The 144,179-nt window shown below is 39.4% G+C and overlaps 1 protein-coding gene across 4 annotated transcripts; it reads right to left on the reverse strand.

The window, feature by feature from the left end:
- Nucleotides 1-236: 236 nt before the first annotated feature.
- On the reverse strand, nucleotides 237-90,083 carry TNFRSF19 (TNF receptor superfamily member 19). Of its 4 annotated transcripts, none has more exons than XM_038573480.1 (11): nucleotides 89,606-90,083; nucleotides 70,383-70,637; nucleotides 69,692-69,796; nucleotides 67,844-67,954; nucleotides 54,333-54,511; nucleotides 44,904-44,989; nucleotides 12,951-13,115; nucleotides 12,382-12,507; nucleotides 8,072-8,174; nucleotides 7,184-7,583; nucleotides 237-3,148 (listed from the first exon to the last, which is right to left on the reverse strand). In XM_038573480.1, exons 3-11 carry the CDS (start codon nucleotides 69,758-69,760, stop codon nucleotides 3,140-3,142), a joined length of 1,248 nt encoding a protein of 415 aa, XP_038429408.1. In that variant the 5' UTR covers nucleotides 69,761-69,796; nucleotides 70,383-70,637; nucleotides 89,606-90,083; the 3' UTR covers nucleotides 237-3,139. The 4 variants fall into 4 exon arrangements, with proteins under 4 accessions (XP_038429408.1, XP_038429407.1, XP_038429405.1 ...); XM_038573479.1 differs by lacking the exon at nucleotides 89,606-90,083 and adding an exon at nucleotides 80,976-81,115; XM_038573477.1 differs by lacking the exon at nucleotides 70,383-70,637 and having other exon boundaries at nucleotides 89,606-90,082.
- Nucleotides 90,084-144,179: the final 54,096 nt, after the last annotated feature.

The following is a 144,179-nucleotide window of genomic DNA, read 5'->3' on the forward strand; positions in this document are numbered from 1 at the left end:
GAATCTTGATGCCAAAAACTTCTCAAATAACTCAGAGCATTCTTCAGTAGCTTGACATACCTGAGAAATACAACCAGGTCACTATGAAGGATTTCAAATCCCCCTCACAAGAGTTGAGGGCCAGAGAGGGTTATAGTGGAAGGATCACAACTTAGTGAGACCCCCCAGGTGGAGAGCAGGAATGGAAAACAAATCCACATTCTGATCGCCAATCATCTTCTTACTGGACATGTCAATACGAATACCAGGTAACGATTTTATTCACATATAAAAAAGGATATTACAAAACAATTTGTATAAGAAAATGAAAATTTACAAATTTATAAATTCCAGTATGCAAAATAGTAATGATGAAATCTAAATTGATTCAAGCTGGTGACCTTCAAGCAATGATGGACTTTTTTTCCTTTTCTCTTCAATTTTTTTTTTTACTACCATGAACAATAAAGCTTAACTAGGTATTAGCAACAGTAACATTTTATCTAAAGTAGAAAATCTATATTTGAAAAATATATTCCATATACACAAAATGAGGAAACCCTTGCCTTTACATGGTCGGTCACCAAATCCTTGTCTCATTCTTGTTGGTGGGTCTCTGTAATGTTTGAAGTCACACCAGTTCTCACTCCCAGCCCTTTTATTACCTGATGATGATTTCCTGGCATCCACATCCTAGAGACTGAGTTCCTGTGATCGCTGTAGGATATTCCAACTACGGGAAATGCAGATTGGGCTTTTCCTCTCAAGTGTTTACACAGAGTATAGAATCTAACATTATTATATGTTTCTGCAGTAGGTGGTGGTAAAATGTCTTCATCTTGATAAAATAACCCTGGAATTTTCAAATTTAGTATCAAATGAAATCAGCTTTCAACCCTAAGTATTTCCTCACTGATCCAAAGTGATGTTTCAGGGTTTAGGGCCACAGTCTCATTCCCATCCATCTAGCTCTCTCCAGCAAGTGTTTGTCTTTGAAGTTGAGGAGGGTTTCTACATGTGGAAAATATATTCAGGTCACCAGAAGCAGCACAACCCGGGCCTACTTTGATCATCCTCTGTCAAAACAAAACGCTCAGATTGCAAACAATGGCATACATATGTGAATTACAGTGAAGCCACTCGAGGAAACTCTAGTGTGCATTTTCATAGACATCTTGTGGTCAAATCCTAAATATTTTACATGACTTTCCTAAAGGCAACTCTCCTAAGAGCTGGCGACTTATCAAAATTTAAAAACCATTGGTGAATGCTCCAAAAGGAAAAGAAAAGAGGGTACTAGGGAGACACAAAAGATTGTGGGTCACCCTGAGATGATTCTAATTTCTTATTTTGGTTCAAGGAACTGAGGTCACGAGAAGAACCAAGCACAGGCAAGCTAATCCACACATATTAGAGCCTAAAACCATGGGGAGAGAAACCGGTCCAGCTACCAAGAAGAAGGCTCATTAGATGTTCCTAACTTCCTACAGAGAGAGAGAAGCATGGTCTAATAAGTGAGAAGATAAAAAGTCCTAAGAAAGACAGATCTTTTTTAGTTCAATTTAATGTTAGGTAAAAGAGTGATCTGGGTGGGGCAACTGGGAAACTATGTATTTTAGTGAGCTCAAACACAGTGATGTTCGATTTCTTTTTTAAGTGCAAATGTGAAAAGACAAAGGCCAGAGCTGATCATGTAGGTTCAAGTAGGAAACAGATAAATCCTGCTCAAGTAATTCCTCTCCAGGGTGTAAAGATTAAGAGCAAATGAGCCATCTTCCGGTTTGTGGCTGAACTGGGTTCATTGTCTCTCTTAGCTGTAGAGAAAATTCTAGTGTGTAAACACCAAGGATGTAAGGGATGGGGCGCCTGACGCCACACTTAAATCCAGCATCACTGCCTATGGCAGATCACTGTGCTAACGAAATGTGCACAGTCGGAGGGACCACTGTAACACTTGGGCGGACTCCATGAGGGCAGTTACGAACTGCTCTCCTCTAGGCTGCCTGCTTTTTCTTCCCATTCTAGTATGTCGTGCAGTCTCTTAAGACGGTTCGCTGGGTGTTACATTCCAGCAGGAGGGGAACCAGATAAGCGGTAATTTCTAAAGCCCTTAGTTATAAGATATGACGCAAAAACAAAAACAAAAATAAACTCATAGGTATAGAGGACAGGCTGGTAGGCTTTGGAGGCAGAAGGAGGGGAGGGGAGGAAAATTATCTTTATAAATTATCACTTTTCTATAAGAGAGAAATTCTGGATCTTCTAAGCTCAATCACAGAGTCAGAAGTAACAAATGCTTCCATATCAATTGCTTTTCACAGAAATATGCTAATCATTGTATCCAAGTCTCTAGGATACATGTGCTAAGTGGTTTTTAACACAGGGTGGTGGGCAGCTCTTTCCCCACCACTTCCCCAGCTCAGGCTCCTCTCATTACCAGCTCCGGCAGGGGTTCACAAGTCAGTAGCTAAGGTTACAGGTTCTCCGTTCTGGAGAAGGCTTGCCCTCCTCTGATTCCTAGTCAGGCCAGTTGCCTTCTTCTAACAAACCCATGATTTAGGCAGGCAATATGAAGTCAATTATAACCTCTTAAGCTAATCAGATGATGAAAAAGTGAGTTTCATCACATACAAACACTCATTTTTGAACGCTTCGACATAATAACTCAGGTAACTAATCTGACACTGACTTTTAGTAGGATAATTGGCTATATGAAATTATTCCTGGAGAGAAAGTATAAATGAAAAAACATAGAGTCTGGGTCTTCAGTCTGGTAAAACCACATTCGCCGTGAAAATAAGCATGAATGCATTTCTGTTTCTTGTTATATGCTCATAATCTCGTAGGCTGCAAACTCGACCCATCAGTCTTTGAAGTCACGCTTGTGGCATAGAAGCTTCTTGTTTAGGAAAGATGCAAAGTATTGTGAGTGCCTGGAGTCTTTCCTTGTTATTGCTTGAGGTTTCAGCTTACAGCTGGTCTGGCTCAGAAGCAACTGGTTGAAAGGCTTAAAACGCCATCAGTTTGGTTCAGATTTATTTTCTTTTCCCCCAGAAGCCGCGCAGGGTCCAGACTGTGCTCAGTTCATAAGCCTAAGCGGAGGGGCGAGTGCCCGGTGGGTTCCATCCATATGCTTCAACGGCAGAAAGAAGCAACTCCTTTAAGCTTCCTAAAACAGCAACAGAAAGGAAAGCTTGAAAAATAATACAAGTGAAAACTGCTGAGCTATAGTCTGTGACAATTATACATAACGTTTACTTGTCGTACATGTGATTTTAATAACATATGGACAGGTAGTTCATTAACAGTGTTTGGATATCCAGGTATGCACATACTCTGAGGATAAAATAAAGATTTTTATAACAACTCACAGTCACTCAGTATTTGCAAATAACACTGCAGAATTGATAATATGACCCGCAGAAACAAGTGTATTAAACAATGATTCTTTTGCTCATTTTCGACCCCTTTCAAACATTTAAAGCTTGTTTCAATGCTGCACTCTTAAAGCAGTTGTAGGCAAGATGTTAGGATCCTTTAGTCCCTTCAGAACAAAGATGATTAATGAATAGTCACATTCTCATTCTTTGCATTTAAAACTTCTGCTAAACCACTGGAGAAAGTTTAGAGATAGTTTGGAAATGAGTTCTCATCTAATCATCTTCTCCTCACTCTTCCAAGGGCAAATATCCTCAGCAAAGGGGCATGCTTAGAGCTGTCCTTTGTCACAGAAGGGCAGCGATCTAACTTCTGGAGGCATCAGCCAACTGCACGTTACTGCAAATGAAAAGAATCTTCATTTTATGTTAACCTTTCATTCACTTCTTTACTACTAATTGGGCATTGGTGACATATCAGGTAAGTTTACAAATACTTTATTCCCTAGGTCGAAGGAGAAAGAAGCTTCTAGAAATAGAAGCTTCTGATAGAAGCTTCTGAAAGAACTCTCAAAAATCTGAAATGGTTTCATCAAATATATTGATCAATTGATATGATAGTAATACCCATATGAATGCTACTATGGGAGACAAATAGTACTCATTTTGCTGATATGGAAAAAAAAATAGGGCTTTTAAGAGACCAAGCTACTAGAACCTAGGTCATCTCATATCTTTTCTACCATTCCTTCTATTATTTCATGTTGACATTTTCAATGATGGTGAAAAACATCACCAAAAAAGCTTTTCCTGTAAGTAAACAGGTTGGCCTCATTCTCCCAAGGATTTTAGCAAATGATGTCCCAAATATTTTAGTTCTATCCCTTTTCTGGGGATGTGTGTATAGGGAAAATTTGATTGGAACTGTGTCATTCAGACTAAAGAAGGTTCTCACACCTATGTGCTTTATCCTGCACCATAAAACTATCAACATCTGATTCTGGGTGGTCTTAAACCACCCACAAGAAAACTACTGTGTAAAAATACAGTTTTTGGAAACAAATGCATCATGCATTAGCAATCTGACCCTGTAAGACAAAAGAGCCATTGTGAATTTTGCAATATAGATGTTTATCAAATCATCACACTGCCATGTGATGTGTCAATTCTATCTCAATAAAGCTGGAGAGAAGAAAGGAATTGTGAAAATATGAGTGAATACTTAGGTAGGAATTTAAAGGTCCTTTGAAAATAAAGATAAATAAATCACTAAAGTGGGGGGAGGGATGCTATAATGACTCTTGCAGCCTTTCTGTATTTCTCAAACAGAAATACCATGCTGTCCTGAATTAGGAATGAGCCCATGGACCAAGCTAACTAAACACAAACTCAAGGAACTGGAAGTTTTTTGGTCCATAATACCAAGTTGATGAAAACAAATTCTTTATGAGAAGTAAGTATGTTCTCTATCTTGGAGAATCAACCTATTAAAAGGAAGTCTGAATTTCCTTTTGGAATCTAATGTATTGACAAAAACAGAACTGTTGAGCTAAATACTCGGCTGACCCTTGAAGCAAAGAGGGTCAGTCTCCCAAGGATGTAAAGTTATATCTCTCTCCTGTTTGCTCTTGAAGATTAAAGTTCACTCACTAAGTATTCAATAAATGCAACCAAAGGCAAAGTGCTTTTCAGAACCTGGAAAAGATTATCTCTTAAAATGGGCTCAAAAGATTGTGTTGTTTTTAATTATAGGGGGAAAACTGAAATGATTCATGTTTTAAAAATTCCTTTCCAGAATTCAGAATGCCTCATTTATATTTACCACATTATGTAAGAATTCTAAGATAACATATCTTAGAAAGCTAATAAACCTTTCACTAATAAATGACATTGTGTAACTTGAATGTTACATTTTCTCATTCATTTTATATGTAATTATCATTTCTTTTCATGATAATCTGAGTTGAAAGTATCTTTATGGAGATCATGATTACCTTGACAACCGTCTCTGAAAAGAAGTTAATGCCATTATATACACCAATCTTCTACACTAAATGATTTACATTCATATAACTGTAATAATACTGCTTACTCCTGCCCCCATCTCACCAATGATACAAATAGAAAAAGATAGACATTGAGTCGGTTCTGATATGACTTGGCATCAAGATGTTTCACTCCTTAGTTTCAGAATTTACATCATGAAAGTGGGGACAAGCTACACAATGAAGATGAGTGGTAATTCTATTTGCTGACAATGGTCTGAAAAACCATAGATGGTCCCTGGGAACACAATTCTAGGTCCCTAAGAATTTGTGCCTAAGAACAGATGTGTGGGAAGAGGTAACTACAGACATTTGTGAAAGTAAAAGCAAGTTTATGATCAAAACCAATTGACTTGATAGCAAAGAAACTTCAGCATGTAATGAAATTGTGTCACTGATTTAATTTTAAGAGTCTCTCAAGACTTGTAGAGTACTTGGCAAAGCAGCCGGCTGGGAAATTGGCGTTAGCTGTCTTTTGCCTCTCTCACCTGCTCTTAGGGCCTGTTACGTCCTCCTCTAGGCAGCTGGGTATGCTCAGCCCCCAAGGCTTGTGGGCCACTGTCCATTCTTGAGACCCACACACAGCTCACAACTCTGCTAATTGTTGTCTTTTCTTACTATTATTATGGAAATTACAAAAATTACAGGATGGTTCAACAGAACAAGGTCAGTAAAGGCTCTTTCTCTGCTACAGAGAGATGTATTTTACAATTTAAATGCCTAATTTGTTGGCTTTTCTTCCCTTAACTCTTCATTTCCTTTATTTTGAGAAAAACAAAATTATTTTTCTCCAAAGTCAACAAATGCTTTCTGCATAGAATTCTCTATGAAGTCTCTATAGAATTTTTTTTTTTTTTTTTTTGTAGTTGAGAAAAAAAGTACTATAGATTTAGATCAACACATAACCTACAGGCTCTTCTTCAAAGGAGCACACCTCCACTCACACTTTGGCTTCAGACTGAATTGGTTGCTCACAAGCAGTGAGAGCAAGGCTATGCGTGTAGGCCTTGTGGGGCCTGGGAGCCTCACTCTTGCTGACACTCTGCTCTTACACTAAAGGTTGACATCTTTTCAGAAAGAATATATTCCGACATTATATGGGCTCACATGAAGGAAATGCTTGTAGACAGTAAGTCAAATTCAGGAATGGCTATATCCTCACCGGAAGAGGCATTGGTTTCCCTGATGCTTCTCTGCCTCTTGCCCTGCAGCCTGCCCAAAAGCCCCATGTCCCCTCAGTCACCATCTCTATCTCCTTGCAAATCTGATTTCAAGCCCTTTCTTCTAGAAGGTTATTATGCAGTCTTTGGACCCAGATCATGACTGACAATCAATTTCTAACCAAAAAGATCAGTGAAAGCAGAGCAATCTCAAAAACATCAGAAAAAGAGGGAAAGGAGAAGCTTGGGGAGATCAAAATTCCCATTAACGACGGTGAATCAAGCGATGGTGAGGAACTGTTTACAAGATGCTCCTGTGACTAACTCATGTCTCTCAACCAGGAACGTTGCTGGGGGTGCTGTGCTAAGTACCTGGATTTACAAGGAGTAAAAGGATGGAGCTCATTATGACCAGAGTGCCTATGCATTGAAAAAATAAAACAAAACCCACTTGTAATTTAATTTAAAACATATTCTCCATCCATATAAGACCAAGAAGTTATGAAGGATGGAAAAACTTTCTCATCAGGTCCCCCCACCTTCTATGGTGAGAGGAGTTCCAACCCGTTGGGTCTGTCCTGAGTCAATGCTGTGTCTTCATTGAGGCCAGTCACTGCCTTACCTGCAGGGATGTCTGAGTGGTCAGGTCAGTGATGTCACCACTCTCCTGCCGTAGCTGGCTTCTGGTAGTCAGTGTATTCTGAGTCAGCACTGGTTCTGTCGGGGGGCTGTTATGTCTAGAGAAATCAGTAGTTTCCATAAAGTTTTCAGAATGCTCTGGAAGAGCTCCACCAACCAAATCCTGGCTACTGTTTGAATCCAAAGATGATGAGCTTTCGTTCTCTGGACTGAGAGAATGAGTTTCTTCTCCGGGGAGTTCAGGATATGAGTCACAAAAAGAGATGTCATCACCACAAATGGGATTCTGCATCAGAGGCCAGGCGTCTGAAAACTCACCACAGATGGACCTTGAAAGGGACCCGAAGAACGTGGGCATGGTCTCCCCTGCTGGACCTGTGTGTCTAAACACACATTCAAAAGATCTTTAAGTCACCTATGGGGAGGAAAAACACCAATACAAAGCAACACGCCAGCTCTGCTTTCAAGTTTTCTAGATGCAACAACAACTGATTACGTCAGAATTCTAGTGCTTCCTTTGCTATAAACTTGCTTCCATACAAAAAGTTTAATTTCTCCACTTACTTTAAAGCTGAATGTTTATACCTACTTCTAATCAACATAGTTATGACAGAAGTGTCACAAATCATGAATATGAGACAAAAACAAAATTAATGGAGTGTAGAGTATAAAGAAAGTCGCACTGGATATCAGTAACCCTGAGAGACTCATTTACCTCTTGCCAAGGCTTTGTCCCCCTCCGATGTCCAGAATGTCATTAATAATATTTTGTAAATGATGTCTCATAGTTTGACATGAAAAGTGCTAGATTAGTAGAATGCATATTTGCACAAGGGGACATGCATTATATGGATTAAAAATACCGAGTTACCTCTCCTGAAGAGTGGCCTTGGAATGCACCCTACAGCCAAGAGTCACCCGGTCCCCGCTGCAGGCCTCATCACAGCACAGAGATGGAATCAAGTGGACAGGCCCTAGGGAAGCCAGCAGAGGTGTGAAGCACAAGGCTGTCTTCTGGGAACTTTCTCTTTAATACCGGCTCAACAGTGCTGGAGAAAATTCAGCTATTCCCCTTTGGGTGACTCTTTGGGGAAAGGAAATATGAGGTTTAATTCTCTCTCTTTTGGGAAGCCTGGGTGGCTCAGTGGTTGAGCATCTGCCTTCAGCTCAGGTCATGATCCTGGGGTCCTGGGATCAAGTCCTATATCAGGCTCCCTGCAGCAGGGAGCCTGCTTCTCCCTCTGTCTGTGTCTCTGCCTCTCTCTGTGTCTTTCAGGAATAAATAAAATCTTAAAAAAAAAATCTCTCTTTTTTGTTATCTTACAAAAATGCTAAAGTGCTTGTATGAAGTACCTCGGGTAGTCAAACCCAGACAGGCTGAATGGTGGTGCTGGGGCTGGTGGAAAATGGGACATGGGGGCGGCAGGTCACTTTACTGGAGATGGAGCTTCAGTTTGGAAAGATGAAGGGGCTCTGCTGATGACTGGTGGCGATGGCTGTATAACAGTGGGAATGGACTCAATGCCACTGAACTGCACACTTAAATGATGTTAAAATGATACATTTCATCTGACATTTTACCACAATAAAAAATAACACTGAAAGGTAAGGACACAGCCTGTGAAAGCAAATGTGAAATGAGACTGTCCTACATCAATGGTAGAACAGAAATGGTAGAAACAAGAGCATATTTCTGCTGAGTGGACTAGCAGTTAGAACAAGAACATAAACACATTCAAACCCTTAACACACACAAACACAGACTCACACACAGTAATTATTATTATTTTTTTTACTTCTAGGAATGTAATGTAAGGAGCAACTAGATGTGTACACACATCTTTACAAACCATTTTGTTCACTGAGGCAGCATAGATGTTTGATTACAAAGATAATATAAGCCTACTGAAGAAAAAATTTTTTTTTAATTTTTTTAAACTTAAATATTTTATTTATTTATTAATGACAGACACAGAAAGAGGCAGAGACATAGGCAGAGGGAGCAGCAGCTCCCTGTGGGGAGCCTGATATGGGACTCCATCCCAGGATCCTGGGATCCCGACCTGAGCCAAAGGCAGACACTCAATCACTGAGCCACCCAGGTGTCGTGTCCCAGAAAAGAAATTAAAAAAAAAAAAAAAAGATTTTAAAGAGAGGGATTAAGATAAGAAATTTAAAAATAACTATTACCTAACTTCATGAACTGGAAATATATACTATCAACATTTAGTGAACTTTTCTCTCTGTATACACATACATATATAATTCTGGTTTCATAGAACCATATACATACTAAAGCATACAAATATAGAGACACATACAGAAAGAGAGAAAAAGATGTGGAGAAATTATATGTTTACATATACATCTATATGTTTATGTGTGTAACCCAAGTTTTCATGAGTAATTCTCTCTTTTATCAAAAGGAAAAAATATTGTGGAATTAATAGTTTTCTTTTTGAAAATGAATGTTAAACATTGACATGCATTTGTGAACCAGTGTGAGGTAGGCTGGATAACTGCACACATTCGCCTAAATCTCTCTCAGTGTGGGCCCCACCTTGTGCTAAGTGAGTATATGTCACTGTGCTGCTGTGAGCATGGGGAACTTCCCTGGATCCATGGCCAGTCAACTCAGCAAGCCCATGTCACGCTCACCGTGAGACATTTCAAAATTATTTAAAAGCAAAAGGCACTGCTTTTCCTTTTCAAAATGACTGTTTCTAGGGCTCAAGCAGCAAAAGTGCAAGATGAGCCTGGAACTTATTTTGTGTCCCAGAAATTAAGAAAGTGCTAAAAGAATAACTAGGACACGTCAAAATGACACATGAGGCGGCATGAAGGGACATGCACTGGCCAAACCTAGGAAAATGTGAGTAACAACGTAAATGATGATAGCAAAGGAGCATACGCCGTGGAATAGAGCCCACAAGTCCACATTAATTCAAATAAATAAATGAGGAAGAAGTTCTTTCTTGCTGTAGGAAGCCAACTAATAAAGGTGGAGAGAATGATGGAATTACAACACAAGCGTTTGTAACCATCATCGTAATGACTGATTCAGGTAAGAATCATCAGTGGATGCTAAACTCCTGGGTGAAAGTTTGGAGAGTTAACAGGGTATTTACATATTTACATAGTCTCAGAGAGTCTCCTGCAAGGTACTGATGAACTACAAAGAGAAGAACACTAACGTTACAGCAGAGAAACCTGGCAGGTGCCACCTTAACGAAGGGACCCAAATTACCCCGACCAGAACAGGACAGCCACACATGCTGTGACTCTTGATGAGGGACACTGGGAAGGACACAGCATCACCTCTGCAGTATTTCTCAATATAGTCTTACAGAAACATCAGGCAAACCCAAACTAAGGGTCATTCTACAAAATTACTGGCCTGTGCTTGTCAAAAATAATAATGTCATGAAAGATTAAGGACCTATGTCAGATTAAAATAAGGTAAAGAGATTTGACAACTAAATGCAACAATGTCATTTGGGATTTTCTTTTACTATAAAGGACATTTTTGCAACAATTAAGAAAATCTGAATACGCTCTATAGATTATACGATAGCTTTGATTTAACGTCAATTTCCTGATTTTCATAAACTGTGCTGTTCTGTAAGAAAATGTTCTTGTTCTTTGGAAACAAACATGATTAGTATTGAGGGGAAAGTAGATCATCATTTGCAACTGATTTTTAAGCGGAGATGGAAAAATTGTGTATAAGTACATATATCTCTATGCTACTTAGAAAAATGTTAAAGCAGATGTGGAAATGAGATAAAATGTTGTTATTTGGGGAATCTGGGTGAAGACAGCGTCAGAAGTCTTTGTATCATTCTTTCAACATTTTTTTAAGTCTTAAATTATGTCAAAGTAAAAAGACAGAAGAAAAAAGGCACTGCCATAAAGCAGGAAACCACATATAAGTGGTCAGCTATCCTGAACCTTTCTAGGCTTGGTGTTCTTTTAGGAGGATGTGCGCCAACGCCATCTGCCTATTTAATCTTTCTTTTTGGATAGATGTTAAGAGGAGACAGAGTTTGCCCAAAGCTGCATTTTACTACATTGGAGTTCATCTCTCAGGAATTATTCCTGCCCTCTCAGACCCCAGCCACGCTGTGCCAGCACAGTGTCTGGGAACCCCAGCACTGGCGGTGTTTTGGGGATCACTCAGGTATTGTCAAGACTGTCTAGAGGTCTATTACCTACATAGGCAAAGGCAAAAATAGAGCCACACACGCCACAGAAAGACTTATATTTTGTTCCCAGCCCATTCCTAAAACAGAAGGCAGTAATGAGCAGTAGCAAAATAAGTCTGCTGAAAACTTCTTACTCCACATATGGAACGTTAGATCAGAAAATGGAATCCTGTAATTTCTTGGTAAGAACGACTGGACAGTTCCAAGAGCATCAGTCAATCTAAGTGGATTGAAACACTCAGCTTCAAGAGCGGCTCTGAGAGACAAAATGGCACTCTCGGCATTGCTTTAAAGGTGCTATGAGAACATAAGGCCAGGCAGGAAGGGCCAGACATCTAGGAAGGCTGCTGCCATCCAATTCTACTCTGTAGAGGAGGTGAGGGGTCTTCACAGTGGGGGCCAAGAGGGAAGTGTAAGTGTTTGAACCTCATACTGATGAATATAAGTAAGTGGCAGAGAAAGTATTATCTTTGCCCATTTTTTTTGCCCTGGTGAGAAACCAATTTCCATTTGCATGACTTCCCTAAACTTCCTTTTGGCCAGTAGTCCCAGGGGCAACTGAGGTATGTGTAAACCCCTGCCATAGATCTTTCTCCCTGCTCTTCTTTATTAATGTCCAAAAAGACATTAATAAGACACATCCAAGTTCAGCTTGAATCCAACAGACAAGACAAGATATACACTCCTACTCTACAAAAGGAGGATACTATTTTCAATCAGTTGGCCCAAAACAATAAAGGTAAACTTGCCTTAAAATGTTGCTGAACAATTCTAGAATTTTAATGAGATGCTTCTGTTTGATACTTAAGAGGCTCAAAACACCCAAACCATTGGGGGACAGAGAATAATTTAACAAGATTAGCTTTAACTAGAAAACCAAGCAGAGCAACCTAGCTGTGGGACGAACAGGGACAAGTGTTTGCAAGGTCTATGTCCCTTGTGCTCCCCGAATGGCCTCTTGACTGGCTGCACTTACCACAGGTCTGGGCCGAGTCCCGGTGGCACCGACAACAAGCTCTGGGAACAGATTCGTTGAGCCGACGTCTGTCAAAACATGACAGTTCAGAACCGTTGTACTGAATGTCTTGTGCTCTCAGAGACCCTACAGGGGGCGAGAATTCCGTCAGTGAAGACCATCTCCTCTATAAAGACCAACGAACACCTTAATGCAGACAGGTACCCCTCTAGCTCTTATATTTCTGAAGAGAAAGACAACCATCATTCACATTTAAAAATATTTCTTCTTACATGAAGGCACAAATAGGAATTAATATGGTAAAGCTCAAATTATAGAGCATTTCTGTTGCCAACTTGGAATGGCTTTCATTTTTGCCGGATGGCAGGGGATGCTGCTGCTTTTTCAATGTCCTTATTAAGCGGTGCCTCTGGGGGACCAAGGGGCTATGGACTCCCTTTCCACATCCACTCTGTCCCTTTATAGCTCCTGACTGTTGTCCCAGTCAAGGCCTCGTGGACCCTCTGGTGACAATGATGACAAACACATTTCACCCGAATGCTAACAAACAGAAAGAGCTCCAAACTCACAGCTGGGTTTTTTCTCCATAAATTGCCTCTTACAATAGATGACACAGAGGATGAGCAGGGCCAGCAGGACAGTGGCCAGGGCGCTGCAGATAACGGCCGCCAGGGCTGTGTCCCGCGGGCTGGAGGCCGTGGATGGGATCTTCACGAGGTTGACCTTACTGGTACCTGGAAACCACAAGAAGGGGGTCAGCAGGCTCTCAACAACCTCGGAGACTCTGATGCTTACACTTGACTTGAGGGTCATCTTTAATAATGGCCTTCATGGAAGGTAAGTCAGACCCCAGAAAACAAGAGGAGGTATTCTAAGAAGGCTCAGTGTTCCCTCTTCTTAGAAGATCTCTTTAGCACTGCACCTTCACCCTGCACCCCAAATGTGTGGATGTGCCACTCCTCCTTTCCCACAGCACCGCGGACACACAATCCTCAACACATTGCATTGCCTGAATGTTCTTTTAGGCCCACTAGACCAGAGCTGTTTGCCAGCTGGAATTCCTCATCTTTTTCCATCTCCCAGTGCTTGACACAGCATTTGGCACATAGTAGGTGTGTAATATTTGCTATTTGATTGGAATTAGACTGCCTACATTTTCAAACACACTGACTTAAGGGATGCTTTTTGGGGCAACTTTAGGGAAAATAAGGAGTGGGATCATTCACAACCTAATTGTGACCCCCAATCTCTGAGACAGTGAACATTTTTTAATGCCTGGCTATTGAATTACTGAACAACAGCTAAATTTTAGAGAAAAAAACAAACAAACAAATACTATTTCTATACTATGGCTGGGCAGCACAGTAATGTATTAAGAAAGTGTCAAGAAAGAGATTCTATTTTAGAGGGAGGTATTGTATCATGGTCAAGGGCTAAGGTTCTGGAATCTCATTGCCTGGCTTAACCTCTGGATTTCTAACCCTGAGCCAATTATTCAATCTCACAGAGTATCACTCGCACCTCTGTTCTATAGAGGTAATAATAGGATCTGTCTCACCTGGCTGTTGAAAGGGTGAAATGCATTATATCAGGTGAAGCATGTAGAACAGGCCCTGTACTCGGTGCTCTAGAACCACTGATTGCTGTTATTAATCATGATGATATAATTAGCACTTAACTTTCTTAGGGTACTGGGAAGCATGAACTCACTTAAATTAGAAATCTATATTAAGTGCAGTCAATTCATAACCTACTAACTAACCTGAGAAGAATCTGAGAGAGCTTGAAGCCTAAACAGACAGGCAGTTATGCCTTTTCCTCCTCTGGGTACCTGCCCTGCAAGATGAGGTGGGCCCTTCTGCTCCCTGCGGATGCTCTCACTTCCTTAGGCCCTCCTGCAAGGCTGAGGGTTACTCCAGATCACTGTGGCCTGAGAGAAACATAACATGCGTCCCTCGTGTAATTTGAAGTTGTCTAGAAGCCATGTTAAAAAAAGTAAAACAAACAGGTAAAATTTATCTATTTTACCTAACCCAATATATCTTAAAATATATTGTTTTCATGTAGTCAATGTACAAATTATTAATGACATAGTTTACATTCTCTATTTGTACAAAACTTTCAAAGTCCAATGTGATTTCACATGGACATCACCATCTCCTTTTGGACTAAGCACATTTCAGGTGCTCACTGGCCACATACGGCTAATGGCAGTTGTATGGATATCACAATCCTAGACATTAAAGGTTTATATCTCCATTTGTGCAGCGTGGCACCTAGATGCAAGCCAACTCATTATTTGGTACCTTTCTTCTCGTCCCTGGCTACACATCTCTCCAATCCCATCAGACTGATTTCCACTATATGACACCTGAGGCTAGAATCAGAAATTTCTGAGCTAGTAATATTGACTGATAAAAATAGGAAAGCAGGAGTGATCATCCAGGAACATCAAATTTTGGTATTTCTAGGCTCAAGAATTCTGGGGCCACATTGATAAAAGTCTTCTATTGCTACCCAGAAGGCACCTAAGCTATATGCCTTGGGCTTGGATGATTAAGAATCACAATCCAATCATACATTTTAAAAGATATTTGTTCGTAAACATGTTTCATATTCATAAAATATATTTACCACTTGTAGCTATATAGACATCCTATAATCATCAAACAGCACAAACTGAAGTGCATCATACAGCAAGTTAAACAAATTACATCCCTGACCTGATAGAGATTAAATCTAAATCTGAAACAGCCTCTATCAGTGGACAAATTCACAGGAGGATATATGAACACAGGCACAGCTGTACAAACACTGACAAATCAATAACCGAATAGGAATTCATATCCTGCGCAAGGGAAATAGTAGGCTACCCCACAGGGTAAGGGATTTGGGAAATGGAATTCTTATCTGTTTGGACCAAATGGTGCAGTTGTGGAAAACTGCCACCTTGCTTATGTTTGTGAAAAAGGTGGTTGACTTCAGAGCGAGATCAGTTTAAATTCTTCCTCAAATAAACCAGCTCCACACAATGCAGGGCTTTAGCAAGAGCTATTGTCAGAATGCAACACAGTACATGATTTGAGGTGAAGATCTCAAAGTTCCTAACTCTGTTGTAACTATGGAATTCAGCTCATTCATTCACATGCTACTGGATATTTAGGAAAACCCTACTAAGAATTGGGACTTCCCATTAAAGTAGAATCATGATTAGCATTCTTTAAGTTCTTGTTTAACTTCTTTTTAAGTATATTAGTCAACTTATGTACCTTCATATGAAAGGAACTTTATAAACATGCTAAAATACCTCTGATGGGGATTTTGAGTCTGGTGGTTTGTGATTCAAGATCTATTTTCCCCAAGTGAATCATAAAAGTCTTAGGAATAACTATCTTTCCATGGTAGGGTACTAATATCGTAATCTCAATGATATCCAGTTGCCATAATAACATCGATTTTTTTTAAAGAGTGCACTCAGTAAAGCCCCTTCTCTCTACATCTCCCTGGAAGTAGCATCTGAAGATGAACAAGAAAAACATAATAGTTTTACCTCTCAACGTTTGACACCTAATAAGAAAAGGTCTCAGAGAGGTCTCCATGGGAAGCAGGGCTCTGGAAACCACATTCTGGATTTTTGTTTATATGTACAAGTTTACGACAACAGTTACAGCAAGCAATCTATTTTATAGAAAATGGGCTCATCATTTTTAGGCTCCATCATCACATACAGAAATGCAGACATTTATGTGGACACTATGGAAGACTGGGCTGTCTATCATTTAAGAACCACTAATTCACATAAATTTCTGCTAAAAGCCTATTTCCTTATAACTCTTTTTGATTTGAGTAGAAAAGAAATAAAAGGAGGGGAGGGGGAGAGAGGGAGGAGGAGGTGAGTATCAATTATATGAAGTGGCTTCTACTCTATTAAATTCTGGTTATTTGAGGTGTTGCTGATGATTTCTCAGAAAAAGATTTCTCTACTACAAACTAAAAAATATTGTTTTGCTGACCTGTGACCGCTACAATGATACTGAGGTTAAAGATTCTTTCCACTCACATGCCTCGACTAAATTCCCTGTCCATAGTTGACCAAGCGTATTGAATGCCTGCAAGGAATTTTACCCGTACCTTATTAGGATTCTGATAGTACTTCTAAAGAACAGAGAACAGGAATGTTCAGTCTTTGGAAAGTTTTAACTTTTCTGGAATACAAAGACATCTCTTACCCTAATTAAGTTATTAAATTCCACTATAATCTTAGCAATACCCTCCGGCAAAGTTACTTCAGAGTGAGAACTGTTTTCTTAACTTAAATTTTATATTACATTAGATAAGTGCAAATTTTATACTATACATTTCCTTAGGAGTTCGGCCTAGCGGAACAATTACATACTGAGTACCTAACTGTGACTTAGACATCCTATAAGACATTAAATAAGTTGAATGAGAATCTGAACAGAAGAAGAGGAAACAGAGGTCACCAACAAAGTCTGGCAATCGTTTTTATACAAGTCTTTTACCTTCTTCGGAGTGTGACCAAGGTGCAAAATATCCAAGTTGCAGAGATAGTCTCCTTACATCTTACCCCCTAAACAGCTTCAGAATGTAGCTGGAGAGACACATATCATGGAGAGGTCTGTGTTACTGGACCCTGACCAGTCAAGGAAAAGTCTTAAAAGATTAGGAACTCAATGTGCAGGCCACAGACCTGACCGGAATGAGCTTCTGTAGGCTTTGGGTGCTATTCTAGCCCTGGACACTGCTAACAGACCTCCAGGGATTTCATTCCCCTTACAACCAGGCAAAGCTGTGACAATGCACTGATGGCCCTCATTGTATAAGATGAGAAAACCAAGACTTAGGGTAGTTTGCTCAAGGTTAGACCACAAAGTAAGATGGCTCGAGAACTGAAACCAGACTTTGGGATCCTCTCCAGTGGGCCATGCTGGCCCATGGATGCATGTAGCTTCTGAGTGAGTAACACATTTTGCCAGGAAAAGATTAGCAAAATGTGGCTCCTGTGTATGTGCAGGCCATGCCCACTTCTGCTGGGAGAAACCAGCCAGGTCATGGAGAGATCAGGGGATTTTCTAAATGGCAGACTGTCCGGCTGTGCATGAAGCCAGTTCAGCATGAGTGCATCTGCCCCGAGAAAGCATTTCAGGGCCACTCGGCCTCAGTGTGGATCTCATCTTGCATGCCCACAGCAGGCACACAGAGCAATGCCTGAGTGTCACTGAGGCAAGGAGGAGAGGAATGTTTATGATGAGTCTGGGAAGGTTCAGAAGTATCAGGCTCCGATGTGTGCTCTGGGGGGTTTCATTTGTAATTCCATAGGTCTGCTACTCCCGATCTCCCTACATGTGTAACCATGTTGACTTCCTAGCAGGCTGTTTACAAACCTGCTCAACAGAAGATCCTTCTTCCCAGAGCATCCTCCTGACCAAGAGCCCTCCTCAAGGAGGGCTGACGTGGGAGGAAGGAAACTGGCCTCCCTGTTTTAGCTCTCACTGCTTTCCACCCTGGCCACGGACAAGACTTCTGAGGCTTGGTTTCCTCATAGAGAAGACTAAATAGTGGCTCAAGTAGATACCAGATCCACCATCAAGGAGGCTGAGCATCTCACAGGCCAGATGAGCTCCTGTGGAGTGAGCGGCCATGCACACTTGGACATGTTGGCTATTAAGAAAGTCCTGTGGGGATCCCTGGGTGGCGCAGCGGTTTGGCGCCTGCCTTTGGCCCAGAGCGCGATCCTGGAGACCTGGGATCGAATCCCACGTCGGGCTCCCAGTGCATGGAGCCTGCTTCTCCCTCTGTCTGTGTCTCTGCGCCTCTCTCTCTCTGTGACTATAATAAATAAAAGGGAGTGTTTAAAAAAAAAAAAAAAAAAGAAAGTCCTGTGATCTGTGGCCTGGCTGATTTCTTCCTACAGAAACACCCAAGGCCTTCACATTAAAGAATAGGTAAAGAATAAGATTGAGTAGGATGCTGTATTTTACTACTCTAAAATTTTTATTTCCAGTCTGGGCTGCTTCCCTGAACTCTAGATTCATCTAATAACTTATTTGAAGATCTCTACTTGGAATGGAGATGCATCTTAAACTCCATAATGAGTCCAAAAGATGACCTCTTACAACCTCTGATAGTCCCGACCTCCTCGCTTCCTTCCACAAACGCTCTGTCCCCACAGACCTCTCCTGCTCACGGCCTATGGGCTAGGCTCATCCCGGGCTGCACAGATGACTCCTTCAGCTGTCCTTCTGCAAACATCACCCACTTAGCAAGACTCCCCCCCCACCAAACTCTTTAAAACTACAGCGTCTCACCAGTGCTTCCTACCCCCTTTCCTGCTTGCTTTACCTTCCTAGTCCTCACTGCCCTCTGGCACTTTATGTGTTTAACTTGTTTGGTTCATTGTCATTCTCTCCGCTGGAACCCATCCTGTGTCCCCAAACATACCCATTGGGCTTGTGTTTAAGTGGGGCCTGGCCAGAGGGCCATATTTTCCAGACTCCTTTGCAGCTAGGCATGATGATATGTCTAAGTTAGAGGCAACAGGGGATGGGAGGGATGAACAGAAGTGATGCACAAAGTATGTGTCATCTCCTATTTAGGGACAGATTGCTTGCCCGAGACATCCTCTTCTCTGTGGACTGCAAGCTGGATATGGCTAGATTATGCCCAGTCTTGATCCTACTGATGAGGAAGATATCCAAAGGCTGGGAACGTGCTGCGGAGTCAGCAGCTGGCCTCTGAATGACAACCTGCAGCAGACCTGCTCCTCCATGCTGGACTGGTCACACTACTGCCAGATGGAGAGGGGAACATCTATCTTATGTAACTAGGCGGCAATGTTTTTGGGTGTCCTTGTAATAGCAACTTAGCTTCTACCTGAATCAATTTCACCTCCCACTTAAATTCAGCTTCCACAAGGGCAGGGATTTTCATCAGTGTTGTCCACTACCATATCTATACCATCCACCACCATAGCTGGTGCCCATGTGTCTTTGATAAATGATGGGATGAATGAACACTTGTGAAAGAAACTGGAAGATTCTAAAGAGCCAAAAGTTAATTTAACAGGGACCTCTCTAATTAATAAGGTGAGATTATGCCACCAGTGTCTTTGCCTCACGTGCTTCCACCCTTGGCTCCCCAGCTGGTGACGGTGCAGATGGAAACAGCTGGCAGCAAATAACAGTTCCACTTACATGCTCTTTATGTGATGTTAATGTGACCACAGGTGAAAGAGCAAGGGTTGCTTGGATTTATCAACACACAAAACTTGAAGATTATTGATTATCCCCGCAGAATGAATATGAGACAGAAACTTCACCTTCTCTAGTCAGTTTTAATTAGTACTCCAAGGACTCATCACAAAGGGGTCTTATTTTAGTTATTATATGTCAAATATAACCTTAGTTAACAATACATCCATCATGATGACTAATTTATAATGAATTACCAAAGAAGCTAGAAAAGGGAGGACCTTTGGGAGGCCATGCACATCTTCCAGTGAAAGCCGCTTGGTGTTAATTTTGGAAACTGATTACTAGCTGAATTGGATAAAAGGGAATGATTAAGCATTCTTTTCATTTTATCAAATCAGGCACACTAATCTTATCTTTTTACTGAGCCTCTCCCCCTAAAACTATGCAGAAGTATGCAGAAAATGACATAGGCATCTACAGAACTGTTAATGACAGGAACCCATAATTATTTTTTGGAGACAGCTACCCAGATTATCAAAACACCATCCTGGCTTCCGTATGCCAAACACCTACAGAGGGCCAGCCTCTTACTTACTTGCTTTTGAAAAGTCATAATAATCCTTTACAGTTAGGGTTTTGTACATGAAGAAGGCTCTACATACCTATATATTTTTTAATATCAAACAAATATTGGGTGGTTGGATCTAGATGTGAGTCTAATTTGTCTCTGGCTCCAAAACTTATGCTTTTTTTTTTTTTGTAAATTTTGCTATGCTTTTTTGCAACCATTTAGAGCAAAAAATTTACTATAGTGTGAAGGATTCTTGGCTCCAGTTTTGTACAGACCAGTAAATTCTACTTAATCAGCTAACATATACAAAATAACTTGACTTAATTTAAAACACAAACCTAGCTTCACAAATTCAAACTGTCTTATCCCCAAGATTAGAGGCTATTGTATTTTTTTTTTGCAGGGAAAGATAATGTATGATCTTTTTAAGTGTTATTTTTAAGATCTCTATGATATAATTAGATGAGAAGCAAATAAATACAGTAGGGAAAAACAAGCTGTAAATGAACTGTATTTTCTGAGTTTCTGTTTTCAAGATTTCAGTAATACCTTGTGTTTTCATCAGAGAGTTTAGCACATGCAAATAAATAATACATCAGATTTCCTTCCCTATAACATGTCTCTCCAACATAATTGGAAGTGTGAGCATTGATAACCATATTCTGGCACATGTAATTCAACTGACAATTAGTTCTGAAACATAAACATACAATTTAGGCATTTCCTAATAATTTTCACTGAAATATTTTATATTTGACATTTATGTTTGTTTCAAGTAAACTACAATTCAATCCATTGTTGTCTATACTCTTCTATCACCACTGATAAAAATCCTGTATCAAATAAAGGTTTAACAAAATTAAAACCTGATGAATCCATTTCTAGTAATGCTCTTTAACAACAACAAAAAATACTAACAAAGAACTCTTTGCAATGTTAATTGAGGCGAGGGTACAGTTATGGAGTGTAAGCTTTATCTTGTTAATCGAAACTGGATAAACAAAAATATCTATGTTAGCACTCAACATATGAATTCCAGATGTACCACAAAAGAGTCTGCCACTAAACAAAATAGTTGGATTTTTTTAATCCACTTTATATCAAGCATTCTGACATTGTATAAATGTCAAGAGTGAGCCTTCCTCATTTATTTCTTTTCATCTTGGACTTTGGTCTTAGAACTATGTGGTTTGCTTTTTAGTAACTGATAGAAATATTATTCCAAAATTAGCTTTTTCTGTGTGTGTGTGTATATACATATATATGTATATATATATGTGTATATATATGTGATATATATATATATATATACTGGACTGATTTTTTTTATTGTGGTAAAATATACATAACATTTACCACTTTTGACATTGGGTATATTCATAATGTTATGCAACCATCACCACTAATTCTAGAACATTTTCATCACCTCAGAAGGAAACTCTATACCCATTAAGCAGTCAATCTACATTTTTCTTTCTTTCCACTTCCTGGTAAGCACTAATCTCCTTTCTGTCTCTATGATTTGTCTATTCTGGATATTTCATCTAAATGGAATCATACAATATTATGTGGCCTTTTGTGTCTAGCTTCTATCACTTAGCATAATGTTTTCATGGTTCAACCATTCTGTAGCATGTAAAAGAACTTCATTCCTTTTATGGCTGAATACCAGTCCATGCTTTGGATATACTGCTTTTGTTTATCCATTCATCAGATGATGGACATTTGGGTTCTCTCTGCCTTTTGGGTATTGTAATAATGCTGCTTTAAGTTTCATATATAAGCGTTTCCCATATATTTTAAAACTTTTCACAAAGATATATTGTTTCACATGCTATCAAAAGACACATTATTATTACACTAAATTATTAAGTTAAAGTTAATTAATAACTCAGGAAATAAAAGTATTTCCTGAGCAAGAACTAAGAGGAAAGTGGAGGGAGATGTGATGTCAGGGAAGCTGGTCAGGGTCAGTTCATGGAGGGATTTAAAGACTGTAGTGTGGAGTCTGGATTCTATTCTAAGAATAACAGGATATAGTCAACAACAGTGGAATACACATTCTTCTCAAGTGCACATAGAATATTATTCAGGATAGACCATAAGTGAGGTCACAAAACAAGTTTCAATAAAGTTTTAAAAATTGAACCAGGCAAAGTCCCTTTTCTAATCACGAAGGAATGAAACTAGAAATCACTAACAGAAGGAAAACAGGAAAACTTACAAATATGAAGAAATTAAGCAATATGCTCTTAAATAATAAGTGAAGGAAGAAATTGCAAGGGAAGTTAGAAAACCTTTTGAGATGAATGAAAAGGTTTGAAAGCCACAGCATAACAAAACCTATGGGATGCAGCAAAAGGGAATCTTAGAGGAAAATTTATAGCAGTATAAGTCTATATTGAAAAAGAAGATCTAAAGTTAATAATTTAAACTTCAGCTTTCAAAGACATTTAGAAAAAGAAGAGTAAATGAACCCAAAAGCTAGCAGATGGGAGGAGATAATAAGAATTAGAGCAGAGATAAATGAAATAGAGTAGAAAAACAATACAGAGAATCAACAAGCCCAAGAGCTGATCTTTGAAAAGTTCAACAAAATTGACAAAACTTCAGACTGACTTTAAAAAGGGAGTAGATATAAATTATTAACATCAGAAATGAAAGAGAACATTGCAACTGACTTTATAGAAATAAAAAGGATTATAAGAGAATACTACAAACAACTGCATACCAACATACTGGATAAACCAGATGAAATGAACAATTCTTAGAAATATACAAACCAACAAAAATGAGACAGAAGAAACAGAAAATCAGAACCTATTAGAAACCTATTAGAAGTAAGGAGACAGAATCAGTCATCAAAAACCTCCCAGGAAAGAAAAGCCCAGGACCTGATGACTCCACTGATGAATTCTACCAAATATTTAAAGAAGGATTCACATCACTCCTTCTCAAACTCTTCCCAAAAAATGAAGAAGAGAGAACACCTTCAAACTTTCTAGGGGGCCAGAATTACCCTATGTAGATGAAGGCACTACAGAGAAAGAAAACCACAGATCAAGAGTCCTTATAAAGATAGACACCAAACCCTCCACAAAATAAACTTAAGGAGGTAAAAACTTGGACACTGGGAATTACAACACATTGCTGAAAGAAATGGCAGAATAAATGGATTTACAAATAAATGGAGAGACATCCCATGTTGATAGATTGGAATATTCAATATTGTTAAGATGACAATACAATCCAAAGTGACATACATAAGGTGCCTGGCTGGCTGAATCAGTAGAGCATGCAACTCTTGATCTCGGGGTTGTGAGTTCAAGCCCCACACTGGGTGTAGAGCTTGCTTTTTAAAAAGTACAGATTTAAGTAAAAACTCCATTAAAAAATAACAATGTGATACATGCAATTGAATGCAACCTCTATCAAAATCCCAATGGTTTTTTTTTTTTTGCAGAAATGAAAAAAAAATCCTAAAATTCATACTGAACTTCAAAGAATTCTAAATAGCCAAAACAGTCTTGAAAAAGAACAATGTTGGAGGATTCACACTTCCTAAATTCCAAACTTACCATAAATGCTAGAATAATCAGAAAGTATGGTACTGACATAAGGATAGACATACAGACCAATGGGATATGACTGACAGCCCAGAAATAAACCCATACAACAATGATCAACTGATTTTTGACAAGAGTACCAAAACTGTTCAATGGGAGAAAGAACAGTCTCTTCAACAAATGGTGGTGGGAAAACTGGATATCCACATGCAAAAGAATGAAGTTGGATCCTATCTCATGTATTAAAAGATTAATACATGAACCAAAGACCTAAATTTAAAAGTAAAAGCTATAAAATTCCTAGGGGAAAACATAGAGGAAAAAATCTTCATGACCTTGGATTTGGCAATAGTTCCTTAAATATATACCAAAAGCACAGGCGACAAAAGCAAAACAGATAAATTGGGTTTTATCAAAATCAAAAACTTTGTGCTTCTAAGGACATCATCAAGGATGCTGACAACTCGTGAAATGTGAGAAAATATTTACAAACTATGTATCTGAGTAGTGTTTAATACTCAGAATATATAAAGAACTCCTACAATCCAACAACAAAAAGCAAGCAATCCAAAATGGGCAAAGCACTTAAATAAACATTTCTCCAAAGAAGGTATACAAATGCCCAATACACACAAGAAAAGATAGTCAACATCATTAGTCATTAGGGAAATGCAAATAAAAACCACAATGAGATACCACCTCACACCTACTAGGATGATGATGATGATGATAAAACAGAAAATAAGGATTGGTACAGAGGCGTACATTACTGGTGGGAATGTAAGTGATACAGCTACTGGAGGATACAGTCTGGCAAAAGTCCTCCAAAAGTTAAACATGGAATTACAGTACCACCCAGCACTTTTACTCCTAGGTCCATACTCAAAAGAACAGAAAACAAGGACTCAAATAGATACTTCTATGCCAGTGTTCATAGCAATATTATTCACAATGGCTGAAGGGTGGAAACAACCCAATCATCTATCAACAAATGACTGGATAACACACATGTGGCATATACATAAAATGATGTTTTTAAGCCTTAAAAAAACGGGAAAATTCAATACATGGTGTGACATAAGCAAATCTTGAAAACATTATGCTAAGTGAAATAAGCCAGACACAAAAGGACAAATATTAATATCATTCCTTATATGAAACATCTAGAATAGGCAAAGTGACAGAGTCAGAAAGCAGATCAGACATTACAAGGGGGTGGAGATGGAAGGAGAACAGGGAAGTACTGCTTGATTGTCAGTTTCTATTTCTGTGAACTTGCCCATTGTAACTACTTACAAATTGACTGTTGAATGAGAAACTTTGAATAAAGATGAAACCAAAATGTGATTTTCAAATATGATGTCACCAAGTAAAATTATAGGAGCAAAGCTCAGTGGAAGTTTATAATAAATAGAAATAATGATGTAAGCAAGATCCCATTACTTACACAAGATTATTTGATTTTAAAAAGTAACATTTCTCAAATGAATAATAGGAGAATCAGACTAGGATTTGCATCTTTTTCCTAAGGAACCATTCTGACTTTACTTTTGAAGCATCACCCAAATATATATATATATATGTTTTTTAGCTTGAGATCTCTGTTCATCAGCATCTGTGACAAGTGAACACTGGCTGGAGTATATTCTAACACCTGTAACTAGGACAGCCAGTTGTGTGCATGTAGAACCAAAAGTTCATCATGTCAGGCCAATTTTTCACCATGCTCTGAGTGCTGAGTTTCCAAGGTCATGCCCTATATGGTTTTTTTTTTTTTAATTGATTTTCTTTTTTGAACTGAGAGAGCATCCACAAAAGCACAGCCCTGCAAGCCCTCTTCCACTGCGGAGCCATGTTGTAAGAACATCTGCTGATACATCAGCACTGGTGAGCTGGATTCCTTCTCCGAAGCTCACGCCTAGGCACTGTACGAATCACCAGTTCTTTTGTGAATCCTTTGCAGTCATTGATTCTCCCATTCTCCTTTGTGTGATCACAGCATCTCATCAAGTTAATCCTATAGTATTTTCAAGGACTTGTGATTGATGGTTAGTGGGGTATTAGGAAAGTTCTTAATTTGAGGATGACCATGTGTAGCCACTTAGTACTACAATGTAGATTACTCAATTTACCAATATATTTCAACAATTAAAAATTTTTATCCCTCTTTAAAAAAAAATAAATGCAAGTGAATCAAGGCAGAATCCCAAAGTGGCCTCAAGCTTGCTCTGAATACTAACCCAGATGACCAACAAATATGGCTGTACCATAAAGAGAACCCACCCGTGAGAAGTAAACTTTTACACCTTTATTTCCCACCTGGCCAGGCTGTATGAAGGGCCACTGAATGTAAGCAAAGTAGAATGGGAAAGCCGAAAGGATATCTTTGGAACCCAAAATAAATCCATCTATATGAAATCTAGTATATTGCAATGGCACTGACAGGCTCTCTGTGGCATTATGGGATGGATACTACTCTGTTATTTAGGGCAGTGCAGAGCGGGTGACCCTGAGAGCTCCCATGAAGGATCTTTGAGCCTTCTCTCCATCTGCCAGCTCTGACTTGATTGATCTCTGTTTTCCTCTGGGCTGCCTGCCCATCACTGTTTTATTGCCATTGTCAGCCTGTTACCATGTTCGTTGGAAGGAAACCATGAAGAAAATGTGAAATGCCCTTCTTGGGGGAGTGGGGAGGGAAGAGGAAAATATATTCATTCTTAAATTTAAAGCACTAAGGAATGTCCTTCACATTTACATTTATTCTATTATTCTTCTAAGAAGTCATTTAAATAGTAATCTCCCTTAGATTATTAAAAATGATTCCAGTAATTCCATTGAATTATAGAAAGAAAGGTTCAAATATTGCAATTAAAACATCAGTTATATGAATATCGAAGCCTTTTATTGCCTTCTGGAAAGTTTTCATCAAAATACTGTGCCAAGTTTTTTAGAATAGAACAGGTGTGTAATTAGAAGAGTATAAAGTTCCTTAAATAACAGGTCCATCAGTTATCAGTTCTTATTTACAACTTTATCTCTGTTCTTGGAAAATCTTCACTAAAGTCAGTGGTTTAAAATCATCTTTCAGAGAGTAAAATAAGGCAAGTGATTGTTAATACTTTGGTACTGAAAGAACAGTTATGAATCAAGGGGTTAAAGATAAGAATGCAGCATCAATATTTTAGTTATATAGAATAGTTGCTTTTAATTAGACCCATTGCTGAAGCAAAAAATGGTACCAATGATTGTCCAGATAAATTAATATACATAATAACTGAGCAGATTCTAGCAGTAAACAGCTCATACATGTAGAGCATATTTGAGTTGTGTTTACATGAACCTGAATTTACTAAGTGAGAACTAAAATAGCAAACACTCCAGTACTCCAAAGTTCTGACCTGCTGTTTTTACTGGGGCTCTGCTGGCAGGTACTGCTAGAACTGGAAGCACTGCTTGTTGACCAATTTAAGCACTTTGATTCTGAAGGATCATAGATTAAATCTTTAAAAAGGACTAAGTCAGAAGTCTCTTTCTGGTCCATATGTGTCAGCATATCTTCATCCTTTCTTCCTTTTTTGTCTTTTTCTGGCTTTAAAAGTTACTGTAAAACACTGCACATTCTAATGGTTAAGACCTGTGTAGTAAACGATCTGGGTTCAAATCCCCAGTTTGCAATTTACTAGCAGTCATATGACCAGCAAAGACAACTGTTTGCTTCAGTTTCTTTATTGGTAAAATCAGGATATAACAATACCAACCTGAAGGGATTTTTGTGAGAACTGAATGAAGTAACCTACTTAAAGGGTTGGCATCGTACCTCATATATAGTATAATTTCTATAAGTGTTAGCCATGCTTTTTTCCCATTATTATTCAGAATCAGACACTGTATTGTAATTATTATTATGTCAGAATCTGGAATTTTAACCCAGTTGAAACCATCTGCATAGTAGACAGGCTGTTGAATAAATTGATGGAATGAGTTACTTGTTCATGCATGTGTCCTCATAACACATCCCTAAAGCACTGTCAAGTTCAGAAGGAAAATTAACAATAAAAACAAGCCAAAATAGTTCCTTCCAGAAGTTTAGATGCATTTCTTGTAAGAGTAAAGTTATCACTGCTTTTATGTAAGTATCTCGAAGAGTCCTACCAATATGGTCTAACGTGGTAATATTAAGCAATGTTATATAACAATAAAAAATTAACAAAATACCTAAACTTCAAGGAATATTGTGACTTTGATAAGCAAATAAAATTTTTTAAAACTTTTTAAAAAGATTTTATTTATTTATTTATTTATTTATTTATTTATTTATTTATTTGACAGAGAGAAAGAAAGAAATAGCACAAGCAGGGCTAGCAGCAGAAGCAAAGTGAGAATCAGGCTCCCTATCGAGCCCAATGCAGGGCTTGATCCCAGGCCCTGAGATTGTGACCTGAGCTGAAGGCAGACACTTAACCAACTGAGCCAGCCAGGCGCCCCAAGAAAAATTTCGAATATCTATCAGTAGCAGTGGTAGCCCTGACAACACAGAGCTCAGGCACAGGAGTTTAAAGCAACTCCCGTGGTTGATGTTCTCACTCAAGGCATACAGAAGACAAGGTACAGGACCTGCACTTACTCTTCCTTAAATACCCCTGTAGAGAATTCTACATGGATGAGATGCAAGCCGATAGTTCTACAACCAAGTCCAATTTTTGTACAAGATTTCTGCATTTTTTCAAAAGGCTTATATTAAGTATTACTGGCATAGCTATTTAGAGAGAATGAACTAAAACTATATGAATTGTATTTCTTCCTAGATCCTTGGGCACTAAGACCATGCCCTGGACTTATGAACTACATAGTGACAGATAAACAGAAACAAAAAAGCACTAAGCAAAAACAACAGTATGTATTTAAATTACTTGCAAAAAGAGGGTAGTGAAGGAAAAAAGGACAAATAGAAATGATGTCTAAAAGGAAGGGACAGAGAAGAAGAAATCTCTGTTTTCTCATTTTTATGTACATTTGTCTGGTTCTACCGCCAATTGTTTTTTAAAGATTTTATTTATTTATAAGACAGAGATTGAGCATAAGCAAGGGGAGTGGTAGGGGCAGAGGGAGAGGGAGAAGCAGACTCCCCATAGAGCAGGGAGCCCAATGCAGGTCTCTATCCCAGGACCCCAGGATCATGACCTGAGCCAAAGGCAGACGCTTAACCGATTGAGCCATCCAGGCACCCCTCTACTTCAAATATATAAATGGTCTTCCCTTACTGCAAAATTATAGCAGAAAAAAAAGACCAATTAGTTGGACAAGGTAATTTGACTCTGTCTGTGACAGAGTCTGGTGACACTCAGATGGACACTTGGACATTTTGGATTGCCAGCATGCCAGAGAAGTACTCGCACTTGAGTAAAGAAATGAGATGGGAAGGAGGAAGACGCCTGGAAGGCCGCCTGGCCCAGCAGAGCATTCACAAGCAAACAGATGCACATTTAATCATAGATTAAATCTTTAAAAAGGGTTAAGACAGACGCCTCCTTCCACTGGCCCACGGGATATCCTATGTTGGTGATATTTTATCCTATGCCTCTTAACTCTTGATTTACCTTTTTATTTTTACCTGGAGAGTCAAATTCTCACTCAAAGTTGGGTACGTTGTAGGTGTTAAGGAAGTCTGCAACAGCATTTATCTGGCAATAACCTGATGGTATGAAATTAGGTAGAGAATTGGCAGTTTCTAATTCTCATCAACACAGCCTGGTGCGTTTTCTGACCTGAACTGCTAACCTGTGTGTTTACAAAAACTGGTTTTAAAAACTAAGACCGATGTCACTGAGGCTGTACCTGGACAGAGGCTTGGTTCCCCTTTCAGCTGAGACCACCATTCTCCATTGCAAACCTCTTCCAACTAAATACCCGAGTGCATGTTTTATCTGCCTTTTGGGCAGCCCAGCTCCTTTCTCTCTGGCAGCAGCACCCAGTCCCCCTCCACTGCTCCAGGCATCACCACGCTGCTGTACTAGACTGGCGTCGATGGCGACTCACACTGCAAAGGAAGTTGATGGTACTTAACAACCCAAGTACAAAGCGTTATTGTGCCAATATCGTTTTGTTTTGATCCTAAGCCAAAACACCAGTGTCATCATTCATTCTGACTGCTCTAATAAGTACTTTGCATTTACGTTGCTAGAAAAATAGTGACTTTAGATTATTCTTCCACATCGGCACTGTATACTGCTTTGCAAACTGTCTTTCCAAATGCTTGGATCTTTCTCCTCTTCCTCCCTTCAGCCACTATCCTGGTTCTCACTTATCTTCTCCTCAGCAGCACACCACAGCTTCCTAATTGGCCTACGTCCTGCCAGGCCAGGGCGTGCAGGCCACTGGTAGGCCACGGGAGCCTGTTTTGTTTGGACCACACAGTACTGGCTGGGGAGCTGCCTAAGCAATGAAGACCAAGTGTGGACTCAGAGCCATAATATTTCATGGTTTGCTCCCCAGAACCATTGCGGAGACAACAGGGGAAGGGGAAGACAGATTAATCCAGGGTACGGATGTGGCTGAGGGCTTATTCCATCACTGTTGACTCTGTTAGTGACAGTGAGGCAAAGATTTTGTTTTTTTTAATTTGACTTTTTTTTTTTTTAAAGATTTTATTTATCTGTTTGGGAGAGAGAGAGGGAGAGGGAGAAAGAAAGAATGTGCAGGGGGAAGCAGACTCCCTGCTGAGCAGGGAGCCCGATGCAGGACTCCATCCCAGGACCCTGAGATCTTGACCTGAGCTGAAGGCAGTCACTCAACTGACTGCACCACCCAGGCTCTCCTTGGCTTTGGATTTTACTTATTAGTGCAAAATGTGAATACTTCTATCTGAAAATGAAAATTAACTATGTTTATAAGGTATTGAACTGAACAGCTGTATTTTTTCTCAACAAGACAAAAGAGAATTACAGATGAAGACAGAGCTTCTACTCTTTAAGATACATATGTCATGGAACGCACTATTTGAAATGCAGCAATGAAATTAAAGGGACCTGGAGCACCTGGGTGGTTCAGTGGTTGAGTATCTGCCTTCAGCTCAGGGCAGAATCCCAGGGTCCTGGGATCGAGTCCTGCATCCGGCTGTCCACAGGGAGCCTGCTTCTCCCTCTGCCTATGTCTCTGCCTCTCTCTCTGTGTCTCTCATGAATAAATAAATAAAATCTTTTAAAAAAATAAACAAATAAAGGGACCTGGGATATACAGGCCCTCAGCAGCCCAGTGAGAGGACTAAAGCAAGTGTGATAGGGTTTAAGCAGACGAAGGGTTAAGAGTATTACTAAGAGAGGTGCTGGAGTGGTGGGTGAGGGATCCAGGCTGGCAGCAGATACACAGGCATCTGTGAAGGCTTGGGAGGCAGAAAGAGAGTGATCTGAAGGGCTGGAGGCCAGAGGGGATCCCAAGGCCCCATCACGACATGAAGAACATCCCTGGAAGGGAGAAAATCCCAGGTAGCAAGTCTGTTCCAGGAGGCTGACATCACAGTAGCTGAGACTTAGCAAATGACTTCACTAGACTCTGTTTCTAGTCTTAATCTTGCCTCTAAGATCACTTGGCCTAGAGGTCTGTTTCCCATTAGGACTGTATAGGACAAATATTATCATGCATGTCTTTGAGGGGAAAAAAAAAGAAAGAAAGAAGAGGAGCAGAGAAGACATCACAGGAGAGCAGCTGACCCGTCAGGGAGGTGAACAACAGGCCCTTGCTGGCCACATTTTGATCCATGGGGTTGACTAGAGACTTTCACTGCCACGTGCTATTCAGAGAAAGTCTGTTATGCCAAAAGCGAGCTCATTATTTTAAATTTCTCTTCAGTGCTGGGTAGATTATAAGCCTAACTGTTTGGTACTTTAATTATGATAAATGCCATAATTAACACTGAAAAAATTATAGGCCGCAAAAATGGCAGCAGATTGTCTCTAGTATTTCTCTGCAAGTATGATAAAGTGAAGCAATTTTTTCCTGCTTTCAAGGATGTTTTTCTTCTTTTTATTATCCCACAGTCCTATAAGGTCTTGCTGTGTTTATTTGACCGATGAAACAATGAAGCTTTGAAACTTCTACACAAGAAACAGAAAGGACACCATAAAAGAAACACGTTATTATGGCCTTGAACATCTGTGCTGAAGGATACACAAGCTCAAAAATAGTTTTGCTTCAATTGGGACTAAGAGACAGGGTTGCCATCTGGGAACTAGAACAAAGATATGAAATTGGGCCCCTGCCCTGGCTCTTCCCCACGCAGACTGCTTAACCCTTTGAGCGCCAGGCTCCATTTAGGCTCCTGGATGCCATGTCCTTGTAAAAGCATGACCTTGTTCATTTTGCCTCAAGTGGAGAAGGGCAGGGTCAAGCTAGGCATGCTTTCACCTAAGTACACTGCATCCTATAATTGTTAGGTTCCCTGTTATTAGTAAAGTGGATAATTTTTATTTACCTCGCTGCTGTATTTGAAGAGGTAATCTCCTGTGAAATTATTCTAAGGTAATGAAACTTAAAATTATTTCTGCCCATTAACTTCCAACTAAGAAAAGGCATATATGTTGATGCACAGCTTCATATAGCTAGGTCTACACTGAAAAGGAAATCTGAATGTAGATTGTGTCTCTTTCTATCTCCTACTCTGGCAGAATTGATACTGCTACTAATTTCTTTATAATTTTACAGTTGATATAATTTATGTTAAAGAATAAAACTCTGGGTGAAGCTGGAAGGAGTCTAGTTTTTTTGGAGACTTAGAATATGAAGCAGATTCAGGAATTCAACCAATGCTTTGTTTCCTCTTTTAAAAGTATTAGAATCCTCATTTGGTACATGAAAAACCAGGGTCCCAGAAAAGTTAAATAACTAGTTTAAGAGTTAGTGCTACGACCAGGACTCAAAATCATGTCTTCTTCACGGTGAAGGTTACATGAGCTAAAGGGTGAGAAACATCAAGTGGATACTGGTCTCCATTTGTCCAGGGATGATAAAAGTGGGTGTTATGTGACAGTGTCCTTTCAGTGCCAATTAGTATTGGAAGTTAGAGAGAAGCTCTCCCAATTTTAATGTTCAGATCTTCATCTGTGTCCCTAGGCCCTAAAGTAATATAAAACAGTTGTGATGAACTAAAATCTTATGGCACTGATGTAAAATCTTCAATTAGCCTCTTCCAACTTTGTGGCTTCCAGGAGTTTAGGAAAAAAAAAAAAAAAAAACCTCAATCAAATGCTATTCCTCTGTAATTTTCTTTGGCATCACACAGAGCAAGCAAAATATAACAAATATTCTATTATTAATGTAACTAACAATTAAATTCATTAAATGTATTTACATTAAACTGATTAAATTAAATTAATTAAACTAATAATTAAATCTGGAGAAAAGGGTAGGAAACCTATTCCTCAAAGTGCCTATATTTATTGTACCGGTTAAAAATACTGGGTTTAACTAGTTCCCTTGCTTCTTCCCTTGCTCCTCTGAAGTCTATTCTGAACAGCAGCCAGACACACTTTTTAAAAGTTAAGTCAGGCGATGTCATTCCTATAGCCAGACCAGGGTCCTTACAGTGGCTTCCCAGCTCTTACAGTGGTCTACACCCTCACCCCAAGTCCATCCCCACCCCCACTGGATTCCAGCTCTGCTAAGCATGTTGCTGGCTCTGTCCCAACATGCTGTGTCCAACTCACTCCCTTCCCTCCTCCAGGGCCCTGCCCTAGGATCACTTTATTGAGGTCTTCCCTGACCACTTTATTTTAAATAATACCCCAGCTCTGGAGCATTCGAATGCCAACTCCTTGAGGACTGAGAATTTCATCCGTGTATTTGGCTGTGGGCCAGCACCCACATCAGTGTTCAGAGAAGGCCTTCAATATATTTGTCAGTCAACCGTGTGGACAGACTGACCCACAGATAAATGACAACATCACAGAGGTGTCTTTACGATCATTCCACTGTGTCAAGATGAGCATCAGGCACTCAGAAAGTCCTCCCTGGCATATCTCCTGAATTACACCAATTACACATCAGCTTAATACCAAAAAGGAATTTTTCTCATTTTAAAGAAAAGCATGCCTCCTGTAACCACTATAAAGCTTTCTAGACATGATTAATTTTCAATGACAGTTTTAAGTTTGATACTGAAGATTTTGCTCCTTTCAAGACAAAATTCGACATTTCATACTGTAGCTCTTGGGTCTCATGACAGAAAATGAACGTGTTCAGAAAAGACTAATATATATATATATGCATACATTTTTTAAAATGTGAGAGAATGAAAAAATGCTCAAACCACATCTTCATGACAGCTAGTAAGATAAAGTGAACCCTTCTGAGGTTACTCCAAAGTCATCACTTAACAGAACTTTTTTTCTTAGAGAAATGACAGCAGTGTTTTACATCTTTATTGGGAAGATGATTACACAGGTGTACAGATCCATCAAAACTCACTGAATTATGCACACCTTCTTGTATGATATTTGTATATCTATAAATTAAAAAAAATATTTTGCAGCAGTTAAAAAAAGCCTAACCTCCCTTTAATTATAATTGTAATTATAATAGTGTCAGGAAAAGATATTTTTTGGATATTTAAGAAAATCGCTAAATGATTCATAATATAGACAAAATTTTCATGAATACTTAAAATAATATCTCTGAGATGATCAAAATAATTTTAAAAAGCAGTTAAAATAATGTTTTAAATCCCCAAAGTCAGATATTATCCTTAAAAACCTAATTCCTGAGGCCCCTGGGTGGCTCAGTGGTTGAGCACCTCTACCTTTGGCTCAGGTCGTGATCCTGAGGTCCTGAGATGGAGTCCCGCATGGATCTCCTCGCAGGGAGCCTGCTTCTCCCTCTGCCTGTGTCTCTGCTTCTCTCTGTGTGTCTCTCATGAATAAATAAATAAAATCTTTTAAAAATACCTAATTCCAAAAATAAAATAAAATAAAATAAAATAAAATAAAATAAAATAAAATAAAATAAAAAAAAAATAAATAAATACAAATACCTAATTCCTGTTTAACATAGGACTTCAAGCTTTCAATTTTTATTTTTTACCACCTTTGCTAACTTTTATGTTCTTTTTACACTATTTCTTCAAGTAGGAGGACTCAATTACATTTCATTTATAGTTTCAAATTTTTTCCTTAATCTTAAAATTATTTTAAAACTCTTTTATAGAAATAAGAGAGCTCCTCCCGAGTTCACTTGGAGAGGTGAGTATTGAACTTGGCATGTCTGCGCTGCCAGGCCGACCTGGGTTCGAATCCTGTCTCCTCTTTTCTGTGCTGCCTGACTGTGACATGAAGGCACAGTAGAGAATTACTGCAAGCTCAGACTGAGAAATGCAGATGAAACGTCTGGTCCTGTGCAGAATTCAAGATTTGCTATTTTAAACTCTCTTGGTGCTCTCTTCTTCCTCCTCAAAATTATGTGCCTTAAATTAAATCCCCTCCCTTAAGTAGTTGATGTGGGAAGTGGCCAGGCGTTCACCCTTGTTTAAAAGCAAAAAGATCTCAATCCATTGGTAAAGGTGACATATTCCAGTCCCTTTGGAATGTGAGCCCACAGGGGACCAAATGCTGGTCTCCTGGCACAATGTGAGCCCTCATATAGTACCTCGGGAGAATAAATGTCCTGCCATGGGAAGGGGAGGTTTGGCAGAAACTGTGAGAATGCTTTCTCCACATTTATGTATGTGCTACGCGTTCAATGGACACGCACGCTAATCACTGTTCCATTTGCAAAAGTCCATACCTTAGTGAAACAGGCCTGTTGGATTTTAGATTTTTTAAATAAACTGTACTTAATCTAGCATTCATTTAATTTAGTGATGGCCTTTAACAAACCACAGCCTGTTTCTCCATGAGTAAATATTTACACCGGCGCACTGACTTTCAACATTTCAAAGAGACTTAAGATAAAGGGCAGAGAAGTCAGATTTATAGCTGACGGGGTAATCATCAACAGCTACCGTGGGCCACTGCCGTGCCTCGGGCTCAGGACACTCCTGCCTCCCTGACGTCACAGGCAAACAACTTCTCCAAAGCATCTCCACCTTCAAGGGACACGGTCACCTGACTCGGTCAAGGCATCCAAACTTTCCTTTTCTTTCACTTGAAACAAAGTTAACAGCTTACATGCATTTATCAATAACATATTGGGACAAAAGGATGAAGGTAGAGCACGTGAGTTTAAGGAACATTTTTTTTTTAGGAAGTTCTGGTTTCTAGAACTTGAGCGAAACCAGGGCTAAGACAAATATTTGAAATAGCTACATAATCATACAAAGTGGTAGCATTTATAGCACACTTCCTCTGAAGAGGTCAACACATTTAAACTGCCCAGCTCTTTTTCCCACATCCTTGGAAAAGGAGGTGTTTGTCATAACACATTTTTAACCTCTTTGTACATAACCATTGTTCACCTCTCGGTAGGCAAATAAGCTGAAAAAAGATTAATCGTTTTCCATAGAAACCAGTCTAAAACAATTACAATGGTTTTCCATTTTCTAAAAAATTAGGTTTCAACAAACATCATTGGACTGTCTCCCCACCCCTTTCTTGGGGTCCAGAAAGAATAATGAGAACGATGAGTCCCGGGCCCCGTGCTATTCCAGACACACCCTCAGGGCTCAGTCACTGGAGCATGGGTCTCTCCCCTACACTAACTGGCACAAAATCCCAGTGGCTTTGGAGCTCCTGGGGCTGCTCTACGTGTGTTGGGACTCCTCCCGCTGGCTGCAGGCTGCCCTTCTGCTTCCTGCCTTCTCCATCTCTGCCGCTGCCTCCTTCCCTCCACCCTTCCCTCCGCTGTGGCTCCTTCGCTTGGCATAGCAGTGCCTGTGACCAAACATAAACGGATTCGGCGGGACAGCTGCAAAGCAATCGGGCTGCGGTTCTACAGGGACACCCGCTGCTACCTGCCTCCTCCGTTTCCGCAGAAGCAACCTTTAACCACTATTTTAGATCGTCTTCCAATAAGATAATGAGATCGCATCATATTGACAAGAAGAAAGGGAGAGCGTAGGTTGGTCTCATTGCTTCCTGTCCCCTACCCTGTAAGTTCTGTTCCATGGGAAAGAGCTAACCTTGTAAGGCTCCTCTGCAAGAAGCTCCCCTTCTCTGCTGCATTAGCGACTTAATCAGGGCTCGTGGTGGCACTATTGTCTGTTTCTGCAACAATCCCCAAAGCCAGGTTCCATCCACCTAACACACGACAAGTGTCCCCCTAGCCTGACACTGAGGAGTCTCAGCCCGAGGACCACAGACTACCTGAAAGCCCTCAGTCAAGGGCACCCTTCATTAGCACATCGTTGCTTTGTGGTCCAACCTGCAGAGGATCCCAGGGGTACCCTGAGAAGTCCGGCCACTAAGTATTAGCACACTCATCATCACAAGAGCTCTGCTGCAGAAACAATAAACACCCAGAGATGGAATAAAAATCACATCACGTTTCCAAAGCAAATGCCAAATTCTCCTGGATTATATGCTTCCCTTCTGCATCCTCTCACATGGCCATTTCCTCTGATAAGACTCAGTAAGTGTGTAAAGTACCCCACGATGCAGGCTCCTGGGTGCTGCGTGAATGCCAGGAACTGGGTTTTGAATCTCACCAGTCACTAAAACATTCAGGCAAAAGCTGAAATCCACTTGTAATCTGCCAAAGGCAAGGTCTCTCCCTCTGCCTCCTCTTCCTCCTCTTTTAGAGAAAACCTGAAGACTCATACTGGTACCGATTTCAAAAGACTCCCAATGTATTTCCTTCTAAATTTGTTGTATTTTCTTTAAAAGAGGTGTTTACCAGGCACCTTACTTTGAAATAACCTCGCAATAACTGCACATTGAGTATTGATACCTTTGGACACATAAACTGTGAGCACCCATCCACTGGGGTATAGACAGTGATACAAACAACAACAACGTGTGTAACAGAGCAGTCTTCAAACCCAACTGTAGCCCTAATACCGACGTGCTACTTTAATCCGTAATATCATTAAAATTAATGCTTCAATAGTGTATGAAAAAAAAACTATACCTCAGGTAGAAAAGGACACAAAGTGGCATGTACAGCATAGTTACATCCATTGTTCATAAATCAGTGGTAGAGATGGAAAAGGGATGAAAGAAAACCACCAAGATGCTGGCTTTTGTCTTCTAAGTTCTAATGTGGGCAATGCTTTGCTTATTGGCAGTGTCCCTTTCTTTGTTTCTACTAAACTTTAAAAATTATCTTTAATGAGCAAATATTTCAGTTAACAGTTTATTTTGATGTTACTTTATCTGTTACTTAGAAGGTATTTTAAGTTTCCTTGGGAAAATAATCATTTTTTTTAATGTCATTTATCACTTATTGGTACAGAGACCTGCTGTTCTTTGAGACCATTAAGCCATGTCAAATTCCTAAATAGTTCCAGTCCCACACAGCTCCTGCTTTTGTCTTTCCCCCACACAGAGACTTATCTGGTCACTTATCTCTTCAGAATCACATGGCTTGTTTTACAAAGCCCCCAAGAACAAAGCAAACATCTAGGTTAAACACACTTAAATAAAGCTATACTTGGATGAAAAACCGCTTTGAATTTTTTTCAAAACCATTTGTTCCAACCACAGTATTTGTTCCAAATTAAGTAAACATTGCTAAAAGAAATCATACAAAATCTGCATTTCTTATCTGGCCTGGGGCAGGATATAGTTCTTCTAAAATTTCTTGTGGATTTTTCTTGATTTCCCCTTAATGTTCTAAATGGGTGCACATTTTGAGGAAGTGAAGATCAGGTGATGAGGAACAGAGCCCAGAGCAGGGATTTTTATGTAAAGGTGCCTTTTATTGATCTGCAATTTACAGTGATATCATTCATCAACTCTGTGCTCCAGGCCCAACCAGCCATTCTCACAAATTAATGCTATTGGTGACCTGACAAAGAGGTTATGAGTGGACTAATCAATTACAGTCACACATCCATCCTTATTTTGAGGGGAGGGAAGCTTCAAGCTCATGCTGGTTGGGCATGTGGCCTGAGGCCTTAGGTCGTGGGATGAGGAGGAAAGATACCAGCCTAATAGGGTTTCTTCAGCCTGGTACTCTAGCCATTCAAGTAATCAAACACAAAAATTCCACTGCAGCCGCTTTCTGGGGAGCCCTTTCATTGGTGGGGGTGAAGGACAGCAAGACAAAGATCAAAGCCGGCTGCATCATGACATCCTGCCCACGTGGGACAAGTCCATCTTGTCCATAACCTCTAAAGAGCATACATGGGTGGGGGTAGCACTGCAGGAGATGCAGGGTAGATGCAGTCACCATTAGAAGAAAGCAGGCCAGCAGGCAGGTAGTCATTACTAGGCTAACTCTAGGGATGATAGGTTTCTGGTTACGATTTCATTTAGTTCTACTCAAAATCTGCATGAGATAATATTCCACGCTCACGGATTGGAAGGATTAACATTGTTAAAGTGTCTATACTACCCAAAGCAATGTATAGATTCAATGCAATCCCTATCAAAGTTCTAATGGCTTTTTTTTCCCCACAGAAATGGATCAAACTTTCCTACAATTTGTATGGAACCACAACAGCCCCTGAATGGCCAAAGAAACCTTGAGAAAAGAAAAAGAAAGCTGGAGGTATCATGCTTCCTAATTTCAAACTATATTGCAAAACCCTAGAAATTAAAACAGTATGGTGTTGGCATAAAAACAGACACATAGATCAATGGAACAGAACAGAGAGCCCAGAAATAAACCCACATATAGAGGGTCAACTAATTTATGACACAGGAGCCAAAAATATACAATGAGAAAAAGACAGTCTCTTCAATAAATGGTGTTGGGAAAACTAGACAGTCACATGCAGAAAAATGAAACTGGGTTACTTTCTTACACCACATACAAAAGCTAACTCAAAATGGATTAAAGGCTTGAATGTAAGACCTAAAACCATAAAACTCAGAAAAAAATAGGTGGTAAACGCCTTGACATTGGTTCTTGGTGATGATTTTTTGGATCTGACACCAGAAGCAATGGCAACAAAAGCAAAAATAAAAAGGTAGGACTACATCAAACTAAAAAGCTTCTCCAGAGCAAAGGAAATCATCAACAAAGTGAAGAAGCAACCTACTGAATGAGAGAAGATATTTATAAATCAGACATCTGATAAGGGGTTAATATCCAAAATATATAAAAACTCATACAACTCATAGCAAAAAGAAATCTGATTAAAAAATGGGCAGAGGGTCTGAATAGACATTTTTCCAAAGAAGACATACAGATGGCCAACAGGCACATGAAAAGATGCTCAATATCACTGATCATCAGGGAAATGCAAATCAAAACCACCATAAGCTATCACTTCACCCCTATTGGGATGGCTCCTATCAACAAGACAAGATAATAACAAATGCTAGTGAGGATATAGAGAAAAGGGAACCCTTGTGCACTGCTGGTGGGAATGTAAATTGGTACAGCCATTATGGAAAACAGTATGGAGACTCCTAAAAAAAAAAAAAAAAAAAAAAAAAGACTACCATACAGCTCAGCAATTCCACTTCTGGGTATTTACCTGAAGAAAATGAAAGCATTAACTCAAAAAGATATCTGCATCCCATGTTCATTGCAGCATTATTTAGGATAGCCATGACAGGGAATAACTCCGTCCATTGATGGATGACTAGATATGGGAAATGTGATATGTGGTCCCTTGGAGAGTTGACAGAAATGTGGGAAGTTTTCAGTTCTCATGTAAGTCATTACCTTGGGTTATTTCAGGTATTGTATAAATACAAGAAAATTTATTTACATCCATTTAAAATTATTCTTGTGTTATTAAGACAGGCAATATTATCAAGGCTTGTTTGTAGCTTGCTATAAGCTGCACATTTAGGGCTCAATCTATATATGTTTTGGGTCAGCCTCAGAGGTGGCTTGAGTCATTCCTACAGCATAAGTACCTACAGACGTCATTTGAGGAGCAAATGGTGCTTTGCTATGACCACAAACTTCATCTGGACACCTTCCTGGTGCTACCAGGAAACCCGCTATCTTCTCAAATCAACTTCCCTCCCCCACTGTGTAATGAGACTCTCAAACACCTGTGCCTTTGCAGCCTCTGAGTTCCTTGGCTCATGCCTCACTGGGCAGAACACAATGCTTCTGACTTCACACACATAGAAGCCAAATCCACGAGCCCCTCATCCCCTGTCACGGAATGCAGAGGTCCATGTTCATTGCCCCACTCCCCACCTTCGCTGGTTACCGCAGGGAGCACTTGCTCCTTCCAGAGAAGGCCAACCCAACAAACGAGCTTCGAGATCCTTTTCCAGCAAACCTTACATGACTGATCATTCTACTGTTCTCTCATATAAAATAGTCAACCTCTCTCAACTGGACCGTCTCCCTCAACCTGCAAACAAGCATATGTGTCTCTCACCTCAGAAACGAAATAAAACAAAATGAAATCCTTCCGTTGCCTGCATATTCCCATGTTACCTTCACAGGTAAACTTCTAGACAGTTGTCCATAATCATCTCTATTCCTCCCCTTACGTTAGCTTGTCATTTCATTATCATCTGGCTTCATTTCCATTACTCAGTGAGGTGGTGCTTGTCAGTGTCATGACTTCCAAGATGTTAAGTACAAAGGACATTTCCAGTGTCAACTGACTTGACTTGCACAAGGGAGGATGTTCTACATACGCTCCTGGCTTCCTCCGACTTCCCTGGTCCTCTGTTTAGTCACCTTTTCTGGTTCATCTTCGTCCGACTTATCCTTTAGATCATAGCTCAAAAGTCACAGTTCTGGAAAATCTTCCATAATGTTCCTACATCATGATCCATTATACATTCTTAGAGCACTGCAGATCCCTTCAGGGACAGGACTGGCCAACCACACTTCTGCATCTATGTGGGTAGTATCTAAATACTGTTTAATTTGGAGTGGTTATTTGACAACTCCCCTACTATACCATAAGCTCACGAAGAAAAGAATCGGGATCTATTTGTCCATCACTCTGCGCTTGGCCCCCAGAAGGCACCCAAAGATTTGTTCAACAGTTAAATCAAAAAGACTCTGTCTTATAGGACGGTGGTATTTTCCTTGGCCAATGAGATTCTCTCCCTGAAAAGCATGACTGAGGAAGTATGGACCAACTTCTTGGAAGCATGAAAGGAAAGGAGGAGATGTAAACAGAACTCTGCAGACTGAGGAAGCATCAGTGGTGCTGACCAGAGCCAGGGCAGGACTCGGAGCCTCCTGTTGTGGGGGGGCTACAGCCCCCAGACTCCAGGGCTGCCCTTGGTCCCAAGGAAGGACTGCGCCCAGGTTGAGTGAAGTTCCAGTCTCTCACTACTATGTATATCCTTAAAACAAACCCCATTACTTGAGCCAGCTTGAGTGGCATCACTTTCTTACAGCTGAGTCTAAATAAAATAGGAACCCCTCAGCAGGGAAAAATTACTGGAGAAGTAGTTCTTTGTGGATGAGTTGAAATACTCTGGGTAGAAGAAATGAAAACATAAGGCGCCTTACATAATTCCCCCAAAAGATTTCAAGATCTCTTTTGAGGAGATTAGTTGTGCCCTGGACATATTCCCAAGAACTGTGCCAAAGGCAGCAAACTCTCTTCTACAGAGATAAGGATTAACACTCACTAAAGATCCCAGACTGTTGTTTCATGATTTGAAAGGCTATTACCTTGCATGTTGCATTTCTGACTTACAGAAATCATTTGTTTTTCTTTGCTTTCTAAAGAATTTCATATATGGTGGGATATATCTATACATAATAAATTAAATTAGTTAATTTTCTTTTCAAACTGTAACTTACTCAGGGCTCTACAAGACATTGGAAGTTAAATGTGAAAACTATGTTTAAAGTCTAATTTATGATGTCCGAGCTTAGCCAGATCCCTAAAGGCAAAAAATTCCAATGCCTCAGACTTATGACCAGATGATATTAAATTTAAACCGAATAAATTAAAGAGAAAAAAAATCCTAGTACTTTCCAACTCTAAACTGGGCAATAGCAGTTACTTTACTAAATCACTTAATGGTAGTTTGGGATGAAGGGCATGATCTTAATTTGCCTTCTGGACAAAATGATTGCAAGCCCAGGTCACTGCCCCATTTTAATTGGCAAGAGGACATGTCCTTTTACAGGCTGTGTAGCATAAAGATCTCCTCTAGGTTAGATTTTTAGAGTTTTTGTTTAAATGACAAATATTAAAGCAAACAAAAAGTCAAGTGTAGTAGATTACATCAACCAACAGAGGACAGATTAGATACTTTGGTTTTTCTCAGGGAGACAATAGAGTGTGGTGACAAAAGCAGAATGTTCGGCGTTAGACAGACCTGGGTCTGAATGGTGTCTTCACCATTCCCCAGGCAACAATGGAAAGGTATGAACCTTTCTGGACCTGGTGTCCTCGTTGACAAATGTAGGCTGATGATGGGACAGTGAGAAAACTAAGTAAAACAGTATTTTTACCTCCTAGGACTGATAAGTAACATTTGATACTGCATTTGTTAAATACAATGAATTAGGGGTGCCTGGGTGGCTCAGTGGTTGAGCAACTACCTTCTGCTCAGAACGTAATCCCAGGGTCCTGGGATCAAGTCCCACATTGGGCTCCCAGCAGGAGTCTGCTTCCCTGCTTCTCCCTTTGCCTGTGTCTCTGCCTCTCTCTCTCTCTGTGTCTCTCATAAATAAATACATACATACATACATACATACATACATACAATTATTTGGCAAATATTTGTATATTATAAAAAAGAGTCACCACATATTTTTGTAAAACTTAGGAAGAATCCCTTTTTCTTTCTTTCTTTCTTTCTTTCTTTCTTTCTTTCTTTCTTTCTTTCTTTCTTTCCTTCTTTCTTTCTTTTTTTTTCTGGCCTTTCTACTATACTATATCAAATGAAGAATAAGAAATAATGTATTTTGGTAAAGGAAAGAATAATATGGACAGCAAATTCCGGGACATTCTTGGAAACACAAGTACTGTGTGGTCTTATCAATAATGCAATGACTTTCAGTTAGTTCAAAGAGGGCTCCTGTCACAGAAAGAATCAAGAGGACCTCAGAGTATTACCCATGCTCCCCAGAAAGGCATAAGCAACCCATGCATGGAATGGAGCACCTTCCCCCACCCCCCTACCCAGGCTTCGCTGGTGCTTCTGTACGATCATCCTGCTTAGCAAAGACAAGCCCTAAGCACCCTGGGGGAGCCCACCTGCTGCCTTCTTTCCTGGCCCATCACCTGTAAACTTCCACTGGCCACATGTGTATTTAGGAATAAGAAAAGTGAGGATCCACTCTCCTTCCTATTCAAAATCAACACAAATCGCTAGCCCTGTCACAAATACCTTTTATATTGAAGGAAACAATACAATCAAGAAGATTACTGTTAATACAGAGAAGAAAAGGCAAAATTTCTCATTTAGCTGTATTCCCACCATGCAATGGCTTTTCTCTTCCTATTTATGTGTTAAAGGAGAAAAACGAAGGAGTGAATGAAATGAGCCAATATTTAATTTAAATACATTAATTAGGGCAGATGATTCATTGTGACGAAAGTCTCTGGAAAGGTAGGGAAGCCACCATAGGACAGTACTGGGGCCTAAAAGATGGGAAAACATCGAAATTCATGAGCCCGAGGCAAAGACAGTATGCCTTAGGATTGGATCACCTACTTAATTGCAGTTAGAAACCTAGAACCCAAGATAGAAGTTTGAATGAAACAAGCAGCAGCAAAGTGTCTGTATCTTGCTCTGAGATTCAAATCAAGGGACACAGTTTGCTGACTGAGGCACACAACAAAAGGGCTTTATATCCTGCTGGAAGCTTGACAAAAGAATGCACACTCTAAGCCCCACAGTGGAGAGAGATTTTGCCCCATTTGCTAACTGCAGGAAAGTTTCTTAAAAAGGCCGACAGGGCAGCCCCGGTGGCCCAGTGGTTTGGTGCCACCTTCCTCCCGGGGTGTGATCCTGGAGCCCTGGGATGGAGTCCCACATTGGGCTCCCTGCATCTGCTTCTCCCTCTGCCTGTGTCTCTGCCCCTCTCTCTCTCTCTCTCTGTGTGTGTCTGTCATGAATAAACAAAATCTTTTTAAGAAAAAAAAAAGGCCGAGAGCCCTTCTGCTGTGTTTGTATCGAGTTGACTCACAGTGTGGCTCGTAAGGAGGAGGAGGATCTCCACAAGGTACACACTCCATGTCTTGAAAACCGACAAGTTTTGTCTTCCTATAAAACCTAGAGGAGAAAAGAAAAGAATTCTCATTAGCTCTTTCTTCTGAGCTCAAAGTTGCAGCAAAGAGATTCACGATGTTCAGAAATTATCAGTCATCTCCATTATCAGTTTTACTTTTTTCAAAAAAAGCAACAAAAAGGCTTACATACAACACTCTCTCAGACAGACACACCCTTATTTTTTTTTAAAGATTTTATTCATTCATTCATGAGTGACACAGAGAGAGAGAGAGAGAGAGAGAGGCAGAGATACAGGCAGAGGGAGAAGCAGGCTCCATGCAGGAAGCCTGATGTGGGACTCGATCCTGGGACTCCAGGATCACACCCTGGGCGGAAGGCAGGCTCTAAACTGCTGAGCCACCCAGGAATCCCCACAAACACACCCTTAGATGCAGTGACCATTTAAGAAATATCAATTCCACTAAACATAACTTTGTAAATTCTTCTCAGCCCCACTATACTGAGGTGCTGGTGCTAGTGAGGGATTAGGAAATCAGTGGTCTTTGGCATTTCTGTGTAGTTTAAATGACAAAATTCCTTGTAAATCAAGGGCCAGTTTTTAAACACTTGAAATTCAGAGACCAAAAAAAGCCAAGCAAACTATAAAAGCAATGGAAAAAAATCGGGAGATACTTATACAGCCTTCATATGAGGATTACCTTTCTAGGCATGACAAGAAACCCAGGAGCCAGAATGAAAGAGATTGACAGCTTTTACCACACCCCTAGACACCCATACCTCCCCCATACACACCCATGCACACCCATACATACACACATGCATACACACAGACCCATACATACACATATACAAAATATTAAAGACATCCAAAGAGCAAAAAATAAATAAAGCATCATCAACATAGTCAACAGGCAAAAGAAAAATGAAAAATGGTTCTAATCATAGTATTATCTGATTCCAGTCTGTAATAGAAACCTAAAAAACCATACTGGTAAAGGTGAATATTGCAGTTGAAAGATAGGCAAAGAACATTAATTCCCAAAAGAAGAATATTTCAGAATTTTAAAACTTAAAACTAGAAACACAATGTGATTAAATTTTTAAAAATTTAACATTGAAATGTTTAACTTCATTAATTTAATCAAGTAAATGAAAGTTGCAATGACAATATTCCATTTTTACTTAGAAAACTTGGAAAGTGTTGGTGTGAGTATTGACAAAATAAGCACATGCCTATGTACCAGTGGCATTATAAATTGCTACTTGTAGAAGGGCAGTGTAGCAATATGCCATCAGAACTCAATAAAATAGTTTATATATCCTTTAATCAGTAATTTCATTTTTTTGAAATTTATCCTAAAGAAACAATCAAGTGAGTGAAGCTGTATGTATAACAATGCCATCATAGTATTGTGTATAGAAGGAAAAAACCCAGTTAGGCACAATTTCAATATACAACAGTAGATATGACTAACCATGGTAGTCCCAAGGCAATGGAATACAAAGTGGCCTTTAAAGAAACAATGATGTAGATCTCCTATACATTTTTTCTAACTCAGAATATCAATAAGTTAAAAAAAGGAAAGGTGAATAATATAATTTTGTTTTGTACAAGCACATACTTTGTTATATATCCTTTTAGATTTTTTACCAAAGCAGCTAATATAACTTACATACATATATTTGTATTGAAAAAAAAATTGTAAGATATTATATACCTAACTTAACAGTGATTATTTCTAAATATATTTGAAAATACATCTTTCTATGACAAAATAATGATATGGAGAATAAACCAAGTCTATAGAGGGCAAGATAGATGCAATTATTTTGTGAAATTGGATATTGTGGTAGCAAATCTGTATGATTTATGGTTGAAGCAAAATTTGTGTTTAAAATTAGGTAAATTATTTAAAATGCCCAGATACACTCAGTATTTGCTTAGTCTTCATTTTTCACACTTCCTGATACTGAAACATATCACAAAGCTATAAAATCAATATAGTATGCAGTATCAATAAAGTGTACAGCATACAAAACAGTATAATAATCAGTGATAGCTATAATAATCAATACTGGCATAAAGAGAGACACGGAGAACAATGGAATGAAATAGAGAGCCCAAAAATAAACTCTCACATATATGGTCAAATGATCTTGTTGTTGAAATACAACAAGAGTACCAAGACCACTTACTGGGGATGGGACAGTCTCCTTAAAAAATGGTCCTGGAAACAATGGATATCCACATGCAAAAGAATGAAGTTGGAACCTTATCTAACACCATACAAAAAAGCTAACTCAAAATGAATTAAAGACCTAAACATAAGACCCCAAAACTATAAAATTTCTAAAAGAAAATGCGAAAAACTTCATGATGTTGAATTTGGCAATGATTTCTTGGATATGACAATAAAAGGCAATCTAAAGGCATATGTGAAACACACAACAAAAGGAAAAATAGACACATTGGACTACATGAAACTTAAAAATTTTATGCAGTAAGGATAAAACCAATATATACTTATCCCTAAACTCATCAAGTAAATATGTACAGCTTTTGACATGTCAATTATACCTCAATAAAGTAGTTAAAACAAGTTAAGTCACATCAAAAAAGTATTAACTGATAATAAAATAATAATTTTTTTCAGGATTTTAAAAGCAGGATACAATCAACAGAGTGAAAAACCTATGGTAGGGGAGAAAATATTTGCAAACCATATGTCTGACAAGGAGTTAATATCTAGAATATATAAAGAATACCTATAACTCAACAACAAAAATCAAATAACCTGATTAGAAAATGGACAAAGGACTTGAATAGATATTTTTCCAAAGATGATATATAAATGGCCAATAAGCACATGAAAAGATGCCTGACAGTCAACCTCACTCATCATCAGGAAAATGCAAATGAAAACCACAATGAAGTATCACCTTATGCCCATTAGGATGGCTACTAAAAACCAAACCAAAACAACACAATCGGAAAATAATAAGTGTTGGGGAGGATATGAAGAGAAATTGGAACCACTGTAAAATGATGCAGCTGCTGGGGAGAACAGCAGTTCCTCAAAAAATTAAAAATACAACTACTATATGATCCAGCAATTCCACTCCTGGGCTGTATCCAAAAGAAGTGAAGGCAGGGCGTGTAAGGGATATTTGCACATCCATGTTCCTAGCAGCACTATTCACAATAGCCAGAACGTGAATGCAGCACAAAGGTCCTTGGAAAAATATCCTGTCACACCCTACACCATGGATAAACCTTGAGGATGTGTTAAATGAAACAAACCAGTAACAAAAGGCAAATATTACATGGTTCCATTTGTATTAGGCATGTAATCAAATTCATATAAACAGAAAGTAGAATGGTGGTTACCAGGGGCTGAGGGGAGGAGGAAAAGGTGAGTTATTGTTCAATGGATATAGAATTTCAGTTTGGGAAGATGAAAATGTTCTGGAGAGCCACTTACAGCATTGTGAATGTACTTAACACTCCTGAACTGTATACTTAAAAAGAGTTAAGATGGTAAATTTTATGTTATGTGTTTTTTACAACAAAAACACATAAAAAAATTTTAACATGAGGTAAGAAAGAACCATAAGGCTATATGAGAGCTTTCTTATTAAAGATATTAAAGATTAATTTCTTATTAAACATTTTAATATATGCAAACTAATACTATTTATCCCTTCAGCCAGAAAATTTGACAAATATAAGTAACTGAACGTTGACACAGTCTCAAATCATTTTATACATACTCATTCTACATAAATAAATATTCAGAACAACAAGTGAAATAAAAATGTTATCCAACATTTTCTAGATCAACAATTCACAGAGAAATACATACTCCTTGGGAAACAAACACAGACATTTAACATTCTTAAAATAAGGAAATCTAGTGGCAAGTTTTGAGGTCTGAGCTTTCCCTGACAATTGAATGAAATATATTTCCCAAAAATATATTGATTAAAATATGGGTTTGAGCCATCATTGGAAATGAGGCTAGAAGGTGGGCAAATTACATCACGTTTAGAATAACACTAGATACGAAGTATAAACAGCTTGAAATACTAACTAGAACTGAGGTTGAGTGTGCACAGTGATTCATGAGGCTCCCGTGTGTGTAAACACTGCTCACTAGGAGAAATGATGCTTGGATGTTACTCTGAGAGCAGCTATCCACAGCTCTGCACAGAGATTTGACAAAAGCATTCAGAATCTGCTCTGCCAGCTTCTTTATGCCAATGGCTGGATTGCAGAATCTAAGTTTTTTTTTTTTTGACTGAATTTTTAATTTTTAAATTTTAATTAATTTAATCTAATTTTTTCAGGAGATAATTTTTAACAAAATTTTCCATTTTATCCTCCAATTTGAAGATGAAGATACAGAAACTAGAGTTTTAACATGTAATTGATAATATTCAGTGAATAAATACATGTAAGAATTTTGAAAAATTATTTTACATTCTTTTGCTTAGACTGTCATGGTTTGGAGCCACAGAAACATTTGCAACTCTGCTTTTTGCCCATATGAGAAAGGATACAAATTTTAAGAAAATAAAATAAAAGGGACCCAGGACATACACAGGTGTCTGGCTAAACTAGCTTCTATAGTCAAACTTCAGATTTTACTCTGGGCGTTCAGATAGCTAATGCAATAAAGAAAAAGGAAATCATACTGGCTTTTATCTAATCACGGTTTGGTGAAAGGCAGCATATAAATACATGGTTTCTAATTTTTCTCCAACACTGAAATTGGAGAGGAATTTTTAATTGGACTGGATCCAAATAACACCAGTTTGCCTAATGGACACCATGTTTGAAAAGTGCTATTTTAAGAAAGCCTGTTTGTAGACCATCAACTCTTCATTCACTGAGAGCACTGCTGCAGGGAGACGACACACCATAGTCCAACTCTGGTTTTATAATGATATCGCTTAATGCAGTCTGGAAGGCAGGGACTGTGTCCTGTGTCTTACGGTCAAGCCATGGTTAAATTTTCTGCAGTGCATGTTAGATACTGGGCATGCTCTTCCCTCCCATATTCTTATTTGTACCAGTTTCGTATTGATGGAGAGCCTACTATTTATGTCCTCAGCAATCCACAGCAATGGCCCCTTGTTGAAACTGAACAAATACTAATGAAGAGATGAACCACTAGGGTCAAAGCCAAGCTCAGTGTAGTGGTTCATGGAGTGAACTCTGAGAATGGGCAAAGGAGGACCAAGCACCAAGATGAGAAAGCTCACGAAGGCAATGCTAGCAACTTTCAGGAGCCAGGGGGCTGATGGGGTGTGCGGGTGCAGTGAGGGTAGGGCACGGAAGGGCAGTGGCAGCCCCCTGGTTAGTCACCGGTCACAGAGGCTCCAGGGGAATCTCCCTGTGAAACCAGACACGGGGTTAGGTATGGGGGCTCAGCAGTGAAATGACAAGCTGGGCGACCTTGAGCGAGTCATTTATCCCCTCCAAGGATCAACTGCTTGTAAAGGGTATTTGGTATTACCCCTGGTTTATGGAATGGTTTTGATGATTAAATAAACTGCTCAGCACATAGTAAATGCTCAATACATGTTAGCTATCGTGGTTGCTAGGAACAGCAAAGAACCATCAGGGGCCAGGTTAATTCTTTCAGGCCAGGCCCCAGGTCCCTTTAGCAGAGAAAGAGTGGGAACATGGGAGCCAGAAGGGGAGGTTGGAGGCCCATTGTAAACAAAACAAAATAGAACAAGTCATGTGAAGCTTCCACTGGTTTCCAGTAACATTAATTGGTGACGAGGTCAAATATGTATTTAGTGCTTACTATGGATTAGGCACTCTGCTTGGTACTTCGCATGCATTATATTCTCAATCATTCCAGCAATTTTGCAGGTTGGTATTATTAGATGATCATTTGTAGGTGAGAAGAATGGGTGTCAGAAAAATTAAGGAACTAGTCTTAAGTCATATTTGGGAACAAGGGGACTGTCTGTCTTCAATCACTCAAATTGAGGGCACCGAGGACAGACTATTCCCACACTGTACTGTTACTGGGGAAAAAGCCGCTACTGTCCTGTTGGGGCTAAGCCTATGGGCAGCAGAAGATTCTTATCTGGGTGAGGTTGAGGCTTCAGAAGGCAGAAGCAGCACTATGAATGAAAATGCCCACCCTCTGCCTGACTTTGGCATCCTTTTTCTGGGAGCAATAGGCAAATGGCTTATTTTCTTTCTGCCTTAATTTTCCTCTCTATAAAATGGGTTTCAACTCTTTACCTTCTTCACACACATATAGTGAGGGTGGGTGAGCACCTTAAAACACTCTGGAAGGCCTGGGTCAAAGTCACTATGTAATTATTGCCTGCCACATACATTCATGCTGGCTTAGAAAGGATGTAATTTTAAACTAATCATATAAATAAACTATGAAACATCATTCAAATGTCTATTCACTTATATATGACTTTCCCACATCTAAGGATTTACTTAAGGAATGAGCAAACACTGTTGAAGCTGAAGCCGTGGGCTCAGGTGACAATGAAGCACGAGGAAGCACTTTGGTGCCAGGTCCTGGGGAGAACGCACCCTCTCTCACACTCCAGTCACAAACCCTGTGGGTTCCCTCTTTGTAAAAACTAAATCCCTTGGTCCTATGCTCTTCCCCACTCTCTCACCCCTGAATCTCCCATGGACCTCCTCTTCTCCCTGCCCCATAGATGAAGAGAGCAGGTGGGCACTGACATGCTTTTGTCAGAAGCAGAAAATAGGAACAGCAGAGATGAGTCAGATGCTCGGTTCGTGTTCCTCGATTAGTCTGCTTGAGGTCAAAATCCTGGATAATAATATTCACTGGTATCAGCATCACCTGAGATTATAGACCATTCCTTTTTTTTTCTTTAAGTAGCAGATTGAAATCTAATTCACATATATTGCAATCCATCCACTTAAAGTGTACAACTAAATGGCCTTTAGTGTACTCACAGAGCTGAGCAACCATCAGAACCAACAATTTTAGACATCTTCATCGCACCAAAAAAAGAAACTCTGTACCCTTAAGCAGTCACCCCTCAGTCTTCCCCAAACCCCCCGACCCCAGGTAACCACTCATATTCTTTCTACTCTCTAGATCTGCCCATTCTGGACACTGCATACAAATGAAATCATAGAATACATCTTTTGTCATTGGTTTCTTTCGAGCATGTTTTCTAGGTTCATCCATTTTGTTGCATGTTATGAGTAATTCACCCCCTTTTATCATCAAATAATATTCCATCGTTTGAATATACTCCATTTTGTTAAGCCATTTATCAGTTGATGGATATCGGGGTTGTTCCCACTTTTTGACCATTACACATCATGCTGCTCTGAACATTTATGTACTCGTTTTTGTGTGGACAGGTTTCCAATTCTCTTGGTTATAATACCTAAAAGCGGGATTGCTGGGTCACATGGTAACTCTATTTTAACTTTTTGAGGAACTGCCAGACTGTTTTCCAAAGTAGCTCCATCATTTTCCAATCCCACCAATGGTGGATGATGGTTCCAGTTACTCCATGTCCTTATCAACCCTTGTCATTGTCTTTCTGGTCACACCCATCCTAGTTGGCTTGAAGTATGTGGTTTTAATTTGCATTTCCCTGATGCAAATTGACACTGAACATCTTTTCATGGGCTTGTTGGCTATCTGTGTATCTTTGGAGAAGTGTCTATTCAAATCCTTTGTCCATATTTTAATTGGTTATTGGTCTTTTCATTATTGAAATGTAAGAGTTCTTTATATATTCTAGATAAGACAATCCCTTATCACATATATGATTTATAAATAGCCCTAATTCTGTGGGTTGTCTTTTCATTTTCTTGATGATATCCTTTGAAACACAAAAGATTTTAATTTTGGTGAAGTCTAAGAGCTATTTTCTTTTATTGCTTGTGCTTTTGGTGTCAGACCACTACATTTTGCACCTGTTCAGGTGCTGAGTCATTGCATAGGGTCACACTTGGCCCATCAGATTATTTCTTGTCCTGTTTCTGTCCTTCAGGCCCACAGGTCTGTCTTCCCCTCTGCCCTCAACAAGAGCCCCAGAGGGGCATCTAGGTGACTCGGTTAAGCATCAGCCTTCAGCTTGGGTCATGATCTTAGGGCCCTGGTATCCAGCCCTGTATCAGGCTCCCTGCTCAGCAAAGAGCCTGCTTCTCCTCCTCCCTCTGTACCATGCTCATGCCCTCCCTCCCTCCCTCTCTCCCTCTCACCCTCAGATAAATAAATAAAATCTTGGGAACCCTGGGTGGTGCAGCAGTTTAGCGCCTGCCTTTGGCGCAGGGCGCGATCCTGGAGACCCGGTGCATGGGGCCTGCTTCTCCCTCTGCCTATGTCTCTGCCTCTCTCTCTCTCTGTATGACTATTATAAATAAATAAAAATTTAAAAAAAATAAATAAAATCTTAACACACACACACACACACACACACACACACACACACACACACGAGCCCCAGAACTAGCACTGTGCCATTTGGTCAGAGCTACCCTGATCTGTGGGCGTATTCTGGCTAAGTCCAGTTAGAGCCCTGCCTCTGCAGTGCCTGAGAGCCCAGATTCCCATGTTAGACTGCTAGAGCACCTGAACTCCAGGGTCATGTCCATGTTAGGACCTGTCTGCATTCCTGTGTCCACAGTGCTTTTCTCCCCCCACACCTACTCAGCAAACTGCCTCAACTCCTCCAAGTCTTGCTCAGAGCTCACCTACCCTGGTCACCCACCTGAACACTGCCATTTGCTTGCCCTCGGGGCATGCCTAATCCACCTTACCTGCTCTAGGTTCTCTTTCTTCTACAGAAATCATCCTCTGCTACCTTTCTGCAGAATTTATGTATTATTTACTGTTTAGCTCTTTTGAAAACCCTTACTAAGATCTAAACTCCACACGGGTAGGGTTCTTGGCCTCTCTACCTCAGCAACGCCTCACTTCTCCTAAAGCAATGTCTCCACGCTGCTTCACAAATATCCGTGGAAATGAGTGAATGGCTGTGATTTGCATTTCTCTGATCACTAACGAGGATGAACGTGGACAAAGGATCACAGGGCACACGTGTTGCCTCTTTTGTGAATTGCCCAATCACTCTTCCGTCCATCTGTCCACATTTTCTTTTTCATCAATTTACAGGAAGCTCTTTAGATTCTCGTGACACTAATCCTGTGTTAGCGTTACTTATGCGTTTTATTCATAACCAGCCCGTGTCATGTGGCGCAGCACATGGTGGGCACAGAGGATGTCCCGACCGCTCGCCAGATGTGTGCAGGTTCCTGTTGGGGTGTGATCACCTTCAGGGGGAACAAGGGAAATGTTTGTTTAATCATCATCCTATGATTACGGGGGACAGGAATCACCCAACGTACCCTGGCAAGCAGTCCCCGCAGACGGTATCGCTGGTGACGGAGCAGTTGGCCTTCTGGAAGCGGTTCACGGCCGCGCACTCCAGGCACGGCTTGCATTTCTGAAAGCCCCAGTCCTCCTTGAACCTCTGAGGCCGGCACGTCATGCACTGGGCATCCTCCCCGTAGCCAAAGCCGCATTCCTGCAGGGATTAACAGGCACCAGAACGCTATTCAGACGTGGCAAGCGTGAAAAAGACGGCGGGGATAAAAGGAAGACCTGGTCTTATAATCACCAAGCAGGGCCTTCTTGGATACAAAGGCAGCCCTTTCAGCAAGTTCAAATGTGTCTCCCACTGCTAATAATCTCTCTTACTACGATGAGTATACTTAGTCATCCACTTTATTCAAGAAGCCACGAGCATTTGAATAATAAAGGTTCTCAGGGACCCCCACTGCTGCATTATTGCTAGCTTATGGCAGAATTATGGCACTTTCTTCTTTCCTAATTAAGCCAGTCTTGGGCATGTGCAGAAACTACAGTCAGGGAAGTATCCAGACACTTACTTACTTAGCAAGGCAGAAAACACGTATTTGGATCTCAACAGTGATATTTTAGAAGTGAGGCTAGCTGCAAAAGAAATTTCCTAAGCTGATAAGCCTAGAAATCTATCCAGTAGAGAGCATCTTGACAGGTTTAGCCGTGTGTTATTGCGTGATAATAGAAAGATTCTGATGTAGTTCTTTAAAGAACACTCAATTCTTGTTTGGATTAAGCTGTGTGATGCTAAAGGTCTCCGGATAGATTTGAACATCAAAACACAGTACTGCTTCCCATGGATGGGCAAAATGGATGGTGCTTTGACCCACATTATGATCATTTCTACAAGGTTGAGAACCAAATAAATCAGAGCCTATCGTATAATGTAAATACAATGCAACCATAAGAAGAATGATGTAGGGGCACCTGGGGGGCTCAGTTGGTTAAGCGTCTGCCTTTGGCTGGGGTCATGATCCCAGGGTCTTGGAATCAAGCCCCATGACAGTTCCCTGCTCAAGGGGGAGTCTGCTTCTCCCTCTCCCTCCCTGCTTGTGCTCTCTCTTGCTCTCTCTCTCTCAAATAAATAAAATCTTATTTTTTTAAAATAAGAATGTGTAGATATGTGTTCATGGTTTGGAAATATGATCCCATCGCTTACAAAAATATTCATAATTAGTACTAATGTTTACTGGGTGCTTACTCTGTGCCTGGAACTTCATACACATTATCTCATTACTTTAGACTTCTTTCAAATGAGAAAAGTGTTATCATGACTCCCATTTCATGAATGGGGGTGTGGAGCTTCCCAGAAGGTCCGTACCTTAACCAAGGTGACATTGCTAATGTCAGAACCAGGATTTGAACCTACACTGTTTCATTCTGCAATTGGATTCTATACCTCGACACCGTAGGATCCATAGGATACTTATCTCTGCACTTGGAGAGCACGCTGAGCGAGCCCACATAAACAGCTCAGTAGCAGAGGGAAGGACTCTGACAAAATCTCTTCATTTCCTCACCTGTAAACCTCAGATGCAGGATGCAAATCCCTGCCAGTTCAAAATTCCCACTGGCCTATAAAACTTATATACTTAAAGCCTTTCATTTGTATTTATAGGCACAGTCAACTAAGTAGTACTTACTGTCAAAAATTAAATCAAAACCAACACAAAAGATAACATTCCCCATACCCAACAAACTTCTGAATAAAAGAGATTCGTAATAGAACTTCAATTTAGAGTTTTTACTAATTAACTCATTCATATCATGGAGGAGCCATACCCTCCTTCCTCACTTCAGTTATTCAGCCAGCCTTTCAAATGCATACTCTAAACATCCACATCAAAGAGTAGGGGAGCAAAAAAAGGTCAACAACCTTCTGAATCCTGAGTGTTCCAACTAGACGATGTTCTAATCCAAGGCACAGACAGCAGAAGGAAAAAAATTGATTTGAAGAACTATTCACAATTAGAATTTTTTTTAAAGGTTTTATTTATTTATTCATGAGAGACACACATAGAGAGAGAGGCAGAGACAAAGACAGAGGGGAAAGTAGGCTCCCTTTGGGGAGCTCAATGTGGGACTCGATCCCAGGACCCCAGGATCACAACCTGAGCTGAAGGCAGATGCTCAACCACAGAGCCACCCAGGTGCTCCACATTTAGAATTTCTTTGAAACTGTTAGCAGGTATTATCTAAGGGGTGGGGAGTGAAATTATGAGGTGATTTGAATTTTTTATAATTCTGCGATAATTTAAATTTTGCCAAACAGCATCTCTTACTCCGGCAATCAGGAAAATACCAAAGATACATATTCAAGAAGAACTGCTTGGGCATGGACTAGGTCCATGGAGTAGGTCTTTGCGGGGAGGTCCCTGCTGTTTTTGGTGCTTTGTACATGGGTGATGTGGCTCTGCACTGGGGCAGAAGTGTGTTTTTGCTAAGTAGTTGCAGAGACAGCCGAATGCATCCTAAGACTCTCTTTCAGTGTGACAGGAGCCTCTTCTTACAATCTTCCAGGATCAAAGTGTGGTGCCTGTGCCATTTGAATAGGGGGATGGGGACTTGTTGCCCACAGGCTCAGTATCTCCATGTCAAAGGTTCACACAAGAGCAAAGTTTCAAAATTATACTTTGATACAGCCAGCTTGGATTGTAAGGGTGTCATATACAAGTTGCAACACAACAAAGAAAGGAAGGAAAAAGGAAGAGAGCAGAAAGGAAAATAAAGGTTAAGAGAAATGAGAACTAGAGGCGCCTGGGTGGCTCAGTGGTTGTGCATCTGCCTTTGGCTCAGGTCATGATCCCAGGGTCCTAGGATCGAGTCACACATCCGGCTCCCCACAGGGAGCCTGCTTCTCCCTCTGCCTGTGTTTCTGTCTCTCTCTGTGCTCTCATGAATAAATAAATAAAATCTTTTTTAAAAAGTAAACTATAAATCAAGCACAGAGTGGGCATTCACCAGGTAAATGATACCTTTCTAGATTCTCTACAACTCAACAAACCAACTTTCCCAATTCAAGTATAATAAAGCCTCACTGGGAAACAAAAGGATCCTCAGACTCCAATTTTTTCTGGGTTACTTGAAACATAAATATAGGGACGCCTGGGTGGCTCAGTGGTTGAGTGTCTGCCTTTGGCTTAGGACATGATCCCAGACCAGAGTTGCAGGATCGAGTCCCCCACATCGGGCTCCCTGTATGGAGCCTGCTTCTCCCTCTGCCTATGTCTCTGCCTCTCTCTCTCTCTCTCTGTGTGTGTGTGTCTCATGAATAAATGAATAAAATCTTTTTTTAAAAAAACATAAATTTATATCTGAATTATTTTTAGAGAATAAAAATATGTCTATAATGAATTGCAGTTATCTGTCTTTTAAAAATGGTACACAAAATATAATTTAGCCATACCTGCTTGAATCAACTATTGCGTTGTGTTGTAATACAAGAAACTAGGAAGCCCCTGTGTGTATGTAGGCAGTTTAATATCCTTGCCAGGCAGTCAACTCTCACTCCTCGTCCTGTTGGGTTATCACTGTCTCTGACAATTCTCTTCCTCTCTCCATTCCTGAGAAACTAAATGAATATCCAAGCAGACATAGACTTGAAAGAAAGACAAATAGGTGTTTTGGTAGGCTCATCTCTTTTGAAAAATAATGAGTATTTAAGTGTTGGGAAGATATTTGTCCTTATTTTTTGATTCCTGACTGTATTCTAGAGTTTGCATTGCACATACGTGAAGACCATTTTGACTAGTGTGTTTCTGCCACATTATCATTGTGTGTCACTTACATATCACTATACTTCATAGACTGAGGATTCCATGGAACTTTTTTTGGGGGGTCCATTCTATATTGGATCAAATCATGTATAGAAAAAACAACAGGGGCGCCTGGGTGGCTCAGCTGGTTAAGTGTCTGCTTTCATCTCAGGTCATGATCTCAGGGTCCTGGAATCAAGTCCTTAGGTGGGCTCCCTGTTCAGTGGAGAGTTTGCTTCTCCCTCTCTCTCTGCTTCTCCACTTCACTCACACTCCTCGTGCTCTCTCTCTCTCTCTCTTTCTCTCTCAAATAAATAAAAACCTTGGGATGCCTGGGTGGCGCAGCAGTTGAGCATCTGCCTTTGGCTTAAGGTGTGATCCCGGGGTCCCGGGATCGAGTCCCACATCGGGCTTCCTGATAGAGCCTGCTTCTCCTTCTGCCTGTGTTTCTACCTCCCTCTTTCTGTCTCTCATGAATAAATAAATAAAATCTTTAAAAAAAATCTTGAAAAAAAGAAAGAAAAAAACAACAAAGCCTGGGTGGCTCAATGGGTGAGCATCTGCGTTTCGCTCAAGGGGTGATCCCAGGGTCCTGGGATCGAGTGCTGCACTGGGCTCCCTGCAGGGAGCCTGCTTCTCCCTCTGCCTATGTCTCTGCCTCTCTCTGTGTGTTCTCATGAATAAATAAATAAAATCTAACCAAACAAAAAAAAAGCTGTGTGTCCATTATAATCACAAAATAATACCTAAATGTATTAAAAATGTATTGTGAATCATGTAGTCTCCTGAGAACTTTTATAGAGACTGATAACTATTTGGGGGAATTTAGTTTAAAATACCTTTTATCTAAAGTATTTGTCATTTTCCCAAAGATAGTATCAAAATTCCAACCTCATTATTTTTAAGATTTTAAAAAATGCTTGCAGTTCATGATGGTCTAAGAAATTTATGAAGTGATCATTCTAGATGTTAAATTAACTAGAAACCTTGACTTAACGAGAAATTCAGAGAAGATATTCCCAAGGAATTAAGTGATAGCACCGTGTCCATGGCAGCAACTGCTTTTAGAGCTGACTGCCATATTTCTAAAGCACCATATAAACACAGAGATGCTGCAATTATTTGAAATCCAGGCTATAAAGTAAACAGCATATAAACATTAAATTATCCCCAATATAAATGTCTACTTTGATGTTTTTATTTCATTCAGTAAAACTAGGTGGTTGAAATGCCCTGAAATCTTCCCCATTAAGTTCAATAAATAACTACCAAGAGAAAAAGAGAAAAGGCCAAACAGCTTGAAGTGCTTGTGGCTCACAGCCTCCTGCCCAGGATAGTACTGCTGAGCGCACATTGAAATTGTGCCTCTATAAACTCGTGTCCACCCCCCTGGGGCCAGAGACTATTTCTGGTCCCTTTTCTTTTTATCACTCTTTATACTGAAAAACTACTACTACACACAAGATCTTTATAAACAAATCAAACAGTATGCCTTCTTTGACATCTCTGGTCTCTTTATTTCCTATTCTGTCCACACAGGCAAACAGCTGTTATCTGGTTTGGGAAAAAGCTCCCAGAAATATCCTAACATCCTGTGTGTGTGTGTGTGTGTGTGTGTGTGTGTGTGTGTATCTTAACACACTGCTCTGTAACTAGTTTTTCAGTTTTCTGTACTCAATACATCTTGGAGAGTGTTCCCTACCAGCAGATGGAGAGCATACCATTGTGTGGCTAATAGTTGAGTTCATTCTACCGGAGGCTAGTCATCACTGCATCCCAAGTGCAGGATGGAGGGGTAACCACAGAGGTCTGCTGAAGCACTGTGGCATTGATCACACTGTCTAATGGTACATTTAATGAAAACAGTTAAAAAATCTTTTGTGGCTTCCCCCATTACTTTTAAATATAAAGGGCACAATTTCCCTCGGCATATGATTTCCCAGAGCAGGCTAGTATACTACTGTTGAGAATAAAAGAAATGGAAGGAATGGATTTTTGGTGACATAAAACAAAGAGTACTTAAAGAAGAGGCTAAGCTAGCCATGCTGGTGGTGAGGTTTACCGTACTTTTCACCAAACTTCACAGGCTCCTGTGAGCTACTTTCTCTATGAGGCCCTAGCCTTGGCTTTGTCCTCAAGAGGTCAGTTGTCCAAGAATCCTGTGAGGTTGGTTAAGCCAGAATCTTCCACCCTCCTATCCGCTCACCCTCAATTCCTGCTCAAATTTCCTCCTGGCCCTCCAATCCTCGGATCATCCTGCCTGCCTTCAGCAAGAATCCTGTTAGGTCTGCTTTTGCCAGAATGCCCCCTGCCCTGATGTTTCCTCCTAGGACTTTTCCATCCACTGCCTCCCACCCTGGTCCTTGGCTGAAATCCCCACTTGTCCATGTTGCATTTGGAATTGAGCCTAGTTCTATCCTGAGGCCTCTCTCCCCCTGTTGCAATAGTTCCTGAGTGAAATCTGTTTTTGCTGCTTTCCCCTCTGTCCGGCTCTGGTTCTCTGACACTTTTCAGGTTACATTACAGCTCGCCCTCTCACCATTTCCTTGGAAGGACTGTACTTGTGTTCGGTGAGGGAGGATACATGGGAGGACACCAGGGCGGGAGTGGGGGCATTAGTCAGCCATTGGCCTGGCCCTCAGAATTAGACATATGTGTTTTATTTTTATGGAGCATGGTTGGCCGTGAATACCAATGGCAGAGATGCATTTAGGCTTTCAAACAATCCTAGAGTATTTGTTTTTGAAATTATGACCTCGTATCTTAAAAGCTTAAAAGGAAAACTTACAACTTTCCTGAATCCCTGAAGAGGCCTTTTAATAAGCATCAAAGTGTGAAAATGTACACATGAATAAAATAACCCAATTAAAAAAAAAGCATTGCCATAGGATTCCTAGTGATTTCCCAAAATCCTACAATAAGTGAACAATCCTCTATACTTTTTTTTTTTTTTTTTAAATTTTTATTTATTTATGATAGTCACAGAGAGAGAGAGAGAGAGGCAGAGACACAGGCAGAGGGAGAAGCAGGCTCCATGCACCGGGAGCCCGATGTGGGATTCGATCCCGGGTCTCCAGGATCGCGCCCTGGGCCAAAGACCGGCGCTAAACCGCTGCACCACCCAGGGATCCCGAATCCTCTATACTTAACACCACCCTCCATCACTCTTTCCCCAAAGCCTATCAGGGCACCTGGTACTTATAAAGATTCTTTGATTGACCAAACTTTAGCCAGGCTCCTTAACCTTCTTCCAGGCGCACCTGTGCACGTCCTTGTGCTATCCAGCTTTAGCAAGTCCTCTGCTAAGTCAGCTTACCCAGAACTACCCATTCTCAATATCGGCTGGGGTTCCTCATCCTATACTTGAAGTCTCATAGGGACTTGAAGTCCAATCACCTTGGCTTGTCTTCAGCAAAGAGCTGTTAGGTTGGCTTCAGCCAGGACCCCTCCTACCCTTGATGTTTGCCCTCAGTAACTTTCAACTCACCGACCCCTGCTCCATGGCTATAAATTCCCATAAGCCCATGTTGTGTTGGGATGGAGCCCAGTGGTTTTCCCCCACTAGAAAATCCCATTGCTGTGATCCCCCTCCATACCTATCGAACAAAGCTTGCCTTGCCGTCCTTATTAACAAGTGCCACTGGATATTTTTTTCTTTAACAGTACATACCAGGCTGGTGAGTAACACATAAATGTTTGCTGACTAAATGAATGGAGGAACAAATATCATTGAAGGCAGTGTTTCCTGATGTTGTTTTATTACTAGTATCATTACTTTATTCCAGGGAACAAACCCTATAAAGGTCACAGCAGTGTCCTAATTGGTAAGTCCAGATAATTCTCTGGGGCTGGTGGAGGTGGGCCAGGGGATGGAAGATGAGGGTGATGGTCACTGTGGGGTGGGGGTGGAAGCTTTGAGCAACCCTCCTTATCTTGGTTCCAAGGCAAGAGAGGGCTGCATCCAGCTGGGCCGCTTCCACCCAAGCTGGCGGCAGCAGTAGCTCTGACACTCTGCCCAATATTTTTAAGCCACATTTGGTGGCTTTCCAGTGGCAAAATGACTCAAAGTAAACAGTCCTCAAATCCCCTTCTCTCTTTTCTCCCTCTGCAAATTCAGCACTTAGCAAAAACACAAGCGGATCTTACCTACATGTTGTAGGAGCAGTTTCAGACCACAGGGGAGATCCTCACAGACCATCAATTGTCCAGGAAATACATTTGGGGGCCTTGGGTCTAAAGCACTATTTATTTGTACAGCCAATAAGTTATTAACTTTGGTTCTTTGAACTTGAAACGCTCAAATTTGGACAGAGAAGAAGTTATTTGTGGAGAAAATCTAGCGCACGCAAATGGAAATGACAAATTAGATTTATGTAGCTGGTGTTTAGAAATCAGCTTTTTAAATTTCCTTTAATAAAACACCACCAAAGACCTAGGTTCTCCCCCCGCCCCGGCCCCACAAGTTCCAGTTTATGAAAATCTGTAGTTGAGTTTTTTAAAGAAAAATTACAAGCTAGAGCTTGCTAATATCTGCCAAACATCACTGGGCTCGATTAGGTATAATTAAACATAAATAAAGTGAGCAACACTGTAATTAGATGGCATAAATGAATCTTTTTCATGCTTGCAAATCATATTAATCTTTTTGTGTGCATGTGTGACTTTCTTCATGGGGACAAAAACAGCTTTCCAAAAAAGTAGACATCTTTAAAAATGTGCATATTTGTGGAGGAAAGTGTGTTGTTGTTTACAAGACTTAATTTTTTACATTAAAGTCATCCCAATAATTGGTTAGAAAAGTTTACTTTGAAAACCGTGCCAGAGACTTGAAGACTGTTTCAAGTGGTTCATGCAAAAACTAGTTTCCTGGTTTACTGCTGGGAGGTGATCATGTTAAAAGCACATTGTTGGCATTAATACTCGGTGAGGAGGAGGGGCTGTGGCTGGGCAGATTCTAGACAGTAAGAATTAAAAGGCTAATGTGGTCACTTCGGGAAAACAAAAGTCATCCTCTCCCACGTATCGCAATGCTGTTTATTTCTGTGAGCCAAAAAGCTGGCTGTTTAAGGCTCCAGATGCCAGCATGTAACCACTCATGGAGCTACGTAAGCAACAGTTTGTACTTTTTGTCTTGGAAATAGGAAAAATACATTATCAATGATCTTTCTCTTAAACTTTCTGAACCTAAACCCTGATGTGGAAGAGAGAAAGACCAGCTATGGCTCAATGGAAGAAAATCCTCAAAACAGACCCCAGATGGCTCAGTGGCCTATCCTACATTTTCCCAAAGACACAGGAAAACTACCCATTACTGAGTTACCAAAAAGAAGCTGACTGAGAAGATAGGATACTGGGGGCTTTCAGGGAAAGAGCCCAAAGAGCTACTAGCTACTGCCATCAGACAGCTCAGATGGGGACACAGAGGGTGCCACATGGTGTGAGAAGCCACAGCAATGGCTCCCGCGTGGCTCAGCCGAAAGGAGTGTGGTGGGAGAGCAGAAGCAGAGGGATGTTCAGAAACCAGTGCCCAGGCCACGGGTAGCTCAGACAAGGAAAGAAAGGAAGAAGGCTGACCAGGAAAGCAGCTCCTAGAATGTACAAGCATCAGGTCAGCGTGATTTGGATCTCTTTTTTAGAAGTTGGTCCTGAGCCAGAATTTCTAGAGGGAATTTCATCATTCTAGAGAGCTACACTGTCCAATATAACAGCCACAATTTCATGTGGCAAAACTTAAAATTTCATTTGCTAAAATTTAAAATCTAGTGCTTCAGTGACACGAGCCACCCTTCAAGTGTTCAATAACACACTTCAAGTGGCTAGTAACTCCTATATTGGCCAGCGCAGATACAGACCATTCCACCATCACAGAAAGTTCTGTCGGACAGCACTGTACATGGGCACTATGCAAAATGAGAAAAGAAATCATTACCACCATGTGGCCCCACCACTTTCTCCCAGCACTTCTAATGGTGGCAATGGACAGAGCAACTGACCATCTCCATGTCTGTTTCCCCATCTATAAAACAGAAGGAGTTATACCCCCTATTTAAGACATACATTAAAGGGCCTCTATAACTTAATATACAAATATCACATAGAATCTGGCTCATTATAACAAACGTTAGCTAGTATCTATTCTGGTTGCATGATATATATTACAGAATAACAGCTGAAGACATATTTGAGAGGTAGTACATATTTGCTAAGAGACATCCCTTAGACACACATAACCGAAAGTATCTAGGGTAAAAGGTTAAAATAAGTAATCACTTAAAAAGTGGCCAACAAAAGGAAAAGTCTCAATCTAAACAAGCAACAATGGTTATTACTGAGCTTGGAGCTTCTGTGCAGACTTACTATCTGACAACTGAAAGGAAGTGAAAGAGGTCAGATGGACCACTGACCACCTAGGACAGGTGTGCCAAAGTGTAGACTGTCTCCAGGAATGCTATTCTGGTAACCTCCCCCAAACCCTACACTACATGTTTTAAATGGCAGAGACCTAACAATGGGAAAGTAAGCCCCGACACCTTCAGAAAAAACTAGAATTGAACGCCTTCCAAAGAAAATAATCATTAGGAGTAATAAAACCACAGATGGAAATTTTAACGCTACCTGCTTACCCAAAGTATTTCCAGGCTTTAGTTTTAAGACACAGATAACACATTTGTAATTCAAAGAACCCTATGACCCAGCATTTGTTATTTTGGGTTGAGAGACACAATATTAGAAAATGGACATAAGTTTTAAGTTATGTTTACTATAGTGAAACAAGCAATTTAATAATGTTAGGATAAAGGTTATCTGAAAGCTCTCATGTCTGGTGAAAATGCACTTCTTTTTTTTCCCCTTAATATAAAGAAAACTGGTTGTGATCAGTAATTTGATTCAGCTTTTCTACTTTTTAATAACTGACTTTAAAATACTTACTGTTCATTGTGCATTCAAAATTTCAAGCACCACAGGTAACCAGAATCTTAAGCCTCAGTTAAAGAGGTAAGTACTACAGAACTCAGTTATTACAAATGAACAGGCATTCCGCCCTCCAAATTATAAGTTTGGCATAATAAGTGAAAAAGGAATTCAATTATTTATAAATATCAGATTATGTTTTTTTAAAAAAGCTTAGTATTAGCCAAAGATGTAAACTTTTCTTTGATTTGTAAAACTTGGATGTCAGAGTTAACCAGTTGAAAAGGTTTGCTAATTTAAGTGATTTATCTGATTTTAATATACTCAGAACTTAATATTTTTCTCCTCTGAAAGATACATGTTCTTGCTAAAGAGTTAATTAAGGCAGCCTAGAAAGAAGAAACTGTAAAATTATGAATGGACAGTTTAGAAACTTCCCAGCCCCAAAGTAATCACTTATGAAAAAACCTCGAGCTGTCTTGATATATACATACTGTATAAAATATGTATAATATTATATGTATAATGTATATGTACATATGTATATATATTTATATGTATAAATGTATTATATATATAATTTTATATACTATAATATATATACTATAATATATACATACTAGGAAACATAGTATGAATATATATTCCATTGATATGTTTGATTCCTTTGCTCTGTTAGGGCATGAGCAAGGCTAAGTTGCTAATTTTATTTGCTAGGAGCTAAAACCAAGATAAAAGACTTGGCAAAATATATAATTTATAACACACACATATACACACACACAGAAATCCATTAACTTTTATATGACAAGATTTAAGTGGCACTTTTTTTGACCTAAGAACTATCTGAAGTTGACTGATGTTCTTTAGTAAAGGTACTCTGTGGCTGTACTATGTCCAACTCAAGGTAGATACCTCAGGGTATGTAGGAGCATGATACACGTATTTGTGACATTCGTGCATCCAAGTGGGTCTTACCCTAATTTTTCAGTGATATCATTACCTTTCCTTTGAGTCTTTCTCACCCAATTTGTCCTTTTTCTAATGAATAAAATGATAATAAATATTGAAACAAATACTAATCAAGTAGTAAAGGCAGAATTATTCAGAATTCCTACTCTCTTTGGTTGCATCCAGTGTCATAGGGATAGACACCTGTTTCCACATTTGGGGAAAATTACTACCTAGAGAAAAATATTTCTTCTGAAAATCCATGGAAAATTTGGAAAATTGTAAAATAGAAAAACTCTTATCAGATAATCTCAGAAGATGGATTTTTTAAATAAAAAAATGTTAGGGGTGATAGGACCGTCAGCCTACTTTTTCAATAAAAAGTTAGATTTTTTAATTAAAATTTTTTAATAAAAAAAGCTTAGATAAAAATACTAAAAAACAAACAAACAAACAAACAAAAAAACCACTAGAGGTCATAGGGACCTTCATCCCTGGTCTGATTCTCCAGAAATTATTCTGAGGCTATACTCTCTAGATTCAAAGGATGAAGGAGAGGGAGCAACTTCTGAAAATGATTTACTCATCTTTCAGAATCTATGACATTTCACTCAGATTTTCACAGAGATTTGGGAAAAGAAGAACTTTTGAGAGGTAGCAACTTCATCATCTATTTTTCTGTTGGGCACTGTCACATTTTTTACTACTTTGTTCACTGATCCTAGATCTACAGGTCTGCTCCTCTTACACCCAACACCACAAAACCTAGATCTGAAAATGCACCTCTCTACAATCAATAAGGACTAAAAAATACCAGTTTAGATGCCACAGTGAAGTCAATGGAACACACGGTTCGAAGATCAGCCAGTTTCAATCCAAATGTAAAGCCCAGGATATTAAATGGCACCACTTATTGAACACAACCAGCAGAGAAAAGCCATCCACCAGGAATCACTTGCAGAATGCAGAATGCTTTGTTTCCTGCTGTTTGTGGATCATTGATCAAAAATCTATGAATGACAAGACTCCACTTGAAATAATGGCAGTCTGTAGGGGCAAAGGACTCCTCTTTTAAAAGTCACTTTAAGTAAAAAGAAAAATCTTTTTGTTCGTTTTCTAGCAGGAAGACTTTGATGCTTTATTTAGAACAAAATGATATATCAATTATCTACAACTAGTAACATCTTCAAAAGGTTAGAAAATAAAGCAAAAAAGGTCTGAGAATACCCAAGACTTTGAAATATGCCCTCCTGGGACATACCGCTTCTTAACAAGTAGCGGGTAGATGAATATATTTAAAATGCTCCTGGGAATAACGTACATCCAACATGGGGAGATTAATAATAGCACCTGCATTGTCAAAAGAATGTACAGAATGCTAGTTTGCAAAGGCGCTGCCTCTATGGAGCATGGTTACTGTAGGCGCTACTTTGTGACTAGCAATGGTAATAATTCATCTTAAGAAAAAGAAGACCCAGTGAAAGAAAGTAGCGTTAGTATTTTCTCTTATGATTTTATTTCAAAATCTTCAGTAGAGTATTTGGTTCTTTTTAACTAACTCAAATACACCTTAATAATTCTATTCTTTCGCTGACATACGATAAGCACAAATTTCACAAAACAACAATTAGATTCTAATTATCAGACAGAACCTACTCCTTTTATCTCAGTAAGATATATGAATCAAAGGTATTGGAGAGAGAATTGGGTAATCACCCAATTCTCAATTGGCTCTCAATTTACCCAATTTTGGCTCAAGTAACCAAATTCTGTCATCGTGTCCAAATCTTCACCAGTAACTAGCTAAAAGAGTTTAGCCCAAAAGAATGTATTTTAAAAGCACAAATTTACAACCTCACCATGCATCCAATATTTACCTTAGACAATTCCATGCCTGGCCCACATTGCTTGCAGAGAACACAATTTCCAGATCGATCCCTGAATTCTTGTTGTCTACAGTCTCCTGTTTCACAAATCACTTCACATGCCTGAAAAAAAAAGTTTTGCAAAATGTTATTTTAAAGTAAGTTTAAAATTATATACATATATTTTTGGTAAGAAAGGAACAACATCATCAGTATTATTTACACAATCACTGAATGTAAACATGAATTCAGAGGCCAATTTAATTTTCAATTTAGGAAGAAAAATCACTTTTTAAATAAATATTTCATTTATTTGAGAGACAGGGAGAAGCAGACTCCCCACTGAGCAGCGAGCCTGATTTGGGGCTCGATCCCAGGACCCTGAGATCATGACCTGAACTGAAGGCAGATGCTTAACCCACTGAGCCACCCAGGTGCCCCACAAAATCACTTTCTGAATAAGTCAGTGGAACAAATAAGTCAATAAGCCTGATTTTTCTCTGTATTCCCTGAATGAGGTCTGTGTGTGTGTGTGTGTGTGTGTGTGTGTGTGTGTGTGTGTGTATGTCTCTCTCTCTCTCTCTCTCTCTTTTTTTTTTTTTTTGGATCAACGGCTATCTTCCTCTGATACTTTTCTGAGTGCCTAAGGTAGAAAAGGACAAAATGACTTAGGACATGTCCTCTTTTCTAAGAAGCACTGGGTGAACAGACATTGTTCTGCAGAATGGCGATTATACAAAAAGGCACAGGAAATTGTTCTTGATGATTGTAATGATGAGTAATTAATCAGCACAAACTATGGCCTCCTTGAAGCAGGAGTATCTATAATGATGTCCTGCAAACCAATTAAATAAAATCAAAGTCTGAACCTCTCAAGCAGGCAGGAGGGAGAATTCAAGGTGGAGATTCATTCAGCCACAAAGAAACTGTAATCACTCTGAGAAACAAATTCCAGGGACACCCAGGTGGCTCAGTGGTTGAGCATCTGCCTTTGGCCCACGTCCTGATCCTGGAGTCCTGGGATTGAGTCGCACTGGGCTCCCCACAGGGAGTCTGCTTCTCCCTCTGCTTATGTTTCTGCCTCTCTGTGTGTCTCTCATGAATAAATAAATAAAATCTTTAAAAAAAGGGCGGGGGGAGGGAGAGAGAGAAACAAATCCCACTACCTCCCTCCTAGACCATTCATTCAAATGTGTAACAGCGTCAGCTGGAAGGAAGGAAAATTTTCCTTCCTCTACCTGAATCTCAGGCTCCAAAGTGACCCCACTCTTACTTTGTCTTTCAAGAAGACTTCAGGTACTGTCTTCAGCATGAATAATTCGTTTTACATTTGCAGATGATGATCCTATCTCCAGATGAAATAAATTTCAACTTTTTTGAACACCTTCATAGATCTTTCATGTCAAGCATTCAAACATTAAAATTCTCCCTCTGTCTTTAATGCTTTTTGGAACCAAGAAGGGTTTAAATAACTATATAAAAATCACACTTCTTTTAAGAGTCAATTCTAATTTCTTCACAAACTGTAAATCATGGGCTCCAAAGAGAATCTGGTCTTGTTAGGGTCTAGGGTGTGTTATAGAGACATAAGCCTATACACACAACAGAGTACCATTGTCCTAGAGCTATGAGTAATGCTGTGATTTTATTACTTCATCTAAATGTAAACAAAATAATTTCAACAATTGCTACAAATGTCAAGACTTTTGTCTTGGCAGCAATCTATGCTTACTAATGAAATGCAACATGATAAAATACAATTTGAAAGAAAAATGCAAAAGATGGGATTGGAAATTGAAGATCATTTTGGTACTACTTAGATGACTCTCTCACCACGTTCTTAGGAAAGACTTGACTTACCAAATAGGCCAGTAAAAGTACAATGGTGCGAAATGCTTTTTCTTGTTCCAGGAGCACTTTTAAAGCCATGGCTCTTATTACGTGTATTTATTGTGGAGGAGTTTTCTAAAAGACAAGAAGATCTAGTTAACCAGGATGACATTGGTTGCTGGTGTTCTGTATTTACTGTACAATGTTTACCATTAACATTTCTACTAGGTAATACTATTTATGTTTTAAAGGAAATCACTTTATAAAAAAATACACAGACAAACAATAGGTAAGCTTTTAAGAATTTAGGTTAGGGGAGTGGAAGCTTTGTCTCCCTATACATTATATGCAAAACTCCTACTGGCTCTGAATTCCTAGGCTATACATGCTTTTATTTTCTTCTTTTTTTTACAGATCTTACCTTTTAAAGTAATCTCTACTCCCAGTGTGGGGTTCAAACTCACAACCCAGAGGTCAAGAGTGGCATGCTCTCCTGACTGATCCAGCCTGGTGCCCCTATGCATGCCTTTATTTTCTACCCAAGTCTCTATAGTTCCAACAGCTCCACCCAACAGAGTTATATTACAACAGTGACTATATAAACCCACCATGTAGATGGGTTTAGTTGGTGCCAAGAGGGCAATTATAGTGATAAAGTAACAATGAACATGTGCTAAGCACTATGTGCCAGGCACTATCTCCACCATATTAATTCATTTACCTTCACAAGGACTCTAGAAGGTAGATATCCAATTTTAGAGATGTGGGGAAACAGGCTCAGAGAGGACTGAGTCCCTTGCTCAAGGCCAATGAGAGGCATAGCAAGATGTACACCCAGGTGGGTTGGCTCCAGTGCTCCTGAGTGGCATATACCCTGCAAGGCTTGGGTCTTGGGCCTGCAGCTCCACAAAGAAGCAGATACAGCTCATGTTTGGCATGTGTGAGTACTTCCTCCAACCAGTACAGTGAAAGTAATCTATGAGCAGAAAAATGAGCATTTATTTAAGAACATCTAAAAATCATTTACAAGTGATGAAATTGGAGGCACTCCCTTTTCGATAAAAGATAAAGCCAAACCACCTCATCTTTATGGTAAATGACCTAAAAGGTAGAAACAGACATGGCTGCCTTTTTTTCAGACCCATACAATGTCCAGAGAAGAGATCTATCTTAAAAAAAAAAAAATAGGGAAGACTCAGCTGGTGGTTCCATCTATTAGGTAGAGAAACAAGGGCTCAGTTTCTCTTCAAAGTTGAATCTTCCAAAACTAACAGAGACCCAGAGCAAACAATGTGACCACTTAGAAAGAAACCAGAGCAGAGAACCAGAACCCTGGACCAAAGACCTTAAGAAAAACAATAGCAATTAACAACAAAGGAAGCAGGGCTGGCGGGCTGCTGTCTCCCTGCTGGCCAAGCAGCCAGCCTGGGGTGAGCCTGAACACAACCCTGTCTGTCTGAGACAGACAGCCCAGAAAGTTACTCCAGCCACCTGAGTGGCTCCAATTATCAGTGCAATGAAATTTAATGTTTGTTGAATGAATGATTCATTTTGACTGAATTCAAAGTTTTTTGGTTTTGGTTTTTGCTTTTCCAGCTTTTGGCCATAGCTTCTTTTTCCTCCTTGCATATGTCAAAATGACCCAGCAGTTATCCAACCATGCAGCTTCCTGCCTGTGCAGACGCAGAATTGGGAAGAGAAGATAAAATCACATTCCCCAAAATGTATGCTTTGGGTTATCTCTTTCTTGACATGGTCCTAATTTTTTAAAATGTGCTGATTTTTTAAAGGAAAACACAAAATCTCTTGGATTAAGCTAATATGGAAGAGAGGGTATAAATATCAAAGCATTTACCCAAATACAAGAAAAAAAAAAAGATCGACAGTTAGTGCATACCACAATCAAGCAACTAGTTTGATCGGAACAATACACTAGGATTCTGTACTAACTACTGCGGCAGGCACACAGATACTGTAGTATCTTCCAACCCACACACTTTGGGTTGGAAGTCATGGCAACACGATTTTGACTTCAGAAGATACACCTGTTTTATGTACAAAAATAAGTAAGTCAGAATGCTATCAGTGGTTAGGTTCATATTGTGGCATCCTGGGTGAAATTTTTTCCCTCTTTTTTCTAAAAGTTCTTTCTAGGGTATTTCATTAATAATGAAAAAAATATGTGCTATGTTCTTGGGGCAAAAAGGTAAATTATATAGTACTTGAAAAGTCTATAAAATAAGTGATGAGATTAAAAATCGCATAAACACAATTAAAGAAAAAAATTAAATAAAGTACAATGATTTCTGCATCAGAAGGAGAATTTTTTTTTTTAGATGATAGGGCAGAAAAAACTGAATGGAACTATATCCTACGTGCTAACTTATATCATTCTCCCAAAACACACACACACACACCACGCTAAATTAAATACTTTGAATGGGTTGATCTTTGCAAATTACCCTTTAAACTCCTTAGCCTGGCACCTGGGCCATTTACAATCTCACCCACTAGCCCACCGGTGTCATCACTAGTCACTGCTCTCCCATCCATCTGGCTCTGCCATAGCCTGATGCCCACGTTTCTTCTGAAACCCCGTGGTCTTGCCCTCTCACTCAGGCTGTAACCTAGGAGAGCCTTTCTCCCTAAATCCCTCCAAGAACCTGCTCAGCTGTCACCCTGCTGAGATGCTGGCCAAGACCAAGCACACTAAAGAGATTTATTTGTTCCCTATGGCCCTAAAGGTCTTTCTACATTCATGCACAGTATCGATCATATGACATAGCAATTATGCTTATCTGTATGCCAGTTTTAGGCACCAGACTGTGTGTTTCTTTAAAAGGGGTACCACACCTCATTACTCTTTGTATTCCCAGTATTTAGCATAGTACCTGGCACATGTGGGCACGTAAATGTTTGAATTAATGAAGAGAATAAAGCAGCACAAAACAATGAAGAATATATTATGGAAAACAAGTGGGATTTGGTTGCATGTAATGGACTTAACTTTTCTGTGATGAATAAGAATAAACATTCTATCTCAGATATATCTTATTACCATGTCATTATATCTACAAGGCATTAAGTCTGATGATTGAATAATATGGTGATTTTTTAAAAATCCTAATTTGCTTTTTAAAAATGTGAGCAGGTTTTTTTTTTTTTAACAGATTTCTTACACTGGGAGCTAGAAGGCAAAATGCACCATTGGAATATATCACTTCTCTCTTTTGTGACTTCTCGCTTAGCCTGGCTTTTTCTATACCAAGAGGCTGGGAAGTAATTAGGACTGGGTAGCTTGCCCAATTGTCCTGACAGCAGATGGGATGATATAAAGTCCAAGTTCAAACATTTTTCTGCATGTAAACCCAATATGGGTTTTTTAAGAACCTGGCTTTTAGGGGAAACTATCAGGGAAAAGTGTTAACTAGAGCACTAGAGCACCTGGGTTTTTAGGCCCATTTCTTAGCAATGTCACTTTGAAACTACACATTGGTAGAGATAAAAATAGAACCTGTATCACAGGCTGTTGTGAGGATTACCTGAGATAATGTATATCAAGTGCCTACCTAGCCCAGTGCCTCACATACTTAGCAGAGGACGGGGGTGGATCTGGTTCCTGGGGCAGTTGCTAGGCAATGCCACCCACTAGTGTGTGACCTTGGCCAGGTTACTTAACCTAAGCCTCAGTGTCCTCATCTCTGCATTGGGCCTAGTGATAATACCTGCCTCCTGAAACTGCTGTGAGGAATAAGTGTGTTGAATAGCACTCATAAAGCACTGCCAGGACGGTGAATTGATACAAACTGTTTGTGGCACATAATAAATGCTACATAAGCATTGGCGATGGTTATTGTTGTAGTTAATGACATTCATATTGAAGACCCAATGGTCCAATGTCTGTGACTTGTTAGACCAACGGGAGACATTATTCAGATGGTCACAATCCAGTGGAAGGTGACGGTTTAGATCTCTGGACCTACAGGTGCGCAGAAAACGTTCAAAGACTAAGAATCAATTCAAAGTCTGAACTAAGCATTTATATGTTGAGTACTGTGACTATACTTTATAAAAAGTATAGTTGTTTCCATACTCCCACACTTTAAAAAGAGTAGATATTTGGAGATCCCTGGGTAGCGGAGCGGTTTGGCGCCTGCCTTTGGCCCAGGGCGTGATCCTGGAGACCCAGGATCGAGTCCCACATTGGGCTCCCTGCGTGGAGCCTGCTTCTCCCTCTGCCTGTGTCTCTGCCTCTCTCTTTCTCTCTTTCTATGTCTGTCATGAATAAATAAATAAAATCTTACAAAGAGTAGATATTTACTTTTATCCAATGTAAGAGGAAAACTGCAGGTCAAAGGACACATCATAGAAATGGTGAAAAACAAACCAAATCCATGCCTAGTAACTCCAAAATGGGGTGCTCAGCTATTCCACCAGGCTGACCTAGTGTTTTATCATCCTATACTGTAGTATCCAATGGCCCGTGGCACAGTAGGATGATGTGAACACAAATGATCAACAAAACCAAAACCACATAACAAAATAAGACATTTCATGATTTATCCATTTATTCAACACATTTTGGTTAAGTAGTTATTAGGTGCTTGAAAGAAGGCAATATCAAGTTGGGGCAGGAACTACAAAAGTACACTTCCAGGGAGCTCACAGCCTAGCAGCGGTGGTGGTATCTCCTAAACACATTTGAGTATAACCCGGCAAAGGGGTATTTAGAAGCAAACAATTTGGCTGGTGAAGTGTTGTAAGTGTGACCTTGCATTTCCTGGAGAAAAATGAAATAACCTTGTGAAATGCTTTGGCATTCATAAAAAGAAGGAAAATTTAATGAAATAACAAGCATGTAAGCAATAATATTTAAAATAAAAATAAGGCAATAAAAAGGTATTTATTGAAATTGCTTTTAACTTCTGAGCATTCAGGGCCCAAGCCAGGGAGAAAGATGCCTTTATATTAGTGTCCTGTTTATTTGGAGATGACTTATCAAGTATGAGACATATGAATTATCGGGATTACAGGTTTTCATAGTTTGCCAAAAAAAATCCAGACTAGATATCATCTATTAACAATCTAGCAACCATTTTTGCAAAATGTGTGTGGAGAAACTGCCTCTAGCTAGGCAATAAAGGAAAAGACTAAGGATGCCTGATTCACTGTTTTCTAGGAGTTTGGAACTTCTGCTTTGACAACTGCTGTTCTACAGTATCAAACAGAGTGGCAGTCTGGGGAGGCCCAGGCAAGCAAAAAAGAAGAGACAGGAGCCTGAAGCCCAGGGCTGCAAACATTCTGTTCAGCTGCACAGAAGGTGGCTGCTTCTCAAATCAAACTGCTCAGCCCGCTCATTTGAATGAATGGTAACCGGGATAAATCCAACAGGTGCTGAAACGCACGCCCCTTCTACCTCCTTGTTCATCTGGTGAAACCCTGCGCTGGTGTGTGAACAGGCGGAGAGGCAGGGTCCTGGCAGCCCTCTGCAGGAGCCCGCTAAGGAGGAGTGGCTCTGGGCTCCATCTCCTACTGGCTGGGCACACCACTAGCTCCCAAACCCACCCTGGTTGTTTTAACCTGCAGTTTGCCCAACCGCCACCTGCCTCTTTCGCCATGGGGCCTTCCTATATGTACTCTGACTATATCTACCATACCTGCACCACAATCTGTCAGAGTTCTTCTGGGATCTTCCTAAATCTCGCATGGCACTTCTCTTCTGTTTCCATTGCACCCTGGGTTCATCTCTACCTCGCGGTGTAATTACCTGGACACTTGCCTCTCTGCAGGCCATGTGTTGCATCTGGCCAGCAGCACTATTTTCTTTACTCACTGTACCCTTAATTTTTTAAAGTAAGTTTTCGATATAAAAAAAAGTTGTTTTTTTTTTTTTTTCGAAAAATTAAAACACCTAGTCCCACACCAAGGCAACGTGAGGTAGAGCTGAGCATCAGTCATCCTTTACACAGAAGAACATATGGTTTCTAGTGCCCCATACTCCACCATCTCCTATTGCCACACTGAGCCCCCTCCCTTCACTCCGGCACCAACCAAACCAATTATGGTTTGAGGACTTCATGACAAGAACTGTGATTTTGCTCTAGAATTATAACTCACTCACAATATGTGCCCAATACTTGTTGAGTGAATGAAGAAACTGACTAATTACGGATGACATTTTAGTTCTTAGGATTGTTATAAGGGCTAAAGCTATATTCGGAAAATATGTGCAACTGTAACTTGAGATTGAAACATAAAATCCTTTGGTAGAACACAATTCAGTTCAGAATCCCAGTTCTTTTTTTTTTTTTTTTATGATAGTCACACAGAGAGAGAGAGAGAGAGAGAGAGAGAGAAAGAGGCAGAGACACAGGCAGAGGGAGAAGCAGGCTCCATGCACCGGGAGCCTGACGGTGGGATTTGATCCCAGGTCTCCAGGATCGCGCCCTGGGCCAAAGGCAGGCGCTAAACCACTGCCCACCCAGGGATCCCCAGAATCCCAGTTCTTGAATATAGTGCTATAATATAACAAAGATCACTAAATAAGAATCTAGTATTTGTTTTTCAACTTTTAACAATTCAGTAACCTTTCTTTCCTTCTTCTTTTTTTTTTTTTTTTTTAAATAGGCTCCATACCCAGCATGGAGTCCAATGTGGGGCTTGAACTCACAACTCTGAGATCAAGACCTGAGCTGCAATCAAGAGTTGGATGGTTAACTAACTGAGCCACCCAGGCGCCCCTTAATTCAGTAAACTTTCTGAGAATAATTTTATTTTTTATCTTATAAATGACCAAAATACATGAATTTCAGAATAATTCAAATAATCTGGATACTTTTTCAGAATAAATTAATTTCTTCACTTTTTCAACCTTTTAAAGTTACTTGATTTATTGTCCAACATACAGTGCATGCAATAGGTAACAGTTTTCATCTCCTAAAACTGTATTACCACTATGTAATAAAGCTACAGTCAATTCATACATTTTTCCAATATGCAATAAACTGAAATATTTTTTTTAAAAAATCAACATTAAAGTAAACTGGCAGGCTTACAATTTATAAAATCAGCATTGAAATAAAGCCAGTGCTATACATATAGTCTTTTACATTTTAATGGTGGAACATAATCATAAATGGCTTAGAAATAATGTCCATTCCCTATGCTGAGAGAATAAAAAGCTAGTTAGAAATTTAGGGTACTGCCATTTCCAAACAGGACAATAACCCCTGCCCTCTAGCCTTCCTCTATCTTAGCCTTCAATTTCATTATGTTCTGAAAATCATTCTTCCTACATCATAGAGTTGGCAGCCTCTTTTGTAGCCTAGGAAGCTCACAAAGGCATGCAGTAATAAGCACATACATATTGTTGTTGGCTGCAGAATGAGAAAGATTTCCCTTTTTCAAATCATGAAATATTTTCTGCTAAAAAACTCTACAAGCTTTACAATGTTCTGTTGCCAAACACAATATCTTCAATTCCCTCAAAGTTCAAAAACATTAGGGGCCACTGTCAAGCTTCTAGAATAATTTTTTTTTTTTTAAGAACTTAACCTAGCATAGCGTTTTTGGATACTAATTCTTTTTGTTTCTCTGGATTGTAGATTCTATCAACCTTGGGTTCTCTACCATCCTTGTGTTCCTTCAGAAAATCACTGTCAGTATTCTCAAAATATAGCATATTGAACCCAGGCACCACCCCCCACCCAATTCATAAATATTTCTCTATCTCAAAATACAAGTAGAACAACTGTAGCATCAAGGACCATGGGGACCTCCAATACCGACACAGTGTATCTTAAGAGAACTGTGCATAACCATTTCTAAAACACAGCTGTTTAAATTTTTATTTTAGAAGTCTGGATCAATTCCAAAACTTCTCTTTGAAACATCTGAAGTCCTCTTTCCCAGTCTAAGTAGTGTCCATTCTTTTAGATTTCCTCTTATTAGCCCTTTCCATGCCTACTGAAGAGTGGCTACATAATATTTAATCTTTAGATATACAAGTTCCTTTGTTTTATCTAATTGCTGATGGGTGCTTGTTCCCTTTTTAAAACCCAGGTTTTAAACTTCAGTTTAAAAGGTACATATTCTGTGATGTGTGGACTAAAAGATAGCTCAATACTGTTTAAACATCTTACTTTTAAATGTAAACATTTTAGACGGATAAAATAGGATGAATGAACTCACTGCTTAACCTGTAAATCATGAAAAGAAATTGCGTTCATACTGCTTTACTGTTCTTTTTCTTCATCTAGAAAGTTACTTTAAAGAGGCTATGAACGTTTAATAATCAGCTGCCACGAGACAAATGTACTTCACTGTTGAACTGTTCCTGGCTCTCTTATCACATAAGCAGCTGTCTATTTATTTGGAGTGTACATTATCCAAGGTGGGCCTTCTCATTCAACCTGTAGTCAACACAGATAGGGCATGTTAGCCTTTTTCCGAATTTTAAATCTTTGACTTTAAATACTGACTCATCAGATTTAAAAGGACTTGCTATTTTTCAGATGTTCAAGACGCCTGCAGTTTTTTTGTGTTGTGTTAATTTTTTGAATGATGGAAGTAGTCACAGGGGATTGGATTAAGCTTCAAAGATCTAAATAGGTGAAAAAGGAGAATCAAATTCTCATCATGAGTGTTAGCAGGCTTCCTCACTTATGTTTCAAAAGTCCCCAACATGCCCTAGAGTTATGTACTAGAGCTATAACTAGTAAATTAAACTAACATAATAAGGACAGCATGTGACAGTTACATGTCTCCATTCATTTTCCATTCGTATGTGTGGCAGGTAGGTATAAATGAAAGCTCATGATTATCTGAAATTAAAAAAAAGTCATTTTCTGTTCTTTTGAAAAGCTTCTTATGGCTACTTATATATTAGCTGTGTTCCTTTTTTCAAGTTTCTAGACAGGAAAGGTACTTTAACACTGCAATTTCAAGTGTGTAAAAAGTCTTCACATGTCCTTAACTTCAAATTCAAGATGCAGCCTGGGGCTCATTTAAAAGACAGTCTCATCAAAGGGACAGATAACTTCCATCAACATCCTAGAAAATACTAACACTTACCATGGAAAAATTCTCAAGTCAATAAGGTCGTGTGGCCTCAGTAATAAAGTAGATGGTATAAGACATTTTCATAGGTTAAAAAATAACTTACACAGCTCACAATAATGTTTTACATATTGATGTCAAGTAATATTTTCACAATGAAATTGCATTTCTATGTTTTGCATTATTTTCAGAGCAACTTGATAAATATCACTCAAAGATAAATTCTTTTTAAGTACCCATATCTCTGTGAATAATAATTAATGTCAAACACTTTCTTCTACAGTCGGACTCAATTCTCACCCCCTTTAAGTTACTGATCTTCAAATTAGAGAATAAGCAGTGCTTGAAATAAAAATATATATATATATGTATACATACGTAAACTACATGAAAGTAGCATTGGCACAAATGCCTAAGGAGAAACTGCACAACAGAAAACATACTGAGTAAATCCTGAACTAATGCAATATAATCCTCCCTTTTGAAGAGAAGTATCTGATCATGAAATAACAGCATATTAAAATTTTCTGTTTGCATAAGTCATGCTTAACAATAACTGTTTCCTGTTTATGTGAAGAAATTGTCTTCTAGTAAAGAATAACTGTCAGTGGAGTAAAAAGTAAGCCTTCATTGATATTTTGAGTTCAATTCTTTCAATTAAACAACACTGACCGAGGCTTATGGTTCTGTTTGCAGATTGAGTCCTTTAATGAAAATGCAAAAGGTGACATGGATTTCTTAAATGTACATTTGATGAATAGTTGGCTGCCATCCAAAGAGATCATCCTTGAATTTTAAGCCTTCCAAATTTCACCTTCAAGAGTGTATTAGTAAATTTCTATTCCACGAAATGGCATCAGAACCTGGACCAGTCCTGAGAACACTGACCTTTCTCCCTAACCTACCACGCTCTACCCATCATTGTACTAACAGTGCTTTTATTTGCCAAGTGTTCTTTTCCTCAGAATGCTGTGTTTCCGGACCACCTCTGAGCCCTGCCAGTGCTCTCTGCCCCACACCCCCGCACCTCCCGCACACTGGTACCTCCGCAGCCCCGCACCCCCGCAGTTTCGTGCCCCGCCCCCGTAACCCACACTCCGGCACCCCCCGCCGCTCCACACCCCTGCAGCCCAGCAGCCCCGCAGCCCAGCACCCCTGCAGCCCCGCACCCCCACAGCCCCGCACCCCCCGCCGCCCCGCAGCCCAGCACCCCCGCAGCCCAGTACCCCTGCAGCCCCGCAGCCCCACAGCCCAGCACCCCCGCAGCCCAGCAGCCCAGCACCCCCACACCCCCTCATCCCCCGCATCCCCCCAGCCCAGCACCCCCGCAGTCCAGCACCCCCGCACCCCCCGCCGCCCCGCAGCCCAGAACCCCCGCAGCCCAGCACCCCTGCAGCCCCGCACCCCCACAGCCCCGAACCCCCACAGCCCAGCACCCCCGCACCCCCACCCCCCCGCACCCCCCGCCGCCCCGCAGCCCAGCACCCCCCCGCACCCCCACACCCCCGCATCCCCCGCAGCCCCCCAGCCCAGCACCCCCGCAGCCCAGCACCCCTGCAGCCCCAAACCCCCACAGCCCCAAACCCCCACAGCCCAGCACCCCCGCACCCCCCACCCCCCCGCACCCCCCGCCGCCCCGCAGCCCAGCACCCCCCCGCACCCCCACACCCCCGCAGCCCCCGCAGCCCCCCAGCCCAGCAGCCCCGCAGCCCAGCACCCCGGCACCCCGCACCCCCGCAGCTCCCGCGGGTGGGCAGCCTGGGCCTGCGCACGCCTGCCCCGGGGAGCGGGAGTCCACAGGGGCGCCGAGGCCGCGAGGTGCCCGGACCCACCGACCTCGCAGCGCCGCCCTTCCCGGCCGGCGGCACGCCTCACACGGGTTTATTTACACACTCACAAACGTCTACTGCACACGCAGGTTTTCTATTTACAAGATCCTGGCCTGGAAGACTAAGTCCCATCACTGCCATCGCCGACTGAGGCCGGAGGCGTTCATCCTCCCGCGTCCCTCCAGCCTCGGCTCCATCTCGGGCGCCTCCTCCCTCGGCAGCCCTCCTCTCCCGCTGTCACCCCTGCCGGGGGGCGCTTGGTCCCGCACGGCCCGCTCGCCCCCACCCCGCCCCCCTGCACGGGAGCAGCCTTCTCCAAGCGACCCTCCCCGTTGGGCAGCCGCCTCCTCCGCGCTGCCCTTCCTCGGGGTCCACCCAGGGTGCGGGTGAGGCACGGCCGCGTAGCCCCGGAGGAGCGGGGCACCTACCTGCCCGGCCACCGGGAGGCTCCGCCGCCCCCGCTCCCCGTGCTCCCCGCAGGGCCAGGCCGCGTGGAACGAGCCGCGGGCGCGCACCGGGTGCGCAGCAGGGACCGGGTCCTCTCACCGCGCTGGCCGAGCGCTCCCCGCGCCGCGCGCTCAGCGCCCTCCCGTAGCCCGGCAACGGTGCCGCCTCCCGGGCCCCGCCCACCCGTAGCCCCACCCAGTAGGGGAGCCGTCCACCGGAGCCCCGCCCCCCGGGGCCCGGCCCCGCCCCCCGCGCCGGGCAGCCTCGGCTCGGCGGGTCGGGCTCTCCCCGCTCCGGTCCGACGCGCGGGAGGCGCGCCCCCTGCGGCTGCGGGAGCCGGTGACTGCGCAGGGCCTGGGGAGACCGGGACGCCGACACCAGAAGAGCTCGTCTGTTAGGGGAACTCCTTCGGCGACGGGAGACAGCCTTCGTTGCTACCCTGGACGTACTTTCCCCGAGATCTTTGCGCCTTTCTTTGCCGGCTCACCCTCTCCCCAGCACCTGCTTTTGCCCGTTCCCTGTGTACCCAGAAAACGATGCGGCACGTTTGCCCAGGTGGATCCAAATCGTGATGACCTCGCTCATCAGTAACCGTCTCATTCATTCATTGACGCGTTTTTCCAGCAGATACTCACTCAAGGCGCGCTCCCCCCACCCGCGGACAGAAACCTCTAGTGGTCAGTTTTACACCGTGAATCCTGGTATCCGCCTGTGTCCACCTCCTGCACGCCGGCGCTAACCCAACCCAACCCATAGGGTCGCTGGATAAACTCAAAGCCGCTGGCCTGTGGGGGAGCACAGTGCCCAGGCTCCATACCTTTACTATTGCTTTGTGTAAGGTGCTGAAACTCAGGAACTTTAGTTGGTGCATCTATGAAACGGAGCTAGCGGTACCCAGTTTGCAAATTTGCTGGAAGGAGTAAAAGAATCATATATATATATATATATATATATATATATATATATATATATATGACCTTTGCAGCAGTAGAATGCTATAGAAATGTAAGCAATTATTATTTCATCTGTCCAATAAGTAAATAAAAGGCAAAAGTTCCTTCAAACTCAAGATACTGTGCATGACTCCAGTACAAAGAGGCATCCATTTCTCGTGTGTTGGTTTTGTTTTCCTGACACAACTGCACGACTCTTTGGGTGGAACCACAGCCTATGTTTCCTTACTACACCCCAAACCCCATTGTAGTCCCTCAATAAATATTTGTTGAATAAATAAATGAATGAGTTGCTCTAGTTAATTTCCGATAGCGCATCTTTGGTCTTGAGAAGCCATAGTTCTAGACCAGGTTCTTGTGAACATACATTAAAAAATATGATTCCCAAGCGTCATATCTCAAGGATATCTACTTCAAATCTAACACAGCCAGAACATAAACCCCAGTAACAACTTCTCTGTAAAGAATTTACAAATAATACGCACTATCTTATTTAAACCTCAAGGCAAGTCTCTCAACCTTAGATTGAAAGCAAGTTCACCACCATCTGTGGTGAGTACAATTTGCTCTTTAATGAAAAGGGAGAAGGAGGGAGAGGTGAGGTCGGTAGGTGGGGCTTTCCAATGACTTTATCAAACCATTCCCTCCAGCAGCAACCACTCTCTGCAAGGGGAGTTCTGACAAGAACAGCTTTCTCCATCCTGCTAACTGTCCCTAGTACTTGGACAGCCTTGCCTGGCATCATGGGTGGCTGCCCAGCCTGCCTGTTCCTTTGTTAAGCCACATGCAGAGCAGTCTGCCATATTTATAGGGAAAGAAGAAAAGAGTTTCCCTAGCCTATCTGTGCTGTTACTAGTACTGCTGCATGTACTGCAGTTAACATGCTTGTCATTATATTGAGGTTATCTGTTCGTCTGAGCTCCCTTCCTACCTTAGACTTCAATCATCTGAAGACACATCTTATTTTCTTACTATCTCAGAGTCTAGAGCACGGAGCACTCAGTGTCTTTGTTCACCTGAATTATTGCTTCTTCCTTTGTGAGATTTAACTACACTCACCCTTTCTTCATCTTTTTCTCTTGGTCTCACTCCCTCCACCATGGTACAGGCCCTCCCTACCTGTCATCTGAATATTGCCACAGCTGGTCAATCTTTGTCCTTGCTGGTCTGTCCAGCAGACCTGCTTTCTCTGGGCTTCCATCACCGGCACTGTCCAATTAAAAGATTTACAAGAGGTTCCTCATTGTAAAAAATGGCTTTCATACTCCTTAAATTAACATTCAAAGATGCCATACACTTTATATTCTGGCCAAACTGGTCTGCATGCCTTGCCTCAAATGTGCCCTGAATTTCCCCTTCCCTTTGCTGAGCTTCTTCTTTATACTCACCTACTTCCCTTACTGCTCTGGCTCCTTACCTACTTACCTTACTCCTATTTAAGAACCAGCCTAAAAGCCACAACTCTTATGAGTCTATCCAAGATTTGTGAACTTCTTACTACCATAATAGTACTTGCCACATCTCCCTCGAGTCCTAAGTGTCTATGACTTAGCTTTCTTCCCTAAGGAGTTAAAAATGCTTTCAGAGAAGGGATATATTTTGTTCAAACTTGTATCTCTGATAATATCAAACACCCAAGCAAATGTTCAATAAATGTTTTCTCAGTGGAATTTAATATGCCAGCTCAGGAACTACCTCTTTGACTTCAGCCAAGTGCTCTTTTATTTCCTGGCCTCCTTTTGTACTTAGAGGCAGTAAGACATTATTTAGTCCATTAGTTCTTGCATCATTTCATGTGTATTTGATTGATCTGCCCAGTTAACCTATTAGTTGACTACGGAGAGAGACATTATTTTTAACACTCATGGGCCTTGGCACTGGATTATCTGGTCTTGGATGACAATTTGCCATTCACTAGTTGGATACCCTTGGAAAAGGAACTTCACCTCCTTCAATTTCCATTTTTGTCATCCATAAAATGTGTTGATTCATTTGTGGTTATTATAAAATAAGGTATTTAAAGCACTTAGCACCATGTCTGACTCATAGTAAATGCTCACTAAATGGCAGCCATTATTAGTAGCAGGACATCTTCTGTAGGGCATCAAATGCCCAGTGTCAGTAGATAAATGATCATTGAAATGATACTTGACAGTGGGGACAAATAGCATTGAACCTCAGCACTCTGGCTAGTATATGCATCTTATTCTCTAAAGAACAGGCCAGTTAAGTTAAATAAATACTCCCCACTTTACCACACTCATTCAGATACTCTCTTCCAGTATCTGAATGAGAACCCAGACACACAACTGAGTGTCAGTGGAAGTACAAAAAGAATTATGTGATTCCTAGGCTCACTGAGAATGAGGCTGATGCTTAGAGCTGCAAGCATTTTTTTTCTCCCTTCCAAACACTGAATATCATTAATATATTGAAGTTTTTACAGGAAAGGCCAAATTGCCATGAGGATCTTCATAGAGTTGCTGTTTTTAAGATTATATTAAGGGTTGGTTTCCTTGAAGCTAGTTTTAGCAATATCTAGGCTGATACAAAGTGCATTTGTTTAGGATGTTTCCCCCTGCAAATTGAACTAATGAAGTAATAGGACTTCTTTTTAAAATAGTTTCATGTATTAAACACTTCATATGTGGCGATCCCTGGGTGGCGCAGCGGTTTGGCGCCTGCCTTTGGCCCAGGGCACGATCCTGGAGACCCGGGATCGAATCCCACGTCGGGCTCCCGGTGCATGGATCCTGCTTCTCCCTCTGCCTGTGTCTCCGCCTCTCTCTCTCTCTCTCTCTCTCTGTGTGTGTGTGTGTGTGTGTGACTATCATAAATAAATAAAAATTTAAAAAAATAAAAAATAAAAAACAAATAAACACTTCATATGTAAATAAACGTGGGACATTGGCCCTTGTGAAAAAAAAATAGTTTCAGTGATAAGTCAGCTCACTAGAAGCAAAATTTAAGAAAAATTGGTTGGCTTTCTAATAATTTCTAGTGTAAATCTCTATTCTCTGGGAAAATATAACAGAATGCATGCTATATGAGAGTATTGAATTTTGTCTGTCAATCCACAATGCCTGGTGCATAGCAGGTATTCATTAAAATTTGTTGAGTGAATTAATAAATGGGAATGAGGATCTCAAATATTAATCAAGTTTGTCAAATACATTTAAGAAAATAAGGGAGAAAATAACCAAGATACAGCTATTTAAGTAAACCCCAACACCCATTGCAGCCAATTCTAGACTATCAGTGTATGATTGGGGCCAGACATTGAGTGACTTGCTCAAGGTCACACACCAAGTTAATAATAAAGCTGGAATCAAAATCTAGTCTCCCTGAATCTTAATATAATCTTCACCATACCATTAGTGCATAGACCAATATACATGAAAAGGCCAAGGAAGTTATTTAGTTTATGTAATGTCAAACTCATGACATTTATAGAGCAAAGTTGTTATAAGTTGTAGCACCTGCACTGATCTTTGTGAATTCATGACACCCCCATTAGCTAGACTTCACATGTCTAATGAGAGAAGAAATGAGCCCTTGACTCCTCTAAATCTAAAGGCAGACTCCTCTGCATGTGGCTTAACATGGAGAAAGCTGTTCTTGTCAGAACTCCTCTTGCAGAGAGTTCTTGATGCTGGAGGGAATGGCTTGATAAGGTCAGTGGAAAGCCTTATCTCTCCCTCCTCCTCCCCCTTTTCAGCAAAGAGTAAATTGAACTCACCCTGGATAGTGGTTTAACACCTCTCCATCTAAGGATGGGAGACTTGGTACCTTCTGAGTTGTCATTCCAGCAAGAGGAGGGGTTTGAGAAACAACTCCACAGGCCAAAGCTTGTGACATAGAGGGGAAATTAAGCACAGCCATCAGGTAGCTTCCTTCTGCCCCCTTTTTCATTGCCCGTTTTTGTAAATTGGGCTGACAAAATTATAAAGAATCATTCTTTCAAAGGGCACCAAATTATTAATTTTTCCAGGGTTCCTTGGACTGGCTCTGCCATCATAGAGAAGAAAATCTGACCAAGCCAATGGCCAATTATTGATCTCTGTCTAGTTGCAAAGCAGAAGAAGAATGCTTTATGTCTTAAACTCCTTTATAGCTAACTGATGGAAAACTCTATCAAAAATTTCTAATAGTTCTCATAAAATATATCAAAAGAAAGAAAAAGTACAGAACGCTTTTTTTGGCCAAGATTTTGTTTGTAATGTTTGCTAACAGTTAAGTTGGGCTCTATGTAATTCTTGTAATGGAAAGAATTGACTACCTAGCCCTAGAACAAAAGAACCCAAGATTTGAAATCAGATACATTCTAGAGCTGCCACTTAATTAGCCTTGTGATCTTACGTATGTTTTTTAACCTCTCTGAGAATCACTTTCCTCATCTGTATGATGCAGATGACAGTGATTGTAAATTTAAATTAGATAGTCTTTTAAAAACCATTGTGAGAGTGCCTGACATACAAGTATTCAATAAGTATAAGTGAATTAATAATTAGTGAATTAATAAATATTAGTGATTGTTACTGAATAATAATCTGTAAAGCCTCAAATGAAACCTTTATGAGGATGATAAGACATGAGGGATAGCGATTTAGCTTTAAGAGTACTGTCTGTTCAAAATTTATAGTCCACAAATTAAATTTATTCACAAGAAACATTTTTCCCCCCTCAGGGAAAAAAGAAACATAAAGAGTTAATGGAAATACATTCAAGGATTCTTAACATAATCAAATGTAGTATGAAACACATCTCAAGAGAGAATCATATGAAATTTATAAAGTGAAATCTCATAAAAATCCCACTGGGAATCTCCCTCGATGAATAACAACCTTTCATTAATTATTAAACTTATCAGGGACCCACTGACATCTTCTAAGATAACATGAATTCCTTGAAAACACAAAAAATGTGCCTATATAATGCCACACTTGTATAGATACAAATACACAGGCAGACACACACAAACGTGTATAACTCCACATTGCGTTGATACATTAATATTTGGTATAAACCATTTTAGTCCTTCTGATACATTATGTGCAGCAATAATTGAGTTTAGACTGCTTAGAAATATAGAAGTGAAGAGAACAGCTGGAAGACAACCAGACTAATCCAGTTGATTGACATATCTATCATGGAAACAAACAAAATATGTGTGTGTGTGTGTGTGTGTGTGTGTGTGTGTGTTCCAATAGGGAGCAGCCATCTTTATCTTTTGAACTAACATTGTTCTCTGTTCAGCTACATGGTACATTTGTTCTGTTGTGCAGTTGTTAGAAAACAGACTATGCAAGACTATGCATGGTGAACTAGAAAGAACATTGGATTAGGACTTGAAAAACCAGCCAAGCGACCTTGGTTAGGGTAGTCAAGGCAACCTTTCCCTAATCTCAGTTTTCTCATCTGTAAAATGGCTCTAAAAATTCCACCCTGCTTCTTTCACAATGATAGAGTCGACTCCCTCATTTCACACATGAGAAAACTGAGTAGTGAAGTGACTCTCTTAAGGTCGCATAGCGACTCGGTGACAGAATCAGGACCAGAAATAAAAGTCTTTTGAAGACTTGGAACTTCTACAGTAACAAAGCTGCCATTGAAGCAATAGATAGGAGAGTGCTTTGAAAAATATGACATAAGGGTTTCCTTCATAGAAGTATTATGGAGTATAGCTTCTTAAGTCACCATCCAGATCACTGTGTGGCAATTAATTAAGAAATGCCTTTTTGAGACTCTACCTGTACATTCGGTAAGGGCCACCTTTCTTTGAAAATCAAACACAATCTGCTTCATTTCTCAACCAAGACACAAGAAGTAAACAATTAATTGAATTAATTCAGACACTGAAGTGGATTTTCAAGGACTTGACTTGCCCAAGCTAGTTTTCTACAAAGCCTAAATTAATCAGATAATTGCTAATTCTCCCTTTTGTTTTGTGCCGAGGAGAACTTGTAGCTGTTAAAATGAGCCTAGTAGCAGAATAAACAATGGTTTAACATTTTTATAAATCTCAAAGCTAAACTAAATTATCAAGTTCCTAAGCATGTTATTTCTTCAGGCATCTTCTCCACTCATTACTTTAAAAGCTTAGTTTTCTTTATTGGAATGTGAACATTAATACTGCTTTTGTGATTTAAAGAGGATTTTTTAAGCAAACAAATATAAGAATCAACCTAAACAGATACCCCAGGATATTTTGGACATGCTTTGCTACACATTGTCAGTAGAACAAAAAATTAAATGCCTCTCCTGGCATGACTAAAAACAAGTTACATCTTTCAGATTAAATTCTTACTGACACATTTCTAAAATATAGTCGTCTTGTACGATTTTAAATAATCTCCACTTAACAGCTACCAAAGTTTTAAAATTAAGCAAACAGTGCTAATTACCATCCTTCTAATATCTGGAGGAAAGTTTAGAAAGTGATTAAATTAATTGGCTCTGAAAAATTAATTACATTCGAAATGAGGCTCATTAGACCTTTCCTGTTTCATCAGAATTTCAGACTAAAGGATAACTAGTCTTATCACTTATAATTTCTTTGTGGTTCAGCTAGCATAAAACAGACCATTGTGATGATAATTATTCTACCCAAATAAACTTAGGACTAGAAACTAAAGTGAACTAATGTGAATGTGGAGCTCTTACTTTTGCACTGTATTTAAATTCTTGCATTTCAGTGTAAAAATTTCTCTGTGTGTGTGTGTGTGTGCGCGTGCGCGTGTGCGTGAGATTATTGAACTGACAAAAAAAAAAAAAAAAACCCAAACCACTGAACTTTCAAATTAGACACCACGATATATATTTTGGCTTTGCCAAGTTGAGTGTAAACTAAAGTGAAAATGTGACTAAAAACTATATACAGCCTAGTAACTATTGATTACTCAGTTTTCATAAACAGCTGGCAAATTTTAACTTACAACAGCTGTCACTATAAATTTAAAGTAAATGTTAATTTAGGAATACTAATGTCGTGAATGTTTCTGTAAATAAGGCTTGTGCTATTTCCAAAGGTTACTGAAAATCACTAGAGAATTTTTTAACCAAACTTGGCACAACTTTACCCTCCCTGTTTTAAAATTCTTCAGTTTTACACATAAAAGGCTTTAATCATACTTGAATGCCTTTTCAGTGATTCCCTTGAGGATGCAAACTGCACAAGGAAATGTATTTGATAGGTTTACATCTTGGGGGTGAGAGAATAAATAAATGAAAGGCACAGTATTGCCAGAGATGCACTATACTCTTTTATATAAGAAAACAAGGAAAGCATTGGCAGCCAGTAAAGTTCCACTGGCTGTTTACTAAATAAAGCAACCTGTAAATACTTAGAGCAATTACAGCTTACAGATCTCAGGCTCTGAAGGCGGGTTGTATGCTAAAGTTAGCGTTCTGTTTTTTCCTGTTTGAACAACTCACTTCCAAGTAAAATTTGCATGACAGATTGCAAACCCTTTTGCAATGAGAATCCTCCTTGCTCGGACACATTCATATAACATAATGTAGTATTCAAGTAGAGAAATGCCTGCTTTTAATTGATTAAAGCCATCTTTTTCTTAGAACACACAGGAAAAGTCAAGTGAAAGCTACACAAAACAGAAAGTGCTGTACCTGCAACGTGCTGAACTCTTTCCAGTACTCACCCTTTCGGCAACTTAGTTTCTCCTTGGCAGCACTTCTATGCCAAATGCTTCTACCTTCCCAAAAATGTATGTCAGCACAAGCCCAGACGAAACTTCAAATCCAGGAAAATAAAATTAACCATGCAGATCAAAGGCAGACGAGCAGGGAGATGAAATGCCCGTAATCTGATCGGTGATCAGTTGCAGAACATGAAAGGCACGACTAAGTTTATATATATGCACGGATATCAGAAAGTTCCCTTTCGGCAGGTAGTCACCCTCCCGCCTCCTAGTCCACAAATTCTTTTGTTTAACATGGATCACGTTGTTTTCCTTTTTTTTTTTTTTTTTTCCCCTTCCCCTCTGCAACCAGGCAATACCGGTGGCTCCCCCAAGCTTGGGCTGAGTGGCTGGATCTGTAGCTTTTTTCGGTTCCCAAGCTGTGTTGGGGATTGTGTGTTGGAAGCTTTGCCTAGTGCCAGCGGGTTCTGCTTTATCCCTTTCATCTCGCTGAACTGCAGATCCCATGACATCATTCAGCGCCGTGGGACTGGTAGGAGAGCTATAATTCAGCCTGTGGGGGAGTACAGCTCCAGAGAAGCCAGAGTCGGCCTGATTTCTAATCACGTTAGGCTATTGTGCCTCACGCAGTGCAGTTTCTGTTATCTGTTTCCCAGTTGGAAAGGACAGCGATTGCTGGAGAGTGATAAGATCCCTGATCCATCTGGGTTCCAAATGACAGCATTTAATTGCCTTTTCGTTGATAAGAATCACACTTTTTCACAAAGACTGGGTGTCAAATATTCAGAGTAGTTAAATGGCAATATAAGACCATTCTGGAAAACACCCAGGGGCTCTGACACATGGAGGGGGTAATGTTTTGAAAATGTGTCTTTGTTTTAAATGTGACATCTCTTTAAGGATCTTAAAGTAAGCTGTCTTTTCCTTGCAACTTAAATTATTAGAAGTTGACTGTCAACTAAACAGTGGTGTTTCAATGAAGGTAATTATTCAGCAGATAACCAACAATTCATCAGTGGCTGATATCTGCCACCCTTTCACTTAAGTCTCTGTCCTAGAGACTTAAGTGGAGCAGTCTTTGGACAGAGACTTAACTCTTTTTTTTTTTTTTTTTAACTTTTATTTATTTATGATAGGCACACAGTGAGAGAGAGAGGCAGAGACACAGGCAGAGGGAGAAGCAGGCTCCATGCACCGGGAGCCTGACGTGGGATTCGATCCCGGATATCCAGGACCGCGCCCCGGGCCAAAGGCAGGCGCCAAACCGCTGCGCCACCCAGGGATCCCCCAGAGACTTAACTCTTACTCTTGGTCTTCGTCAGGGATTCTGAAAACTAGGTTTTAAAACAATATGCAGTCCTTTGATAGGTATAACTCAGTAACACCTGTTAAGCATTTTTAAATTCACAAAAAAAAGTGTTAGGTAGAGAAAGCACTTGCCCTGTGCTGACCCCAAAGCCATATGTACCTTCAGGACTGTTTTTCCTAAATCCATAGTTTGCACTCGTAACTCATAAAGCATCACTACATTAGTCTAATTCTCCATAATTTAAAATCAAACCTGTTGCACATTATTTAGATTTTTTTTTTTACCTGGTCCTTAACATTGGCAGATTAGATACGATAAGATTATTTTATTTTTAGCACTCATTGGAATAGCAGATAACCAGAAATTTCACTTTCATTACAATCTAGGATAGGGTGCATTTCTCAATTAGAGACCACTCTTTCACAGAGTGAAGGAAAATTTTCCATTTTATAATGGAGATTTGCCAACTTCTGGAAGGAGAGTTAAAATTATGTTTGCAAAACTGAGAAGACAGTAGAATTTCATCTTTATGTAACTTCCCTCCCTAATTTGTTTTGTCTAATATTATTTTCCTGAAAGTGTAGTTTATAACGTGCTCTATGAATCCCAAACAAATTTTAATAGCAAAATACTGGTTTGAACAGTTAATGAGCTCAGCATATGCAATGTGTAAATAGTCACATTTACTTTTCAACATTTCTTTTATAATTTTCGATCTCATGCATCATTTCTCAAAGAGGCACAGAGCTCAGATAGTATTTGAAGTGCAGATGTGATTCTTTATGACTTCTTGAAAGTGGAGCAGGAAAAATCCTGTGATGCCTGGACTCTGTATGACGTTTCCAGGGCTTCTTGGAATACAATGAGAATATTTAACAGTACAAAATATTACCAAGTAGGCATATGCCCATTTCTTCCTGGAGGTCATCCGGCCCTGCAACTAGCATGAAATCCATATTCTATCACCCTGCTCTCATGAGTAAGGTCTCCCCATGTGCCGACATATGAAGTCATAACAATTCAGTGCTATGTAAGTGTCTTTGCATCAGCAAGTAATCCTAGTGTCTTGATAGAGTTTGACATCAACAGTCCCTCACCAAAATAGGTGAGGGATTCTTACAGTTTCCCTGGAAGCTTACAGCAGGGACTCCCATGAAAACCAGTCAAATGAGGGGGGGGAGGAGCAAGATGGCGGAAGAGTAGGGTCTCCAAATCACCTGTCTCCACCAAACTACCTAGAAAACCTTCAAATTATCCTGAAAATCTATGAGTTCGGCCTGAGATTTAAAGAGAGACCAGCTGGAATGCTACAGTGAGAAGAGTTCGCGCATCTATCACGGTAGGAAGACGGGAAAAAGAAATAAAGGAACAAAGGCCTCCAAAGGGGGAGGGGCCCCGCGAGGAGCCGGGCTGAGGCCGGGGCGAGTGTCCCCAGGACAGGAGAGCCCCGTCCCGGAGGAGCAGGAGCTGCACCGACCTTCCCGGGCGGAAAGAGGCTCCAGGGAGGTGGAGCAGGACCCGGGAGGGCGAGGATGCCCTCGGGTTCCCTGGGACAGTAACAGCAACTGCGCGCCCAGGAGAGTGCGCCGAGCTCCCTAAGGGCTGCAGCGCGCACGGCGGGACCCGGCGGGACCGGCGGGACCCGGAGCAGCTCGGGGGGCTCGGGCGGCGGCTCCGCGGAGGGGGCTGCGCGGCCCCGGGAGCAGCTCGGAGGGGCTCGGGCAGAGGAAGAGGCTCCGTGCAGAGGGGCCTGCGCGGTTCCAGGAGCAGCTCGGAGGGGCTCGGGCGGCAGCTCCGCAGAAGGGGCTGCGCGGCCCGGGAGCGCGAATCCACCAGCGCAGGCCCCGGAGCACAGGGCGCCGGGACACAGCCCAGGATCCCGCCTCCCCCGGGACAGGCAGAGGCCGGGAGGGCCCAGGACAGCAAGGACGCTCCTGCCCCAGCTGAGCAGAGCAGCGGCCCCGCCCCGGAGCCTCCAGGCCCTGCAGACGGAGTTCCTGCCGGAGCTGAATCCAGGGCTCCAGAGCTGCCCCGCCACTGGGGCTGTTCCTCCTGCGGCCTCACGGGGTAAACAACCCCCACTGAGCCCTGCACCAGGCAGGGGCACAGCAGCTCCCCCAACTGCTAACACCTGAGAATCAGCACAACAGGCCCCTCCCCCAGAAGACCAGCTAGACTGACAACTTCCAGGAGAAGCCAAGGGACTTAAAGTACACAGAATCAGAAGATACTCCCCGGTGGTTCTTTTTTTGTTTGTTTTTGTTTTTGTTTTGTTTTGCTTTTTGATTTGTTTCCTTCCCCCACCCCCTTTTTTTCTCCTTTCTTTTTCTTTCTCTTTTTCTTTTTTTTTTCGTTTTTTTTTTCTTTTTCTTCCCTTTTTTTTCTCTTTCTCTTTTCTTTCCTTCTTTCTCTCCTCTCTTTTTCTCTTTTTCCCAATACAACTTGCTTTTGGCCACTCTGCACTGAGCAAAATGACTAGAAGGAAAACCTCACCTCAAAAGAAAGAATCAGAAACAGTCCTCTCTCCCACAGAGTTACAAAATCTGGATTACAATTCAATGTCAGAAAGCCAATTCAGAAGCACTATTATACAGCTACTGGTGGCTCTAGAAAAAAGTATAAAGGACTCAAGAGACTTCATGACTGCAGAATTTAGAGCTAATCAGGCAGAAATTAAAAATCAATTGAATGAGATGCAATCCAAACTAGAAGTCCTAACGACGAGGGTTAACGAGGTGGAAGAACGAGTGAGTGACCTAGAAGACAAGTTGATAGCAAAGAGGGAAACTGAGGAAAAAAGAGACAAACAATTAAAAGACCATGAAGATAGATTAAGGGAAATAAACGACAGCCTGAGGAAGAAAAACCTACGTTTAATTGGGGTTCCCGAGGGCGCCGAAAGGGACAGAGGGCCAGAATATGTATTTGAACAAATTCTAGCTGAAAACTTTCCTAATCTGGGAAGGGAAACAGGCATTCAGATCCAGGAAATAGAGAGATCCCCCCCTAAAATCAATAAAAACCGTTCAACACCTCGACATTTAATTGTGAAGCTTGCAAATTCCAAAGATAAGGAGAAGATCCTTAAAGCAGCAAGAGACAAGAAATCCCTGACTTTTATGGGGAGGAGTATTAGGGTAACAGCAGACCTCTCCACAGAGACCTGGCAGGCCAGAAAGGGTTGGCAGGATATATTCAGGGTCCTAAATGAGAAGAACATGCAACCAAGAATACTTTATCCAGCAAGGCTCTCATTCAAAATGGAAGGAGAGATAAAGAGCTTCCAAGACAGGCAGCAACTAAAAGAATATGTGACCTCCAAACCAGCTCTGCAAGAAATTTTAAGGGGGACTCTTAAAATTCCCCTTTAAGAAGAAGTTCAGTGGAACAGTCCACAAAAACAAAGACTGAATAGATATCATGATGACACTAAACTCATATCTCTCAATAGTAACTCTGAATGTGAACAGGCTTAATGACCCCATCAAAAGGCGCAGGGTTTCAGACTGGATAAAAAAGCAAGACCCATCTATTTGCTGTCTACAAGAGACTCATTTTAGACAGAAGGACACCTACAGCCTGAAAATAAAAGGTTGGAGAACCATTTACCATTCGAATGGTCCTCAAAAGAAAGCAGGGGTAGCCATCCTTATATCAGATAAACTAAAATTTACCCCAAAGACTGTAGTGAGAGATGAAGAGGGACACTATCTCATACTTAAAGGATCTATTCAACAAGAGGACTTAACAATCCTCAATATATATGCCCCGAATGTGGGAGCTGCCAAATATATAAATCAATTATTAACCAAAGTGAAGAAATACTTAGATAATAATACACTTATACTTGGTGACTTCAATCTAGCTCTTTCTATACTCGATAGGTCTTCTAAGCACAACATCTCCAAAGAAACGAGAGCTTTAAATGATACACTGGACCAGATGGATTTCACAGATATCTACAGAACTTTACATCCAAACTCAACTGAATACACATTCTTCTCAAGCGCACATGGAACTTTCTCCAGAATAGACCACGTATTGAGACACAAATCGGGTCTGAACCGATACCAAAAGATTGGGATTGTCCCCTGCATATTCTCGGACCATAATGCCTTGAAATTAGAACTAAATCACAACAAGAAATTGGAAGGACCTCAAACACGTGGAGGTTAAGGACCATCCTGCTAAAAGATAAAAGGGTCAACCAGGAAATTAAGGAAGAATTAAAAAGATTCATGGAAACTAATGAGAATGAAGATACAACCGTTCAAAATCTTTGGGATGCAGCAAAAGCAGTCCTAAGGGGGAAATACATCGCAATACAAGCATCCATTCAAAAACTGGAAAGAACTCAAATACAAAAGCTAACCTTACACATAAAGGAGCTAGAGAAAAAACAGCAAATAGATCCTACACCCAAGAGAAGAAGGGAGTTAATAAAGATTCGAGCAGAACTCAACGAAATCGAGACCAGAAGAACTGTGGAACAGATCAACAGAACCAGGAGTTGGTTCTTTGAAAGAATTAATAAGATAGATAAACCATTAGGCAGCCTTATTAAAAGAAGAGAGAGAAGACTCAAATTAATAAAATCATGAATGAGAAAGGAGAGATCACTACCAACACCAAGGAAATTCAAACGATTTTAAAAACATATTATGAACAGCTATACGCCAATAAATTAGGCTATCTAGAAGAAATGGACGCATTCCTGGAAAGCCACAAACTACCAAAACTGGAACAGGAAGAAATAGAAAACCTGAACAGGCCAATAACCAGGGAGGAAATTGAAGCAGTCATCAAAAACCTCCCAAGACACAAGAGTCCAGGGCCAGATGGCTTCCCAGGGGAATTTTATCAAACGTTTAAAGAAGAAATCATACCTATTCTCCTAAAGCTGTTTGGAAAGATAGAAAGAGATGGAGTACTTCCAAATTCGTTCTATGAAGCCAGCATCACCTTAATTCCAAAGCCAGACAAAGACCCCACCAAAAAGGAGAATTACAGACCAATATCCCTGATGAACATGGATGCAAAAATTCTCAACAAGATACTGGCCAATAGGATCCAACAGTACATTAAGAAAATTATTCACCATGACCAAGTAGGATTTATCCCTGGGACGCAAGGCTGGTTCAACACCCGTAAAACAATCAATGTGATTCATCATATCAGTAAGAGAAAAACCAAGAACCATATGATCCTCTCATTGGATGCAGAGAAAGCATTTGACAAAATACAGCATCCATTCCTGATCAAAACTCTTCAGAGTGTAGGGATAGAGAGAACATTCCTCGACATCTTAAAAGCCATCTATGAAAAGCCCACAGCAAATATCATTCTCAATGGGGAAGCACTGGGAGCCTTTCCCCTAAGATCAGGAACAAGACAGGGATGTCCACTCTCACCACTGCTATTCAACATAGTACTGGAAGTCCTAGCCTCAGCAATCAGACAACAAAAAGACATTAAAGGCATTCAAATTGGCAAAGAAGAAGTCAAACTCTCCCTCTTCGCCGATGACATGATACTCTACATAGAAAACCCAAAAGTCTCCACCCCAAGATTGCTAGAACTCATACAGCAATTCGGTAGCGTGGCAGGATACAAAATCAATGCCCAGAATTCAGTGGCATTTCTATACACTAACAATGAGACTGAAGAAAGAGAAATTAAGGAGTCAATCCCATTTACAATTGCACCCAAAAGCATAAGATACCTAGGAATAAACCTCACCAAAGATGTAAAGGATCTATACCCTCAAAACTATAGAACACTTCTGAAAGAAATTGAGGAAGACACAAAGAGATGGAAAAATATTCCATGCTCATGGATTGGCAGAATTAATATTGTGAAAATGTCAATGTTACCCAGGGCAACATACACGTTTAATGCAATCCCTATCAAAATACCATGGACTTTCTTCAGAGAGTTAGAACAAATTATTTTAAGATTTGTGTGGAATCAGAAAAGACCCCGAATAGCCAGGGGAATTTAAAAAAGAAAACCATATCTGGGGGCATCACAATGCCAGATTTCAGGTTGTACTACAAAGCTGTGGTCATCAAGACAGTGTGGTACTGGCACAAAAACAGACACATAGATCAGTGGAACAGAATAGAGAATCCAGAAGTGGACCCTGAACTTTATGGGCAACTAATATTCGATAAAGGAGGAAAGACTATCCATTGGAAGAAAGACAGTCTCTTCAATAAATGGTGCTGGGAAAATTGGACATCCACATGCAGAAGAATGAAACTAGACCACTCTCTTTCACCATACACAAAGATAAACTCAAAATGGATGAAAGATCTAAATGTGAGACAAGATTCCATCAAAATCCTAGAGAAGAACACAGGCAACACCCTTTTTGAACTCAGCCATAGTAACTTCTTGCAAGATACATCCACGAAGGCAAAAGAAACAAAAGCAAAAATGAACTATTGGGACTTCATCAAGATAAGAAGCTTTTGCACAGCAAAGGATACAGTCAACAAAACTCAAAGACAACCTACAGAATGGGAGAAGATATTTGCAAATGACATATCAGACAAAGGGCTAGTTTCCAAGATCTATAAAGAACTTATTAAACTCAACACCAAAGAAACAAACAATCCAATCATGAAATGGGCAAAAGACATGAACAGAAATCTCACAGAGGAAGACATAGACATGGCCAACATGCATATGAGAAAATGCTCTGCATCACTTGCCATCAGGGAAATACAAATCAAAACCACAATGAGATACCACCTCACACCAGTGAGAATGGGGAAAATTAACAAGGCAGGAAACCACAAATGTTGGAGAGGATGCGGAGAAAAGGGAACCCTCTTACACTGTTGGTGGGAATGTGAACTGGTGCAGCCACTCTGGAAAACTGTGTGGAGGTTCCTCAAAGAGTTAAAAATATACCTGCCCTACGACCCAGCAATTGCACTGCTGGGGATTTACCCCAAAGATACAAATGCAATGAAACGCCGGGACACCTGCACCCCGATGCTTCTAGCAGCAATGGCCACGATAGCCAAACTGTGGAAGGAGCCTCGGTGTCCAACGAAAGATGAATGGATAAAGAAGATGTGGTTTATGTATACAATGGAATATTACTCAGCTATTAGAAATGACAAATACCCACCATTTGCTTCAACGTGGATGGAACTGGAGGGTATTATGCTGAGTGAAGTAAGTCAGTCGGAGAAGGACAAACATTATATGTTCTCATTCATTTGGGGAATATAAATAATAGTGAAAGGGAAAATAAGGGAAGGGAGAAGAAATGTGTGGGAAATATCAGAAAGGGAGACAGAACGTAAAGACTGCTAACTCTGGGAAACGAACTAGGGGTGGTAGAAGGGGAGGAGGGCGGGGGGTGGGAGTGAATGGGTGACGGGCACTGGGTGTTATTCTGTATGTTAGTAAATTGAACACCAATAAAAAAAAAAAAAGAAAAAAAATAAAAAAAAAAAAAAAAAAAAAAAAAAAAAAAAAAAAAAAAAGAAAACCAGTCAAATGATCCTTGATTTACACGAATCTCACCAAGATTTGTTGTTCAAAATACGTCTCTCAATGCAGCATCATCTCCAATGGAAGAGTTTATTCACTAACTCACTGAGAATGACTATGAATTGGTCCTCTTGTGACCAAAACCCTCCCCCGCCCCCACCACGTGTGAGATGAAAGGGGAATGAGGTTAGGGCCCCATCTGTCGCCAGGAGCAGAGTGTGGCTAAAGGCCCTTCTCGAATGAGGAGTGACCTCTTGACCCGGGGCTCATTAGTGCTGTGCTTCAGCCCACGGAGCTCCCTTCATTGTGGAGATGTGGCCTGGACCATTGTTATTTCTGAACGGCACCATGAAGGGGAGCTACTGCAAAGCTTTTCTCTCTCCCTCCAAGAAACTTAGATTAGTGAAATTAAGTCTGATGCCATGGTGATAGGAAGTATGTCACTACACTCTGCTCAGTGATCTGTTTCAATAACACTGGCTTACAACATCTTATCGATGACTCCTGGTGCCACATCACCTATAAATGGCTTATTTTACTCTCTTGGCCAAATTGCATTTCGCCACCTGGCTGTGTAATGGTGCTGGGACAGCAATTTGATCCCCAGTGAGGAGCCTGATGCTGCATTTCATTGCACTTAAAACTGAGGAAGCTTCCATTTGTCAAATCAAAGAATGACGGGGCTTCCTGAGATTCTTGAGAGGGCGCCTCCCGTGTCCCTCTGTTGCCACTGCCTGCTGTCTTCTTTCCAACAGCTGAAACGTGCCTCCTTTGGTTCTCTACCTCGCAGGGGGAATGGCATGCATTCCTACAACTGTGAGATACAGGTTCAGGTAACATACATTTTCTTCCATTAAGTTTTAAGGTTCTTGGAGTTCCCTGGAACTCTTTTTCTAATGCCTCTTTTCTCAACTTTTTGTTTAGATACATCCTGGATTATATGGGCTAACATAGTTGTATATACATAAACTGGGAGGAATAACTTTAAAATTTGTTCCATTTATATACTTTGCTCACATGTGTGAAGTAGCTCAATGCTATGGGAAGAGCATGGGTACTGGAGTCAGAAGGGCTGTCTTTTTTATCTGGAACTTAATAGCAGCTTGGACAATCTGGGTAAGACACAAAGCTTCATTTTCCTGTACTGCAAGAAGATGACAGCATCTACCTCCCCAATGTTGTTGAGATGAGCTTATGCAAAGCAGATCGAGCAATCCCACTCGAGTATGTATCTAAAGGAAATGAAATCAAAGAGTAAACAGCTCCATGCTCGCATGTTCACTGTAGCGTTATTCACTATAGCCAAGCTTGGGAAATAAGCTAAATGTCCATCCACAGATAACTGGATAAAGAAAATGGAGTATTAGCCTACTGAAATATACATATTCCATTATATTATAGTATAGCATATTATCGAGCCTTTAAAAAAGAAGAAAATATTGGCATTTTTGACAGTGTGGATGAAACTGGAGGATATACTATAAGTGAAATAAGCCATACACAGAGAGACAGATATTATATGATCTCACTTATATGTGGAATCTTAACCCTACAAAGACAAAAACAAAAAGCCTCACCAAACTCCTAGTAACACAGGGTAGAATGGTAGTTACCAGAACCTGGAGTGTGGGGGAAAGTGAGAGATTAAAACAAAGAGTATTGGTTACCAGGAGTTTGGGGAAAGGGGTCATTAGAAGTTGTCTTTTAATGGGGACAAATATTCAGGATCACAAAGATGAAAAGAGATCAAGAAGTAGTTGGTGGTGCTGGCTGCACAAAAATATAAATATATTTAGTACCACTAAAGTGTACACTTAAAAATGGTTAAGATAGTAAATTAATGTTATGTGTATTCTACCAAAATTTTTAAGATGGAGAAAAATTGAGAACCAAGCAGAAAACACTCTCAACAGAAAAGCCAAGTTTCATTTTCTTTCTCTGTAAGAATTAGAGAACAATAGTGAGACGCCAACATTTATTTGGGAGATCAAACCCAGATTTGAGTTGGGCTTAATATTTCAAAAGAGTAGGGCAAAACATCACACAGGGCCTGGGTCCAGTTAATGTGGGTCCGAGGTAACCCAGATGTCCTCAAGTCCTTCAGAGGCCAGAGACCATGCTTACATTATCTGATTATCCTCTACAGGTCCTTAAAAAGGAATGTTTCAAGCCTGTAATGGGTTGAGTTGTGAACCCAGAATTCATATGTTGGAATCCTAACCCCTAGTACTTCAGATTGTGACCTCATTTGGAGGTAGGTCTTTATAGAAGTAATCAACTTAAAATGAGGTCATTAGAGTAGACTATAATCCATTATGATTTGTTTCTTCCCAAAAAGACCTAAATTTGGTCACAGGGACACACAGATGGAAGATGACGAATAGACCCAGAGAGAAGATGGCCATCTACAAGCCAAGGAGAGAGGCCTTGAACAGATTTTCCCTCACAGCCTTCAGAAGGGACTAGCCCTGCCAACCAACATCTTAATTTCAAACTTCTTGCCTCCAGAGCTGTGACTGTCAATTTCTGTTGTTTAAGCCCCTCAGTCTACAATAGGTACTTTATTACAGTAGCCCTAAGAAACTAATACAGAGCCCACCCAAAATTTCAAAAAAGGCTTATATTCTCATCAGAAAGCCTCCAATCTGCTTCCTAAAAATCCCTCTCAGCTCCTGTGGACACCCCCCGCTCTGGCTGGACTGCTTCCTCTCCTGTGGGGGGAAAAAAAAAAGTTCTCTCCTCTTCAAAATGTCAGTTCAGGGGGACTATTGAGTGAAGCAGAATATTGCAGAAAGTAATTAAAGAGAGGAATTAAAGTACACATTTGGGCTATTACTTATAAAGCTTATGAACATTTGTATGCAAGTCTTTGAATGGGTATATATTTTTTATTTCTCTTAGGTAAATACCTAGAAGTAGAAATTCTGGGTTACATGGCATATATTTAACATTACAAGAAACCGCCAACTTGTTTTCCCAAATGGTTATATCATTTTACATTCCTGCCAGTGATGTAGGAGATTCCCATTTGCTCTATACCCTTGACTACACTTGATACTGTCGGTCTTTATAATTTTACCCATCCAAAGGGAATTCAGTGGTGCCTCATAATGTGTTAGTTTGCAATTTGCTGATGCCAGTGCTTAACTTTTTAATATATATAGAGAGACTTCATTTTATGGAATAGTTTTAGACCAACAGAAAAATAAAATAGTACAGAGATGTCCCATATAAGCCCTATGCTTCATACAAAGTTCCCTCTATTATTCACATCTTTTAAAAAAATATTTATTAATGAGACACAGAGAGAGAGAGAGGCAGAGACATAGGCAGAGGGAGAAGCTGGCTCCTCACTCGGAGCCCGATGCAGGACTCGATCCCTGATCCTGGGATCAGGACCTGAGCTGAAGGCAGACACTAAACTGCTGAGCCACCCAGGCATCCTTATTATTCACATCTTGCAGTAGTGTGATTTGTAATTAATGAATCAATATTTATATCATTAGCTGAAGTCCTCAGTTTACACTATAGTTCCCGCTTTGTGCTGTACCATTCTATAGATTTGAACAAACGCATAATGTCTTGTATATGCCAGGACAGCCTCACACAGAATAGTTGCACTGCCCTAAAAATCCTATGTGCTCCACCTACTTATCCCCCCTGCCCTGAACCCCTGGAATCCACTGGACTGCTGAACATATCCGTGGCTTTTTCTTTTTCAGACTCTCATACAGTAGAAATCATATAGTAAGTAGCCTTTCAGATTGGCTTTTTGCACTTGGTAATATGTATTTAAGGTTCCTCCCTGTCTTTTCATGGCTTAATATGAGCTTTTTCAAAGCTCATTTCTTTTTATTGCTGAATAATATTCCATTTTCTGGCTGTGCCATTGTTTATCTATTTACATATGGAGGAACATCTTGGTATCTTCCAAGTTTTGGCAATGGTGAATAACGTTGCTAAACATCTTTGTGCAGGTATTTATGTGGGTGTCAATTTTCAACTCACTTCGGGAAATAAATGCCTAGGAGAGTGGTTGCTGGATCGCATGGTGAAACTATGGTTCAATTTTTAAGAAATTGCCCGTCTTCCAAAGTTACTGTGTCATTTTGCATTCTTACTGACAATGAATAAGGGTTTTGGGTTGCTGTGCATCCTTGTCAAGGTATGGTCAGGTTTTTTTGTTTGTTTGTTTTTTTGTTTTTGGATTTTAGCCATTATGTGTAGTGGTCTTTCATTGTAATTTGCAATTACCTAAGGACATTTGATGTTGAACATCTTTTCATATGTTTACTTCCTATCCATGTATCTTCTCTGGTAAGGTGCCTATTCACATCTTTTGCATATCTTAAATTGGGGAACATATTTTTTTATTGTTGAGTTTTAAGAGTTCTTTGTATATTTTAAGTACAAATCCTATATCAGATATGTGTTTTGTGAGTAGTCTCCCAGTCTGTGGCTTACCTTTTTATTCTCTTAACAATATCTTTGCAGACCAGATATTTTTAGTTTTAGTAAAATTTACCTGATCAATTTTTTCTTTCATGATTGTGCTTTTAGTATCATATCCAAAACTCATCACCAAACCCATCGTCACTTCTTGTTTTGCCCTCTGGAAATTTTGTACTTTTGTGTTTTTTTACATTTAGGTCTGTGACCCATTTTGAGTTCATTTTTGTGAAAGGTATAAAGTCTGTGTCTAGATTCATTTTGCACATGAATGTTCAGTTGTTCTAACACCTTTTGTTGAAGAGCCTATCCTTTCTCCATTCAATTATTTTTGTTCCTTTGTCAAAGATATGTTGATGTATGTGTAGGTTTATTTCTCGACTCTTTTTGTTTGTTCCATTTTGTCTCTTTTGTCTATCCATTTCATCTTGTCTTTTTCTAATATCACATTATATTGATTACTGTCGCTTCATAGTATATTTTGAATCCAGATAATAACAGTCCCCGGACTTTTTCAGTATTATGTTGGCAATTCTCAGTCTTTTGCCTTTCCATATAACTTTAGAAATGGTTTGCTGATATTCACCAAATAAATTGGTGGAATTTTAATCGAGATTTCATTGAATCTATAGATCATAGTGGGAAAAATTGACATCTTAGTAATAGTGAGCCTTCTTACCCAAGAACATGGGACAGCTCTCCACTTATTTCATCAGAATTTTGTAGTTTTCTTCATATAGATCTTGTATATTTTAAGATTTATACTTAAATATTTTAGGGTGGTTTTTGGGGTGTAGGTATTAATATAAATGATATTGTGTTTATAATTTCAAATTTCAGTTGTCAATGCTCATACAGAAGAAAGCATTTGACCTTTATATATTAACTCTATATCTTGCAACCTTGCTGTTATCACTTATTAGTTTTAAATTTTTTTTAGTCAGTTCCTTGGGGATCATGTAATCTGTGAACAAAGAAAATTTAATTCCTTTCTTCTCAATCTGTTTATTATTTGTAAAAGTATATCACAAACTCTATGACAACCACTGCAACAAATCTAGGTCCACTTTTATATAATACTATAATGTTTCATGCGTAGTATAAGGCACCTTATAACTCAGCATTCCCAATTCCTCTTTCCTATCTTTTATAACATTGTTGTCATTTATTTCATTTATCCATAGACCACAATCACCCAACATACTGTTGCTATTATTGCTCAGAACAGTTATTTATTAAACAAAAAGAAATAGGAAAAATAATTTTTTATTATACTTTCATTTACTCAGTCTTTCTTTTTATAAATCTATGTTTTTGACCTATATAATTTTCCTTTTTTGTGAAGAGCTTCTTTTAACATTTCTTGCAGGGTGACAAATTCCTTGAGTTTTTATTTGTCTGAGAGAGTTTATATCTTCTTCAAAAATGGATTTCTTATATCCTTTTGAAGGATAATTTTGTCATATACATAATTCTAAGTTAGTGAGGGTTTTTATTTCTTTCCACTCTTTAAATATTTCACTCCACTCTCTTTTTGTTTTCCTGGTATAATTTTTATCCTTACTTTTAAATAGATCAAATTCTTTTCTCCTTTCTTTCTTCCCTTCTTTCTTCTTTCCCTTCAGCCTTCTTTTGAGATTTTCTTTTTGCCTTTGATTTTCTGTAGTTTAAATATGATGTGTTTCCCTGGAGAAGTTTGGATGTTTATTCTGGTTGGTGTTCTCTAAAGTTTCCTGGGTCTATAGTTTGATGTTTGTCATTAATTTTGGAGAATTCTAAGCTATTATCATTTTAAATATTTCTTGTATTCCTTTCTCTCTTTCTTCTTCTATTGGCATTCCTATTACTTGCATGTTACACCTTTGGTAATTGACCATAGACTTTTTAAAATTCTTTTTTTCTCTTTGCATTTTAGTTTGGGAAGTTTCTATTGATATTTTTTCCAAATTCACTGATTCTTTACTTCACTGTGTCTATTTTACCAATGGGACCACCAAAGACAATCTTCACTTCTGTTACAGTGTTTTTGATTTCTAGCTTTTCTCTTTTATTATTTCTTAGAATTTGGATCTCTCTGCTTACATTAGCTACTTGTTCTTGCATACAGTCTACTTTTTTTTTTAATCAGAGCCCTTACTATGTTAATCATAGCTGTTTTAAATTCTCTATATGATAATTCTAAAATTTATATCATATATGAGTCTCGTTAGGATGTTCGCTTTATCTCTTCAGACTGGATTTTGTCTTGTCTTTTAGCATGCCTGTCATTTTTTTTTGTTGTTGAGACCTGTACATGCCATATGAGATAATTAGACTTTTTGTATGAGGTTAATCTCTTATGTTATGTGAGGTTAGAATTATGTAAATCTGGCTCAGATCTAGGCTGCGTTTAATGTTTGCTGTAGCTGCAGATGCCAGAGGTTTTGGTTTCTTCTAGTTTCCTTGTTTTGTTTTTCTCCCATTGCTTTCCCTAAGTTCCCTAAGAACTTCTTCTTAAATAGAGTCTGTGTCTTAAAATTCTGTCAATACCAAGGCCCTTTTGATGTGGTGGCAAAGTGTTGGGGAGGGAAAGCTTTCTATGCTCCTCTGATTAAATCTCAGTTTTTTAGTGGACCTGAGTTCCTGGGTTGTGGACTTCAGAAACATTTCTTAGCCTTAAAAAAAAATTCTTTATATATATAAGGCAGGAATTCCAGAGGGGTTGAAGTTGACTTGTTGCTCTTGCTCCAGATAAATCTCTGGTAAAGTAGTTTCCTCTGGAGGGCAAGCTTTGTTATGGAAATGTTCTGGGAATTTATTTATTTATTTTAAAGATTTATTTATTTATTCATGAGAGAGAGAGGCAGAGACATAGGCAGGGAGAGAAGCAGGCTCCATGCAGGGAGCCTGATATGGGACTCAATCCTCGGACCCAGAATCACTCTCTGAGCCAAAGGCAGGTGCTTAACCGCTGAGCCACCCAGACATCCCTCTGGGAAAAGGTGTCCCCTTCCCCCTTCCTCTGACCAAAATACAAAGGTTCTTTCTCTGATCATCAATGAAAGAACATGATGGAGTTTTTGGAGGTAATATTTAAGAAAGTGTGCTGATTCCACTAAGATTGGGCTGCCCAGAATTTCTCACAAGTCTACACTCAGGCTCTAAGAATTCATCAAAATTATTATTCAAGTGTTCCTGATTGTAACTGGCTCCTGTGGCTTCTGCTTCAGGTAAGCAGATCTCTATTTTAATTCTCTATATTTCCCCATCGCTCCAGATTTCAAGGTTACAGTTTGCCCTGTGACTTCAGTTCCCTGATGGATCTAGAAAAGTCACTGATTTTCAGTTTTTTCTTGTTATAAGGATAGGAGTCATGATTTCTCATCTCTTTACATGTAGGAGCTAAAATCAGAAGTCCTTTGAATTCTATAGTGTTTAATAGTACTCATTATCATCTAAATATTTTGGGGGCCTGGCTGATTCAGTTGGTAGAGCATGTGGCTCTTGATTGCAGAGTCATGAGTTCAAGCCTCATAATGGTGTTAGACATTACTTAAAAAATTCCATAATTTTGGTTTTGGGTTTATTCTTTGAACCATCTGTGGTTTAAAAATGAATTTCATCATCTCTAAGTAGCTAATACTTATTTTGATTCTCTTTATGTTGGAAATGTATGATTAGATACATGAATTATGTTGTTTCCACTTTTATTGATTTCTTGTGATTTTCTTTGCGACCTTAATAATATATCATTGTACTATAGGTCAGTTAAAGAGGTGCATTCTCTGTTATCAGAGCAATGAAATTAATTTCATTGATACTAGTATTGAATTTTCAAAGACTTACATTGTTTTATATTGGGTTCTATAGCACTGTCAGTTTTAATTCTTAAACGTCCCTCACATAAAATTGGAAATTAGAAATATTTATCCATAACTACAAGACAATAGAATAGCTAGTGATTTAAATAATCTGTCAAATTCAAGTTTCTCCAAAGTAGTGACCCATCAACGGTGAATATGATAAAACTATCTGCAATGGAGTGGTTCTGTTCTAATAAAACAACAGCAGCAATAAACAAATTAATTCAGCAGATACATACAGACACACCCACCATCAGTGATCAAAAAGGTACTTCATTCACAATGAAGTTGCCTCCAACTACCCAATTGCAGCCTTGCTACTTTCTGTTCTTCAATTTAAGAGATTGAGAGTTTAAGAGATTACAATATCATTCTTATCCACCATAACATATTACTGTCCAAATACTTCTCTGAGCTCTGGCTAGTTTTCAGATCAGCTATCAAACTTGTATTTTCCAATTAATTAACTGATTTCCATTTCATTTTCTGCCTGTTCAGAATTTATGCTGATTAATACACCAGACTAATTATGAATCTTGATTCCCAGGAGCTTGACCACACTAACAAAAATGCAAATGGAACAATGAGAAACTGGGGAAAGACACACTAAGAAATTTCTTCAGAATAACACCGCAAAAGAGAACGAGAGAGAGAGAGAGAGAGAAAGGAAAAGAGTGATATTTTGGCTTCATCAGAAAGTACAATGTTAGATGAAAACAGGCCTGCCCTAAGGTGTACTTTAAGAAATGCTGATCTAAAGTCAAAATATTTGGGATGCCTGGGTGGCTCAGTGGTTGAGTGTCTGCCTTCATTCAGCTCAGGGCGTGATCCCAGGGTCCTGGGATCAAGTCTGGCATTGGGTTCCCCAGAGGGAGCCTTCTTCTTCTGCCTATATCTCTCCTCCTCTGTGTGTGTGTCTTTCATGAATAAACAAATAAAATCTTTTGAAAAAAAATAAAAAAATAAAGTCAAAAATTTAATGACGCAACTGTTCGTGAAATCGAAAGAGCATCTACCACACAACTGGGGACATAAAACACACAGAACAGTTATCATTCTTGGTAAAATCAGAAAAAGACAAAATTTGAGGGAAAAATAGAATACAGTAGCTCTGCTAAATAGAATTGCAAAATAAAGTGGTAGATGGTGAAGGATTCATTTTCAAACAATAGAAATATGTTAAGAGCATACTTAGGAATATAGTTTGTACTCCATTGGTAAAACAAAATTTCCAGATTAATCTTCAGATTATCTAATATGTTCAATAGAAAATAAGGGAGAGTTTAATTATGTGAGAGATCCTGTTCAGCATAGCATACCCAGTTTAATATAAAATTATCTTTGAAAACCTTTTTATTTGGGATTATTTTATGTTATTTTTAAAGATTTTATTTATTCATGAGAGACACAGAGAGAGAGAGACATAGGCAGAGGGAGTAGGCTCTGTGCAGGGAGCCTGATGCGGGACTCATCCCAGGACCCCAGGATCACTACCTGAGCCAAAGGGAGATGCTTAACCACTGAGCCACCCAGGCATCTCTATAACAGTGCTATTTTGTTTTTTTTGTTTTGTTTTGTTTTTCTTTTAAGATTTTATTTATTTATTCATGAGACAGAGAGAGAAAGAGAGAGAGGCAGAGACATAGGCAGAGGGAGAAGCAGGCTCCATGCAGGGAGCCCGACATGGGACTCGATCCTGAGTCTCCAGGATCAGGCCCTGGGCTGAAGGAGGCACTAAACCACTGAGCCACCAGGGCTGCCCCAACAGTGCTATTTTGGAATAATTTTAGATTTACAGAATTGCAAAAATAGTACAGAGAGTTCCCATTTATCCTGAAGCCAGCTTCTTCATCTCAAAATTAGAATATTAATCTTGATACAATACTATCAACTAAATGATGGAATTTATTCAGGAAATTTACTCTACAGTATACAGGTTTCTGGCAAATGAATAGCCATGTATCCGCCACTGCAGCTCCATAGAGAATAATTTTATCACCCCCAAAATATCCTTGTATTGCTCCTTTATATTCAACTCTTCCCTTGTACTCACCAACCTCTAGAAACCACTAATCTTTTCCTCTCACTTTTTTTTTTTTTGGCCTTTCTACAGTATCACATAAATGGAATTATGCAATATGCTATCTTTGTAGTCTGGTCTGTTTCCACTATAGCAAATTGCATTTAATGCATCCTCTAGCAAAATGTATTTATGTTGTTGTGTGGATCAATGATTGTTCTTTTTTATTGCTGAGTAGTATTCCACTGAATGGATATACTACAGTTTGACATTCAAATTTTGGTAATTTTGAATGAAGTTGTTAAATATAAACATGTACAAGTTCTTGCTTGAACAAAATTTTCATTTCTCTTTAGTAAATATCTAGGTGCAGGACTGCTGAGTCATATGATAGATATGTTTAGTTTTACAAGAAATATCCAAGTTGTTTTCTGAAATGGTTGTACTATTTTGTATTCCTTCCAATAACATGTTAGAGCTCTAGTTGATCCATAATCTCACTTGCATTTGCCATTTACACATTTACACATTTTAGCTAAACTAATAAGTATGCAGTGGTATCTTTTAGTTTTACCTTGAAATTCTTTAATGATTAATAATGCTGAGTATCTTTTCTATATTTATCTGTTACTCATTTTTTTTTGTAAAGTGTCTGTTCAGACCTTTTGCCCATTTTAAAGTTAGTATTTTGTTTTGTTTTCTTTTTTAAATGTTATTTGTATTTTTTGCATATTATGCATTCTATTTCATTATATATTTTTTAATTTTTATTTATTTATGATAGTCACACAGAGAGAGAGAGAGAGAGAGAGAGAGAGAGGCAGAGACACAGGCAGAGGGAGAAGCAGGCTCCATGCACCGGGAGCCCGACATGGGATTCGATCCCGGTCTCCAGGATCGCGCCCTGGGCCAAAGGCAGGCGCCAAACCGCTGCGCCACCCAGGGATCCCACGTTATATATTCTTTTATTGAATTGTAACTGACACACAATGTTACATTAGTTTTGAGTGTACAACATAGTGATTCCGCAAGTCTTTATGTTGTGCTATGCTCATCACAAGTGTAGCTACCATCTGTCACCACATGACGGTGTTACAATACCATTGATTATACTCCCAATGCTTTACCTTTCATCCTCATGACTTATTCATTACATATCACCTTTTGTTTTCTTATTGTTCAGTTTATAGAGTTCTTTGTCAAAAATATAATTAGAAAATATTTTCCCCCAGTCTGCGGCTTATCCGTTCACTCCTTTATCAGTGCCTTTTCCAAAGGAAACATTTTAAATTTAATGAGTACCTATGTGGGGCACCTGGATGGCTCAGTGGTTGAGCATCTGCCTTCCGCTCAGGTCATGATCCCAGGGTCCTGGGACTGAGTCCCACATCACGCTCCCCACAGGGAGCCTGTTTCTCCTTCTGCCTGTCTCTGCCTCTCTTCTCTATGTCTCTCATGAATAAGTAAATAAAGTCTAAAAAAAAAAACATAAGGACCAATGCAGCAATTAAAAAAAAAAAGTATCATACTTTTGATGTCCTACTTTAAAACTCTTTGACCAATCTAAGGTTACACAGATTTTCTCTTATTTTTTTTTTAGTAATTTTATAGCTTTACACTTTACATTTAACTCTGTGACCAGTTTTGAGTTAAATATTTTGTTAAATATTTTGTGATAAGGTACAGATTTAGGTTAATTTTTTTTGCTTTTGACCATCTAGTTATTTCAGCATGATTTGTTGAAGACTATCTTTTCTCCACTGAATTGCCTTTGTACCTTTGAAAACAAAAAACAAACAAACAAACAAAAAAGCACCAAAGAATGGTTGATTATATTTTGTATGAGTCTATTTCTGAGCTCTATTCTCTTCTGTTGACCCATATCTCTATTATTTTGTCAGTACTACACTGTATTTACTACTGTAGCTTTTTTCTTTAGTTTTTTTTTTAATTTAAACTTTTTTGGGATGTTCTTCCTAAGTAATGCTATTTGCAAGTTGAGATTGTTCTATTATTTCTCTAATTTGTATGTCTTGCCTTAATTTTTCTTGCCTTATTGCACTAATGAGGACTTCCATTAGGATGTGGAGTCTGAGTGATAAGAGAGGATACCTTTGCCTTTTTCCCTATCTCAAAGAAAAAGCATACAGTTTTCACCAATAGGAATAATGGTAGCTGTAGTGTTTTTTGTAGATGCTCTTTATCAAATTGAAGAAAGCCCTCTCTATTCCTAATGTTCTGAGAGTTTTTATTATAAATGAGTCATAAATGATAATTCGTAGGATATGTTTTTTCTGTATCTATTAATGTGATTATATGGTTTTCTTCATTTTGTTTATAGAGTGAATTACACTGATTGATTTTTGAATGTTGGGTTGATCTTGTATTATAAGGATTTGATTGTGATGCATGAGTTTTTAAAAATATTGCTGGATTTGATTTGTTGATTTTTTTGCATGTGTGTTCATGATGGTTAGTGATCTCTAGTTTTCTTTCCTTGTAATGTCTTTGTTTGGTTTAGGTATAGGGTAATGCTGGTCTGATAAAATGAGCTCGGAATGAATTACTTCATCTTCTATTTAATAGGAGAATTTGTATAGAATGGCTATTATTTCTTCCGTCGATATAAAATTACCTTTTCATAAAGCATATACAATGGCACAGTTGCTATTTATAATTTGTGGGAAATAACTACATTATGGTACTTTTCTAATGTTATTCAAGATCAAAGCCCATGGATTATATGAATCTCAAAATTTAGTTTTTCTTTTTCATCTTCTAGTTTCATAGATTATTGAAAGCAAGTAAGAAATACATATGTTGTTGGAAGTAGATATAAAGAGTTTGGAGGGATGCCTGGGTGGCTCAGTGGTTGAGTGTCTACCTTTGACTCAAGGCATGATTCCGGGGTCCCAGGGTCAAGTTCTGTGTCAGGTTCCCTGCAGGGAGCCTGCTTCTCCCTCTGCCTATGTCTCTACCTTTCTGTGTGTCTCCCATAAATAAATAAATAAATAAATAAATAAATAAATAAATAAATAAAATCTTTAAAAACAAGAGTTTGGAAAAGGAAGCTGTTCTAGCCAAATTTCTACCTTTTAATGTCCTGGTTAGAACCATTCAACTTAGGTAAATAGTCTCTCACATGAGGGTGCCTTGGCTTGAGGTCTAGTACTTTGACATAAATTTCTGAAGATGAGTAAGTCACTTCAAACTTCTTTCCTTATCTCTAAGATGAGGAAAGTAAGAGTACCCTGCTCCTTAGTTCTTGTTAACATTAAAATAGTACTGTTGGGGAGTAAGTATGGAACACATGTTAATTCTTAACTATTTAAAGCATAGCTTAGAAAAAAAGACATGTCATTTCTGACTGTAACAGGTGAGTAAAAATTGTTTCTCTTTGGAAGAGAAAGGCACTCTATATTCCTCTTTTAAAAAGCATTACTCAGGGATCCCTGGGTTGCTCAGCAGTTTAGCGCCTGCCTTTGGCCCAGGGTGTGATCCTGGAGTCCCAGGGATCGAGTCCCACATCAGGCTCCCTGCATGGAGCCTGCTTCTCCCTCTGCTTGTGTCTCTGCCTTTCTCTCTCTCTCTGTGTCTCTCATGAATAAATAAATAAATAAAACCTTTTAAAAAAACATTTTTCGTTTTGAAATCAAAAGGTATTTTACATTTTTTTAAGGTATTTTACATTTTGGCTTGCAATGTGTTTCACAGCATTTGAAAATGGGCAACTTTGATTTTTAGAAATTGCTACTATGACCTCTCAGTCCTATATAACCAAAAAGTTTAATGTATTATGATAGTTTTTAAAGGGAATACCTCATTTCTGTTCATGTTAGAGTTCAAGGTTAAGGATGCATCATCCTTTAGATGAATGTATAAGATTAAAAATAATATTCTTTCAAAACAATAAATGAAGTGTGTCCAGACTTCAATGATTGGTAGGACTTTCATATACTGGTACAGCTCGATAGTAAGTGAGTCTTCCACTATCAGAGGGACAGAGTGCCCCAGAGCAGAGAAGGATATTTGGTTCTTCACAAGTACCAAGCTGAGGGTATGGTGGAGAGCAAGAGTCTCCGTGGAGACAGGAAGGAATAACTGGGAATACAATAGAGGTGGCCTGTGTATATCAGAGGTTGGAGAGGGAGTAGCATTTTGTGACTCTGCTCTCCTGGTGGGATGTGGGCCTCCTACAGAGAGGGGCAGAAACCTCTGGGAAGGAACAAGAATTTTTGTGCTAAGACTAAAGGTGTGGTCTTTCAGGACTGCACATGACATGGATAAATAGTGAGGACCGCAGCCAGGAGAAGGTAGAGATTCCAACTGGTAAAAAGTCAGGAGAATGACCAGAAGTAAAGGACTTTGGAGCTACATGCACATGGAACTTGGCAGGAGAGGCTTTATAATTAGAGGCAACAAAGTGTCCAGCCCTCCCTCAAATGTCTCTATGATGATCTGACAGCTTGTTTGGTGTCTCTGAGAGGTTGAGAATATGATGGAACTCTGTTTTCATATGCATTCTTCAGCATTGATAATAATAGCTCCTGGTTAACTCTCTCTCTCTTCAGCCTGGCACTCGGCTAAATTCATAACAGATCCCCCAGTTCAAAGGCCAAGGGACTAAGGATCAGAAGAGCTGTGTCACTTTCCAAGACCCCATGGCTAAAATCAACCTCAAGAGTGAATAACTCTAAAGCTGTACTCTTTTACAAGATCACACTATTTCACTATTGTTTTCTGTTAATTAAATATTTTTCTAAAATGCTGTTTTTGTTTTCATAAGTAGAGAGCCCTGCCAACTTAAGTGTTAATAGCCTCTGTAAATTAACCTAAGCTTCTTGGGCCACAGGAATCCCCAGTAGGAGGCTTATGTGTCCACCTCTGAAAAATGTTAAATTTCAAGTATTGGGATTTTTTTCTGATTACAAAAACAGTATATATTAATTATAGAAAATAGAATAATTAAAGAAAAACTAAGTAAAGAAATCCACTCATCAACTATAATTCTGATTTGTCCTTTTAAAAAATTATATAGTTTTAGGTAATTAAATCAAGAAGCAAAAGTCTTGTCCTGACCCCAAAGTAATCTCTGTCAACAGCTCATTGAACATACTTCTAGCAGATATTCTTTTGATTTGAGGACACTCCCATTGCTGCCTTTAGTGTGGCTGCCTTTTTCATTATTGGCAAATATCAAATAGAGAAGGTAGCTAACACGCTGGTTTCTGCCAAGGGTGTTCTTCTCTCCTATTTATTTAACCTTCTAGTTGGTATCTTAAGTACTGTTTCAGTGTGATATTTAATACCGGAAATGCATTGCTTCTGCTTTATCCCACAATTGTATCTACGCACAAAGCGTTATGAAACAAATGTCGCTGACAATAAGTCCCTTTATTGGGAATGTCTCTGACACTGGGGAAAAGATTGTAAAATAAGACACTGTCCTCAGATGAGGTTCCTAAAAAAAAAAAAAAAAAAAAAAAAAAAAAAAAAAAAGGTTGTTTGTGCTGGAATTTGAATAGAAATTGCACCATTTCCTCTGTAAAGGTCTAGCATGAAAAGAGAAACATGACTCAGAGATTAGACCATTGGTACAGGAGTCTGTAAGAAGAACTCAAAGGAAACTGAAATGTGTGCAGTAGAAATGAGCTGTTTCCCTCCTTATTTCCAATCTAATCCCATTATACAGGGGCCAACACACACATGTCTCCTGTGGACACCCACATATGCACTCATACCATATATGCTGCACATATACCACACACACACACACACACACACCACACTATGTACACATATCATATATGCCTCACATCCACATCCACGTCATACCATGCACACACACTTACACACTACACATACACCTCTCCTACTCCAAACTCTACATACCACAGCAGGCATGAACACAGTATACTGTTCATACACCACACACATACATCATGCACACACACACACTGTACACATTGTGTATATGTCATATACCACACACACTATATGTATGTCACATACACATAACACCATGCACTCGCACATACCACCCTCCACACATAAACTCTACACTCCACACTATGCATACACACCACATACACACACAATATCTTAAGGATTTTTTTTTATTTGAGAGAGAGAGTGCACATGCGCACACATACACACACTTGTGCACGAGTGGAGGTAAGGGGCAGAAGGGAGAGAGAGACTCTCCAGCATGGAGCCCAGTGTGGGGCTGGATATCACCACCCATGAGGTCACGACATGAGCTGAAACCAAGAGTTAGCTGCTTAATCAACTGAGCCACTCAGGTGTCCACACACATTTTTTTAAACAAAAAGGTGGTCTTGCTGTATCTTGCTGTATTGTTTTAAAACTTACTTTTGTATACTAAATATATCAGGATGCCAGCATAATATTCCCTTATTAGTGGATATTAAATGATTTTCTATTATTTTGTTACTATAAATGATACCATAGTTAATATCTTGGTCAGCATGTGCTTATATTTCTTTAGGAAAGATTTTTAGAAGATTGTTAAGTCAAATGATATGCATTTACGGTTTTATGGTAATGATACATTACTCTCAAAAAGGTTGTACCAATTAACAGTTTTGCCAGTAGTATATGAAAATGAACTGTTTTTCCAACTTTCACTGTGCTTCGCCTTGAATTTTATCAGTATTTTCCTTTTTTATAGTCTATTACATAGGAGGAAAATATTACGATGCAGAGGAAAAGGAATATTTACCATAGTACCCTGATGGAAGGATTTTAATTTGTACTTGGCAATATGGCTTTACTGATCCATTCTAGTTCCGGAAATGCACCCGTGTGTGCAAGGATCACTGAGACAGGTATGCATCCCTGCATTATTTGTGTAATTGATGACATGATAGTTGCACCTCTGCTGTCAGTGGAGAAACTTGGAGACCAGAAAAAAAGTATTGCTCATGGTGCCATTGGCCATGATGGCTCATGCAGGGGCATCCTCGGTTAATGTGGAGGCATTAGAACTAGTAATCAGGCCACAGGGACCCGGGGGGCTAAGTCCATTAAGCATTGGACTCTTGATTTCAGCTCAGGTCATGATCTTGGGTCATGGGATCAAGCCCTATGTTGGGCTTCACACTCAGCGTGGAATCTGCTTGAGATTCTCTCTACCTCTCTCTCTCCCCCCTCTTTGCTCACTCTAAATAAATAAATGAATAAAACCTTTTTAAAAAAAAGTTAAAAAAAATAAAAATAAAAAGTAATCAGGCGTAGAGAGAGGTTGATACATCTTTGACCAAGGTCATTTTTTATGTGAGGAATAGGGTTAGAATCAAGGTAATAGGAGAAATAGGCTTGATCACAAATTCTTCACATATTCATGGTAAATTATGTTTTCTTCAGGTACTGCAGGAGATTAATCAATCTCAGCTTTACTTGTGGAGAGACATCAAGAGATGCCCATTTCTGTCCATTCTCTGTCCATGGGGACAACGGCTTGACCAGCTTTCTGGAGATGAGAGCCTAACAGATAGAAGCTCCACTGAAGTTTGGCTGAGTCCCCCTCTGTTACCTTCCAGTGGGAGTCAACTTTCTTGAGTCAGGGATGGGGACAGTGGGTGGAGGACTTCATGTCAGAACTGAGGAGGACTGGGAATCAGGGAACAAGCACCTGGAAAGTCCTCTCAAGGACTAAACAGAGGCACATTGCCCATCTTGGTTGGAACAACAGAGGCAATGAGGTGAACAGAGGAGCAATTGCTGACCACTGCCTCCCTCAACTTCTTCCTATCCTGCCCACAAAGCTGAAATATCGTAGGGGAAGTGTTACTTATAGGGCTTTTGGAAGCCAATGCGTATTTGATCTAAAAAAGTTGTGAGATTGTATTGATTTTTTGAAAGAGCACAGCCCCTCATCCACAGCCTTCTGAAAAGCAGCAGTCATCCTTCTGTGGTGCACTGGGTGGTAGAGTGGGGGGGGGCGGGAATGCCAGCTAGCAGGGGACCTCAACTCCAGAAGCTAAAGAATACCCTCCCTGGTCCATCCCCACCCCAGGGAGTGAATATACTCTATGGGACCGAAATGAAGAGGAGGCTGTCATTCAGATTACATTAGTAGTTAGTGAAAATTAGAAACAGCCCAACTGTCCAAAATAGAATGATGGTTGAATAAATGGTTAAATAAAGGGTAAACATGCTAACTATTTGAAAAAATGATATGGGCATATATGGAAGGACATCTATAATATTTGTTGAGGTTGTTTTCAAAACAAGTTGCGTAGCAGTCTATGTTATAAACCCATTAAAAACTCTCCTTATGAATATTATATATTTGTGTATGTGTAGAGAGAAGTAGGACAGAAGATTTCTTGACAACCAAAATTGACTGCTTTTTCAGGAAGCTTTCCCTAACGTCAGTAGGAATGGGTGCCCCTTGTCTCTCCCTCTTGAAATAACCCATTCCAGCACCTACTGTCTCCACCATAGCAATTCCCATGGTCTTCTACGGAAGACTAAGTGGTTTCTGTTCCCACTCTGCACATCAGACAGGAACTCTTTGAAGGCACGACCCACATTGTACTCGTCTCATGTCTCTTGAGTCTAGCTAAGAACCAAACGGGCAGTCAATGAAGAGTGACGCCAGGAGAGCAACATCAGTCATTACCATATGATGTGGCTTATTTCCCAAAAAAATCATCTTGACACTATTGAAGTTTTTAGGTAAAAAGAAATGACACAGTCCCCACTTTCACTTGGTAAGCTTGTCCCCCACTATGGTAAGAAGGCTATCATGGCTCTTCACCGCTCAAGGTCTTTTAATTTCCAACTTGAGTGTGAAGGGTGAAGCTTGACCTAGGTAGAGATGTTGCAGTGAGAAGGACTGTTCATTTTGTGTGTGAGGGAGAAGGCCTCCCCTCTCAGCTCAAGCATCTCGCTGTGACAAAGGCAACAGGTGGGTTGACCTTCAGTGACAGTTTGCCCTGAGATCATTTTCCCATTAGGGATAAGCGCTGCTTATGAACCTAGTTTATAGTTTTATTTATTTTTTTAATTTTTATTTATTTAAGACAGACACAGAGAGAGAGAGAGAGAGAGAGACAGAGACAGAGACAGAGACACAGGCAGAAGGATAAGCAGGCTCCCCGCAAGGAGCCCTATGTGGGACTCAATCCTGGATCCTGGGATCACGCCCTGAACCGAAGGCAGATGCTCAACTGCTGAGCCACCTAGGTGTCCCAAGTTTGCAGTTTTAAATGAATCTCTTCTAAGCAGTAATAAAAATGTGAGAATTTGGAAATCTGGCAGAGGAAAAAAATTCCTAAAATTTGTTAATCATAGGTTTAAGAAAAAACTAAATTGAGATGGTCACATGGAGTCAGATAGGATTGTGTATATACATTATCTTAAGATAAATGAAATGCCATATGATGGGAATCAGGTCCCACTGGCGTGAAGGCCTGGTTTTAGCTCCTGTTTGAGTCATCAGGCTTGTATATTTTGGAGAAGTCACTCAGCCTCTCTGATGACAATGGTTACCTCAAGCTTGCTGTGGCTCTTCAAACTCTGTCATTCTAAACTAGGCATTTCCTGTGTAACAAAGATGCTGCATATAGTTAACAAAGATACTGCAAAGATGCTGCATTAAGAGAATTTGAGCAACAGGCAGAAGATAAGTTAGTAAGTATTAAATAATGGGTAATAGAGACAAGAAATACAGTGAAATATAATGATTCACAAAGAAAGTTATTCAGGCTCAGTTTCTGCTAGGGACATAGCGGATCTAAGTCCGAAATTAGACATAGTCTACCTTTGCAGAAACCTCAATTGTTATTTGTTGGAGGTATTTCCTGATATTCTAGGTACATTGTTCTTTCCTTAGCTTTACCTTTACTGTTTCACCTCCAAGCAGGCAAAATAAGGACTTGCCTTCTTTAGTGTTAACACCTTTTAAATATTTGTAGACGCTTATCAAGTACCGAGATACCCCCTCTCCACCGTTACTTGGCCAATCTACACACCGCCAGGTCTTTTGATCTTAATGCACAAGTCACTCCTTTGATCATTTTGGTGCCTTGCTCTGGACCCTCTCAACTATATCAACTTACTTCTGTTAACAAATATTGCTCTGAGCAGTCCAACTACAGTCTTCTTTGAAGAAGCAGATTGCAGAGAGAATATTCCTTTACTGTTCCATGATGTAAATCCCTGAAGCATTTGACCCAACTCAAGATTTCCTTTTTTGACTATAACTAGAGTTATTTCAAGCTTACAGTGAAACAAGCTAACCTTTAGTTTCTTACCATAATAAAATGTGTGATAGGTTTACCTGTGGGACTACAGAAAGGGCTCTTTATTATCATTTTCTGCTGATGAATTTGGATCCACCTTCCTCTGATTCACTTTGCTGAAGTCAGCCAAGTATTTCAATTGAAAAAGATAAGCATTAAAATACGAATTCCACTGTGAGAGGATATGTTGACTTCAGTTCCCACTAAGCTGTAACTATGCTAACTATATATATTTCCTAGAATGTTTTTAATTCTGGTGAAATTAAAAAATTAACCACAGAAAGGGGAAGGGGCAGGGAGAAGTTTGCAAAAAGAAGAGATTTAAAATTGAAGATAAAGGCTATGTTGTAGATCTCATAATTTGGCGTAGGACCACTCCTGCCTGCCCTTAGGGCTCCTTTAGGGACTGGATCAATGCCTTGTGTAAATTGGCAGCCATGCTTAGCACCTCAGTTGGCAAAAAAAAAAAAAAGAGTGGTTGAATAAATACATGACTAATTTCTGCTAGGAATTATCTGTTATCTCCTCGATTCTGTTACTTTGTCAATGGGTGGATTAGCACATATTATCTTTTCTACGCTCTGCCTTATTTTGTAATATGTTATCTCTATTCTTTCCTCTCTAAGTTCTTGAGCATTATTCTCCAAAGCTATTTACTTTTTATGATATTCCTCAATTTCCTGTGAAAATTTCAATATCCTACCTAGTTTTATTTTCTATTATCCGAAGAAGACAGATTCCATGTTATTCAGAACTGTGCTTGCTTAATCTAGTGTGAATTAATAAAAGGATTATTAAGAGAATACTATCTTCTCCAAGACCAAATCTCACATTCCCTGAAATTTGTATCTTTGCATCATGAGCAGTAACACAGCCGAGCAATGAAAGGTGTGCAAGGGAAAACAGAGATCTCTAAGGAGATCTAGACAATAGAGTTTTGTAGATTAAAACCAGTCCCTTTGAGTTACCTTGAGAAGTAAAATAGAAACCTTCTGTTAGAGGCCGGAGAATCCAGAATTCTTCATGACTAGCTTTCCAAAGCAGACATTGCTACTTAAGGCAGTTGTTGAAGTTTGTGTCTGAGATGCAGAAAATTTCTCAAAGAAACGTTCCTGCTGGAAACTACAAAGGGACCAGTGCTGTGGTGGTATGAACAATAGGAGTTTTAACAGACTCACACTTGAGAAAGTTTTGAAGTTAGAGATCTATTTTGTTTTCTTCCTATCCTAGCCTATTTACCCTTCAATGTCATTACACTATCCTTGGAACAAGGAACATCTTCCAAATGGAATCAGTTCCTGTTTTTAAAGTAGTAAGAAGCAATAAAGGAGAGACAGAGAGAGAGAGAGAGAGGGAAAGAGAGAGAGAGATAAACCAAAAAATACTAAGAACTATGGAGAACAGAGGGTAAGCAGAAAAGACAAAAAGACAAAGGAATAAGGGAAGATAAAAAGGAAAGAAGAAAGAAGGAGGAAAAGGAAGGAAGGAGAGAAGGAAGGAAAGAAGTTTCCTTCCAACGGTATATGTTGCATCTAACCACGAGGGAAGGGGAAAGACCCTCTTTTCTCTTTTTTTAACTAAAAATGTTTAATTACACACAATTTTAAATATCCAAAAGCATGAAGGTGGGTCTCATAAAGATTTTACGTTTCTCCTCACCAATAAACTCCATTAAGGAGATGAAAGCAAGCCATAGATTCACAATACTTGTATCTGAAGAAAACTTCTCCAGAACAGGTGAACGGTTGCAAATGATAACCAAAGACAAACAACCTGATTTTTAAAGTGGGAGCCTCGCAAAAGAGTCTAAATGGCCAAGTGAATAAAGGTGTTTTACATTATTGCTCGTAAGGAAAATGCAAATTAGAATCTGAAATGAGATACCGCCCCACACCCGCCAAAATGGTTACAATTTAAAAAGACTGGTAATAACAAGTGTTGGTGAGGATGGGAGCAACTGAAACTCAGATATGATTGGTGCCCGCATTAATGGAACAACTGCTTTAGAAAACTATGGCAATTTTTACTAGATCTAAGCATGCACCTAACCTAAGATTAAGATAGTCCAGTTCTCAAATACACATAGAAGAAATAAAAGCATATGTTTATAAACAAATATGTGTGAGAAATTTATAGATGCTTTATGTACAATGGCCAAAACCTGAGAAAAAAAATCAAATGCACACAATGGGAGGCTAGAGAAAAAATTGTGTATATTTGTACAGTAGAATACCATAATATTTAAAAAGTGATCTACTGGTACATGCAACAACGTGGATAAATCTCAATGACGTTAAGTTCAGTAAAAGAAGCCAGACACAGAAGAGTGTATTTGTGTAAATCCATTTGTATGAATTTCAAGAACAGGAAAATGTAACTGATAATTGAAGTCAGAATAGTGATTATCTGGGGCAGGAGTGGTATAAACTGGGAAGGAGCACAAGCAACGTTTACAGAGTGCTAAATATTTTTGGGATATTAATTTAGCTGGTGGTCACATGGATGTGCACAAAAATAAAAAGTTGTACACTTGGGGCATCTGGGTGGCTCAGTCCATCAAGCTTCCATCGCTTGGTTTCAGCTTAGGTCATGATCTCATGGTGGTGAGACTGAGTCCCCAGTCTGTCCCTATGCTGAGCGTGGCACCTGCTTGCAATTCTCTCTCTCTCTCCTCTCTCTTTGCCCCTCTGCCCACTCACATGCTCTCTCTCTCTAAAAAATTCTTTAAAAATTTAAAAACTTGTACAGTTAAGTTAGTGTACTTTATTCTATAGATATTATCCATCAATTTAAAGTAAGAATATGAAAAATAAAAAATAGACAAAAAATACATTACTTAAATTCTTTTGATGCTCGCATTTGCCATATTTGCTTCTTTTTTTATTAGAATATAAAACAGTACAATATATTTGGAATCATCCCCACATTCTACACATTCCTCAGTCCCCAGTGTCTATCACTATTCTGAAAGAAGTCTGCATCCTGACCACAATGATTTTATGTTTCATTCTGAGCCTACTCTGCAGCAGGCAGTGTTCTAGTTCCTGGAGATTTAGCCACAAATCAAACATACAAAAGTGCCTGTAATCCTGGAGCTGACGTTTGAAAGAGTGTAGAGGTAGACAATGAGCAAAAACAAGTAAAATGTATGGTGTATTAGGTGAGAAGATGTGCTAAGAAAAAGATAAAGCAGGAATAGAAAACAGGGAGGGGTGAAGGGGTGTTCAATTTTGGATAAGGTTGCTCAGTGACAGTGTAACATTTTAGGAAGATCTGAAGAAAGAAGAGGAGCAAAGCACGAGACATCAGGACTGCAGACATTCTAGGCCCAGGGAGCCTCTGTTCAAGGGGCAAGGCTGGGGTAGGTTGGAAGAATGCACGAGGTTAGAGGGCCAGGGGCTGGGACGAGGAGGTGCTCCCTTGCAGCCCACCATAAGGAGCTTTTGAGACAGGAGCCATTTGAGCGTTTTGAGCAGAGGAATGCATTGACCTGATGATTGTTTAACAGAACCATCCTGGCTATTGTCTGGAGAATAGATTCCAGGCAGGAACATGGGCACGGCAGGGAGACTAGTTAAGAGGGGGAAGCCATAATAATTTCAGTGCAGGGCTGGTGATGGTTTGGCCCTGCTAGTTAGTGTCGATGTGGGTGGGACCCGCTGAATTCCAGCTGGATTTTGATTTTGTGTTAAGTGCCTACATTTGCATCAACAGCATATAACATTGTTCTGTGTGTTTTGACAACACACATTTATAGATTTATACTCCACAAATTCTTTTCCAGGTCATTTTTCTTTGAGATTCATCAGTGTCGATGCATGTAGATTATTTTATCTGCTGTGTGATATGGTGTGAAAATTCATTTATTCATGTAGGTCTCAAGGATGTGTCAAGCTTCTACTAAGAACCAGGTGTTGTTCTAGGTGCCGAGCCTCAGGGAAGGACAAGAGACAAACATCTCTGCCACACAGATCTTAACATTTAATGTTTGTTCACTGCCCTGATGATGAGTAGTTAGGTTGTTTCCAGCACTTCACTAAAACAAAATGCTGCAATGAACATCCAGTGTACTTGCATACCCTTCGACGTGTACATATGTGAGGGCTTTACAAAGACACCTGAAGACAGCATTTAGGGATCCGCTAGCTGTTGACAAATTGCTTCCCCAAGTGGTTATTCTGATTCTGTGCGCTCCCTGAGTTCTCATTCCTCCACAAGCCCCACTCAATGCTTAGTTTTAAACTTTGGCTAGCTAATGAGTATGAAATATTTTATTATTTCTAGCTTCATTTCTCTGTTACTAGTGAGTTTGAAAATCTTTTAATATGCTTGTTAACCATTGTATTTCTTCTTTGAACTACACATTCATATAGTTGTCCGATTTCCACCTTGGTTTGTCTTTGACTTATTAGATTGCTGAATGTTACATGTAAATTTTGATACTAATTTGTGGCTGATGTAGGTGCAATGATCACCTTTCATCTTTGTCTAAGATACCTTTTTTATGCTGAAGTTAAATAATATTAACATAATAAAATTCATTAATCTGTTCTGATGAATTATCAGGTATTTGCTTTTTTGTCTTGTTGAAGTAATATTTCTCTATTCTAAGGTCATGAAGACATTCCATAATTTTTTCTCCTAGTTTCCAAACTTTTCCTTTTCACACTTAGATATTTAAATGCATTTGGAATTTATTTTTGTGTATGGAGTCAAATAGATGAAGCATCCTTCCCCCACCAGGGAACAGGTAATTGTCCCAGTATATGCAATAAAACTAATTGCACACAATAAGATTATATTTGAAATATTATTAGTAAGAGATTAGATATTTAGTCATTTTCACTTTCTATTAAAGTAATTCAGACTTTTTATCAAAGGTTTCTAGGACTTCTAGATTGTCACAGAAAAAAACAAAGGTCAAATTCCTCCGAGGTAGTAAAAGGAACACAATTCGTTGAGCAGTTCATACTTTCCTCACTAGCTCATAATGCTGCCTCTAGAGTACTGCATACATATTATATATAAAATAAACTGTTCCTTGGTTTTTATTTTGTTCCATAGGTCTATTTAATGTTAGATTTGAGTACAACACTTTTCAAGTTCAAGAAGTTTTCTTCCATTTCTTGTTTGCTAATATTTTTTTAAAGATTTTATATATATATATTTGAGAGACAGAGTAAGCGAGTGAGCGAGTACCTGAGCAGGGACAGAGAGAGAGGGAGAAGCAGGCTACCCACTGAGCAGGGAGCCCCATGCAGGGCTTGATCCCAGCACCCTGAGATCATGACCTGAGCCGAAGGCAGTGGCTTAACTGACTGAGCCACCCTGGTGCACCTCTTGTTTGCTAAATTTTAAAAAATTTATGGATTTACTTGAAATTGTACATCAGAACTATGATGTATCTTCTAACATGATTGTCAGATTTTCCTCCTTTTATCTATTACTAAGATGAATCACAGTAATAGAATTTTCTTAAGTTAGCTTTCTTGAGAATTAACCCAACTTGGTCAATTACAAACTAATCTAAGTAAATTTGGTCCTGCATAAGTGTTACTGTTTGGCAAATAGCAGTAACCTGTGAAAAGTTTAAGGTGAGAGAAGGTTAGCTACTGCCTCACAATCTCCCTACCAGGTAAAGTGAAAGCATATCTTAGACAAAATTCTGTAGACATACTAACATTTACTAAACCAATATTGGTTGGAAAGTAGATATAAAACTGTTCATACCCCCCGTTCTCTTATCTACATGGAATTCCAGCTCTCTGTACATTTGGGTGGTCTGAGTAGCACTTTGCGTGAAATGCATGACAACATTCCATGGTTGGTGTCAGCAAGAAGATATTTGCCCTGAAAATGGCTGAATTCCAAGTGTTTTTTGTTTAAAGATTAAGCCACAAAGCATCCCTCTGGGTTCAGACTAGAGGCTCATTAAATTCTTATGTCCTTTAAGGGTGAGGAATATCTCTGAAATATGTTAACCTATCCCCATTCTCTAGCTATACTTAATTTCTCAATGAGAGCTCATTTTTCACGCACATTGTGCTCATTAATAATGCCTCATGTGCAGGCTAAACACCCGTAAATATGGACTCATGATTATAAAAATTGTATCCTGTCAAAACTTGAATTCACTGGAACAAATACACTATCACTCTTTCTCGGCTAAAGCACTTTAAATTACAGATAAAATAAATAATTGTTCAACGATTTAACAAAGATTTATCGCATATTTTAGGTAATGGAGGCACAACAGGAAGGAAGCAGACCAAAGTCCCTGACCTGATAGAACGTACAGTCTAGTGAGAGAAACTGAATGAAAGGAGGCAGGGGGGTAAGGATGAAGTTAGATTGTGTGTTAAAAGCTTACAAATAACTTCCACTTCAGGCATGTTGTGATCATTGTCACTGGACTTGCCCTTCTGCCATAACAATTAGAAAAGTGGACAAGATAATGAAACAAGTACTTAAACACATTGGAGCACAAGGTGTACAAGACTGTGATTCCTGAGGAAAGGGAAAAGACAGTGTGAGACCTACTGTCATCCTGGCTTTAGACCTGGAAGAGCCTAAAACTGTATTCAGGATTTAAGGGAAGACATGTATATAATCAGGAGGGAAATTTAAGATGTATATATAATTATATATAATATATAGTAATATAATATTATACATATTTAGGATATCAAATTAAGTTATATATATATTTTTTTTCAACTTGTAGAGTTGAAAAATATAATACCTGAAAAGAAAAATTCACTGAGTGGGATTAACAGCAGATTAAACACTGCAGAAGAAAAAAAATCAGTAAAACTTGAGATATAGCATTACAAACTATCCAAATTGAAGCACAGAAAGAAAAAAAAAGACTAAACAAAACAGCATTGTTTTAGCGGCATTTGAGGAAATATCAAATGATTCAACATGTCATTTGAATGAGGAGAGGCAGAAAATATTTTTGAAGAAATATAGGAATTAATATTTTTAATAATTTGGTAAAAACTGTAAACCAATAGATCCAAGAAGCTCAATAAATTCCAAGCAGAAAAAAACATAAAGCAAAACACACCAAGGCAAATTATACTCAAATTACTAAAAACCAATGATGCAGAAAAAATCTTATATGTAACCACTGCAGGGGGAAAGACATTATATTCACAAGGACAAGATTAAGAATGTCCTACATCTCTCCTCATAACCAGCAGAAGTCAGAAAACAACAGAAAGACATCTTTAAATTTCTGAAAGAAAAAATGAGAGTATGGAAGTATATGTCCAGTGAAAATACTCTTCAAAAATGAAGGCAAAATATTCACTTTCATAAAAACAAAATCTAGAAAGATTTTTTTCCCCCAATAGGACTATTGTACAAGTGATGTTAAAAGAAATTCCTCAGGTTGAAGTAAAATCATACTTGAAGTAAGATCACGGGTCTTAAAAAGGAGAAATAAGCAACAGAAATGGTAAATGTGTAGGTAAACGTAACAGTTTGAAGAAGTAATAATGAAAATAACATTGTATATTAATTATACTGAAATTAAAATAAATATGCAAACAAAAAATAAAGAAGTAGTAATAACAATTAACTGTGGAGTTTATAATAAATGTAGAAGCAAATAGATGACAGCAGTAGCTCAAAGAATGAGATGGAGAGTGAAAAGAAGTATAGTAGAATGGCTAAGAAAAGAAGAGGCAGGGGCACCTGGGTGTCTCAGTTCGTTAAACATCTGCCTTTGGCTCAGGTCGTGATCCTGGAGTCCTAGGATGGAGCCCTCAAGTCAGGGTCCCTGCTTGCTAGGGAGTCTGCTTCTCCTTTCTCTGCCTCTTCCCCTGCTTGTTCTCTCTCTCTCTCTCAAATAAAAAAAATAAAATCTTAAAAAAAAAAAAGGAAAAGAAGCACATTACCAATTTGGAATGAGAGCAGATCATCACTATAGATCATACAGATATTAAAGAATAATAAGAGGATATTATGACAACTTTATGTTAATTAAAGCATATTACCAATGTGATTCAAGAAGAAATAGAAAACATGAACATGTTGATATTTACTATATATTTAAATGTGTGATGGAATCTTTCTAAGTGAAGAAATTTCCAGACCCTGGTAGTTTTAGACTCGTGAATTCTAAGCAAGTCTTCTAATCATTCTTTGAAAAAACAGAGAAATAAAAACACTTTTCAACTTATTTTTGATGTGGGCATTAACCAGATACCAAATCCAGAAAAAGAAATTACAAGAAAGAAAAAATATTTATCTATGTATTGTGAACATAGAGGCAAAAAAATTACGTATCAAAATTTGAGCCAATCACTCTGTGTTAACTAACAGGAATTTAAATAAAACCTTTAAAAAATTTTAGTCCGTCAAACTCATCAAAATATACAGAGGACAATGCATCATGTTCAAGTGGGTTTTGCCCTTGGAATATAAGACTGGCTTAACGTTAAAAAATTAACCAAAAAAAAAAATTTAACCAAAAATACTTCACCATATTAACAGAATATACATAACCACCAGGATCTCAACATGCAAGGAAAAGTATTTGAAAAAATTCAACATCCACAATTATTAAATAATTTAAGCAAACTAGGAATAAAAAGTAACTTCCTCAGTGTGAAAACTCAGAGTTAGCAACACATTTTAAGGAAAAAGATGGAACATTTTCTCTCGAGGGAAGAAGAAAGGGATGTGTGTTCTTCCCACTTGAGTTCCACATTGCCAAAAAAGAAAAAAAAAGGAATCAAGGAAAAAAGAAAGGGAGGGAGGAAGGAAGGGATGTAAATGGTCAAGGAGGTAGTAAAACTGTCTTTAAATGACACCTTTTACAATGGCATCAAAGACGTGAAGTGATAAAATTACCCAGTGATAAATTTAACAAAATATTGTAAGATCTGTTCATTGAGAGAAATGAAAGAATATCTAACTAAATAGATACATTGTGTTTATAGATTGAAGACTCAATATATGTGTTTTTAAAGTTTTAGTTGTGGTTAAAGTACAGGTGTAACTCACCATCTTAACCATTTTTAAGTGTACAGTTCAGTAGTGCTGAGTATATTCACATTGTTGTACTACCAGCCTCCAGAACATTTTTCATCTTGCAAAAATGAAATTCCATATACATTAATAATTCCTCATACTCTTCCCCCCACAGCTCCTAGTAACCACCATTCTATTTTCTGTTTCTATAAATTTGACTAAATTCCTCCTATAAGTATTTGTCTTCTTGTGACTAGCTTATTTTACTTAGTATAATATCCTTGAAGGTCATGTATGTTGTAGCCTGTGTCAGAACTTCCTAGCATTTTTTAAAGATGATTCTCTTGAAATTGATCTATAGATTTAATATAAGTTCAATCAAAATCCCAGCAGGCTTTTTTTTTTATAGAAATTGAAAAGCTGATTCCAAAATTTTGTAGAAATGTGAATAACTTAGAATAGTCAAAACAATTTTAAGCACAAAGAGATAAAGTTGTAGAACTTGCCTTCCTGTTTTTTCAAGATTTATTAAAGAGTAATTATAACAGTGTGGAATTAATGTAAGAACAGGTAGAAATCAGTGGAATAGAATATTGCATTATTCAGAGTTCTCCAGAATATTGTATTATTCAGAGTTCAGACCAATAGGATTTGTACAGATATATATAAAAAAGAGCTTTATTATAGAAATTGGCTGACATAATCACAGAGGCCAAGAAGTTCTACGACCTGCCACTTGCAAGCTGAGGAACAGGAAGGCTGGTGGTGTGATTCAGTTTTGAGCCCAAAGGTGGAGAACAGGAGCACAGATATTAGAGGGTAGAAGAGAGATGTCCAGTTCAAGCAAAGAGAATAAATTCACCCTTCCTTTTCCTTTTTTCTCTAATTTGTCTCCAAATAAGCTGCTTATCTCTTCTGGAAACACTTTTGCAGACACATCAAGAAATAAGGTTTTACCAGCTATCTGGAAATCCCTTAGCCCAGTCAAGCTGATGCATAAAATTAACATTGACAAATACAGAGTCTAGAAATAGATCTACAAATATATGGTCAATTGATTTTCAACAAAGGTGCCAAGACAATTCAATGGGGAAAGGATTATCTTTTCAGCAAATGGTGAAATGGATTTCACTTCTGAATGACCCTTACTTTACTATATGAACTCAAAATAGATCATACACTGAAACATAAATTTAAAACTGTAAAACTTTCAGAAGAAAACACGGGAAATATCTTTTGTAACTTTGTGATAACAAACATTTGTTAGATCACCAAAACACTAAGAATAAAATAGACTATGAGGACAATATTTAAAAAACTTCTGTTCTTCAAAGTATTGTAGAAAATGATGTAGTATAGAACTTATACTTCCATAAAGTTGATGTAAAAAGACAACAGTTTTAAGCAATGGAGAAATATAACATTGTATTGTTGGGTTCAATATGCTAATGTTCAGAATTTTTACATCCATGTTAACCAGTGATATTGGCTTGCAATTTTTATTTTTGACACTGCTAATATCTGATTATTTTTAGGATTATAGTAGCATCACAAAATGAATTGATGTGCTCTCCACTTCTTATTTCAAATATAGTCAGTTGATTAAAGAGGCAATCTTTTCTTGAATTTAATGAAACTGTTTGTAGTATAATCTGAGGGTAGCCTGGTGTTCTGGTCATGGTTTCCCTGTTTTCTTGTTTCTTCTCCACTGGCTTGACTTTGTTTTGTTTAAGGTTTACACAATTTTTGAGTCAATCATAATCATCTTCTAGAATAGTTTGTACTTTGTGTTCATTTTCAAAGTCATTAAAATATATATTTTATAATATTATCTTGCTATTTTAGGGCTTATTTTATGTGCGTCCTTTAGTATCAGAATCCTAAAGGTCATATCCTACATAAAGTTCATAATTGTAAATGGCCTGAAAGAACATGATTTCTCTGCACTATATTAATAAAAATACATCCCAATGATTATTTTACTTAAAAATTATAAGATATCTTATTTTATAAAAATCACTAGTGGGGCACCTGGGTGGCTTAATGGTTGAGCATCTGCCTTTGGCTCAGGTTGTGATCCCGGGGTCCTGGGATTGAGTCCCCCATTGGGTTCCCCACGGGAGGAGGCAGAGGGCTCTCCTTCTGCCTGTGTCTCTGCCTCTCTCTGTGTGTCTCTCAGGAATATGTAAATAAAATCTTTTTAAAAAATCACTAGAAAGATCTTTTTGCAAAAAATGAAAGCAAAAAGATTGGTTGTCTTCCTACATGGATCTGTGTAAATCAGATCAAATCATTTAACATATATGCTCTTATTGTACCATAAATAGCCTTAAATTTGTTCTTGTTTGCCTCTTCTAGCTGTACAATTCTGGTATTATAGTCTGATTCTATGCTCTATGCCAACTTTTTAATGTAGATTTACAGGTGAATAAACATGTGTGAGTGTGTATGTGTGTGTAATTTGATCCATAAAGGGGATCAAATTAAATAATTGTAAGGACCCTGCATATCCTAATCCTACTCTAGATTAAAACCTTTTATTTCAAGTTTAGCATATTCCAACTAAGTTCTTCAGCTGTTTTCTCTATTCTTTCCCTCTTTTGGGATAAAGCTGAAGATCTGTTACCAGATTTGTTAGTGTTTAAAACACAACTGTTGTAATCTGCACCACCAATTCAATAATAATTTTAAGGAAAGAAAGAACTTTTACATATCAAATGCATGCATTGATTGTAAATTGTATCATGATTTCAGAAACATTGAATTATGAAAAAATAATCACAGCTAGAAATATGTGGTAATTATTTTCCCTGCTTAAATAAATTTTCTAAAAAAAATAAAAATAAATAAATTTTCTACTTGGTAGAGATAAAAAAAAAATGGCACCTATGAGACTAACAAGGTTATTGGCAATGAGTGGGTATCTGATAGTTAAGACAATTCCTTTAAAAAAAAAAAGATTTTATTTATTTATTCATGAGAGGCACCAAGAGAGAGGCAGAAATACAGGCAGAGTTGAAGAAGCAGGCTCCCTGAAGGGAGCCTGACAAGGGACTTGGTTCCAGGACTCCAGGATCACACCTTGAGCTGAAGGCAGACGCTCAACCACTGAGCCACCCAGGTTTCCCATGACAATTTCAATTACAAATAATACAGTACCAACCAACAACCTCATTTCCCTCTCACACAATAAGAAATACAGAAATAAGGAAGTTCAATGGTTAATTTAGCAGCTCTGTGGTATTCTTGGGCTTTCAAATTCTCTCCATCTTTCCTCTGTGGTTGGATTTGTTGGCCTGATGCTTCATCATCAAAGGACACCCAGTTGCATGCAGCACATACAGACCAGATAATCTTTAACCAAGGAGGGGGCTTTCTACCCATGCGACTCTTCATAGTGAGCAAATAAACCCATTCCAATAAACCCCCTCATAAAATTCTTTCCTATTGTTGAACAGAATTGAGTAACCTCCCTATCTTTAAACCATCACTGGCAAAGGTGAAGAGGATTACCATGATGTCTTATGCGATCATGGTTAACCATCTGGGCCTGGGAGGAGCCCACATTTCCAGAGCATTCTGTGAGATACCTGAACAAGTTGGATTCTTTGCAGAAAGGTGATGGAATAATTATCGAGTGTATAGCAATAGCTCCATGAAACTCTAGAGTATTTCAGAGTTTGTTTAAAGAGATAAGCCAAGGATACGATAGAAAAGCATTCTGCAGATAACCCCAAATAAAGCTTTACTTGCACTGATGAGTTCTAGTTGGCTTAATACTTACTGGCACTAGGACTCACAATGTATGCATATCTTGAAGTAGAGCATTTAAAAGTCAATGTGTCCAACTGATTTGCTAAATCTTTTAATATTAAATTAAACACCACTACTTTCCCTCATTACCATGTCTGTTTTGTATGTTTCTTCAAGTAGAAATTTTCCTTGACATGTACTTTATGACCTCAATTTTATCTATTGTATCTTCTGAGAAATCCATTTATTTTTCCAAAAGGTTATTTCTCTCCCTTTCTTCTCTCTTTCCTTCTGTCAATTTCTCAAAGAATTAAGCATATCCTATTTACAAGACTGTGCAGAGAATAAACATAGTAAAACCTGACCTTAAGAAAATTATACTCATGTTGGCTGATATATGAGGTTAAAATAGAAGGAGTAAAGGTAGATGTGTAGGTTGGATCTAAAATACAAGGCTATATAATCAAGGGTGTGTGCTATCAACGTGATTTGTGGTTGTTGATGTTGACCTAGGTCACCTGGCTGAGGTAGTGCTTGTCAGGTTTCTTCCTTATAAGGGCATTCTCTCTCCTTCCTCTCCCTATTCTGTACTCTTTGGAAGGAAGCTTGCTGTTCTCTTTTCTATTATTTAAATTGATTTGTGAACATAGTGAGGCTAGGAATCCCACTTTCAGTGCCATTGGGTAATCATTTTTCTTATTTGTTCTAAAAACGTCCTTTAGGATGACATCTTCTGCAGGGTTATATAGGATATAGGGTGAATGCCCCCTGGAGCTGTGCAGTAGGATAAACAACAAAGAAGTAGATCTGTTTCCTAAAACAAACTATTAAAATGTACACACACCTTCTTGCCCTTCGCACAAAATCAGGGGTACTACTGGAGAAAGCAATGTGAACTCATTCCACAGTGACAAGACCGGTACAAGATTCACAGAGGAAGGAGGGGGTGCTCAGGAGGCAAGCAGAGAGTGATAGGAAGCCCAGAAGGCTGGGAAGGCAGGGATATGGGAGGAATGAATCACTTGGCACTTGACAAAAAGCCAGGAGTATATGAAAGCCAAGGTGTTTCAAAAATAGATGCTTAAAAAGATATTTTAAAATAAATAAGGAGGTAGTAAAATACTTCAGAAAAGCTTACTAAGATTTGCTGATAACAATAGTTAACATATATTGAATGTTTATTATGTCCCAGCCAATGTTTTACATTTTACATTGTTTAAGTTGGTTTCTCAAACTTTTGCATGCATCAGACCTGCCTGGATGGCTTCTGGTTTAGTGGGTTTGGGTGGGTCCAGGACATTTGCATTTATTTCTAATAAGCCCCCAGATAATGTGGTTGCTTCTGGTTTGTGGGTCACACTTTGAAAATCACTGGTTTAACCATTTAATTTGGATAAACATCTCTGAGGGAGATACTGTTATTCCCATTTACACATAAGGAAACTGAGACATAGAGAAAATAAATAACATGGCAACATCCCCACCATCCTCCAAAGGAAGCAGTTAGGCTGGATTTGAACCCAGGCAGTCTAACTTTGGTTCTGGATTTTATGTCATACAGTGTCCTAGATATTAGTCCCACCAGAGAACTCTTATCCATCTAAGACAGCATCCTGGCTGACTTAGTGCTATCTAATTTAGTTCTAAAGATATTAGCCCCAAAAGGCAGCAAATATTTGAGAGTTGTGAAATAAGCTATAGACACTGGTAAAATCTTGGGTTTAAAAAAAAAACTTTCATTGTGATAATTGTCTTTCAAAGCATGTAAGGTAGATACTAAAAAAAAATTAAAAAATAAAAAAGAAAGAAAGAAAAAAAATAAATAAAAGATAGTAGTTAACATAATGGGTGGGTAAGCCTTATAAAACCTTCAAATCTTCCTGGAATTTCAAGGTTTAACCCTGAATGTGGATTACTGTTTGCACTGAATTGAAAAGCTTTTAAAAATCTATTTACAGTCTTCTGGTTTCCTGTGGACTGAGCAGGTCAAAACGTGTTATATAAACTCAACAGAAACTCAACAGAAAACATTTTCACGTTAAATTTAGTTATATGGAGTCTACAATTTAAGGCATGGTGGGCAGCTAGAACTGTTCTCAGGTCTAATGATGATTGGGGTTATTAACCTAAATGACATATATTATGTACTAAATGGCTTCTGACACCTTGCAGCAGAGTAAAGGTAACATTAATACACAGTTAAATTTTCTTTCAGAAAAAGAAGAGAAAAAACAATCCAGATCAAAATAGATAGATGGATCTTCAGAAAACCTTCTGCAAGTCTGGTTTCTCCCAAATCTTGTCAAAAGGGAAGAACAACATGTGAAGGGATTGATGTACTTACCATGTAACCATGAAGTAAAGATGTTTCCGTTAGTTTATAATGATTTTATAGCATCAGAAACTGGTGACAGAAGAATGTGAATAATCATCAGCACATCCCCATCCATTCTCTCTAGATCAGAATACTGAGAAAACTCTGACTTACTTCACAAAGCATTATACCCTCTAGGTCCATCCATGATGTTGCCAATGGCAAGATGTCATCCTTTTTATGGCTGAATAATATTCCATTGTATATACAGATGCCACATCTTCTTTACCCATGCATCTTTGGATGGACACTTGGGTTGCCCCCATATCAAACAAGTCAGACAGGGGAACACAAGTACCACATGATTTCAACTCATGTGGAATTCAAGAAACAAAACAAACAAGTGAGTAAAGAAAAAGAGACAAACAAAAAAGACAGACCCTTAAACACAGAACAAACTGGTTACCAGAGGAGAGATGGGCGGGGGGATGGGTGAAATGGATAAAGGAGAGTGAGAGGTACAAACTTCCAATTACAAAATAAATAGGTCACAGAGACTAAGAGTACAGCATAGGAAATATAAGATGTCAATAAGATGATAATTACACTGTTTGGTGACTCCCCTTATTGTGGTGAGCATTGAGTAATATATATAGAATTTTTGTGTCTGTGTGTGTGTTTTTAAAGATTTTATTTATTTATTTTCAGAGAGAGAGAACACAAGTAGGCAGAGCAGCAGGCAGAGGTAGAGGGCAAAGCAGACCCATCCCAGGACCCTGGGATCATGACCCAAGCTGAAGGCAGATGCTTACCTGGCTGACCTACCCAGGTACCCCAGAATTTTTGAATCAATATGTTGTACACGTGAAGCTAAGATAACACTGTATGTTAATTATACCTCTAAAAAAATTGGGAAAACTCCCCTAATTGTGTGATTTGGTCTAGTAAGTGGTGCTTAGAAGACCATTTCTTCAACATGATTTGAGTCTTCTTAGTTGTCAACCTCACACTACTGACATTCTGTTTTGGGGTTGGGCTGTCCCCAACACTGTAGGATGTTCCACAATGTCCCCGGCCTCTACCTACTATGCGAGAGTAACAGCTGCTCCCAAGCTCCAGCTAAAGTGTGAAAAATATCTCCAAACACTGAATGTGCTTTGGGGGCAAAAGCACCCTTGCTTGTGAGAACCACGGATTTTAGACCCTCTCATCATCTTCTATCTCAAATCATCATCACTAAGGGCATGCCATGCTTTATAGACTTTGCAAACAATTATTAAGTAATCCCTTTGATGTTCTTTTTTTTTTTCTCTAGATGAAACAACTTCAAATCATAACTGGTGCTTCACCTCCCTGCTGCTAGCTCTCATCTTCAGCGTTGGAAGGGTTCTTGGAGATCCTGTTCTTTAACTTCCTGATATACTAGATTAGGCTCCTGAAATAATATATCTGATCCAGTTCTATAAGAGAATGAATAGAAAATCATGGCTCAAAGCTTTTTGTCGAGGGAAACAATGAATTATGGAAGGAAGATTGTTGTGGTGGAAGACCACCAGGAAAGCAGCACTGTAATTAAGTAGCTGTATAGACACGCTCTAGTCAAGAAACATTCATGGAAGCCATGAGTGTTGGAGTTTGTGTTAACCCAGCCACACCATTTGCTACTTTTTGTTTTCCCGAGCACCCACAGGGGCAATCTGCCTTTCAAGAAGCAGCTTAGTAAAGAATCCATCAGCAATCTTGTAAAGTCATTGAACTGAGGCAAAGACAGAGAAAAGACAGTGATGAGAGATACCAGAGACACACCAGAGCTTCAAAATGATGCCCGCAGCTTACTAGAGATTTCTGTTCAGCATTGGAACGCAAATCAGTAAAAAGAGAGAAAATATCCTAAATCTGTGGACATTTTGCTTAGTCATAAAAGAGACATATTTGTGTGCTCAGGGACGTATGTCTATTGTTCAATATTTTAAATGAATCAAACATTAACCAGCCTTTGGCAAGAGAGAAATAACACATGTAAACAAGCATTTAATGACGATGCAGTGCACACTTATTATTTTCGGGGATGACACAGGCCGTTCTGGTTCAGCAGAACTGTTCAGTGGTTTGTAGAGAACTCGGTCACGATAGCCCGAGAAAACAGCTTTGGTTTCATTAGCTCTGTGCCCAGAACTGATGTTTTTAGATCTCTGTGGCAGAGAAATATTATAGCCCATTCTTTTCAGTACTTCAAATATACTGAATACTATTAATATTTTAAAAGATTCCATTATGTAATCCAGGCTTCCGGCACAATTGATTTAACTTTGTAGTTACTGTTTAAGTAAGCAAGACAATTAACCTGCCCTCCAGGACCACATAATAGGAATCATTCTACAGAATTGTGATACAGGCTAAGTACTGGTACATACTGGGGAGGGATGGGGAGGGATGGTCTCTGGAAAGTCAGAAGAATAATGATTCTGACAGTTGTGAAGTGTAGACTTCTCTGAACCCCAGGATCCGCATCTAAGTAGAATAATAGCATCACTTACCTTTGTTAGCTTGGTTCTGGGCTTTAATGAGTTATAAACCATTAGGAAAATGGTTTGCATGCTATTAAGAGCTGTACCAAATCTATTTCATTCTAATAGCACAATGATATTATACAGGTCACTTTTCCTTTTATTTGAAAAGCACCTACACAAAGATTCAGTCATATCATAATTTTAATTATGAAAAAAATCACAATTATGGGAAACCTGAATGGGTTTCTCTTTCTTTTCAGCATTGTTTTCATCAGTTCAGGCTGCTACAGCAAAGAACCATGGAATGGGTGGCTTACGATGACAAGCATTTATTTCTCACAGTTCTGGAGCCTAGAAGTCCAAGATCAAGGCAGCCGCCGGCTGACTTGGTGTCTGGTGCATCTGCCCTCTAGTTCATAGATGGCTGTCTTTTGGCCATAATGTCACATGGTGGAGAGGGTGAGGGAACTTTCTGGAGTCTCCTTTGATGCCCCGAAAGGGCATCAATCTCATTCATCAGCACTCTACTTTCATGACCTAAACACGTCCAAAGTCCCCACCTCCTAATACTGTCTCTTTGGCGGTGGGATTTCAACCTATGAATTTGGGGGGAGCACAAGCATTGAATCTATAGCAAGCATTTTAATTGTGAAAATGGCAAAATGAGAAATGGGTCAAGTTCCTGAGGACAGTCACTGTTCAGGAGCAAACTTCACCAGCTTGTCTGTATGCCTTCTCACCCATCACCCCTCCCTGGAGCACATCAGTCACCATGAAGGCATTCCTTTGCTTTGAAGATGATAAACTGGTGTGTACGAAGGTGGAAAATGGTGTCCTAAGGGCAAGAAGAGTTTTGCTGTGTGGAAACGTGTCAGGTCAATTTTCTCTTAAGCCCGCAAGAATATATCTTTATATGTGAAAAGCCAAAACAGTGTGCTGTTGCCTGAGGCTCTCGTCTGGCTGTTGCCCTGCGGTAGAATTATCCAGAGGAGATAGATGTCTCCAGGACCACCCAAAGTCCCAGGCAGCAGCACTAGTTTGGAAGAAAGAGGTGCTTCGAATGTTCAAGCCTTGAGTTTGAATGAACTTACATCTGCATTCTATTCAATGCATTTATGCTCTATTTAGTATATATTTAAATTGACTCCACTGTATTCCTAGATATTCCTTGCATGTGTGTGGTAGTTTAATCTCATTATTCTTTTTTGGCAGAATGGTCCTAGTGATTTACTATGACAGGTAGTTTAAAATCCTAAGGATTTCAAGAATGGGCCTAGCAGTCAAATAATCACAGGGCGCCTTTAAACAAAAATGATTACAAAATAAACAGATCCATACATCAAAGCAGTGGGAAAGATTAAACATTAAGCGAACCAACTGTACATTTAGGGAGAACTTCAGAAACCCTAAATTGTACTTAGCTTTCATGAAAATGAGAATTATCACTATGGGTTGAAGTAAGGTCCTGAGCCAGAGGCTTCACACTATTTTGGCAACATTATTTGGTTTCAACCTACAGCTACTAAATTACCCTTTGCTTCTTTCCAGTGAAGCAGAACTGCTCTGTATCATCTTGGACAATTCTGAAGTAACTTTCCAGAAATGCTCAGTGAAATAAGATATGTTTACTAGAGCTTTCCAATAAGATACTTCATAACCTTTAAATAGCACTGTCTTTGAAATGAAACAATTATGAATGTTTCCAAGGAAATGAAGAATGTGGTTGTAAATAGCTCATTGGCTGCGTGTCTGTGATGTCTGTCTATTCTGTGATTTGGAGATAATGGACTCAAAAAAGAGAAGAAAAAAAAACCTCATTTAAAAATGTTTTTCACTCTGGGGCTGTGGCACAGTCAGTTAAAGTGTCCAACTCTTGGTTTCAGCTTGGGTCTGATCTCAGGGTCTGTTTTCAGCACGAGTTGGCTTGAGTTTCTCTCTCTTTCCTTCTGCCCTTCCTGTCTCCAATCTCTCTCTCTCTCTCAAATAAATAAAGTAAATCTTTTAAAAAATTCTTCAAAAAAAAATTTCCACTTGTGTTGGAAGCTCTCCATTAAACATACACACACATTTATTAAGTATTCAATTTCACGTTGCACTACGATAAATACAGGAAACCTCATAGACCAGGTCTTAGCCTTGTTATCATTATTTCCATTCCTAGTTACTCAGTCCTCCCTGGAGAGCTAACACTCAGGCATCCTGACAAGCAAAGACCCTCTGAAATGCAAGACTAGCCTCATTGAATAGACTCCACTGTGTGCTGGGGCTCTCCTCTCGGCTACCCAGCCTGCAACAGCCAAAGCAAAATCATTTCAGGTTTGGAAAGAATCTGCCCAGACTGTGTGGAACTTCTAAAGACACCACAGATAGCACATTAATGGATGCTAATAGGTATGACCTTGACTGATTAAATCCAGTCTCAGCTGTCCGGCCCCTGCAGGTATTGTAGTGAGGGTTTTAGAGATGCAATAACTTTTACTTTCCCTCTGCACCAAGCTTTCTGTAATTAGGGAAATGGAGCCACCTGAGCTGTTCTGAGCAGGTGACTACCTTTGTGTGCCCTTAAAGGCAGGTTTTCCCACGATGGCTGGTCTTCATGGCTTCGGGAGTTGACATAACCGTTAGGGAGTGTGACTTTGCATGTGTTGTGTCTCCCTTTTCTCAACACTCAACTCACTACTCAGCCCCATGTAATGGGATTTGTGTCCTGTCTCGTCTCGATGATCATAACCACTGCATATCATTTCCAACATCTATTCTCTCCACCATATCACTCTTGCCCGAATGTCCTACACTGGCTGCTTCCATTTTCATCAGGGATAGTGGTCTGTAATTCTTTTTAGTGGGATCTTTGTCGGGCTCTGAGATCAAGGTAATGCTTGGCTATCATATTTTTATCTTTCAAACATAAGTTAGTTGCTAAGCTTTAATATTGATATGTCTATCTGCATTCTGACACTCATCATAACTATGGAAGCTTTGGCTGTACTAAGTCAACATTCCCTTGGAGCTGAGGACTGCTGGCCTCTTAAGATGAGGTGATGGTCCCTACTTGCCCTACTATGTCTCACCCAGCCAACACCAAGCATCCTGGGGACCTTTAGACATTTATAAGAGTTTTCCATTCCTGCCTCTCTCAGCACAAGGTGCCACTGAACTCACAGCTTGTGTGATGTAGCTGTCTCTACTCTCTGGCACTCCTCTCTTTCTGGGCCCTCCTTCAATTCTTCTACCTTCTTCCATCCTTTCAATAGCAGTGTCCCCTTAAAGGGGGAAGATCTGTCTTTGGTTTTCTCTTTCCTCTCTCCCTTGTCATTTCATATATCTCCTATTTATATTAGTAATGCTCTATAGATGGTATTTATGTCCCTTAACCAATGCAACCAAATAGGAACATAAGTGCAAAGATGAAAACAAGACCCTGTTCCTCTTCTTAAGGAGTAAAATGCAAGTAAGGAATAAGATATATGAGTAAAAAATTCAGTGCAATTTGATAAAGGTTTCACAATTAAAATGTTGCCTACAGGGGATCCCTGGGTGGCTCAGCGGTTTGGCTCCTGCCTTTGGCCCAGGGTGTGATCCTGGAGTCCTGGGATCAACTCCCGCGTTGGGCTCCCTGCATGGAGCCTGCTTCTCCCTCTGCCTGTGTCTCTGCCTCTCTCTCTCTCTCTCTCTCTCTCTCTCTATCATGAATAAATAAATAAAATCTTTTTTAAAAATTACTTAAATAAAATAAATAAATAAATAAATAAATAAATAAATAAATAAATAAATAAATAAATAAAAATGTTGCCTACTGCTTAGGAAGTAAAGTAAATCTTTTAAAAAAAATTTTTTTAATTTTTAATTATGGACTCATGCTCTCCTACCCAATGACATGTCAGATTCCGGGGATTGTTCTTTAACTATCTCTTGAATCCACCCTCCTTTTCATCCCAGTGGCTATTGGTATTATCTGTTTCTGTTCTCCCTCACCAGTAGTTGGCTTCAGCAAAAGGCTACCAGCATGCGAGGTCCTCTCCTCTATGATTTGGCCATGCTGTCCCCTTGCCTAGAATGTCCCTTCTGTTCATTTTGGCCATGTGAATGCCAAAATGGCATTCTCAAATGGCACAGACTGCCTCCAGCCCCCCCTCACTGATTTCATTTTCTGATAGAGCTCGTAACCTAAGATTGAATTAGCATTTATGGATCAGAGCCTGCACTCTACTCCCAAAATATCCCTCCCTCCCTGTGTTTCTAAACTACTTTGTTTATGCCTCTGATATAGGTTTACTCCATTCTGCTTCTTAGTGGAGCTGTGTGTACACTCTTTACTTTTTCCTTTTTGAGGTAATAAATCCCTGAAGGGCTGAGAGTATCACTTTTTAATTTTTTGCTTTCCTGGGGCTAAGTTCTGTGTCTTGTACTTTGGTTGATATTTAGTAAACACTTACTGAACAATATGGGTAATATAAAAAAAATGTATATGGGCTCTTCTTTTACCTGGATCATTCATTTGATAAATTTAATGCAAAAGTTGAGTAGAAAAACTAGGCACAAGGAGAATTAACAATGAAAAGGAGAAAACATATATCAAATGTTTAGTTTCTTAAACTGTGACACTAGAATATATTAAGATCAAACTGTGTCTTAAGGTAAGACATCTGCAAATGTAATGAGAGACAGCGGATTATGTGAATCAATACAAAATATGCTATTTAATGCTGGTTTATAGGATTATATAGAAAACATATATTTCCATAATAGGTAACTAAAAATCCAGGATTTACGGAGCATAAAAAGTTCTGGGTTTGGATAGAATTAGGTTGGAGGTTTGGGGATGAATCTGATCTAAATTTTTTGTGAAAGCTAAATGCACATAAATACAACCATAACTGGTTAAGTGTTTGTCTCAAAACTGGGAGTCTCAGAGGCTGGGAGAGGGAGATGACTCAGGTCCCCAGAGTGGCACTTTTAAGGGCTTGGTGGTGAGAACAGAGAGGTGGAGGAGGGCAGGTTGGGCGAGTTTGCCAGGAGCCAGCCAGCCCCTGTGGAATGCAGGTGCAGATAAGGGAAGTGAGTTAGCAGGGAACGGAAGCATGAGCTTTGAAGCTGAAGGGTCAGATATTGGAAGTGGTCCAGGTGGCAGTGAGATCATGTAAGGCCTATCTGGGTTACCAAGGACTATCACAGAAGAGTGGGGCATGAGGGAAACTTTGTCGACTCTTCTACTTGAGTCTGGAGTACTTAGTCCTATGCTGATATAAGTTGAAAGGAAGCAGAGAGTTGATTCTCAGGCAGCCAGCTGTCTCTGTGACTCATGGCAGGATGTTCAGTTTTTCTAGGATCATTCTATCGTTTGTAAAATTGGAGTCCATTTTAAAGTGAACTTGTATGGGTCTGTATGTGTGTCTGGAAGGGGGATTTTCATCTGATAGTATCCCTGTAACAGTGGCATGCTCAGAAGAAGAACCAGACCACTGACTGTCACTTACAACCTGGCAGCTTTCTCAGGTCTGAATACTAGAGTCTGTAACCTAATACTGAATTAGCATTTATAGATCAATATCTGAAAAGAAACAATGGAAGACCCAAGATTTGGATTTGAATCCCAGAACTATCCCTACTTTTAGTAGCTGTTTCACTGAAGTTTATGAAAGTCAGAAGCATGGTGTCTAGAACAGGGAATAAGAATTAAATTTGGGTTTATTCTTTTTTTCTCTGGTGCTCATTAGCCTTACCCTATGCCCTCCCTTGTCAGGTAGCTAACATAAGTAAATAAAGAAATACACTGAGGAATAGAAGAGTTAAGGAATTTGAAGGAGGTCATATAAGAAATAATCAACCAGATTTTAAACCATTCGAAAGTTGTGTTTGTTTTAATTTACAAAGTGCTTTACTTTTTTTTTAAATTTTTATTTATTTATGATAGTCACACACAGAGAGAGAGAGAGAGGCAGAGACACAGGCAGAGAGAGAAGCAGGCTCCATGCACCGGGAGCCCGACGTGGGATTCGATCTCTGGGTCTCCAGGATCTGGGCCAAAGGCAGGCGCCAAACCGCTGTGCCACCCAGGGATCCCACAAAGTGCTTTCCTTTTTGTGCTGTTTATTCTTCACAGTACATCTCATGATTAAACATTTCTGTCACTAAATAATAACAATAGTAGATTACTTTGAACCAGTTTTGATTCTATGTGATCTCACCCCTGAGTGGAAGCAGAGAATGAGGCAGAGAGAGGGACACACAAGCTTGGTAGACAGGACCATCAGATCTCAGGACCCTGATTTAGTCTTGAGCCCTACATGCTAGAGTTACATCACAAATAACTTGCCCCTCTTGGGAGCTGCTGATGATCTTATGTAGATCTGGAGTTAACTTCAGGGAGCTGGGGAGAGAAGAAAGGAGGTGAAATCTAACAAATAATGAAATTTGCCATAATTGCTAAAATAGATCATCTTTATGTCCCACCAAATGTGTGAAATTAGCAAGGTGGTTTGGGTTGGGAAGAGATGGGGTGTTATGGAAGTAGAATATAAATTAATGCTAAAAAACAAAAACAAAAAAAAAAGGAGCTCTACCATCACTTCTTCCAAAAGCAATGTGCATGGGTACCACAAGAACCGGACCTGACATATCCTACTGTTTTTCTGTGAATATTTTCTACAATATGGTTTTTGCACCACCTGCTGGGAAAGATCAGTGATCCTACCTCTCACTAAAGGAAAGGCATGTATTTAAAGTGCTGGCGAGCAAGGCACTGAGGAGAGCAAAATAGCTTTGTTTATTGGAAACATGTAGCTACCACTGCTAAATGGCATCCAATTCCTTGTCACCACCTTGTTAACAAGTTTTAAATTGTGCCAGGTGATACACACAGGTGTTTTCTTTCTGAAAGTGTCATAATAATATGAGAAGATTATTCTGGATTAAGTTAGTGAGAAAGGGAATATTATTTTCAGTGATTAAGAGAGACAGTCCAGGACACCTGTCTAACATACAGACTAATCTTTTTTTGGTGGCGGGGGGAGGAAGCATTTCCAGGCTACCATCATTTAAAAATGCTGAAGCAACATTATGCATATCTTTATTTGTTTATTGCCAAGGAGCCATGTAGATTTTTGTGATTGAGCAACTCTTCTGGAACAATCCAAGAGTATCACATTCTACCTTGAGGTTTAAAGTGGCTTTCCTGGGTGAGATTTTGAAGACTATATGAAGACATTTTCATTGTGTTCTTTTTGCCATCTTGGAAAGAATTTGGCTTTGCTTTCATTCCTCCTAGCTATTTTTTTTTTCCTGTAGAGATGGATGAAAAGTCTGTGCTAAATGAATAGGGGGCAAGACAGACTGAAGACTGCACCCATAACTATTTCAGATTCAAATCATCTCCAACATTGCTCTTTGATGTTCTACAGCTAGGAACCTGGGTTGGCGAACAGGAATATAATGGAGCTCTCATTGCATCTGGTGTTCAGAGCAGGCACATTCCCTTCCTCTCTGCTCCATATGTAACCTTAGTTTATAAGAGGGAGAAGTGGTTTATGAGTAGATGTGATAGAACTTAAACACTTTCCTTTAAAAGAATAGCTCTTCCATTCCCTATTTGGTTGCACTGAATAATTAGAACAAA

Source organism: Canis lupus, chromosome 25, assembly GCF_011100685.1.
Source record: "Canis lupus familiaris isolate Mischka breed German Shepherd chromosome 25, alternate assembly UU_Cfam_GSD_1.0, whole genome shotgun sequence".
Lineage (NCBI taxonomy): Eukaryota > Metazoa > Chordata > Mammalia > Carnivora > Canidae > Canis > Canis lupus.

Bases quoted from the DNA above. Each gene is read 5' to 3' on its own strand.
- TNFRSF19 (XM_038573480.1), bottom strand. From the start codon at position 69,760: ATGGCTTTAAAAGTGCTCCTGGAACAAGAAAAAGCATTTCGCACCATT. The intron at 67,955-69,691 runs GTAAGTCAAGTC...TTTTTTTTTCAG, and splicing joins TACTTTTACTGGCCTATTTG to GCATGTGAAGTGATTTGTGA. The intron at 54,512-67,843 runs GTAAATATTGGA...TAATCCCTGCAG, and splicing joins CAGGCATGGAATTGTCTAAG to GAATGCGGCTTTGGCTACGG.